At 46.5% G+C, this 114,138-nt stretch overlaps 1 protein-coding gene across 1 annotated transcript; it reads left to right on the forward strand.

Annotated features, from left to right (window-relative positions):
- The first annotated feature begins 11,172 nt into the window (after positions 1-11,172).
- On the forward strand, positions 11,173-90,964 carry NPEPPS (aminopeptidase puromycin sensitive). Its single transcript, XM_040434933.1, has 23 exons — positions 11,173-11,458; positions 23,835-23,919; positions 37,250-37,327; positions 38,529-38,650; positions 47,896-48,003; positions 49,048-49,248; positions 49,329-49,425; positions 49,521-49,554; positions 51,446-51,560; positions 53,427-53,591; positions 59,583-59,687; positions 60,952-61,012; positions 61,136-61,245; positions 68,082-68,145; positions 68,419-68,558; positions 68,868-69,002; positions 69,125-69,344; positions 69,448-69,590; positions 69,708-69,764; positions 86,872-86,979; positions 88,932-89,087; positions 89,178-89,225; positions 89,789-90,964. The coding sequence occupies exons 1-23, from the start codon at positions 11,336-11,338 to the stop codon at positions 89,939-89,941; spliced, it is 2,628 nt and encodes an 875-aa protein (XP_040290867.1). The 5' UTR covers positions 11,173-11,335; the 3' UTR covers positions 89,942-90,964.
- The last annotated feature ends 23,174 nt before the right edge of the window (positions 90,965-114,138 follow it).

A 114,138-nucleotide genomic window follows, 5' to 3' on the forward strand; every position in this document is an offset into this window, starting at 1 on the left:
AACAGATTTCAGGCTTTATCTTGGTTCAAGCAGGCTTTAGCATAAAACTGGCAGGCAAACTCCACTCTCGTATATCTGTTTCTCTGGCTATGCTGTACTGAAAGGCTGGCTGTATAACTCAGCTTCTTCTGTATGCTGCACTTTACTTTGTAGTCTGACTCTAGGTTATGCCAGGAAACTTTCCTCCTGGCTCCTGAGGCTTCAAGCTTTGGCCTCCATGGCCAGCAGGGCTCAAGGTGCTCTGGCTGGAGTGGGCATGTCCAGCAGAGACATGCCCCTGCACACCTTTCTCCTAGCAGGGGGTAAGCTAGACTAACTAACTGGTGCCCACCCTTCCTGCAGAAAGTAGGACTCGCACACCTCTCTCCAGAGAGAGAGGGGGTTAGAATGGAATAGAAGGTTCCATTCTATCTAAGTATAGCTCTGCCGGGTTTGCTTCCACCTGCTGGTGAACCAGGTGCATTACATGAACAGTGACATAACATTAGAAATGCACAGTGTAGAGGACCTGGAATAAATGACATGAGCTTAGACCAATAAAGACAGTAGCAAGGTGTAGAAGTGGTAACACCACTCTGGGGTGTTGCATATGTATTTCATTTACACGTTTCACCTGTAAAAAACGCAACTGTATAGAAAACTATGGCGAAAGTACATGTGTATCTTTTCTGATGTTGTTTTTCATGTGGTTTTATCTGAATGTTGATGTGCTGTTAAAACCACATCAAAAATGGGTTTTAGGTGCGAATCAGTGCTGAAAACCGGGTCGAATCTGTGCTGAAACTGCCTCCTATTGTTTTTAACGGCGGCCGTGCCGCAGTTCATGCAGCTGCGGGTTGCTGACATGCGGTTTGTAAGACCGCAACTAGAATGCACAGGTCCATTCTTGGGGCGGTTACCACATGGACCCCTCGCCTAGTGAGTGCCTGCTTGCGGTTTAGCTTTATTTAATGGAGTTAAACCTAGAGAGGTTTCGCATGAAAACCCACAGCAGAAACCACAGCGCAGAGGTTTCTTCCGTGGGATACGCAGCGGATTTTGTGGTGGACAAAACCCTCCGTGTGAGCCTAATATTACAGGAGACGCAAATCTCATCCACATAATTCAACCTATGGTGCAGATATTAAATCCACAGCATGTCAATTTATAGTGCATATTTCCCCTCTGCAGTGCAGCATGTATGCTATCTCGGCAGATAAGGTACTGGACCCAACTACCGTGCAGCATTAGACCCTGGGTCCTGTGCTTTATATCATAGAGCAGCGGTCAGCAACCTCCGGCAATCCAGCTGTTGTGAAGCTACAACTCCCAGCATGCACACTTCATCAGCTGTTCCTATAGAAGTGAATCAAGCATGCTGGGAGTTGTAGTTTAACAGAAGCTGGCATGCCGGAGATTGCTGACCTCTGTCATACAGACATGTCAGGCGGCATGTGCAGAGACAGACCCCTGCTGTTCACTAAGGGTGGGTACACTGCTACCTTCTAAAAATATACTGGGGCCCTCTGGTCATTGTGTCTGCGTGTAAGGGATCAGCCCTTACAGAAAGGAACATTTTAGTCCTGAGTAGTGTGTGTGGAAGGAATCAGGTGGACAAAGCTGCAGCAATGTGGTCTTTACATGTGGTCTTTACATGGCTCCAGTGCGTTAGGGGATGTTCACACAACGCTGATCTTCTGCGCAGTTTTGGTGCGGTTTTCGGTCTCGGTTTTTTTTCAGCTTCCTTTCAATTGGAGAATCAGCGCTGATTCAGAGCACGCTGCTTCTTTTTTCTACGTGTTTTTTTTCAGCATGGAAAAAAAAGCAAGTTCTGCCTTTAGAGGCCTTTTTGAGCACGGAAAACATGGAGCAAAAAAAATATAAAAAGGGCGTGTAAACGGGCCCTTAGCCAGAAAGTCCGCAGTTGTGAATTTTGTTGGTGATTTTCTGTATAAAAATCTCTCCATTCAATTCAATGGCAAATCCGCAACAATGTCTGCACAGAGAATTCGTTTGCCATGCAACTAAATGGAGAGATTCTCATATAGGATATGTGCAACACAGTGGGAGAGATTTATCAAAGGGGTGTAAATCAGAGCTGGCTTAGTTGACCATAGCAACCAATCAGATTCCACTTTTCTTTTCCCAAAGGAGCTGTGAAAAATGAAAGGTGGAATCTGATTGGTTGCTATGGGGCATTAAGCCAGTTCTACTTTACACCAGTTTGATAAATCTCCCCCTATGTTTTTTTACGCCTCTGAATATAAATTTCACACCAGAACACATTGCAGGGATGAACAATCCTCCCCCCAATAGGATAACATGGGGCAAGTCTCGACGTTGCGAATTTTGTGGCGGAAAATTCCGGCATGTGTGAAGCCACCCTTATGGTTGCAACAATCTTTGAGAGTCACCAGGATTAGTGGTTACAGTCATTCTATGAGTGCACAGGCGTATGGCGGGTTTACAGTGGCCGATCGTCAGGCAGATTATGGGGAAGGAATGTTACTACGAACGCTCGTCCCCAATAATCTGGCCATGTTACGCTACCCGCACACGGGTGCAGGTTTGCAAACAGAAAATCCGCACTGATTTTCATGCGGATTTCTGTGCGTTTCCGCACCAACAAACACGTGTTACTTGCCGTTATTGGTGTGGATTTGATACGGTTTTGCCACAGATCTCACCCTTGCATTTCAAAGGGTGGAACCTGCACACAAAAAAAAAAAAAAACGCACAAAGAATTGAAACACTACGGATTTCAAAATCCACACGGCAGGTCAATTTCCGCATGGAAGATAAAAGTAAAGTGTACATGAGATTTGTCTAATTTCGGACACTTTGCTTGTACTGTATTATGCTGCGGTTTTTCCAAACAAGAATAATCAGCGTAGAAAAAACATGCATACTCCGCAGCATGTGCAGATGGCCTAAAGGCGCCACAATATGCTTCCTCGTCAGGTGAATTCTTTTTCATGCGGACACCTCAATCATCATTTGTGGGCAGCAGATCGTGCTGTGTGAACAGGGATCTTCTACCCAGAAACAATGGGGGAGCAACCAATCAGATTCCACCTTTCATTTTCCAAAAGAAGCTCTGAAAAATGAAAGGTGGAATCTGATTGGTTGCTATGGGCAGCTAGGCCAGTTTTCCTTGGTGCACCTATCTCTAGAACCTTGGTGAACCTATCTCTCTGCAAAGTGAAGGAGAGTGTGCGGCCTCCCTTCATTAATTTCTAGGGGTTGGCGAAAATTGCTAAGCACTGGCTATTTCCGCCAGCCCCATAACCAGCTGCTGTGACATCATAACCAGTGTCAGTCAGGGAAGCTGCTGTGACATCACAACCAGTGTCAGTCAGGGAAGCTGCTGTGACATTATAACCAGTGTCAGGAAAGCTGCTGTGACATCACAACCAGTTTCAGTCAGGGAAGCTGCTGTGACATCACAACCAGTGTCAGTCAGGGAAGCTGCTGTGACATCACAACCAGTGTCAGTCAGGGAAGCTGCTGTGACATCACAACCAGTGTCAGTCAGGGAAGCTGCTGTGACATCACAACCAGTTTTAGTCAGGGAAGCTGCTGTGACATCACAACCAGTGTCAGTCAGGGAAGCTGCTGTGACATCACAACCAGTGTCAGTCAGGGAAGCTGCTGTGACATCACAACCAGTGTCAGTCAGGGAAGCTGCTGTGACATCACAACCAGTGTCAGTCAGGGAAGATGCTGTGACATCACAACCAGTGTCAGTCAGGGATGCTGCTGTGACATCATAACCAGTGTCAGTCAGGGATGCTGCTGTGACATCACAATCAGTGTCAGTCAGGGAAGATGCTGTGACATCACAACCAGTGTCAGTCAGGGAAGCTGCTGTGACATCACAACCAGTGTCAGTCAGGAAAGCTGCTGTGACATCACAACCAGTGTCAGTCAGGGAAGATGCTGTGACATCACAACCAGTGTCAGTCAGGGAAGATGCTGTGACATCACAACCAGTGTCAGTCAGGGAAGCTGCTGTGACATCACAACCAGTGTCAGTCGGGGAAGCTGCTGTGACATCACAACCAGTGTCAGTCGGGGAAGCTGCTGTGACATCACAACCAGTGTCAGTCAGGGAAGCTGCTGTGACATCACAACCAGTGTCAGTCAGGGAAGCTGCTGTGACATCACAACCACTGTCAGGGATGCTGTTGTGACATCACAACCAGTGTCAGTCAGGGAAGCTTCTGTGACATCACAACCACTGTCAGGGATGCTGCTGTGACATCACAACCAGTGTCAGGAAAGCTGCTGTGACATCACAACCAGTGTCAGTCAGGGATGCTGCTGTGACATCACAACCAGTGTCAGTCAGGGAAGCTGCTGTGACATCACAACCAGTGTCAGTCAGGGAAGCTGCTGTGACATCACAACCAGTGTCAGTCGGGGAAGCTGCTGTGACATCACAACCAGTGTCAGTCGGGGAAGCTGCTGTGACATCACAACCAGTGTCAGTCAGGGAAGCTGCTGTGACATCACAACCAGTGTCAGTCAGGGAAGCTGCTGTGACATCACAACCACTGTCAGGGATGCTGTTGTGACATCACAACCAGTGTCAGTCAGGGAAGCTGCTGTGACATCACAACCAGTGTCAGTCGGGGAAGCTGCTGTGACATCACAACCAGTGTCAGTCAGGGATGCTGGTGTGACATCACAACCAGTGTCAGTCAGGGAAGCTGCTGTGACATCACAACCAGTGTCAGTCAGGGAAGCTGCTGTGACATCACAACCACTGTCAGGGATGCTGTTGTGACATCACAACCAGTGTCAGTCAGGGAAGCATCTGTGACATCACAACCACTGTCAGGGATGCTGCTGTGACATCACAACCAGTATCAGGAAAGCTGCTGTGACATCACAACCAGTGTCAGTCAGGGATGCTGCTGTGACATCACAACCAGTGTCAGTCAGGGAAGATGCTGTGACATCACAACCAGTGTCAGTCAGGGAAGCTGCTGTGACATCACAACCAGTGTCAGTCGGGGAAGCTGCTGTGACATCACAACCAGTGTCAGTCAGGGAAGTTGCTGTGACATCACAACCAGTGTCAGTCAGGGAAGCTGCTGTGACATCACAACCACTGTCAGGGATGCTGTTGTGACATCACAACCAGTGTCAGTCAGGGAAGCATCTGTGACATCACAACCACTGTCAGGGATGCTGCTGTGACATCACAACCAGTATCAGGAAAGCTGCTGTGACATCACAACCAGTGTCAGTCAGGGATGCTGCTGTGACATCACAACCAGTGTCAGTCAGGGAAGATGCTGTGACATCACAACCAGTGTCAGTCAGGGAAGCTGCTGTGACATCACAACCAGTGTCAGTCGGGGAAGCTGCTGTGACATCACAACCAGTGTCAGTCAGGGAAGTTGCTGTGACATCACAACCAGTGTCAGTCGGGGAAGCTGCTGTGACATCACAACCAGTGTCAGTCAGGGAAGCTGCTGTGACATCATAACCAGTGTCAGTCAGGGAAGCTGCTGTGACATCACAACCAGTGTCAGTCAGGGAAGCTGCTGTGACATTATAACCAGTGTCAGGAAAGCTGCTGTGACATCACAACCAGTTTCAGTCAGGGAAGCTGCTGTGACATCACAACCAGTGTCAGTCAGGGAAGCTGCTGTGACATCACAACCAGTGTCAGTCAGGGAAGCTGCTGTGACATCACAACCAGTGTCAGTCAGGGAAGCTGCTGTGACATCACAACCAGTTTTAGTCAGGGAAGCTGCTGTGACATCACAACCAGTGTCAGTCAGGGAAGCTGCTGTGACATCACAACCAGTGTCAGTCAGGGAAGCTGCTGTGACATCACAACCAGTGTCAGTCAGGGAAGCTGCTGTGACATCACAACCAGTGTCAGTCAGGGAAGATGCTGTGACATCACAACCAGTGTCAGTCAGGGATGCTGCTGTGACATCATAACCAGTGTCAGTCAGGGATGCTGCTGTGACATCACAATCAGTGTCAGTCAGGGAAGATGCTGTGACATCACAACCAGTGTCAGTCAGGGAAGCTGCTGTGACATCACAACCAGTGTCAGTCAGGGAAGCTGCTGTGACATCACAACCAGTGTCAGTCAGGGAAGATGCTGTGACATCACAACCAGTGTCAGTCAGGGAAGATGCTGTGACATCACAACCAGTGTCAGTCAGGGAAGCTGCTGTGACATCACAACCAGTGTCAGTCGGGGAAGCTGCTGTGACATCACAACCAGTGTCAGTCGGGGAAGCTGCTGTGACATCACAACCAGTGTCAGTCAGGGAAGCTGCTGTGACATCACAACCAGTGTCAGTCAGGGAAGCTGCTGTGACATCACAACCACTGTCAGGGATGCTGTTGTGACATCACAACCAGTGTCAGTCAGGGAAGCTTCTGTGACATCACAACCACTGTCAGGGATGCTGCTGTGACATCACAACCAGTGTCAGGAAAGCTGCTGTGACATCACAACCAGTGTCAGTCAGGGAAGCTGCTGTGACATCACAACCAGTGTCAGTCAGGGAAGCTGCTGTGACATCACAACCAGTGTCAGTCAGGGAAGCTGCTGTGACATCACAACCAGTGTCAGTCGGGGAAGCTGCTGTGACATCACAACCAGTGTCAGTCGGGGAAGCTGCTGTGACATCACAACCAGTGTCAGTCAGGGAAGCTGCTGTGACATCACAACCAGTGTCAGTCAGGGAAGCTGCTGTGACATCACAACCACTGTCAGGGATGCTGTTGTGACATCACAACCAGTGTCAGTCAGGGAAGCTGCTGTGACATCACAACCAGTGTCAGTCGGGGAAGCTGCTGTGACATCACAACCAGTGTCAGTCAGGGATGCTGGTGTGACATCACAACCAGTGTCAGTCAGGGAAGCTGCTGTGACATCACAACCAGTGTCAGTCAGGGAAGCTGCTGTGACATCACAACCACTGTCAGGGATGCTGTTGTGACATCACAACCAGTGTCAGTCAGGGAAGCATCTGTGACATCACAACCACTGTCAGGGATGCTGCTGTGACATCACAACCAGTATCAGGAAAGCTGCTGTGACATCACAACCAGTGTCAGTCAGGGATGCTGCTGTGACATCACAACCAGTGTCAGTCAGGGAAGATGCTGTGACATCACAACCAGTGTCAGTCAGGGAAGCTGCTGTGACATCACAACCAGTGTCAGTCGGGGAAGCTGCTGTGACATCACAACCAGTGTCAGTCAGGGAAGTTGCTGTGACATCACAACCAGTGTCAGTCAGGGAAGCTGCTGTGACATCACAACCACTGTCAGGGATGCTGTTGTGACATCACAACCAGTGTCAGTCAGGGAAGCATCTGTGACATCACAACCACTGTCAGGGATGCTGCTGTGACATCACAACCAGTATCAGGAAAGCTGCTGTGACATCACAACCAGTGTCAGTCAGGGATGCTGCTGTGACATCACAACCAGTGTCAGTCAGGGAAGATGCTGTGACATCACAACCAGTGTCAGTCAGGGAAGCTGCTGTGACATCACAACCAGTGTCAGTCGGGGAAGCTGCTGTGACATCACAACCAGTGTCAGTCAGGGAAGTTGCTGTGACATCACAACCAGTGTCAGTCAGGGAAGCTGCTGTGACATCACAACCACTGTCAGGGATGCTGTTGTGACATCACAACCAGTGTCAGGAAAGCTGCTGTGACATCACAACCAGTGTCAGTCAGGGATGCTGCTGTGACATCACAACCAGTGTCAGTCAGGGAAGCTGCTGTGACATCACAGGTGAGTTGCAGTCAAGTAAACTATTATGACATCATAAGTTTTTTTTAGTCAGAAAAGCTGCTGTGACATCACAACCAGTGTCAGTCAGGGAAGCTGCTGTGACATCATAGGTGAATTGCAGTCAAGTAAACTATTATGACATCATAAGTTTTTTTAGTCAGAAAAGCTGCTGTGACATCACAACCAGTGTCAGTCAGGGAAGCTGCTGTGACATCACAGGTGAATTGCAGTCAAGTAAACTATTATGACATCATAAGTTTTTTTTGTCAGAAAAGCTGCTGTGACATCACAACCAGTGTCAGTCAGGGAAGCTGCTGTGACATCATAACCAGTGTCAGTCAGGGAATCTGCTGTGACATCACAACCACTGTCAGGGATGCTGCTGTGACATCACAACCAGTGTCAGGAAAGCTGCTGTGACATCACAACCAGTGTCAGTCAGGGAAGCTGCTGTGACATCACAGGTGAATTGCAGTCAAGTAAGCTATTATGACATCATAAGTTTTTTTTGTCAGAAAAGCTGCTGTGACATCACAACCAGTGTCAGTCAGAGATGCTGCAATCTGTTAGGTAAGTAGCTATGATGTCACAAGTAAAATTTCCATTATACTGCTCTGACATCACAACTGTTTCAGTCAGGAAAACTCAAGGGTGGACATACCACATCACAAATTATACTGAATGTTTCCAATTTGGATATTTGTTATTCCATAAAGCTCCCACTTCCACTTGGGTACAACTTTTCCCACATAAATGTGTACACTCCTATTTTTTTTGTTTTAGAAGCAGTAATGCGGGTGTGTGGTAATAGATGGCGGTGCTCACTTTTTAGGCACAGTACGTCTGAATTTGTGGCATGTGATACTGGGGGACCTGCACAGTGTTCACATAGTGCACCAGTATGGTTAGAGGGGTTCCCCGAGCCTTTCTGCTGGCTCTTCGGGTCAGGTCACATAGTGCACCAGTATGGTTAGAGGGGTTCTCCGAGCCTTTCTGCTGGCTCTGGGTCAGGTCACATAGTGCACCAGTATGGTTAGAGGGGTTCTCCGAGCCTTTCTGCTGGCTCTTCGGGTCAGGTCACATAGTGCACCAGTATGGTTAGAGGGGTTCTCCGAGCCTTTCTGCTGGCTCTGGGTCAGGTCACATAGTGCACCAGTATGGTTAGAGGGGTTCTCCGAGCCTTTCTGCTGGCTCTTCGGGTCAGGTCACATAGTGCACCAGTATGGTTAGAGGGGTTCTCCGAGCCTTTCTGCTGGCTCTTCGGGTCAGGTCACATAGTGCACCAGTATGGTTAGAGGGGTTCTCCGAGCCTTTCTGCTGGCTCTTCGGGTCAGGTCACATAGTGCACCAGTATGGTTAGAGGGGTTCTCCGAGCCTTTCTGCTGGCTCTTCGGGTCAGGTCACATAGTGCACCAGTATGGTTAGAGGGGTTCTCCGAGCCTTTCTGCTGGCTCTGGGTCAGGTCACATAGTGCACCAGTATGGTTAGAGTGGTTCTCCGAGCCTTTCTGCTGGCTCTTCGGGTCAGGTCACATAGTGCACCAGTATGGTTAGAGGGGTTCCCCGAGCCTTTCTGCTGGCTCTGGGTCAGGTCACATAGTGCACCAGTATGGTTAGAGGGGTTCTCCGAGCCTTTGGGTCAGGTCACATAGTGCACCAGTATGGTTAGAGGGGTTCTCCGAGCCTTTCTGCTGGCTCTTCGGGTCAGGTCACATAGTGCACCAGTATGGTTAGAGGGGTTCTCCGAGCCTTTCTGCTGGCTCTGGGTCAGGTCACATAGTGCACCAGTATGGTTAGAGGGGTTCTCCGAGCCTTTCTGCTGGCTCTTCGGGTCAGGTCACATAGTGCACCAGTATGGTTAGAGGGGTTCTCCGAGCCTTTCTGCTGGCTCTTCGGGTCAGGTCACATAGTGCACCAGTATGGTTAGAGGGGTTCTCCGAGCCTTTCTGCTGGCTCTTCGGGTCAGGTCACATAGTGCACCAGTATGGTTAGAGGGGTTCTCCGAGCCTTTCTGCTGGCTCTTCGGGTCAGGTCACATAGTGCACCAGTATGGTTAGAGGGGTTCTCCGAGCCTTTCTGCTGGCTCTGGGTCAGGTCACATAGTGCATCAGTATGGTTAGAGTGGTTCTCCGAGCCTTTCTGCTGGCTCTTCGGGTCAGGTCACATAGTGCACCAGTATGGTTAGAGGGGTTCCCCGAGCCTTTCTGCTGGCTCTGGGTCAGGTCACATAGTGCACCAGTATGGTTAGAGGGGTTCTCCGAGCCTTTCTGCTGGCTCTTCGGGTCAGGTCACATAGTGCACCAGTATGGTTAGAGGGGTTCTCCAAGCCTTTCTGCTGGCTCTGGGTGAGGTCACATAGTGCACCAGTATGGTTAGAGGGGTTCCCCGAGCCTTTCTGCTGGCTCTGGGTCAGGTCACATAGTGCACCAGTATGGTTAGAGGGGTTCTCCGAGCCTTTCTGCTGGCTCTTCGGGTCAGGTCACATAGTGCACCAGTATGGTTAGAGGGGTTCTCCGAGCCTTTCTGCTGGCTCTGGGTCAGGTCACATAGTGCACCAGTATGGTTAGAGTGGTTCTCCGAGCCTTTCTGCTGGCTCTTCGGGTCAGGTCACATAGTGCACCAGTATGGTTAGAGGGGTTCTCCGAGCCTTTCTGCTGGCTCTGGGTCAGGTCACATAGTGCACCAGTATGGTTAGAGGGGTTCTCTGAGCCTTTCTGCTGGCTCTGGGTCAGGTCACATAGTGCACCAGTATGGTTAGAGGGGTTCTCCGAGCCTTTCTGCTGCCTCTGGGTCAGGTCCTGACTGGGTTCCTGAGTTTTCCTGTTCAGCTGCGCAGGTACACATCTGGTCAGGACCTGAGCATAGAGCCTGCAGCCAGTCTATGTGCAGCACAAACTGCGGAACCAGTGGCACAACACATGGTTAAGCGCTGAGGAAGCTACCTTTTGGCCAAGCCCAGAGAACCCCTTTAAATCTCCCCCAGTGGCTCTAGTCTCTTCAGGTACCACACACATAAACCCATTCTCTCTGTAGGATAAAAAAAAATATTTGTATATTCTACACAGGAAAAAAATGCCCAAAAATATTAAATAATATCTTCTTATGGTGCGCCCCACACCCTCATCGTGGTGCCAACCACCTCTGCCCCTGAAGCGGGAATGTGAGCATGCGGCTCTGACATGTGACATAACGCAATGCAAGGGCGTGGCACACGGCAACCTAGACCCAGTGAGAGGCGTGGCCCAGTGGAACAGGCAGGGTGTGACTAGCGCAGTGGGCGGAGTTACATCCGTAGCTCTCAAGTCGCTGCATGACCTTCTCTGGGCGGGGCTGGACTTCGCGGGGTGTGCCTCGCGCGGTGGGTGGGGCGCTCTGCGGTTGGAGCCGGGACAGTTGACGCGGTTACGTCGTGTGTTTGCGCGGCTCCGCCCCCCTTCGTTCGTTCAGTCAGTCAGTCAGTCGGTGCTCGCTAGGAGGTTCGCCTGTGTCTGTTCGGTCCGTTACGTGGTCCGGTGAACAATTTCCCCCCCCCCTCTCTGTTTCTGATAGGCCACGGAGCTTCTGTTCCTATCATGCCGGACCGCAGACCCTTCGAGCGGCTCCCCACAGACGTGAGGCCCGTCAACTATGGGCTGTGTCTCAAGCCCGATCTCATAGACTTCACCTTCGAGGGGAAACTGGAGGCCGCTGTGGAGGTATATCTGCTGAAGACGGGAGTCTGGGGGCAGGTGGTAGGTGGGCTGCAGACAGGTCATAGATCTGCATGTATAGTCCACAGGGCTCTATGTATGGACAGCGGTGTGTGTGTGTGTGTGTGTGTGTGGGGGATTGCACTCTAGTTCTCACTCGTGATCTGTAGTGGGGTTGTGATCCCTGCCCCATGGTGTTTGCCTGATCTCCATCTGTATGATGGTAGGCTCCCCTCTTCTGACTGATCCTTTGGTGACTCTGGGGGGGGGGATCATATCATAGAGGGGTCCGTGTCATACATGTAGGTTGTGCACATGGGATCCTGTATATAGGAATGCTGGGGGGCGCACCTCCGGATGAATCGCTTCAGCACAAATCATAGGATAGGGACTGGGAGTCTCCCTGTACTGGGATTGATGGATCTACTGTGGTGATCGATTGTAACTTTTGCACTCTGCTTTATAGCTGTTTTCTGCCTTTTTTTTTTTTTTTTTTTGCTCGCTGTGAAGTTTGATCCCTGGTATGTCCCAATAATTAGCTCTCAGCACAATGGCGGAAGCGTTCCTTTCTAATGGCGGAGACACCGCTGCTTCTTCCCCCTACTTACCTGCGCTTCTAACCTGCTTTTATAAACCTTTTCCTATTTTGTGTCAGCCATGCGTGCCATAGGGAGAGGAGAACAGGAGACCCATGGGGGGATCATAGTCTCTGGTCTGTTAACATCCTTCACGCCCCATCCCTGTTTTCCCAAATGGCAGAGGAAAATTTTAGGCTATATGCACACAACTGTTGTGTGTTTTGCGGTCTGCAAATTGCAAATCTGCCAAACACAGATGGAGAAATTGCGGAATGACACGGACAGCCATTAATATAACTGCCTATTCTTGTCCGCAAAACGTACAAGATTAGGACAGGAGCAACTGAGTGCTGTGCGCATCTTTTGTGGCCCCATTGAAGTGAATGGGTCCGCATCCAAGCCGCAAAAACTGTGGCTTGGATGCGGACGAAAACAACGGCCATGTGCATGTTAGGCTTCGTTCACATCACCGTTCAGCCTTTCCGTTCTCCTGCTCCGTTTAGGACGGATTCAGCACCTAACTGAGCCGAACGGAGCCCACGGACCCTATAGACTATACTGGGGTCCGTTAGGTTTCTACTCAGAAGATGATTTTTGAGCGGAGACAAAAGTCCTGCATGCAGGACTTTTGTCTCTGCTTCAAAAATCTTCTGAGTGGAAACCTAACGGGCCCCAGTATAGTCTATAGGGTCCTTAAGTTACGTTCGGCTCAGTTATGTGCAAAATCCGTACAAAACGGAGCAGGAGAACGGAAAGGCTGAACGGTTATGTGAAAGGCTGGGGCCACATCACTGTTTCATTTTACCTTCTTCTGATCCTCCTGCTGAACAGAAAAAAAAAACTGATCCTGAGCTTCCGTTTCACATCCGTTTTAGCCATTTCTGTCCGAGATCGTTTTTTTTAGATGTATGCATGCCTTTTTTATCTGTCTAAAATAACAGATCTCTGATGGAAATAACTCAGACGCCAAATATGCATAACTGATGCTAAGGATCCATTTTTTTTCTTTATTTTTCTGTTCTGACAGATCAGAAGAACGGAAAAGAACGGTGATGTGAACTCGGCCCTAGGGCTCATGCACACAAACGTATTTTCTTTCTGTGTCCGTTCTGTTATCCTTATTTATTTTATTTTTTTGCGGACAGTATGCGGAACCATTCTCTTCAACGTGTCCACAAAAAAAAAAAGGAAGTTACTCCGTGTGCATTCTGTTTCTGTATGTCCGTATTTCCGTTCCGCTAAAAATACGGAATGCACACAGACGTCATCCATTTTTTTGCGGACCATGTACATGAGCCCTTAGATTGTTTTATCTGAAGTGTATGGCTGCTGCAGCCAGTCCCTGGCCTCTGGGGAGCACTGGTGAGGCTAGCGATTGGTTGCAGCCCTGTAAACAGGGACTATCAGGGAGGACCGCACTGGTGGGCGATGGAGCAGGGAGGTAATTTTGTCATGTTTCACCATCCTCTGCCAGTGCCCCACTTTTTGCTAATCTGTGCCCTTTGCCTGTTGGCCACGCTAGAATATTCTGATTTCTTCACAGTCGTCTTCTAAGGCTGATGCATAAATATGGTGGAGGCGCAGGCGAGCGCTAGAGCGGTTTGTGCTCCTGGAGTTCAGGTGTGAACAGTAGTGAAGAGGCTGATCGTGCAGACGGGCGAGAGTGGGGAAGTTTAGGATTGATTTCTATAGAGAAGGGTGATGAACTGAGGCTATGTTCACATGGTAAAAATCTGCGTATGCTTTCCATGGTGTAATCCGCGATCAGAAGCCATAGTCCAGCACAGGGGGGCTGGCGATTTTATGGGACGGCAGCGAGTGTAAGTAAAAACGTAGCATCATAACTCCAACTACTCTTCCAGTAATGTCAGTGTACATGCTGCAAGTCCGGTGTATTGATGAGGCTCTTCCCTCACCCACCGCTCTTTCAATGACAGCAGCACAAACAGAGAAAAAAGACCTCGTCAATTGAGACCAGAGATGAGCCAATTTCCGCTTATGAAATTCGTTTGCGATTCGTTTACTGGTAAAAGCAGAATTGTGTTATGGATTCCATTACCACGGACCATAATGCAATTCTATGACGGAATGCACAACGGAACGCCTTTAGAGGCATTCCGTTGTAATAGATGTGCTGCAAAATGGATCAGGTCCGTTTCCGTTATGCAGGAGAGGACTCCCCTGCATAATGGAAACGGGATGGATGCATTTTTGCAGCCCAAAGACTTCTATTATGACGGAATGAATAACGGAATGCCTCTAAAGGCATTCCGTCGTGCATTCCGTCATGGAATTGCGTTATGGTCCGTGGTATTGGAATCCATAACGCAATTCTGCTTTTACCAGTAAACGAAGTGTGAACGAATTTCAAAATATGAAGTTCGCTCATCTCTAATTGAGACCTAGAGAGAGTGCTCGTCTGCCGAGATTACACTCCCTGAGAAGGAATTGTCCTCTCGGTGGTCATGCTGCCGCCAGACGAGAGTAGTGGCATTACTCATTTGTCTTTTGAGAAAACATGTATGCTCGGCAGAGCCCAGCACGTGTTTAAAGAGTTTAGGACCAATAGTGGCCAAATGAATGAATGTTCGGGAGAGTAAACCTGCGGTTGGGCTGGACTTTACAGCGTAATGGATCACTGATCAGCTGTGGCCATTACACAGCTATGTGAATGCAGCCTAAAATGTGTAGCCGCCTTAAAGGGATTGAATCCCCCCCCCCCCCCTCCAAAGTAAAAAAAAAAACTAACTTTCCTTCCTGAGCCCCCTCCGATCACAGTTGCAGCCAGTGACGTTCCGTATACAGATGCAGCCAATCGCCAGCCTCATTGGTGTATGGTGCGAGGATGCTGAGGAGAGCGTGACCGCTGCAGCCCAGGAAGGTGGCTCAGAGCAGGCATAGAAAGGGAAAGTATGCCTTTTTACATTCTTTTACCAGACCCTAAATTACTTTGGTAAAGGCTCCATGCACATGGCAGAGACTTCAGAGAGAATCCCTGTGGCTCGGTAGTGCAGAGCTGTATGGAGTCCAATAGAACATGCCACCATTTTTTTTCCTCAGGTCTGTATGAATTGTGCCAGAAAAAACACTTTATGAAATCGGAGGCATAAAGAGATATAGTATAACGCCGTAGAAGCTTGTGCGTGCCGCTTTCTGCTCTGATTGTATGGAGCCCTAGTACGGGCCCTGGAACGGGTTGGAGTCGTACAGCGCACAGAAGTGCCTGTGTTGTCCGCGGGCCAGCATGAGGTGACGTACATAGGTCTCATTGCTGGGACACTTCAGCTCCATTATTCCCTGTCCAAATTTCACACCTTTTTTTTATGAATTGGAACAATTTTTTGTCTTTTTGCTTGTATGAGGAGATTGTTCTCAGAAATTAATCGATGTGTTCTGGAACAGGCTGCGTGACGAGGTGGCTGCCCTTGGCCAAGTGTATAATTAGCGGTTCAGCATGTACCCGCCAGTCATAGGTACGTCTTAAAGGGATTGCCCCATCTTACGACATTCTTCCCAACACACAGACCAGAGGAATATAAGGCAATCACTAATAGCAGTGTATATGCTGATGTGCCTCCTGTGCTACCTCCCTGTTCTCTCTTCTTTCTCAGGGAAGGTTGGCACTGCTATAAGCAGCGGCGGCCGCACTTGTGCAGGGAACACGTAGGCCGCCTGCGCACAATGCAAGGGTATTGCATGTATGATCCGCATGAATTTCCATGATGATTTATGTGCGTTTCTGCAACATATCCGCACCCAAATCCACAATTTCTGATTGCAGATTTTTATTTGGATTAGAAGGGTGAAATCTGCAGCTAAAGCCGCAAACATTATTGACATGCTGTGGATTTGGAAATCCGCACGACGGGTCAATATCCGCACGGTATACATGCAATTTCTGTAATCTCATACACTCTGCTGGCACTGCACCATGCTGCGGTTTTTCTGTACAGTAATCTGCATGGAAAAACCACGTGTATTCTGCTACATGTGCAGGTGGCCTTACGGCATGTATGGTAGTCAGGCTCAGGGTGCGTGTCAGCTCTTATCCTAACTACCACTATCTGACTGCAGGTGCAGTAGTCCTACCGCTGGACTACACTGCTCCTGTTCCGCCCACCTCATATTTGGCTGTGCAGGAGCAATAGTCCTAGAGCAGAACTACACTACTCCTGTTCCGGCCTCTTTGTATCTGGCTGTGCAGGAGCAATAGTCCTAGAGCTGGACTACACTACTCCTGTTCCGGCCACTTTGTATCTGGCTGTGCAGGAGCAATAGTCCTAGAGCAGAACTACACTACTCCTGTTCCGGCCACTTTGTATCTGGCTGTGCAGGAGCTGTAGTCCTTCGGCTGGACTACACTGCTCCTGTCCCGACCACCTCATATTTGGCTGTGCAGGAGTAGTAGTCCTAGAGCTGGACTACACTACTCCTGTTCCGGCCACCTCATATTTGGCTGGGCAGGAGTAGTAGTCCTAGAGCTGGACTACACTACTCCTGTTCCGGCCACTTTGTATCTGGCTGGGCAGGAGTAGTAGTCCTAGAGCTGGACTACACTGCTCCTGTTCCGGCCACCTCATATTTGGCTGTGCAGGAGTAGTAGTCCTAGAGCTGGACTACACTGCTCCTGTTCCGGCCACCTCATATTTGGCTGTGCAGGAGTAGTAGTCCTAGAGCTGGACTACACTGCTCCTGTTCCGGCCACCTCATATTTGGCTGGGCAGGAGTAGTAGTCCTAGAGCTGGACTACACTGCTCCTGTTCCGGCCACCTCATATTTGGCTGTGCAGGAGTAGTAGTCCTAGAGCTGGACTACACTGCTCCTGTTCCGGCCACCTCATATTTGGCTGTGCAGGAGTAGTAGTCCTAGAGCTGGACTACACTGCTCCTGTTCCGGCCACCTCATATTTGGCTGGGCAGGAGTAGTAGTCCTAGAGCAGAACTACACTGCTCCTGTCCCGGCCACTTTATACCTCTTCCTCTAATCCCAATAAGTTTTGTATCTATATAGAAATGAAAATGTGTCTGCATTGATGTATTATATGTGTATTTATCAGATGACGTGGTTCGTTCTTTGCTATTATGTGATGGTTTATGAGATCAAAATCCATACGTTTATAGGATTGTATAAATAGCATTTACTTATAAAGACAACCCCTTTTTGAGATGATGCCAGCTTCAGAAACCAATGACGGTCAGCTTGGGCAAAATTGTGGCATACACAGAAGCCAGGTCTGCTGTATTGTTAACCGTTGATGCATAGCATCTCTGTATTTTGGCTCGTAGATTGAGGTCCTTTGGGGGGCACCTTCTTTAATGACATCCATATTCTCTATTAAAGAGAATCTGTCTGCAGATTTGTACCTATGAACTGGCTGACCTGTTGCATATGGACTCGGCAGCTGAAGGCATCTGTGTTGTTCCCATGTTCATTTGTGCCCGCATTACTGAGAAAAATGATGTTTTATTATATGCAAATGAGCCTGTAGGAGCAACTGGGGCGTCACCATTACACCTAGAGGCTCTGCTTTCCCTGCAACTGCCACGCCCTCTGCACCTTGATGGACAGGGCCAGGTGTGATGTTTTCTCCGCCTGGCCCTGTGAATTAAAATGGAGATGGTGTCACAGTTGCAGAGCCTCTAGGTGCAAATGGAACGTGCTGCGATTTTTATTTTATTTTTTATTTTTATTTTCCCCATGAACGCAATGATGTGTGAAAAATTAACACCGAGCCATTGAAATAAATGGGTCAGGATACTATGCGTTCACTAAACACTTCGCATCCAGACGGAAAACTCGCTTGTGGGAAAGAGGCCTAAAGCAGATGTGTTGAACTCTCCTATCGGCAGAGGAGCAGTCGGACCACCCTTGTCTTCAGAGCCTTCATGAGCATGTTACTGAGAAGGCTGTCAATCATTTAGTAAATCTTACCTTCAGAATAACCAGGGTTTTAAAGGGCTTTTCCGGGAATAGAATATTGCTAGCTGATCCTCAGGATAGGTCAGTAATATCTGATTGGTGGGAGTCTGACACCCGGCACCCCCATGATCAGCTGTTTTTAGAGGCCGTGGTGCTCTAGCCTCTTCTTAGGCCGGTGACGTCGTGTTCATCAGTCACATGACCTGGGTGCAGCTCAGAGCCATTCAAGTGAATAGACCTGGGCTGCAATACCAAGCAGAGCCACGATGCAATGTACCACAGTGTCTTCAAACTGCTGATCGGTGTCTGAGCCCCTCCCCCCCCCCTCCCCCTGTTTTTGATCAGATATTGATGACATCTATTGAGTATAGGTCACTAATATTCTGCTCTTGGAAAACTCCTTTAATGGTACTTTCACACTTGCGTCATTTGATTCCGGCAGACAGTTCTGTCGCTGGAACTGCCTGCTGGATCCGGCAATCTGTATGCAAACGGATACCATTTGTAGACTGATCCGGTTGTCATCCGGAAAAATGAATCCGGTATTTCTTTTTCACATTTTTAAATGTTTGCGCATACGCAGACTGCAAAACCGGATCCATTTTTCCGGAGCACTTGGGGCCGGATTCGGCATTAATGCATTTCAATGGAAAATAATGCCGGATCCGGCATTCCGGCAAGTGTTCCGGAATTTTGGACAGAGAAAATTCCCCAGCATGCTGCGGAATTTCCTCCGTCCAAAAACCGTACAGTGACTGAACTGAAGACATCCTGATGCATCCTGAACGGATTTCTCTCTGTTCAGAATGCATTAGGATAAAACTCCGGTATTGAGCTCGGAACTCAATACCGTAAAAGTATTGAGTTCCAACGCAAGTGTGAAAGTACCCTAAATCCATAAATTACTCTTTTTTATTTTTTTTTTAATAGAAACTTTTCAAAACAAAAACGTAACCTCCAGCCTGCAAATAGAGGGCGCGTTCAGTGCGACAGAGCCGATCTTGTTAGAATCCATTAGATCCAAGGAACTATCAACCAGTCTCAAGGGACCATCCACCACGAAAAATCAAATGTCCGTAGGCAGCTTAGCCCAGAGGATTGGAGCTAAAGAGGCCTGCGAGATCTTTGTCCCCCTGTCACGTGCAAGCTTTTCTCTTTTGTCTAATAAGCTTTTTCCTTCCTGACTTGTGCGAGTCCTTTGATCTTCTTCCAGAGTGTAAAGTGCAAGGCTACGTGCATCTTATCTCCCATCTAGGAACTCTGCACATCTAGGTTCCTGCTGCGTGCACTCAGGACCATAGGAAGTACTTGCTGACAATGGGTGTGATATTTGAGCTCCTGCCCTGTGCAGCTGGTGCTCCCAGTCTTTCAGGTATCCCCTCTGTAATTAAGATCTTTCACTGGTAGGAGGAAAACCTTTCCATTTACAGGACGCTTTGGGGAGCTGCCAGGACCTTGTGGAAACCGATCTGGTGTGCTCCGAACCTTACCAGTGTACTTAGGCCTCTTTTACACGAGCGTGACGGATTAGATCCGGATGCGTTTAGTGAAACTCGCACCATTTTGCAAGCAAGTTCAGTCAGTTTTGTCTGCGATTGCGTTCAGTTGTTCAGTTTTTGAGCGTGATCAAAAACTAAAGGTTTGCAAACAACATCTCTTAGCAACCATCCGTGAAAAACGCATCGCACCCGCAATTGTTTGTGCATGCAATGCATTTCTCACTGAAAGGGAACCTGTCACCGGGATTTTGGGTATAGTGCTGAGGAAATGGGTTGCTAGATGGCTGCTAGCACATCCGCAATACCCAGTCCCCATAGCTCTGTGTGCTTTTATTGTGTAAAAAAACCAATTTGAAACATGCAAATTTACATAAAAGTGTCATATCTTACTTGTGTGACCAGAGAAGTCATATTTTCAAGCTCTGACTCATCTCGGGTTAATTTGCATATGGATCAAATCGGTTTTTATACACAATGAAAGCACACAGAGCTATGGGGACTGGATATTGCGGATGTGCTAGTGGCCATCTAGCAACCCATGTCCTAAGCTATGTACCCAAAATCCCGGTGACAGGTTCCCTTGAAGCCCCATTCACTTCTATGGGGCCAAGGCTGCGTGAAAAACGCTGAATATAGAACATGCTGTGTTTTTCACGGAACACAGAACTGATGTGTGAAAAAAAAACTAAAAACTCATGTACACAGACCCATTGAAATGAATGGGTCAGTATTCAGTGCGGGTGCTATGCGTTCACTTCACGCATTGCATCTGCGTGGAAAACTCGCTCGTGTAAAAGGGGCCTCAGGGTTATTATGTGGTACTTATCACTTCAGTATATAGAGGTCACTTCTGAGCCTCCAAAAGCCAGGCCAGCACAACTGCCTGTATACTTTCTTATCATTGTCTTCTACCTAAGGCTACTTTCACACTTGCGTTCAGAGCGGATCCGTCTGGGATCTGCCCAGACGGATCCGCTCATGTAATGCAGACTTGGGATCCGTTCAGAACGGATCCGTCTGCATTATATTGTAGAAAAAATTCTAAGTGTGAAAGTAGCTTCAGACGGATCCGTCCAGACTTTACATTGAAAGTCAATGGGGGACGGATCCGTTTGAAAATTTAGCCATATAGTGTCAAATTCAAACGGATCCGTCCCCATTGACTTACATTGTAAGTCTGGACGGATCCGTTTGCCTCCGCACGGCCAGGTGGACACCCGAACGCTGCAAGCTGCGTTCGGGTGTCCGCTTGCTGAGCGGAGCGGAGGCTGAACGCTGCCAGACTGATGCATTCTGAGCGGATCCGCATCCACTGAGAATGCATTAGGGCTGGACGGATGCGTTCGGGGCAGCTTGTTAGCCCCTTCAAACGGAGCTCACAAGCGGAGCCCCGAACGCTAGTGTGAAAGTAGCCTAAAGGAGCTCTCTGAGACCGGGAACTCCTTGTTATAGGTGCAGGGGTTAAAACTAATCGCTCACCCAGCACCCCAGTTCCAGCACCAAGCTCCTTTCTCCTCTGCTTCCTGATGGACCTGAAGTGTGGTGAGCTGTCTTCACACTCACTCTTTTCTCAATAACCTCGCCTGCACATATGAAAAGGTGTTCCTGGTCTCAGAGAACCCCTTTAAGAATAAATATATATATATATATATGTCATTGTTGCATTTTACCACTAATGGAAGCAGCCAAATGCATCTGTCGGAGAAAAAAAAAAGTGTGAACAGAGCCATAGACATTAGTATTTTTAGGTTAAAAAATAAAAAGTTTCCGCTCTACCTTAGCAAGATGGTATTTGATGGAGAGCGCGTTGTCTTTGTTCCTGTAAGAGTTTCTTGCCAAGTGAGGCGCTGGATCTACCGATTGTACCCGAGATCATATTACTGTCAGTAACCGAGTTGGCACCATCCCTTTGCAGCCAGCCAGAACCGCAGGGGCAACACGTGAGGTGCACGGTGGACCGGTGAGGGGCCAAATAATAACACACAGTTCATCAGTTTACTCACGGTTAGCAGAAAGCCTCCCTGGGCTGGCAGCACAGTGTTGAGGTGGACAACACGAAATCCTCCGGGGCACGCTCTGTGGTAGGGAAGCATCAGCCTAGATGGTGGTTGAGGTGCCCTTCATGTTAGGGGTGCTTGTTGCGGCTGAGTCCCTTGATGGTTTTTGTTGTGACGCCAGTACCGTTAATGGTGGTAGTACAACCAGTAGTAGTAATAATGAGGTAGACGGCGGTAAGATGCAACTCACAACTTTTACTGTTGATGACTTTGGTTGCAGCAGTACAAAATACAGTCTCTGGTTGGTATGAGAGATAATCTGCAAGTCCACTGTTTCCAGGCTTTCTTAGGCTTGATTTGAGCTGTGGTTGGGGAGTACCTTATTCCTGTTGATGTGCTCAGTCCTATACCTTGTCCTTTCCCTCCAAGCTGAATATTGGGACAGGTAGCTAATCTGTTTGCCAGAAGAGTATGGTGTGGCTGCCGGAAGCTAGAAGTCCTTCACCATGTGCAAAGGTGTCTGTAGCCCTCTATAATGGCTGTTATCACCAATGAATCGCTAGGAAGCTTGTTTTCTATTCCAGGGAGGCAAACTCTATCCTACAGGTCAGGGATGCAATTATATAGTCCGGCCACAGAAGGAAAACGCTCTTCTGCGCCTCACACCCTGGTACTACCACATAGCAAAGTTGGCTCCACTCACTAATCTGTGGTGTGAAGTCTTCACTCTCCATAATCTCTCCCACTAATCTGATCTGATCTACTCAGATCTGCTCTAGACTCTCATCCATTCTCAACCCTGATCTCCACTCTGATCTGATCTCCTCTGACTAACTAGGCCTGACCTAGGTATATATAGAACCTAAGTTTTATCCCCATCTAGTGGTGGGATGTATAAATTACACCTAATCTTCCTGGTAACAGGCATTTTGCAGGTAAATTGGTACAAAGTCACATAATACAGCATAACACAGTTTTTAGAGTAAAAAGTGCTTTTAAGCAGTGCCCACACACGTGTAGTGGGACACAAATTTCTGTGTGTTTCTATAACATATCCGCGCCAAAGTCCAAACTTTCTAATTGCAGATTAGGTGCAGTTTTGCCACAATTCTCTCCCTTTATTGGAAAAATGGTGAAATCCACAGCTAAAACCGCTAACATAATTGACATGTGGATTTGGAAATCCGCACAGAAACAATCCGCAAAGCATACATGAGATTTGTGTAATCTTATACACTTTGCTGGTACTGCTCTACACTGCGGTGTTTACTCACGTGTGTAGCTGGCCTTATAGTGTAACATTAGACAGTCTTATACTGCGCAAAATGTACGACAGTGCCTGATGCTGGATGATAAATCTTTAGACTAAGTTTCTACCACTCATTTGTTGGCATTATTTACTCAAAAAATAAAAAAATTGCCAAAGTTATGGTGAATGGTTTACCCTTTCTTGTGAAGCCACACAACATTTTCCCTCTAAATCACGCACCCCTGCTGGATGCCCCGGAAAAAGTGTCTAAAGCGGTTAATAAATGTGGTGCCAGTTTTATTTTTCCTGCAGATGAAGCTAAAAATTCTGGCATTTCTTCAATATTAAATCCTCCCCATAGTGCTGGGAAATGTTCTCGTTTGCCGTGTTAGCATACTGTGCAAAAGAAAATATAATCACTTTTTGGCCGCAAAATTTGTGACTGGAGCATGGATGGAAATTGCTGCCATGTAAATGCACCCTTGGCTATACTGAGTGAACGTTTTCCTGGATACATACAGATCCTGCAGCTTGTGCCTGGAAATTTCTGTAATGACACAGCCTAGTCCTCATCGCTGAATCAAATTAATGGCTGACGCGCTGGGCCGGTCTGCTCTCAGCTGCTAGATCAATTGCTTGTCTCCTTTGAACTCTGCTTCCTAGTTAGACTGGGTGCTTCATCATGGAGATAGTCCTTTGACGGTCGCCCAGCCTGGTAGAGAAGGCGCAGCCAGTGACCTCCAGCATTCCAGCTGTGGTGAAACTACGACTCCCAGCATGCTCCATTCATTTCTATGGAGTCCTGAGAACAGCCAACCAAAGTGTGCATCTTGGGAGTCGTAGTTTTACCGCAGCTGGAGTTATGGAGGTTAGCCATCACAGGCCTAGGGTGTTGGGTCAAGAAGCTCTGGTGGTACATTTTGACTTTTTATGTTAAGACTGGGTGGTGTTTGAGTAGCCGTTACAAATGACATATGGAATTGCCACCCAGCTTTTCTAGAGTACTGAATGGAGAATCTGCAAGCAGGGGATAGAACGTTAAATGACTAGGTAGCTTGCTGAAGGTTTACTCGTGTATGTGACGTAAGTGGGGACACGCTCAGCCTTGTCATGTTTGACATACGTGTTTTCTCTGTGCAGGTGAAGAATGCCACAAATCAGATTGTCATGAACTGCGCAGACATCGACATCATCACTGCCTCGTATGCTCCAGAAGGAGATGAAGGTGAGATATGAACATATATAGTGAGATATGAACATTATATAGTAACATAGTACAGTCCTGATCAAAAGTTTAAGACCACTTGAAAAATGGCAAAAAATCATATTTTACATTGTTGGATCTTAACAAGGTTCCAATTAGAGCTTTAACATGCAACAAGAAGAAATGGGAGTGAGACAAAACATTTTTTGAGCATTCAATTAATTGAAAATAACGATTAAACTGAAACAGGCTGTTTTTCAGCTGATCCAAATTTTAGGACCACATGCCAAATCTGTGCAAAGATGTGGATTCATTGTCATTTTCTGTCAGGTAGTCACACGTTGTGATGGCAAAGGCAAAAAAACTCTCCCTTTTTGAACGTGGTCGGGTTGTTGAACTGCATAAGCAGGGTCTCTCACAGCACGCCATTGCTGCTGAGGTGGGACGCAGTAAGACAGTCATTTGGAATTTCTTAAATGATCCTGGGGGTTATGGAACAAAAAAGTCAAGTGGAAGACCCCAAAAAATGTCATCAGCACTGAGCCGGAGCATCGAATTGGCTGTCCGTCAAGACACTGGATGATACTCGACCCAAATTAAGGCCCTTACTGGTGCTGTCTGCAGCCCCATAACCATCAGACGGCATCTGAGACTGAAGGGCTTCAAAAACAAAAAACGTCTTCAAAGACCTCGTCTCCTTGAACGCCACAGAACTGCTCGTTTGGACTTTGCAAGAGAGCACCAAACATGGGACATTCAAAGGTGGAAGAAAGTTTTTTTATTCTCTGGTGAGAAAAAAATGTAACCTTGATGGTCCTGATGGTTTCCAACGTTACTGGCATGACAAGCAGATCCCACCTGAGATGTTTTCTATGCGCCACAGTGGAGGGGGCGCCATAATGGTCTGGGGTGCCTTTTCTTCAGTGGAACAATGGAGCTTCAGGAAGTGCAGGGGCGTCAAACGGCCGCTGGCTATGTCCAGATGTTGCAGAGAGCATTCCTCATGACTGAGAGCCCTCGTCTGTGTGGTAACGACTGGGTTTTTCAACAGGACAACGCTACAGTACACAAGGCCCGCAGGAGAAGGGACTTCTTCCAGGAGAATAACATCACTCTTTTGGCCCATCCTGCATGTTCCCCTTATCTAAATCCAATTGAGAACCTTTGAGGATGGATGGCAAGGGAAGTTTACAAAAATGGACAACAGTTCCAGACAGTAGATGGCCTTCGTGTGGCCGTCTTCACCACTTGGAGAAATGTTCCCATTCACCTCATGGAAACGTTTGCATCAAGCATGCCGAAACAAATTTTTGAAGTGATAAACAATAACGGCGGAGCTACTCATTACTGAGTTCATGTTGGAATTTGGATTTCTGTTTTAGGGGGGTTTAGTTTTTTTTTTGGAGGTCTGGTCCTAAACTTTTGATCAGCTGAAAAACAGCCTGTTTCAGTTTATTCGTTTTCATTAATTTGAATGCTCAAAAAATGTTTTGTCTCACTCCCATTTCTTCTTGTTGCCGGTTTAAGCTCTACTTGGAACCTTGTTAAGATCCAGCCATGCTAAATATGATTTTTTTGCCATTTTTCAAGTGGTCTTAAACTTTTGATCAGGACTGTACATAAGGCCGAAAAGACATTTGTCCATCCAGTTCGGCCTGTCATCCGAATACCTACCCTAATAGTTATGTAGTGTTAAACGATTAGGTATCTCCGAAAAAGTGTCAGAGCACATAGGGCTTGTTCACACCTGCGTTGAGGCTCCACAGATTCCATCAAAAACAGCGGAGGACTTTTTTTTTTTTTCTCTGCTAAAAGGGAAACCTAATGGACCCCATTATACTAAATGGGATCTGTCTGACTCCGTTTGGGTCAATTATTTTGCCCAATTCGGCACTTCTGTTTGTTCCTTGTTTTGGAGCAGAACAATGGAAGCAACGACGCTGGTGTGAACTCGGCCTAGGACATTTTCAATGTTTTGTGGAATGGACATATGGATGCGGAAAACATCTGTGCTTTCCACATCTGTATGTCTGTTCTGCAGAAGATAGAACATGTCCTATACTTGGCCACAAAATGTGGTCAATGGGTCTGCAAAAAAAATGCTGCAACATGGATGTCATCCCTTTTTTTTGTGGACCGCAAAATACATACGGTCGCGTGAATGCCCCTTGAAACTGCAAGGGCTCATGTCACTTGCCTTAATAAAGACAAAATTTTGGGGAAAATTGAGAAAGTGACTTGTATAATACAAGGGGCACAGCTAAGTAGGACCTACAATGGGTCCGGTCGGAGCAACTTTACTCCACAAATGGGGGGTCCAGCAGTGCGAGTAAGAGTTTTGAGTGAAAAAGAAAGCATGTGCTTTACTAATCCTAGATCTAAAAGTAGATTTAAAATGTCTAAAAAGGAAAGACCTGCGTGGGTTTTTACATATACATGCACGTTGCATTGGGGGATGTCCACAGAGCCATGTCATATAGTTTCAGAAGGAAGTGCAGGACTGATCGTGACATACTCAGCGTTGACTACAGCAAATGACAAATGAGATTGCAGAGTGTCGAGCAGGGGAAGAAGTGAAGAGGAAGCAAATCAAGTGACTACGGCTTGTGATGATTTAAGCTTTGAAATGTTCGGAAGGAAAGTGGGCGACTTAAGAATGGGTGTGACAACTCATGTTGCTGTGTTTAAGAAGAAAGTGCATGTGGCCTAATAATCCCTTTGGAATGAAGCCTATAAGTCATTAATAGCACGGCATGTGAAAGCCTATGGCCTGAAGAAGATTCCCACGTAGTCAGGTGTCATAGTGGTTGTGTAAATGGACCGGAAGCGGCTGAAGTGGACAATATGGCCGAGGGCAGTGGAGGAAGCTATAGGGAAGCAGCATTCCTGAATGGATGACTATTACCCCTATGTGGCCTAGCTCACTGCTGTCTGTGAATATTGGGGGGGATATATTAACCTACTTAAAGGGGTTGTCTGGGAATAAATAATTTTTCAGCCTGCCTCCACTATGGAAGGAGCCATACTTACCCACTCCCTGCCACTCCGGTCCTGCACGTTGACTCCCACGTGTCCATCTGTCAGTCTGCAGCTTGTTTCCTCCCAGGCATGGTCACCTGCTCCACTGCAGGCAGTGACTGGCTTCAGCAGTGACTTTATCCACAAGGCATACATGGCTGCTGAAGCCAGTGAAAGAAAACAAGCTGCGGACTGGAAGATGAATATGCGGGAGCCAGCACACGGGACCGGAGCTGCGGAGAGCAGGCAAGTATGATCGTTTCCATAGCGGATGCAGATTGAGAAGTTATTTATTCACGGACAACCCCTTTAAGACCACTTTCTGGTGTACAAAACTCTTAGTTTTTGCTGAAGCCACATTTTGCACAAAATGGTTAGACTTTTTGTAATCTTAAGCTGCTCTTAAAGCGTTCTAAAAAAAAATAAAAAATGGGTGGAGCCTCCCGGAAGTTATGCCGCTAATCTACGTCAGCTCATTGCTGGGGTAGACTTGCATTTCTGGGTTACACACACATTCCGCCTCGGCTTCTTAATAACTTTGGCGCACTAGTATGCCAGTGTTTTTTTTATGTTTTTAAGTCACCTGAAGTATTATGGAGAAAAGGTGGCGCATTTACTGTAATATAGAGAAAAGTGCTCATGATTGCAACATTTTTCTCTAAGTGTACTTTAAGATCAAAAATACCAGTTTTACTTGAAGCCGAGTCCCTACCTCCGGCATGGTGTGCGTACAGTTTTTTTTTTTTTCGAACCCACAAGCAGAACCAGCATTTTTATAATAGTAGTAACGTTAGACAGAACCTGTGGAAATTGCTATTGAGATTTGTTTGTTTCTGTGTACTAATGAAAGAATTCCCGACTTTTTATTTCTCTTCAAAGGGAATGTATCATCAGAAAATAACTTGATTAAATCACGTTTTAAACATCACTGTTAGGCCACATGCAAGCCTTATAGTGGCACACAAGGTATAGAACTACAGTTACTCTATGTGCCGCCACATGGTGCATCCTTACCTGGTTCCGTCGTAACATGGCAGTTGTTTTGTATGATCTAAATACCTCCCTCCCTCTTCCTTGGGTGAGCTTGTGTGTGTGTTCTGGACTGGACAAGAGGAGACTACTCCAGTGTCCGACACCTGTCAGTGGCTTATCCCCCTAGGTCATCAGGACCCCTGATGGTCAGCTGAGAACACAGCGGCACTCCTGTGAGCATTGCGGCCCTCTTGCAGCTCACCAAGCACAGTACCGTACATTTGTATAGTGACTCTGCTTGGTATCACACTCAGCCCCATTCACTTCTATGGAGTTGAGCTGCACCTAGGCCATGTGACCAATGAACGTGTCGTCACTTAGCCCAGGGAAAGCTGAGAGAGGGCCGCGGCGCTCACAGGAGTGGTGCTGCCTTCTCAAACGGCTAATCGGCAGGGGTCGCGGGTTAAGGACCCCCCAACGATCAGATTTAAATCTCAGAAAACCCCTTTAATCTGTGTATGACCAGCTAGACACAGTGGCAAACCTGTTAATTTTCACTAAGCTGTTAGAATTTTAATAGCAGTTTACACCTTCCCTGTAAGACAAAAAAAAAGCAGAAGAAATGGCAGACAGTTCTACGAATATGTCCTTTTGTGATACTTGGGGATATGCGCATGGGTCACGTTTTGTGTGATAGTGGGAAGGGGGAATGATGACATGTACTCAAAAGATCAGAAGGATATTAGATTAACCTATGCCTTAGGGTCCATTCACATGTCCGTGTGTGTTTTGCGGATCCGCAAAACACGGACACCGGCAGTGTGCGTTCCGCAATTTGTGGACTGCACATCGCCGGCACTTTATAGAAAATGCCTATTCTTGTCTGCAATTGCGGACAAGAATAGGACATGTTCTATTTTTTTGGGGATCGGAATTGCGGACCCGGAAGTGCGGGTCCGAATCCGGGCTGCATATCGTGCGGCCCCATAGAAATGAATGGGTCCGCAATTCCGTTCCGCAAAATGCTGAACGGGATTGCGGACGTGTGAATGGAGCCTTAAACTGTATAAATCGCCTAATGTTTGCTATGTAGAGTTCAGTAGGCTCGATATAGAATAAGGGCTAGGCAAAATCTACCAGGTATTCCACAGCAGAAAATCTTCTTTCTGCAATGGTTTCTCAATATATATTTTTTAAATGTCTTTTTATTTGAGTTTTTCAAATATGTGATGCAAATATAACATTTGACGGGCACATATCACAGTGTATGAGACATTTGGAGATATAAAAAGTAAATACAAACGTATTGAAAAAATGAAAACATTGAACATAAAATAAAAGAACAATATAAGTACAATAAGGATGTGTTTCATTCCAACCTGATTCAGTCCCCCAGGGTCTCCTTTATCTCTCCAAGAGATAACACTGATCCAAAGACGAAGGGTTTCTCAATTTTAAGGCCTGCTCACGTTTTGGCCCTATTGAATCCAGCTAAGGCTACTTTCACATTACCTTTTTTTGCGGATCCGTCATGGATCTGTAAAAACGCTTCCGTTACAATAATACAACCGCATGCATCCGTCTTGAACGGATCCGGTTCTATTATGTCCACGCTTGGCTCAGTTTCGTCAAGCGGACAGCAAAACGCTGCAGGCCTCCAGAGCGGAATGGTGACAGAACGGAGGCAAACTGATGCATTCTGAGCGGATCCATTTTTCCATTCAGAATGCATTAGGGCAAAACTGATCCGTTTTGGACCGTTTATGAGAGCCCTGAACAGATCTCCGAAACGGAAAGCCAAAACGCTAGTGTGAAAGTAGCCTTAGACTGCGAGTGGACACAGCACTGAGAAAGGACATGTTCATTCTTGACATGGCTGTAAACCATGGCTGCATGTACTTCGGCATAGCCTCCTGTTTAATCTGCACCAAATTTTGCTGGCAAAAGACTCCATGTGAACATGACCTAATTGTGTATTATGTACAAACACCCTCATTGTAGGATATGTAAAAAATTAATAAATCATTCTGCCCCATCCCCCTCCTGTATAGGGGTGTAACGCTCCACAGTTTTTTCTCCAGCTTCAGAATGTATGGAAACGCTGAATGTCAGCCAAATGCTGCAGGCATGGGAAGTATGACATGTTCTACCAGGGAGTTGAATGACTTTGAGATGAACAGGTCACCGAATGCAAAATTCTTTCTGTGGTTCATGATGGAAATTCATAAGAAGACCAGAGGAATAATGTAAAACTGCCCATAGATACAACGGCTATAAGTAAGAATGGGCATGCAGTGCTGGACCATTGAACAGTTAAAGGGGTTGTCTGGCTGGATGACCTTTTTTAAAAAAATGAATGGATTAAGAATAAATTAGGTGCTGGTATAGACCAGTGTAGACCTGGTAAGTAGGTCTGCAGTAAACAATTATTTCAGTAATAGAGTATTCTATTGATTTATTTTTTTACGGTTAACCGAGTAATCTAATAATAAAAAATGAATTAATAGACTGTTTTCCTTTATAAAAACTCATCAGACCCCCCTGCCTTCAGTCCCCAAGGGTCAGCCCAAGTGCATCTGTTCCCCCAGTGCCATCAGCTCCACTATCCCCCCCCAGTGCCATCAGCTCCACTATCCCCCCCCAGTGCCATCAGCTCCACTATCCCCCCCCAGTGCCATCAGCTCCGTTCCCCCAGTGTCTTTAGCTCTTCTCCACCCCAGTGCCATCAGCTCCGTTCCCCCAGTGTCTTTAGCTCTTCTCCACCCCAGTGCCATCAGCTCCGTTCCCCAGTGTCTTCAGCTCTTCTCCACCCCAGTGCCATCAGCTCCGTTCCCCCAGTGTCTTTAGCTCTTCTCCACCCCAGTGCCATCAGCTCCGTTCCCCCAGTGTCTTCAGCTCTTCTCCACCCCAGTGCCATCAGCTCCGTTCCCCCAGTGTCTTCAGCTCTTCCCCACCCCAGTGCCTTCAGCTCCACTCAGTGCCATCAGTCCCTCCATGCCATCCATTGCCATGTCCCCCAGTGCCATCAGATCAGCCCCTCCATGCCATCCATTGCCGGCTGTCCCCCTGGATCCTGACGTCACACAGCATCGGGTCATAGTGCGCGCTTATGTGCACTATGACCTGACGATGTGTCAGGATCCAGGATGCAGTGCAGGGCCGGCGGGTGACCACGGAGCTGTAAGGCTGGGTTCACACCTGAGCGTATTCGAAAAGCGCTTTTTACAGGCTTTTTTATCGGGTGCTTTTGAGGCGTATTTTGGGGCATTTTTGTATTTTGAAAACGCGCGTAGTACGCGCATTTGTGTGATTAATCCAATGAAAAACGGCCACAACAATACGCCCCAAAAAAGCTCCTGTACTTCTTGGTGTGTAGGGCGTTTTACAGTGCGTTCGTATGCGCTGTAAAACGCTCAGATGAAAACCATGCCCATAGGGAAACATTGTTTTTTGTCTGAGCGTTTTACAGCGCGTAGGAACGTGCTGTAAAACGCTCAGGTGTGAACCCAGCCTTAGTAATAGCAAGCGCTTCACTCCCGCTCCGTGGTCACATGACACAAATGAATCCTCGATGCAAAAAATTTGAATCAATGTTTTTTTTTTTTTGTGTTGAATTACTCAATTCAATCGAGTAATCGTTTCAGCCCTACTGGTAAGCATTGACAGGGGAGTTTTTTTTTAATGTTTTTCTTTTTTTCTTCTTTTTTTTAATACTGTTTTACTGCCACAGACACATTTAGGTGCAATTTATTTGATTTATTTTTTTTTACTACTTGTATTTTGGTCAGAGCTCATCTGGCAGCTCGGTCGCAACAACCGCCTGATTGTGACACATAGGTTTTTGCCCTCCTACTACAATAAAGTTTTTTTTTTTTTTTCTTTTAAGACGTTCATCAGGCTGTGACTAACGCAACAACCGCCTGACCCAACCCCCGACCTGATTTATGACAAAATCAAAGTTGAACTTGAGGCCACAAATTGGCATTGTGGGCCTCATGTTAGCAACTGGGCCACAGGTTGTGCACCTCTGATGTTAATAATAAATATGCGGCCTGGAGCTCGGGTATATAGCGGCGTGGGCTTTCCCTTATTGAAACCATCAAAGATCTTGCCTGTCTTTTGTACCTGTACCCATGATCGAGAGGTGACCACTCCGTGTTTGATTATTTTGGTCTGAGAGATGCTGCCTTTTACAAGCCATTAGTGCATCAGGCTATTAAGGAGACAAATGCACTAATGGAGCTTTCTGGCCATGCCAGAGAGCAGAGCTAAGCTGGATTTATATCGTTAGTGCTGGGGGGAGGAGAGATCAGCGCTGTGTGCCTGCAATCTGCAGCGGGCATGTCCTACACAGCACCACTAGTAGGTGAGGACGCAGGGCATACTTCTTCATCCGCCAGTGTCGTTCTGTAAATAAGCCATCATTGCAGATAATAAGCATCTCTTAAAAATGACTCATCACCCCCAGTCCTCTGCTCCTCTCCCTTCAGCACATGACAAGTTTGGGCTTGCCACGGACATTCTTTGGTCGGCTGCCAAATGGCTTGTCCGTGTGAAATTTCCTGCATACTACACTGAATGTGCTAACCCATGTCATACCATAATCTGCATTGCGGCGCACACCCCTGCATGGATCCCTTGCACCTGAGGCATAGGCCACAGGTCATAGTGCCCCAGCAGGTGCCCTGTAACGTCACACTGATCTTGCCGTCGAGGAGCCGGTTCCGTGCTGCTACCTGCTGTGGAGCAGAGTAATACCCAGTGCGCACCCCTGCATGGACCCATGGCACTTTTACGGGTGATAATGCCACAGCAAGTGCCCTGTGCCATCACGCTGATTTTGCTGTTCTGCTGCTACCTGCTGTGTATGTCCACCTGTGGAGCAGAGCAATACCCAGTGTGCATTTTCTTGGCGCTGTCTGAGAATACAGTCATCATACTGTATGACACTAATGGCGTGCAAATTCCCCCCCATCAGGGGCCTGTTCAGTGTCATGAGGATTAAAGCGTTGCTGCATCTGACTAGTGGGAACAGGCTGGCACCATGTGAAGGTGAGCAGAGAAGCTTCCGTAGACGAGGGCAGCCTGCCGAGGACATCATATACATTGCTTCCTGCTGTGCACTGCTTGCATCGCCATCTGACTCGCTGTCAAGACGCCACCTGTAGTCACCTACAGCCAGGAGCACGGATTGAGGAAGGAAAATGGATATTGCATTACGATAGCTGGCTGTATGCGTGAAATATATATATCTCGATATATTATTTGGAAAATTTGGAGCGGTCTAGCAGCCGGCAGTGATGAAATCTTAAATTAACGAGTTCTGACATCTCAAACACGATAGTGGATTACATCTTCTGAAAGGAAGGCGAGGCGCCTATTGAAGTTAGAGCTTACTCACACATATTAAATCACAAGCGGAGGAAGCCTTTCCGTTTGCGAAAAAATAGAACGCAAGAATGTGAATAACCAAATAAAATATAGAATAATTTGGGTAATGGGGGCTTGATAATTTTGTATAACTGCACCCTAGCCATCAAAATCAAGACATCACCTAATCTGACGTAGATCCTTCCCCTTTACGATGCAGATGGGGCACATGGAGGGATCAAGAATCAATGGGTGGGATGTAGTTGTGGATGCAGCCAACTGACTCTTGTGGAGGGAGAAGTAATTAAAGGGGTGTTCCGACACCCAGCACCCCACCCTACTGATCAGCTGTTTTAGGTAGCCGCTGGTGCTGGGAAATAAACATGGAGCCAGAAGTAGAAGGCAATGACCATGGCATACTGCAGCATGTGTAGTGGAGGCATGTGGCCTCTCATAGCCCAACAGATCTACTGTAATTTATGCCTGGCTGGCACATGGATTGCCAGGAGAGGCATACATTAACTTCTTCTTAAGAGGTGCAGGTCTCTTATAAATTTGTTCCTGCTTACTCCACTGCACTTTTTGACCTATGAAGCATCTCCATGAATTCTCCTATACTGTCTAGAATGTCTGTGCCACTCTAGTGCTGTGAAGCTCTACCCACTAGTCGTTAAAAGGATCCTGTCACATAGAACATGGTGTCTGAGCTGCAGACAGCATGTTATAGAGCAGGAGGAGCTGAGCAGATTGATATATAGTTCTGTGGGAAAAGTCAGAAAAACTGCTCATTCTGGGCATTGGAGTCCAGGAGGCGGTCCTATTAGCGATTGACAGCTATCTGTATTTACAGTCATACAGGGAAGGCTGTCAATCACAGATAGGACCGCCTCCTTGTCTTCAAAGCTCAGAATGAACAGGAATTTAAATAAAGTACAAGTTTTACAGAATTTTCTTCTCACAAAACTATATATCAGTCTGCTCAGTTCCTTCAGCTCTATAACCTGCTGCCTCCATGTTCGATGTGACAGGTTCCCTTTAACTGCCTCATCCTGAAAATGGCCAATGATGGACGTGGCGTGACCCTGTCCATAGGCGATCCCAGTTGCACAGACCCAAGAGACACTGATGGTCTGAGTTGCAGCACTTTTCCATCCCTCAGCAGCCATATTCAGGATGGGAGTGACGGGGCTGGAGAAGACCTGGATGACAGGTAGGTGCAGAAATTCTAAACATTGACTCACATTTACTAATGGAAGTGCACCTAGAATTTGGAGTAAATTGCCCCAAAATGTGGCCTTGTTTGATGTACCTAAGTTTAGAGAAGTTATCTGCGCCTAGCCTGAAAGGGGTTATGGCTTCACAGGAAAGGGGGCCTAACTTAAGATGTGCCGTTTTGCGCCACAATTCTGGAGTAAAATTCTGTCTCGGCATAATCTGACCAATAGTTGGTATAGAGTCAGAGAAAAGTCCCTATCCCTGCACCAGATTTATCATCCGTCTGAACCCCTGTGATAAATCTGGTGCAGGTCTAGACAGCTGGTCTATGCTTACGGTGGCTGGACCTGCGGAGGGATTCATCCTTACCTATTTCACGCTGTTATGCTCCCCTGCCCCAGCCCTCTGGTATGACGCGGGTCACGTGGCCGCTGCAATCAATGACTTGTCCCCCATGCGTTATGTCACTGGGTCATGTGATGCATGGGGGACACGTCAGTCATCGCTGCAGCGGCCATGTGACTCGCATGAAACCAGATGTCGACGCTGTGTCTGTAGAGCTCAGCGGCAGCAGGGGAGCAAAGGAACAGCAAACCAGTGACTCCCTCCGCAGTTCTGACCACACTGATGGAGAGAATGTCTGCCCGAATGGCCCTCAGAGATGAACAACTCTAAGATAATTGCACCCTAGTATTTGTAGCTTGTTTCCTCTGTCTCTAAATTCCTCATTCTTTCTGCATGAAGATGTGGCAGCCATGTAGCGGCACCGACTTGGCCACAGAGCGCCTGGATTACAGTGTCAGCAGTGAGGGGAACTGTCTCGCTCAGGATGTCTGTCGCATTGTGCTGACATGAGTCTGAATGTGCCAGGTATGACTTCAGCGTTGCTCTTGATGCCAGCGTAGTCTGCAATCGCCCGCAGGCTTAGTGCCAGCCTTCTCAGCAGGTTATGCTGCCAATACTGACAATGTCCCTATTGCAGAGATTCAGCACAGACTGGGAATGGTCTGCAGTAAAACTGGGAGCACACGGGTGCAGTGATTTACTGGCATTGTCTTCCTTTTCGGGGCGGAGTTGCTGTCTGGGGACTTGTGGGCTGGGGAGATTGCCATAGAGCCCAGTGGGAAGAGACGCTCTTGGCTCTGTGATAAATTCATGTTTCATTTCACGCTTTTCACTTATATTGGTGGTAATTCTGTGTTTAGAATAAATCTTCGGGCTTTGGTCAAAGCTTAAATTATACAGGCGCAAAGTGCCGAATCTAAAGGGGCCACGAATATCCGATAAATACTAGCGACACTGATGGCAGATCCTTCCTGTTCTATTTCATCCTGCAAGCCAGTGGGTGTAAAAGAACTGTCCAAGGGGGCGCCCATTTTACCTCCATCTCCCTTTCACAGGCCACACATCATAACAGCCTGTGTCCGGGAAGCAACCTGCCGCTGCAGAACCCCCACTTCCCCTTTAGATTGAAAGATCAGGCAATCCAAGCCTCCTCCTCTTTACAGATGCCAAAATCCCTCTGCCAGATTTCTGCAAGACTGTTCTAGGAGCTGGCAGAAATGTTTGCAGACTGCTTTACCTGCTTTATGAGCACATTCACCTGCACACAGACGGAAGGGTCCTCTCAACTCTCCGTATCTTGGGCATTGATTCTTTTTATATAGCTGTTTGCATGGCAGAGGAAAAGGGGAGACTAACAAAGGGATGCAGATTAGGAGGTATTCTCTCCTTAGGGTCCATTCACACGTCCGTAACGTGTTTTGCGGATCCGCAAAACACAGCAGCAATGTGCGTTCCGCATTTTGTGGACCGCACATCGCCGGCACTAATAGAATATGCCTATTCTTGTCCGCAATTGTGGACAAGAATAGGACATGTTCTATTTTTTTCGGGAACGGAAGTGTGGGTCCGCATTTCCAGAGCCGGGCCGCACATCATGCCGCACCATAGAAATGAATGGGTCCGCAATTTCGGAACGAAATTGCGGTCGTGTGAATGGACCCTTAGAGTGGTGGCATACTGCTGGGGTATGCCATCACTTAACGAACTGTGCGATCCCCGCTAATACTGAGAATAATCCAGTTTGTTTTTTCCCCCTGCCTTTTGGCCACCTGGCTTGTTAGGGAACTGCAGCACAGCTCCATTCATGTCGGCAGCACTAAAGGTGGCACAAGATGTGTGGCCTTTTCTTTTCTTTTTTTTTTTTAACAAAATGACAGATTTTCAATTTGTAAACTTAAAACCCTTCGGATAACTTTAAATATTTATTTAAAGGGAATCTGTCTGCCACAAACCCCCCCCCCCCTCCCTCCAAACTGGCTAAGGATTGTTTCACACTTGGGTTTGCCGATCTGGCAGGCTGTTTGCGGCCGGAATGCCGTCTGCCCCCATTAAAGGGCTTATCCTACCTTTTATAATGCCCCCTCTAATCCCGGGGCCCTCACACAGGTTGTACTTACCTTGCTGCCTGGGGGGGCGGTCAGGGTTGGGGCAGCCAATAGCATGCCGCAACGGGAATGAGCCCCCTTAGCATCGCTGGTGACGCTAGGGAAGCTCGTTCCCGTTGCGGCCTGCTATTCGCTAAAACATGTCCTACTCTTGTCCGTTTTGTGGCCAAGAATAGGCAGCTCTGTGAGGTTAATGCGACATGCACGCGGCCCGTATCTGGATTTTGTGGGTACTCGGTTTACAGTCATGTGCATTGAATAGCATTGGGTTGATTCGTAATGTCCGTTCATGATTTTATGATCCGCATTCCCTTTCTCTGTTGCAGAAGTCCATGCCACAGGTTTTAACTATCAGAATGAAGATGAGAAAGTGACTCTGTCCTTCCCCAGTACTTTGCAAAAAGGTAAGTTAAAATAAATAAATGGATGTCTCGAAGATGAAGGAAATTTGCAGACCCCTGTCTAGAAGATGACCTTTATAAAGTGATGCAGCATGTGCTATTGCGGTGGAGCCGAGAGGCACTGCGTGGCCCGCTTATGACGCTTGTGTGATGAATGGAGGCACAGGCGCCATAATTAGAGTGCAGCGCTTGCTTCTCAGTGCTTCCTTTAGTGACCCTCTAGCTTTTTACCTATAGTTCTCAGCTACTATTTAAAGAGGAGCTTTTACCTCTCCTGACATGTTTGTTTTAGTAACTACTTCTTGCATTCCCCAAATAATAATTCTGGTGCATCTATTCTTATGTTGTGCCGTTCCTCTAATATTCCTATTTCAAGTTTATGAATTAATTACTAGGAGTCTGCAATTAAAGTCCAACTGGGTGTTACCAGGTGAGGGTATAACCCTGCCTAGTCTGGCATTATACAATCAGTGCTGCCAGTATACAGGGATACCTCCCAACAGATAACACTGATATACCTTTATTGCATAATGCTCTGACTCCTCGACTCCGACTCCACAGCCCTGATACTGCTAGCAATTCATTCATAAACGTCTAGTAGGAATAACAGAAAAATGGCACAACGTACATGCTCTAGAATTGTTATAACATAGAATGCAAGTAGTTACTAAACGGACATGCCAGGAGAGATGACAGGTCCTCTTTAAAGGGGCTGTCCGTTTTCCTATATTGATTACCTTTTTCTCAGGATAGGTCATCAATATCATATTGCCAGGGGTCCGACTCCCAGCACTCCTGCCGATCAGCTGTATGATGATAAAGCAGTGCTCGTATTAGCGCTGCCTTCTCTTCACGGTTTACCTGCTCACCGTCGGAGGATACCAGAGAATGGGGCAGGAAACCGGACAACCCCTTTAAGCTTACTCATAGACCTTAAGTGACACAGGGCAGACAGTCTGGCATATTGCCCAATTACCGAGGCCCCTAATTACAATAAGTATTTTATAGTCTTCTGGGACTGTACGCCTCTGGTCAGGTAGCAGACTTAATTGCTGTTGTAGAGATGTTATATTTCACAGCTCTGACCGCTCATGCGCTTGTTTTCTGCAGCAGCTATATCCCCTGCTTATTGTGTATCCCACCATTCCCCATCCAATAATGTGAGACTGTGTGTAGTTTTTATCTTGATTGTGTATATGTGTAGGTACTGGGATGCTGAAGATTGATTTTGTTGGGGAGCTGAATGATAAAATGAAAGGATTCTATCGCAGTAAATATTCCCTGGCTGCTGGAGAAGTGCGCTATGCTGCAGTCACGCAGTTTGAGGTAAGGAAATGTGGATCCTGGGTATGGTTCGTGAAGACGGCTCTCAAAAGAGAATTAAGAAAATAAAATTGCTGAAGATACTTAAATATTACTTTATTTTTACTTTATATTGGACCCAAATAACCAACACGAGTTACTCATTCACCCATTTAGCTTCCCAATACCATTTACCTAAAACAGATTTCTATAAATATTTAAGAATCAGACATTCTTTTTCCCAAATCTCTATTAATGATCCAATATTTCCCAAATCTGCATTTACATTCTTTTCTATCCAAAATCCTATAATTAAAGGTATTTCTAATTTCTATGCTGATATTAACAACGAAAATAACCTAAAGAATAAATATTTACTACAACGGGAAAAAGACCCAGGAACAACCCACTCCTCGACTAACCAAATATCTAAAGGAATGCACCACTGTGAACTTGAATGAGTCCATTCTGCAATTTTGCGGAACGGGGGCGGACCCATTCATTTCAATGGGGCCGCAAAAGATGCGGACAGCACACAGTGTGTTGTCCGCATCCATGGTTTCGCTATCGGACAAGAATAGGCATTTTCTATTATGGTTGCAGCCATGTGCGGTCTGCAAATTGCGGAACGCACACGGCTGGTATTCGTGTTTTGCGGATCCGCAAAGCACTACAGCCACCAGAATCGGCCCTTAGATGGCATCTAACCGTTAAAGCTAAACCATATCAACCCCAAATACTCAGATTTATGCTGGAAAAACTGTGGAGGAACTTATCTACATCTATAGTGGTCATGCCCAAGAATTCAAACATTTTGGAAAACTATTTGAAAAACTAAACAAAATGCTTCACACAAACATTCGACCATCTCTGGATTTTGCCTTATGTTTTCTCCCAAACCAACATATCCCACAACAAACCAAAACTCTGGGATCTCATATAATATTAGCCGCAAGAAGCCTCATGGCAAAAAAGTGGAAAAGTCCAGAAATCCCCACCATCTCAGAAGTATGGACATCGGTCTCACATGCTTGTAACATGGAAATTACATTTGCCTCATACTCATATCCCTGAAGAAAACCACAACATACTGATAAGCTCTTCTGCATCACTTGTATGCAGTCTCCATTACCACAGTCCGTCCTCTCTGTACATCATGTCTCCTCATAAATTCCATTACTACAGAGATGCAGCTGAAGAGCTTATCACCTGTATTCAGGATCATAATCCCTGTCCAGTAGGGCAGAGAGGAGGATGAGGCAGCTCTTTACCTCAGTGTTGTGAAGTAACTTGTACTCCTGTGTGATAGGACAGGTTTTGTTTATACTAATAGAACAGCGGCCATTTTATTTCTTCTAACGATCGTTTCCTAGACAAAACGAGCCATTATAACTAATGAAAGGTATTTGGGAATATATTTATAATAAAGTAATATTTAAAGAGGACCTTTCACCGACCCTGACATTGTGAACTAAGTATACAGACATGGAGAGCGGCGCCCGGGGATCTCACTGCATTTACTATTATCCCTGGGCGCCGCTCCGTTCTCCCGCTATGCCCTCCGGTATCTTCGGTCACTAAGTTATGGTAGGCGGAGTCTGCCCTTGTTCTGCTGTAGCGCTGGCCAATCGCAGCGCAGAGCTCACAGCCTGGGAGAAAAGAACCTCCCAGGCTGTGAGCTCTGCGCTGCAATTTGCTAGCGCTACAGCAGAACAAGGGCAGACTCCGCCTACCAAATACTTAGTGACCGATGATACCGGAGGGCATAGCGGGAGAACGGAGCGGCGCCCAGGGATAATAGTAAGTGCAGTGAGATCCCCGGGCGCCGCTCTCCATGTCTGTATACTTGGTTCACAATGTCAGGATCGGTGAAAGGTCCTCTTTAACCATTTAAATTTTTTTATTTCTGGAGAACCCCTTTAATGTCGATTTTGTATGTAACATAGTATATAAGGCCGAAAAAAGACATTTGTCCATCCAGTTCAGCCTGTTATCCTGCAAGTTGATCCAGAGGAAGTAAAAAAAACAAAACAAACGTGAGGTAGAAGCCAATTTTCCGCACTTTAGGGGGGGGAAATTACTTCCCGACTCCAATTAGGCAATCAGACTAACTCAACTGGATCAACGACCCCTCTCTAGTAGCTATAGCCTGTAATATTATTACACTCCAGAAATACATCCAGGCCCCTCTTGAATTCCTTTATTGTACTCACCATCACCACCTCCTCAGGCAGAGAGTTCTATAGTCTCACTGCTCTTACCGTAAAGAATCCCCTTCTAAGTTTGTGTACAAACCTTCTTTCCTCCAGACGCAGAGGATGTCCCCTCATCACAGTCCTGGGGATAAATAGATGATGGGAGAGATCTCTGTACTGACCCCTGATATATTTATACATAGTTATTAGATCTCCCCTCAGTCGTTTTTTTCTAAAGTAAATAACCCTAATTTCTCGCCCATATTCCTTGGGGGACACAGGAAACCATGGGTATAGCTCTGCTCCCTAGGAGGCGTGACACTAAGTGAAAGCTGTAAGCCCCTCCTCCATCAGCTATACCCTTCAGCCTGGAGAGAGAGACTACCAGTTTTTGCTTAGTGTCCAAGGAGGCAAGACACTCCCTGCTTAGGCAGGGTTGTTTTCCTATAATTTTTTATTTTTTGCGTTATTTGTTGTTTTTAATTTGGTTTTTTTCTACTTACAGGGACAACAGAGGCGCACTAGACCCCTCTGTTTTCTCCCGGGGTTGAGTCGCGCCAGTGCCGGTAATACCGCACTGCCGCCTCCCCCACAGAAGACAAGGTGGACCAGGGCAGCCTCGCTCCCCTGCGTCCCGCCAGCTCAAGGGTCGCCCGCACGCCAAGTCCCTCCCCCGGCTTCCTGCCACTGCGGTGCCAGTGGCTGAAGGGGCGACCCTGCTGGATGGATTGAGGGCGAAGACAGCGTATGGTGAGAGTGGCTGCTCCAGCCTCCCCTTCCCTCCCTCCCACCGCTGCTACATCTCTCCGTGGTGTCCATCAACCCCCCCCCCCGCCTCCCCCATGGGCATATCGGGGCCGGCAACTTTACCGGCCATCATTTGGGGGGGACTTCGTTCTGGTGTTGCAGACCCAGGACAAGATGGTTCTTAGGGGGGTGATTACCTCTTTAACGGCAGGGCAGTCAGGGGGACGGCTGTATACAGGAGTCGTCACATTCAGGCACGGTGGGGGCCGCTTACTTGGCGCGAACGGCACCTTTTCATTTTGGCCGGCACTTCATCTACCTAGGGGGTTAAATCATTTTGCCGCGCGCGCGGCTCTGCTTCTCCTTCAGCGCGGCAAGGGGGGGGGCGGAGCTTCCTACATGCGCTCCGCTACTTCCTGTTTCGTCGGGCTCCACATCTCAGGTGCTGCGTGGAACCCTCTCTGCCGTCCGATCCTGAAGCTATTCATCTCCGTGCCTGCCGCCTCTCCTCCACAGCCTCCCTTCAGTCTGCTGCCCTTGCTGTCTGCCGCTTGCATCATCTGGGTCTGGTAGGACTGTTAACCCCCTCCGTGCCACCAGTACTGTTGCTTGGGTGTGATCCCCGTTTTTCACCTGGGGTCTCCCACTTTAAGTGCAACTTTTTTTCCACCATGTCAGACCCTTCTGCAGCTGCCAAGCCTTGGTACCATGCCTGTACCGCTTGTAGGGAAGCCTTTCCCCGGGGGCAGTCTGATCCGCACTGTCCTGCATGCCGAGCTCCACCGCAGCCTCAGTCGCCCGCTGTGTCGCTCCCTGCTTCCTCTGACCCGCCTGACTGGGCTAGATCCCTGTCCCAGGCCGTGGAAAGCCTCACTCATGTCGTGGGCCGCCTAATAGACAGGCCGCCTACCCCGCAGGACGCCACTCTTACTGTCGCGCCCTCCGGGTCCATCGCTTCTGCCGCTGCGGCGGGTTCACCCTCTCTTAGTGACCCTTCCCGAGCTAGGCACTCTCAGAAGCGTTTTAGAGTAGAGCGAGCCTCCTCCTCGGATGCCTCCCTCTCCCCGCGTGCGCACTCAGACGGGCCTCTCCTCTCCAAAGGATTCGCTCTCTGAAGGTGAATTGGCGGTTTCAGATTTGGAAATGGACTCGGCCCTTCCGTCCAAGCTAGCCTCAGCGATGGGTCAACTCATCTCTGATATTCGTGACACCTTTAAGGTGCAAGATGACCCCCCTAGCTCTGACGCAGCTAGCGTCTCCTTTATCAGACCCAGGCAGGCCTCAAAAGTTTTTCCAATCCACTCTGATTTCTCCTCCGTGGTGTCTAAGGCTTGGGCTCGCCCGGACGCCCGTTTTGTCAACCCCAAGAAGCTGGACATTTGCTATCCTTTTCCAGCCGATGTCGTGGCCACCTGGTCGTCCCCACCCAAGGTGGACCCCCCTGTGGCCCGTTTGTCAAAGAACACGGCCATCCCTGTTCCCGACGGGTCCTCTCTTCAGTCAGCGGAGGACCGTCGCATGGAGACCCTTTCCAAGGGCATTTTTGCTGCCTCCGGTTCTGCCCTCAGACCGGTTTTTGCCTCTGCTTGGGCAGGTAAAGCAATTTCTGCTTGGGGTGCGCAGCTGGAGCAGGAGTTGGACTCGGACGTCCCCATCCAGGACCTACGTTCCTTGGCCCAGCTTATTATTCGGGCCGGGAATTTTGTTTGTGAGGCCTCCCTTGATGCGGGAGCCCTTATAGCACGCTCCTCCGCCCTGGCAGTTTCTGTCAGGAGGGAACTCTGGCTGAAGGTTTGGAAAGCGGACGCTGCCTCCAAACGTTCCTTGGCGGGGCTACCGTTTGCGGGTTCCCGCCTTTTCGGGGTCCGCCTAGACGAGCTTATTTCGGAGGCCACGGGTGGTAAAAGCACCCATCTTCCTCAACCCCAAGCCAGGGGTGCCCCCCGCGGACGACCTAGTGCATCTCGTTTTCGGTCCTCCCGCAGGACCTCTGGGGCTCCCCCCACAGCTGCCGCTTCAGTCCCTCCCCAGGATAAGCGTAGGAAGCCGTTTTTTCGGGCGCAGCCCTCCTGGCGCAGGCCGCAGGCTGCCCGCACACCCGCAGCAAAACAGTCCTCTGCCTGAAGGCGCGCCCCCACCCACCCGGGTGGGGGGCCGGCTCCTCCTTTTCAGGGACGTCTGGATGGCTCACGTCTCCGACGCCTGGGCTCTCGAAATTGTGTCCTCCGGATACAAAATCGAATTCGCGTCCTTCCCTCCAGATCGGTTCTTTCGCTCCCGCCCGCCGCGGGACCCGAAAAGCGCGGCTGCGTTCTCCGCGGCTGTTCAAGCCTTACTGGACAGAGGGGTGATTACCCCCGTTCCTCTAGAGGAAAGGTTCCAAGGGTTCTATTCGAACCTCTTTGTAGTTCCCAAGAAGGGAGGTTCGGTGCGGCCCATTTTGGACCTCAAAAAGCTCAACCGTTTTCTCCTCCTTCGACGGTTTCGGATGGAGTCCCTCCGTTCCGCGGTGGCTTCCCTGGAGCGGGGAGACTTCATGTCTTCCATCGATATACAGGATGCCTACCTCCATGTTCCGGTAGCCCGGTGTCACCATCGCTTCCTCCGATTCGCCGTGGGGGACCTCCACTTCCAATTTGTCGCCCTTCCCTTTGGGCTGGCAACAGCCCCCCGGGTGTTCACCAAGGTCCTGGCCCCGGTTTTGGCCTTACTCCGCTCCAGGGGTGTTTTTCTCCTACCGTACTTGGACGATATCCTCATCAAGGCTCCGTCCCTTTCTCAAGCGGTTGCCAGCGTGGATCTCACTCTAGAGACTCTGGCGAGGTTCGGTTGGGTCATCAACTTCCCCAAGTCCTCCCTTCCCCCCTCCAGACAACTGGTCTTCCTGGGAATGCTTTTAGACACTGGAGCGGCGGAGGTACGTCTTTACTCGGAAAAACGATTGACCCTCCGCCGGGCGATTCGGGGTCTCCTTCTCCACCGTCGACCATCCTTCCGCTTCTGCATGCGGGTCTTGGGGCAGATGGTTGCCTGCTTCGAGGCGATCCCATTTGCGCAGTTTCACTCCCGCCCTCTCCAACGGGCGATCCTCTCCTCCTGGGACAAATCGCCGCAGTCTCTGGATCATCCCTTCCATCTATCGCCTCCGGTGCGGTCATCTCTCCGCTGGTGGTTACAGTCCCCTCTTCTGGGCAGGTCCTTTCTGCCGCTCAACTGGTTGGTGGTTACAACCGATGCCAGTCTCTTGGGCTGGGGAGGCGTGTTTCCTCCCCGATCCGTCCAGGGCATTTGGTCTCCATCGGAGTCCAAACTCTCGATCAATGTCCTGGAGCTGAGAGCGGCCCTTCTGTCTCTGCGACACTGGACTCATCTGCTGAAGGGTCATCCAGTTCGTGTGCAATCGGACAACGCCACGGCCGTGGCATACATAAACCACCAGGGGGGCACTCGCAGCGCTGCAGCGATGCGGGAGGTCACCAGCATTCTCCGTTGGGCGGAAGCCCACGTCCCGGCTCTATCGGCAATTTTTATTCCAGGGGTGGACAATTGGGCGGCGGACTTCCTCAGTCGCACCACTGTCGACCCCGGCGAGTGGTCTCTTCACCCGGAGGTATTCGAGGCCATTTGCCTTCGTTGGGGCATGCCGGACGTGGACCTCATGGCCTCCAAGTTCAATCACAAGGTCTATCTGTCCCCGCCTATCTGTCCAGGGCCAGGGATCCGGGAGCTTGCGGAGCCGACGCCCTCGTTCGTCCTTGGCGAGGCTTCGCGCGTCCGTACATATTCCCTCCCATCCCACTCCTGCCCAAAGTCCTTCGGAAGATCGCGGCGGAGGGCGTCTCGGTGATTCTGGTCGCTCCGGACTGGCCCCGCCGGTCTTGGTATGCCGACCTCATGCTGCTCCTGGCAGACGCGCCCTGGCCGCTGCCCGCCAGGGAAGATCTTCTCTCTCAGGGACCGATCTTCCACCCGCGTTTAAGGTCCCTACGTTTGACGGCGTGGTTGTTGAGACCACCGTCTTGACACGTAGGGGTTTTTCTGCGGACGTCGTCCGCACCATGATCCGTGCCCGCAAGCAGTCCTCTTCTAGGATCTATTATAGGACCTGGAGGACCTATTTGGGGTTCTGTGCCGATCTGGGGATTCCTCCGCTCCGCTTTTTTCTCCCCACTGTTTTGTCCTTCCTGCAGAGCGGACTTGCCCAAGGTCTGGGTCTTAGTTCTTTGAAGGGTCAGGTGTCTGCGCTGTCCATTTTGTTTCAGCGCCCACTGGCCCCCCTTGGTCCTGTCAAGACCTTCCTTCAGGGCGTGGCTCACGCGGTTCCCCCGTACCGCCCTCCGGTACCGCCCTGGGACCTGAACCTGGTTATCTCAGCGCTCCAGGCCTTCTCCTTTCGGCCTCTGCGGACGGTTTCCTTCGACTTCTGTCCTGCAAGGTTATTTTCCTTGTGGCCGTCACCTCTCTTCGGAGGGTGTCCGAATTGGCTGCACTCTCCTGTCTGGAACCTTTCCTAGTGTTCCACCAGGACAAGGTGGTCCTTCGTCCGGTCCCTTCCTTCCTTCCTAAGGTGGTCTCCGCCTTTCATCTGAACGAGGACATCGTTCTCCCCTCTTTGTGTCCTTCCCCTTCCCACCCCCGGGAGAGGGAGCTTCATCGCCTGGACGTTGTCAGGGCGCTCAAGGTTTACCTGGAGGTGACCAGCTCTTTCAGGCGTACTGACTCGCTCTTTGTGGTTCCGGAGGGGTCGCACAGAGGGATGGCGGCGTCCAAAGTTACTATCGCCCGTTTGGTCAAAATGGCTGTTACTGAGGCTTATCTCGCCAAGGGCAAGGTTCCGCCCCTTGTGTTACCCGCTCACATCCACTAGAGCGGTCGGAGCTTCCTGGGCTCAGAGGAATCGGGCTTCTACGGAGCAGATTTGCAAGGCGGCCACGTGGTCCTCCTTGCGCACTTTCACCAAGTTCTACAGGGTGCATACTCATGCATCGGCTGACGCTGCTTTAGGCCGTCTGGTGTTGCAGGCGGCAGTTGATTGATGCCTCTGGTGTTGGTCTAGTTGTTCTGGTCCCTCCCTTCTGGGATGCTCCTAGAACGTCCCATGGTTTCCTGTGTCCCCCAAGGAATATGGGCGAGAAAAGGAGACTTTTGTATTACTTACCAGTAAAGTCTCTTTCTCGCTCTTCCTTGGGGGACACAGCACCCACCCTTCATTTGGGTTTACAGTTGTGGTTCCGGCTTGGTTGCCCCCGTTGGGGCTTGACAGTTCTTTTTTCCGGTTGGTGGTTATCTTTCACTGGTAGTCTCTCTCTCCAGGCTGAAGGGTATAGCTGATGGAGGAGGGGCTTACAGCTTTCACTTAGTGTCACGCCTCCTAGGGAGCAGAGCTATACCCATGGTTTCCTGTGTCCCCCAAGGAAGAGCGAGAAAGAGACTTTACTGGTAAGTAATACAAAAGTCTCCTTTTTGATAATCTTTCAGGTTACTGTAGTCCCCCCATTCCAGTTATTACTTTAGTTGCCCTCCTCTGGACCCTCTCCAGCTCTGCTATGTATGCCTTGTTCACAGGAGCCCAGAACTGTACACAGTATGTGTGGTCTGACTAGTGATTTGTAAATTGGCAGGACTATGTTCTCATTATGGGCATCTATGTCCCTTTTGATGCAACCCATGGATCATAGAATATATGAATTGTCAATTTAGACCATATAACCTTTGTAATAGGGTTGATTGAACACTTACAGACTCTAGAGGGTCAGTGTTCACATGGTAAAACTGTTCACACTGCGTTTGCTGAACATGTCGAACATGGCTCTAGGACCCTTATTCACCAAACTGAGGCCAAAAGAGTGTCCTGTTGGCCTCTGTCAGGACATTTTATTACAGCCGACTGCACTTTCTATACAGCAGGCCAGTGTAAAAAAAGAAAAACTGGTGTTCTTGCTGGAGAAGCAGTATTGTGACTAAGGCTGACCATACATTAGATAGATGTCATCTCAACGCTCAGTGGCCAGCAGTTCTCGCCCGACCCCTCATACACACCTTCAGGTGGAGTGGCAAAAGTCGCTGCCAGGCTGCACTATATATGTTTGGCGTGTAATATTATGTTTTCCTTGGAACGGACTCTTTGTAAGACTGAAGCAATTTTCACAGTGTGATTGGCTCTTGGGACCCCTGAGAAGCTGCGATCTTCCCTGAGGGTCCTCTTCAGAGGAGAACCAACTAGTTGACTAGGAACTTTCATGTGTAGTACTGCCTCTCTAGTTGTATTCATCTGATGTCATTATAATTGTCACACTCCTTTTCTCTATGACATTGTTATATTTGCAGGCCACAGACGCACGCAGAGCTTTCCCCTGCTGGGATGAACCGGCTATCAAGGCAACCTTTGACATTATTCTGATTGTCCCCAAAGATCGAGTAGCTTTGTCAAACATGGTAAATTTATTGTTGACGCATAGTGCTTGTTGTTGCCAGCCCAAATGTATCAAATTTTTTGTTTTGTTTTTTGTTCTGTTAGAGTATGCCCTTTTAAAGGGGTTTTCTAAGATTGGTCGGACCCCCGCCAATCAGCAGTTTGAGAAGGTACCGGTGCTCGCAGTAGCACCACGTTCTTCACGCATCTTTCCCTAGGCCATGTGACGGACATGTCCTAGGTGCAGCTTAGACCCATAGAAGTGAATGGGGCTGAGCTGCGATACCAAGCACAGCCGCTATACAATGTTCAGCACTGTGCTTGGTAAGCTGAGAGAAGGCTGCGGCGCGACTGCAAGTGCTGGTGCCTTCTCAAACAGGCTCCTGTGTCAGACTTCCAGCGATTAAGATACTGTCATTAGTTAAAATATCTCTGAAAACCCCTTTAATTGTATTATCTGTGCTATTAAATGGTGACCTGGCTTATAACCGATGGCTGAGAGACTTGTAAAACAAAAGATTATGTAACACTACTCCCCAGATGCTTTGTCTTCATGACAACAACTCTCATCATAGACTATTCGCAGTGTAAAGGCGCTCTCAATATAAAGTGTGTAGCAGTGAAGTATAGAGCGAAGGCAGGGTTCAAAACCTGTAAGTTAAACGGATGCAGATATCGTTTTTTTTTTGCCAGACTCTACAGGTTGGAAACGTTTTTTTGGAACGTTTTTGCTGTTTTGAGGCTCTTCAAGCAACATTTTCTAGCGATGTATGTTTTTTCTAGATAACGTTTTCAAGTTAATGATTGTGCCATATGTTACATTATCTACCCACCCATTTAAAGGTGTTTCCTGGGCTCAGATTAATCCTAAGGATAGGTCATGCATATCAAGTCGTCACCCCCCCCCCCCCCCCCCCACAACAACCGTGCTCAGTCCGGGAAACATGGCCAGTGTGTCCGCCGCGGCTCCCCTGCCCCAAACTGACTGCATTGTACTGTTCGTGTCTATTGTACTGTACTCACATCATGCCGTCCTCTTTGTCTTCATCTGTGTTACGTTATTTTAGAACCTAGTTGAACGGAAGCCATATCCAGATGATGAGAACCTGGTGGAAGTGAAATTTGCACGCACCCCTGTAATGTCTACCTATCTTGTGGCCTTTGTGGTGGGAGAGTACGACTTTGTAGAGACGCGTTCTGCTGACGGAGTGCTGGTCCGAGTTTATACACCAGTCGGAAAAGCAGAGCAAGGGAAATTCGCCTTGGAGGTAGATTTGAAGTCTATATATTTTATGTGTTTATATTGTTTATTCTGCCACCAACCATTTTTATCTGTTGCCCCTTTTAGGTTGCTGCTAAAACTCTGCCTTTCTATAAGGATTACTTCAATGTTCCCTACCCCCTTCCCAAGATTGACCTCATCGCAATTGCAGACTTTGCAGCCGGTAACGTTTCCTCTAACTGGACTGCCGTACGGGTGATGCTGTCATTGATGTTTTTCCTTTCCTCACATTCTGTTTTATTTTTATTTTTTCCACAGGAGCCATGGAAAACTGGGGCCTGGTCACCTACAGGTGTGTGTTATGGGAAACATTAAGGGTGGGTTCACATCACGTTTTTCCCATCCTTTTTAACGTATACAAAAAAAGTATACATTAAACGGATGCATCAGACTGATGCCATACAGTGACAACCCTTCACCATAGAGTTCCATTGTGAAAAAAACAAACGTATACTGTTGTTTTTTTTTTTTGTTTTTTTTTTACCAGTCTGTAGGATACAAGAACGTGGTGTACTGCGTTTTTGTATCCATTTTCTTTATAACGTATAAGTCAAACAGAGGCATAAAACGTGATGTGAACCCCCCTCCCTAAGAGTTAATCACAATTTCAGATATTTGTTTTTTATCTCCCTTAGAAACAGCTATTTTGTAAATTTAATGAATCCTATATTCTTAGTCTGACATGTCAGGTATAAGGTATTGAGCCCCTCATGTATTCATGCCAAGAAATTTGTGTCTATTCTGTCTAAAAGCTACGTTAGTGACGTCCCGGTGTCATCCTATGGAGACATATTGGTTCTTGTTATAACAGTTGGCATAATATGATTGAAACCCCTGCTGTAAAGGGTAACACACCCAGGGCTTTTTCCCATAAATGGAAGGACCAAAAGAGATATCCCACATGCTTCATGTGTGAATCTTTTAATTACCAATCATATATTCACACCCCTGGAGAGAACATAAAATGTGGAGCATCACAGACGATCTGTTGAATTCCTTGTTCAGGATCATAACAACCATTGTACCTCAACTTGTGTATGTTATATCTGACACTCGCCTTGCCGATCCCTGGCCGCTGCTATTCTGACCCTTCCCGGGTCCCCGCTGGTCTGTTTCCTCAGCCAGTCATTGCTTACAGTGGTGACCCGCCTCATATAGTGATTGCCTTGAGCAGTCATGTCTTATGTTTGGGGTACTGGGAAGTAGGGACCAGCGAGGACCTGGGAAAAGGCAGAAATAAAGTGACAGAGGATTGGTGAGTTGTGCATCACTTCTTTTTAAAGGGGTTGTCTCCTTTTGTTATATTGATCCTCAGGTTAGATCAACAAGGAGGAGGGGGGGACGACGACTCCCATCACCCCCTTCAATCTGCTGTTTGAAGAGAACGTCGCCGTTGACATTGCAGCAGTGTGATTTACAAGTTCACCGTACCATTCACTTCAATGGGACGGCTGCTTCCTGTTCAATTTCATAGAAAGGAGCAGTCCCCTTGACTGGGATGGAGAAGCTCTAATTATACTGGCTTGCTGCTGCAATATCCATGGCGAGCAGTGAAGAGAACAGCTGATCTCGGGGTGCCAGTAGTTGGGCCAGTGCCAATCTGATATTGATGATCTATCCCGAGGATAGGTCGTCAATATAACAAAAGCGGACAGCCCCTTTAATGCCGTTCCCACTTTCAGAAAATAAGAGGCTGAAAAACTGCTCATGATCTAAGCCCCACATTAAGCTCTTTTATTAAAGATCCCCATACAACTCGGAGGAAGGTTGTTTTTTTTATACGAGTTTTATTATTGGCCTAGGGCTGGACGTTTAGCATAATTCTGTGGATTTGATGTTGGACAATGCCGCAGGGTACAGGCAGTGGTCTCCCTGTACAAGAGTGTTATAAAAGGACATAAAAACCGCACTGTCCGTCATACTGCATCCCACCCACAGTGAGCTGCTGTATTAGGTTCTTTTTGTTCTGCCATGATCCTTACAGTTTACTGTAATAGAAGGCCTTTGATATATGTATAGATAACCTGTATAGGTGAACCTAGACTGAAATTAGGAAGTTCCTTCTCTCTTCATATATTGCATTTGATGGACTATCGGTTCACCAAGGTCTGGTTACTCAGACACTGGTTCTACTAGTGATTTGATACGACATTTAAGATATTTTCTTTTCTTTCCTTTCTTAGGGAAACTGCTCTGCTTATTGATCCCAAGAACTCCTGCTCTTCCTCTCGCCAGTGGGTGGCACTAGTGGTGGGACATGAACTGGCTCACCAGTGGTTTGGGAACCTAGTTACTATGGTAGGTGCTGTGAAATGGGGCTGATTTCTTCAGTAAACAGGTCCACACCTGTCCCTGGGTTGAGTCTGGCATTGCAGCTCCACTCCATTGAAGTGAATAGGGCTGTGCTGTGATACCACACACAACTTGTGAAAGTTGTGGCACAGTTTTTAAAGAAATTGTCCATGTTTTTCTTAATCATATGAAAACCATTTAGCTCTATAATCATAAAACATAACAAATATAAGAAGTCTGGTGCGTGAAACACTCACAGCACTTTAATGGTGGTGCTTGAGGGAGTGAAATTGAACTTAAAGGGGTTTTCTGAGACTTTTTTTTTTTATACTGATGACCTATCCTCTAGTTAGCACAAAACAAAAGGTGACAGCAGCATCTCCAGTGTATTCCTTTTATTAGACAAACCTTACAGAATGCGTGCAGTAAAAACCAGACCGCTACGTTTCGGCTACATCTTAGCCTTTTATCAAGGCTTGCCATCACCTTTTGTTTTCTGCTATTCGGTGGACCGCTGAGGATCTGTGGTTGTGGTTTGGCTGGTGCATTCCGGTGGGGTTGTGGAGGTCTGAGTGTGCTGCTCTACAATACTATTTGTACTATCCTCTGGTTAGAGGATCAGTATCTGATTGGTGGGGGTCCGGGACCCGAGGCGATCAGCTGTTTGAAAAGGCACTGGCATTCACGGTATCTCAGTGCCCTACTGGCAGCTTAGCCTAGGCCATGTGATGTCACGTTCATCAGTCACATGGGCTAAGTGCAGCTCAGCTCCCTTGAAGTAAATGGGGCTGAGCTGCAATACCAAGCATGGCCGTTATAACAACGTACTGTGCTGTGCTTGTGAGCTGAGAGAAGCCTGCAGTGCTACTGCCAGCGCTGGGGGGTGTCGGACCCCACCGATCAGATACCAAGCACTATTTAATGAGAATACTTATCTATTGATTATAATTTTAAGTCTATTAAAGGAGAGCTGTCACCATGAAATCCACTTTTAAGCCAGGCACATTGCTTTTTAGGGCTAGCTCAGCTGAATGTAATGATACCTTCCACTTAGCGATCTGTTGCTTCATTCTGGAGAAAAGGTACTTTTAATCCATATACAAATGAGCGGTTAAGTGCACTTAGGACAGGCTTAAGCCACTCTGTGTACCTACCTGTGCTTCTTCTGCTTTCTGTGCCAGCTAGTCCATTTTCTTCCTGATGGATAGGGCTAGGTTGTCATCACGCTTGGCCCTGTCAATCAAGAAGGAGACGGAGGGGCTGGCCGAGGAATTGTGCACAGAGTGGCTTAAGCCTGTCCTCAGTGCACCTAAAGGGGTATTCCCATCACAGACAATGGGGGCTTATCGCTAGGATATGCCCCCATTGTCTGATAGGTGCAGGGACACACACCTACAACGTGAATGGAGCAGGGAAGGTGACAGAGGGTGCACTGCGCATGCGCAGCCGTCCTCCATATTAATTAGGCTGCCGAAAATAGCTGAGCTTTGGCCCGTAGAAATGAATGGGAGCGGTGTAGGAGTGCGTCCCAGAGGTGGGACCCGCACCTATCGGACAATGGGGGCATATCCTAGCGATATGCCCCCATTTTCTTTGATGGGAATACCCTTTTAACTGCTCATTTGCAAATGGATTAAAAGTATTTGTGTCGAGAAAGAAGTAACGAATCTTTAAGTGACAGGTATCATTACATTCAGCTGAGCTAGCCCTACAAGATATCGTGTCTGGTCTAACATTGAATTTCATGTTGAAAGATTTCTTTTTAGTAATGTTGATTAGAAAGAGTTTCTGTCTGCAGTAGTTTATATATATATTTTTTCTTATAATAGATATACAGTAAATCTTACATGACTATTATATTCTCCCTGGCAGGAATGGTGGACCCACTTGTGGCTAAATGAAGGATTTGCCTCCTGGATTGAATATCTGTGTGTGGACCATTGCTTCCCAGAGTATGATATATGGACGCAGTTTGTTTCTGCTGATTACACTCGTGCTCAAGAACTGGATGCACTGGAAAATAGCCACCCAATCGAGGTACTAGCATTCCCTTTGCTTTGCAAAGATATTGATGAGCTAGCCTCAGGCTAGGTCATTAATATCAAATGGTGGTAATCCCACTCCCGGCATCCCCGCTGATCGGATGTTTGAAGAGGCAGCGACGCTTCCGCTTCAAACTTTTTCTGCGTGTTGTCTCGCCATAGTGTTGTTAAAACTGCTCTGTCCTGTTCAGGGGAATAGGACGAGCAGTTGTAATTAAGCATCTGATCAGCAGGAGTGTCAGGAGTCGGACCCCTGCTGACCTGATATTGAAGACCTATCCTATGGATAGGTCATTAAGATCTTTGCACTGGGCAATCCCTTTAAACCCTTAAAAGAAACCTGTCACCGGGGTTTTGTGTATAGAGCTGAGGACATGGGTTGCTAGATCGCCGTTAGCACATCCGCAATACCCAGTCCCCATAGCTCTGTGTGCTTTTATTGTGTTAAAAAACCAATTTGATGCAAATTAACCTGAGAGGTCCCTGTCCCTGAGAGGGGTCCTGTCCCGGACTCATCTCAGGTTAATTTGCATATGTATCAAATCGGTTTTTTGACACAATAAAAGCACACAGTGTTCCCTTTAACACATAATGCTGTAAATGTACGGCATTATGAGTAGGGAGTTGCATGGAGTGGGCTACTGTGAAGTATAAAAAAAAGTTATGGCTGTCAAAAGATGATGCAAAGAAAATTTAGATTTTTATCTAAGGTTTTCATTTTTTTTTAAAGTAATAAAACGAAATAAAAGCTGTACAGATTTGGTATTGCTGTAATCGCATTGAGCCACATAATAAGGATGTCATTAGCGCACATTGAACCCCGTAATGTCAAAACCCTAAAAAACCTTGGCAGAATTTTTGGCCCAAAATGGCAGCTTCTCCACAGGATAAGTCATAAGTGTCTGAATGATGGGGGAGCGATCTTTGCGATCTCAAATTGCGGATCCGCAAAGCACGAATACCGGCTGTGTGCATTCCGCATTTTGCAGAACAGTATGCTGTGTCCTCTGTTAGAACTGCTTATTCTTGTCTGCAAAAGGGACAATAGGACATGTTCTTTTTTTTATTTTTTTTTACGGGGCTGTGGAACGGATATACAGATGCGGACAGCACATGGTATGCCGTCTGCATCTTTTGCAGCTCCATTGAAATGAATGGGTCCGCTTTCAATCTGCAAAAAATGCGCATCGGTGCGGACCAAAACTGCGGTTGTGTGCATGAAAATTTAAAGGGGTTATCCCTTGATTAATGTATAAAATGAAAATCAGACATCACATAGTACATGACAGACTCTTTCCCACAAAGCTAGAACCAGCCCTGTACCTGATGGATCTAGAGATCTCCCCATTCATTGCTCTGCTAGATTTATATCAAGTTCACAGCTCAAGGGGAGTGTCTGTTCTGCAGCTCAGGGGGCGTGTCCATGCTCTGCCTATCACAGCTCGGGGCAGTTGAAGGATGAAACTGAGCATGTGCGGGCATCTCAGTGATTCGGAAAAAGAAAAAAACAGCAGGTGGCGCTATACAGATGCATTTTATTGAATAACTTAGTGGCTATGCTACATTTTTGATCACATGCAATTGCAAAAGTATTCAGATCCAGATGCTGGTTTGATAACTGTAGAATATATTTCATGAGACTACCCCTTTAAAGGGAGTTTGTCAGCAGTTTTGACTGATCAAATGCTAACTGCTAGGTAAGGGCTGGGCATAGGAGGACCAACATAAATTTAATGGAGCTTTTCTCATCATGAGTAGTGTGAATACGACTTTGGCTCAAAAACTGCCTCAGAACTGTGGCTTTGTTTTGGGGGCTCTCACCCTGAAAAGTACAAACCCAACAGGAACCTGTTCCTTACTGTCCCTGTTGTGCCCTTTAACCCCTATGCGTTTGTTCTTGTCATAGCACAAGATTCATCAGGGAAGATGCGAAAATAAGCTGACATTGTTACAGTTATGCTCAGCTATAGTTTAAAGGGGTTGTCTGAGATTTTGATATTGATGGCCCATCATGCTCTGATGCTCTTCCTTGCCTTGCGCTGTATTGCGCAGAGCAAGGGCTTTTTTGTTTCGTAATTAAACTACTAGGCGAAGGCTTCTGCCAAGCAGTGTTCCCGGTTATGTCATCGGCACAAATGGGTGAGCTTTAACACCGCACTTGCGGTTTTACAGGCTAGGGCAGCACTAAAACCCGCCCATTAGTGCCGTTGACATCACCAGGAACACTGGCAGAAGCCTTCGCCTAGTAGAGACCCAGTACTTTATCGGATCTGTTGGGGGAAAAAAAAACTTGCCCTGCGCAATTCATCGCAGGGCAAGGGAGAGCATCGGAGCATGAAATACTCTGATGCTCATCTCAGAAGGGGGCTGCCTGGGTGAAGAAGCATTGTAGACCTTACTATAGTCATTTATGACACAACCATGTTTTATATGCATTAATGTTACTAAGGTTAGCATTAGCCTGTGATATACTCAAGGATCAAGTATTTGCTTCAATGCAGTAAGATTATTCCTATTTTAGTTATCCAGAATAAACTGTAGCCTCTATTACTGTAAATACTATGTGATATACTGTATGCACTATGTTAATTCATACAATAAATTAGCTTCCCATCGGGTACAATATATAATCTTCCTAAGGGTCCATTCACACGTCCGCAAAATGTATCTGGATCCGTTCCGCAACGGGTCTGGACCCATTCATTTTCAATGGGGCCGGAAAAGACGCGGACAGCACACAGTGTGCTGTAAATAGACACGGACAAGAAAAGGCGCTTCTATTAACCACTTCAGCCCCCAGTGCTTAAACACCCTGAAAGACCAGGCCACTTTTTACACTTCTGACCTACACTACTTTCACCGTTTATTGCTCGGTCATGCAACTTACCACCCAAATGAATTTTACCTCCTTTTCTTCTCACTAATAGAGGTTCATTTGGTGGTATTTCATTGCTGCTGACATTTTTACTTTTTTTGTCATTTTACATATACCCATGCTGGGTGAGAGAAATATCTTGGTCAAATGCCAACTTTGTATAAAAAAAATGGGAAAAGTTGTCTTTTGCCAAGATATTTCTCTCACCCAGCATGGGTATATGTAAAATGACACCCCAAAACACATTCCCCAACTTCTCCTGAATACGGAGATACCAGATGTGTGACACTTTTTTGCAGCCTAGGTGGGCAAAGGGGCCCATATTCCAAAGAGCACCTTTCGGATTTCACTGGTCATTTTTTACAGAATTTGATTTCAAACTCCTTACCACACATTTGGGCCCCTAGAATGCCAGGGCATTATAACTACCCCACAAGTGACCCCATTTTGGAAAGAAGACACCCCAAGGTATTCGCTGATGGGCATAGTGAGTTCATGGAAGTTTTTATTTTTTGTCACAAGTTAGTGGAATATGAGACTTTGTAAGGGAAAAAAAATAATAAAAAAAATCATCATTTTCCACTAACTTGTGACAAAAAATAAAAAATTCTAGGAACTTGCCATGCCCCTCACGGAGTACCTTGGGGTGTCTTCTTTCCAAAATAGGGTCACTTGTGGGGTAGTTATACTGCCCTGGCATTTTCCAGGGGCCCTAATGTGTTGTAAGTAGGTAAATGACCTGTGAAATCCGAAAGGTGCTCTTTGGAATGTGGGCCCCTTTGCCCACCTAGGCTGCAAAAAAGTGTCACACATCTGGTATCGCCGTATTCAGGAGAAGTTGGGGAATGTGTTTTGGGGTGTCATTTTACATATACCCATGCTGGGTGAGATAAATATCTTGGTCAAATGCCAACTTTGTATAAAAAAAATGGGAAAAGTTGTCTTTTGCCAAGATATTTCTCTCACCCAGCATGGGTATATGTAAAATGACACCCCAAAACACATTCCCCAACTTCTCCTGAGTACGGAGATACCACATGTGTGGCACTTTTTTGCAGCCTAGATGCGCAAAGGGGCCCACATTCCTTTTATGAGGGCATTTTTAGACATTTGGATCCCAGACTTCTTCTCACGCTTTAGGGCCCCTAGAATGCCAGGGCAGTATAAATACCCCACATGTGACCCCATTTTGGACGGAAGACACCCCAAGGTATTCAATTAGGGGCATGGCGAGTTCATAGAATTTTTTTTTTTTTTTGGCACAAGTTAGCGGAAATTGATTTTATTTATTTTTTTTCTCACAAAGTCTCCCTTTCCGCTAACTTGGGACAAAAATTTCAATCTTTCATAGACTCAATATGCCCCTCACGGAATACCTTGGGGTGTCTTCTTTCCGAAATGGGGTCACATGTGGGGTATTTATACTGCCCTGGCATTCTAGGGGCCCTAAAGCGTGAGAAGAAGTCTGGAATATAAATGTCTAAAAATTTTTGCGCATTTGGATTCCGTGAGGGGTATGGTGAGTTCATGTGAGATTTTATTTTTTGACACAAGTTAGTGGAATATGAGACTTTGTAAGAAAAAAAAAAAAAATTCCGCTAACTTGGGCCAAAAAAATGTCTGAATGGAGCCTTACAGGGGGGTGATCAATGACAGGGGGGTGATCAATGACAGGGGGGTGATCAGGGAGTCTATATGGGGGTGATCACCCCCCTGTCATTGATCACCCCCCTATAAGGCTCCATTCAGATGTCCGTATGTGTTTTGCGGATCCGATCCATGTATCCGTGGATCCGTAAAAATCATACGGACATCTGAATGCAGCCTGACAGGGGGGGTGATCAATGACAGGGGGGGGGTGATCAATGACAGGGGGGGGGTGATCAGGGAGTCTATATGGGGTGATCACCACAGTCATTGATCACGCCCCTGTAAGGCTCCATTCAGATGTCCGTATGCGTTTTGCCGATCCATCTATCAGTGGATCCGTAAAAATCATGCGGACATCTGAATGGAGCTTTACAGGGGTGTGATCAATGACAGGGGGGTAATCAATGACAGGGGGGGTGATCAGGGAGTCTATATGGGGTGATCAGGGGCTAATAAGGGGTTAATAAGTGACGGGGGGGGGGGGGTGTAGTGTAGTGGTGCTTGGTGCTACTTTACTGAGCTGCCTGTGTCCTCTGGTGGTCGATCCAAACAAAGAGGACCAGGTAGCAGGTATATTAGACGCTGTTATCAAAACAGCGTCTAATATACCTGTTAGGGGTTAAAAAAAAATCACATCTCCAGCCTGCCAGCGAACGATCGCCGCTGGCAGGCTGGAGATCAACTCTCTTACCTTCCGTTCCTGTGAGCGCGCGCGTTCACAGGAAATCCCGGCTCGCGCGAGATGACGCATATATGCGTGACTCTGCGCAGGGCTGCCACCTCCGGAACGCGAATCTGCGTTAGGCGGTCCGGAGGTGGTTAAAGTGCCGGTCATTTGTGGTCCGCAAAATGCGGAATGCATCCGTGTGTTGCGGATCCGCAGTTTGCGGACCGCAAAACACTTGTGGACGTGTGAATGGATCCTAAGTGAAAGTAAAAAAGCCTTGTTTAGCTTTTATATATCTTCCTGAATATTTATGGAATGAAGGGGTTATCGCTATCTGATTGGCGGGGGGCTGAACCCTACACCCCCTTCAGGTGTTTTGCATTAGCTCCAGCACCACACAGCTCCATCCATTGAGTAGTGGACAGAACTGGTAACTGCAACACTGCTCCCTTTGAAACGGATGGGAGCAATGCAGCAGTAACCAGCTACATCCTACAATCCTGTGTAGTTTTGGCGCCGACTTTCATCGCCAAAGCTACGAACAGCTAATCAATGGAGGTGCAGGGTGTCCGACCCCCGCCGATAAGATATTGAGGCAAGGCCATGAATAGTAAAATCCTGGCAACCCCTTTAAAGGGGTCATCCTGGAGAAGATCTAAGACTAACTATGGCAGGATGAAATTACTACACCCTAGCGATTGAATGTGACATAAGTACTGCTTTATGTAACTGCCTGTATTAGGTTTTTGCTCATTTTAATGGCACAATAACATGTTTTACATTTTTCTGTGTAGGTCAGTGTGGGCCATCCTTCTGAAGTGGATGAAATATTCGATGCCATATCGTACAGCAAAGGAGCATCTGTTATCCGCATGCTACACGATTATATTGGGGATGAGGTAAATGTGGAGTATTCCCTGCAGGAACAAAGGATTAGGCAAATCTGTCAGTGGGGGAGAGTTGAGACGCACCCGTCCTCGATAGAAATCAGCCAGATCTTGGAGAGACACAACTATGCATTGGGCTGTCGGTCCACCATCCGAAGCCCAGCGAGTATTGTGTAGAGTTCCCATTAATTAGCACAGGACTTGTTCTCGATACTTGCGGAAAGTGTGAAAGCCATGAATATTAATTCTGCTTACACCACATATACACTTATCTGGATCTGAAGAAAACAAAGGCTGAATAGTATCTGGTTTCTTTGGAACTGTGGTCCCCAACTATGACTCTCCAGCTGTGGTGAAACTACAACTCTCAACATGCTTTAATACCTGCAGGCTAAAGACCACTTCTCTAAAAAGATGTGAGCAATGTTAAAGGAAATCAGTCACCAGGATAATCGCTATTGAAGTAAAGCCTTAGCCTAATAGCACTTAGTACCTTATTTCTAGATTTGTTTCAGCAGTAGATCTTTTTTATCTTCTGAAAATCCAGTTTATTTGGTATACAAATGGGCCAGTAAGGTGCCCAGAGGGGCGTCATTCTTGCAGGAAGGAGCCCAGGCACGCCTCCTGCCACAATGTGTCCACCCACCCCTTCTACATCACATTCAAGCCATAACTTTGCCCCCCTTATCCCTGCCCCCAGCATGAGGGTGGGCTTGGGCACCAGCAGAGGGCGTGCCTGGGCGCCTTCCTGCAAGAATCAGAGATCCGAGCTGCATCACAGTCTGTTCTGGCATCTATAGCATCCAAGCAGGACACCAGTACAACTGTCACTCGGATCTGTGAAGCTGCTCAGCGCAAACAGCACTTCACAGTGAATCTCCAACTCGCATGCACTTGCAGGAGCAGGCTCTGGCGGAATAAAGGTTCATATTCATGCAAATCCCTTCAATATTTCCTTTGCATGCATGGCACTAAATGGTAAAGGTGATTATTATAAACCGCATATTTCCATATATACGACTATAATGGAGAATGTCCCCCAACTGTGTGTATCAGAGGAAATAGATAGTGACTCTTTGCAGGAGCCGGCGCACCTGTACATTACAAGTTCGGCCCAGTCATTTCAATGGATTTTATGTAAAGTTTCATTTCTCCTGTCTAGTTGGGGACTTACCTTTCTGATCTTGGTTTCACATAGTGAGCATCAGCTTTTTAATTTTGCTTTTTCTCTAACAGGTATAATTTACTAGAATATGTAATTGTTTTCCTCATGTAGGACTTCCGTAAAGGCATGAACCAATACCTTACCAAATTCCAGGAGAAGAATGCTGCCACAGGTATTCCATGGCCCTGTCATGCTGCTAACCATTATAACGTAGTGATGCCTCCACCCAAACCTACCTTCCCTTTTCCACTCAGCTTCCCTCGCACAGCTGTAAAATGAGTGCTCTTTTCTGCAGAGGACCTATGGGAGTCTCTTGAGCAAGCCAGTGGGAAGCCAGTTGCTGCTGTAATGAGTACGTGGACCAAGCAGATGGGTTTCCCATTACTCTATGTGGAATCGGAGCAGGTAAATAGACATTCTGGATTGACTGGTAGTGTGAGTGTGTGATATATATCTACACAGTACTGTGCAAAGTTTTAGTCAGGTGTGGGAAAAATGCTGTAAGAATGCTTTCAAAAATAGAAATGCTAATAGTTTTTTATTTATTAGCAAAATGCAAAGTGAATGAACAGAAGAGAAATCTAAATTGGATCAATATTGGGTGTGATCACCCTTCAGCCTCACAGCAGAGTCAGTTCTTCTAGGCACACAGTTTTTGAAGGAACTTGGCAGGGAGGTTGTTCCAGACAGGTTGGAGAACTAACCACAGATCTTCTGTGGATGTAGGCCTACTTAAATCCTTCTGTCTCTTCATGTGATACCAGACAGACTTGATGGTAAGATCAGGGCCTGTGGGGGCCATATCATCACATCTCTGTTCTTCGCGCTCACGATAGTTGTTAATGACATGGGCTGTATGTTTGAAGTTGTTGTTTTGCTGCAGAATAAATTTGCAGCCAATCAGATGCCTCCCTGTTGCTATTGCAGGATGGATAAGTATCTGCCTGTATTTCTCAGCATTGAGGACACCATTAAAGTGTAATTGTTATTTTTTATTTTATAAAATGTGTTGCTCAAGTGATATTGATGATTTTTGCACGAAAAATGCGTCTGAAGTTTTACATACTCCGTCTTGATAGCGCAGTGAAAATGTTGCCCTCACTACCTCCCTAATATATAACTAAGGCTACTTTTAAATAAGCGTTTTTTGCTGTACGGTTTTGAGATCCGCTTCCGTTCTAATAATGCAGCCGGCTGCATCCATTCAGAACAGACCCGGTTGTATTATCGAAAATGAAGAAACCAGATCCGCCACTAAAACCATTCTAACCATTAAAGGGGTTGTCCGAGTTATTTTTTTAAATTCTTTCTATATTCCTAACTAGGCAAATGTAACCGCTTTCCAATTAACTCACTTTATCTCCAGTGGCTGGTTTATCAGATTTCACTGAGGGTCACATGACCTGTGATGTCAGCTTCTCTCCCTGCTCTGATAAAGTTTGTTTACAAGCCTGTAAACCAGACGTCACCCACTGTGCTGGCCACGTCCCCCTTCACTGCCGGGCTGTCTGCTCTCTCCTAGGATTCTTAACCCCTTCAGCTGCACAGACTGGGTAGCTGCAGCAGTAACAATTCTGGGCACAGGAGCTGACAGACTAGAGAGAGCATTGCACAAGAAGGTAGCGGGAAGATCCTGTGTGTATTAGCAGTGTCATTATACAGGTGGGACTTGTAGTTCTACACTTACAAGTTGCTGTTGATTCTCCCAGCGCTCAGGGCAGCTCTTGTATTCACTCCCATAGCAGTGTCATTATACAGCTGGGACTTGTAGTCCTACACATACAACATGCTGCAGAGTCTCCCAGCAGGCAGACATGTCACTCAGGGCAGCTCTTGTATCCACTCCCTAGCAGAGCAGGGGGAGGGGCAGAGGTTGTTTTTATTGCATGTAAACAAAGGGCCAGAAAAGAACCAGGGAAATTAGGAAATATATATTTTTTTTGCATAAAACTTGCTTAGCTTAGTTATATATTGCTGCCCATCAGATTTTCAGTGCTATATATATTTTTTTCATAACTCGGACATCCCCTGTTGTCCAAAAAAAAAAAATTATCCGGCACCATTGACTTTGGTTTTCCGGCTTGTTCAGTTTCCCATGCCGGTCACAAAAATGGTGCTTGCAACTATTTTGTGTCCGGCATGGGAACTTAACCTGGAAGGGAATACATTTTGGTACACTCTGTTCTGGTGTGTTCAGTTTTGTCCCCATTGTCAATGAATGGGGACAAAACAAGCGTTGTGCTGCGGTTTTGAGAGCCTGTGCCAGATCTCAAAACCAGACAGCACAACGCAGATGTGAAAGTAGCCTAACACTGACCATAAATACATATACACACACTCTGCTCTGTCTGGCTGACAGTGACCACTGACAATGTACGTGCAATCTGTATGCCTGGCACACTAGCCGAAGGGAGATGCAAGATATCATTGCCGGAGCTCTGGTATATACTGGCAGCTCGTTAGTCAGTCTGCGCGCCCGGCATACAGATTGCACAGAAACTGTTGTAGCAAAACATTAGGGAGGCAATGAGGGCAGTAGCTGTAGCATTGAGCAAGGAATGCCTTCACTGCTCAGTACTGCCCTGCGCTGAACAGTGAAGACAGGCAGCTCGCTGCCAAAAGAATAACTTCGGGGCAGTTTTGTCATGGAAAAAAAAAAAAATGCAAAATCAATAGTGTAATGCAAAAATGTATCAGTATCACTTACCCTATTTATTCATTTACCAAAAAGAAATATCTGCCCTAGTCCCAAACTCTGTTTGCCGAAATACAGCCCAACACTTGCAAGGACCCTCCCCATGCTTCAGTGTAGCCCACAGACAGTCATAATTGGACTGCTCTCCAGCCCCTCAGCGAACAAACTGTCTTCTGGTACAACCAAATATTTCAAATTTTGACTCCTGCACATGCTGCCATATTTCTGCACCCAGTTGCTATGTTTTTGTGCATAGTTAAGGCTACTTTTACACTGGCGTTTTGGCTTTCCGTTTGTGAGATCTGTTCAGGGCTCTCACAAGCGGTCCAAAACGGATCAGTTTTACCCTAATGCATTCTGAATGGAAAAGGATCCGCTCAGAATGCCTGTTTGCCTCCGTTCCACCTCCATTCCACTTTGGAGGCGGACCCCAAAACGCGGCATGCAGTGTTTTGGTGTCCGTCTGACGAAACAGAGCCAAAAGGATCCGTCCTGGCACACAATGTAAGTCAATGGGGACGGATTTCTATGGCACAATAGAAAACGGATCCCTCCTCTATTGACTTTTAAAGGTGTTCAATAAGGATCCGTCTTGGCTATAATACAAACGGATCCATTCTAAACGGATGCAGACGGTTGTATTATCTGAACGGATCCGTCTGTGCAGATCCATGACTGATCCACACCAAACGCGAGTGTGAAAGTAGCCTAAATTGTTTGGCTTTATTTCGATATCGAAGGTATGGGATTTTAGCTGCAATTCTTCCATGAAGGCCACTTCTAGCCAGACTTCTCTGAATGGCTCCACATTTATTCTGCAGCAGGACAACGACTCCAAACATACAGCCAATGTCATAAAGAGCTATCTTTGCGTAAAGAAGAAAGGGGTCCTGGAAGTGATTATATGGCTCCCACAGAGCATCAACATCATCATGTCTGTCTGGGATTATATAAAGAGACAGAAAGATATGAGCAAGCCTACATCCACAACCATCTGTGGTTAGTTCTCTGAGATGTCTAAAACAACCTCCCTACCTAGTTCTATCAAAAACTGTGTATAAGTGTACCGAGAAGACCTGAGGCCGTTGTGAAGAGAAAATATTGTGTGTGTATTATATATATATATATATATATATATATATATATATATATATATATATATATATATATATATATATATATATATATATATATATATATATATATATATATATATATATATAATAAATTAATTAATTACTGCTCAAAAAAATAAAGGGAACACAAAAATAACACATCCTAGATCTGAATTAATTAAATATTTTTCTGAAATACTTTGTTCTTTACATAGTTGAATGTGCTGACAACAAAATCACACACAAATTTAAAAATGGAAATCAAATTTTTCAACCCATGGAGGTCTGGATTTGGAGTCACCCTCAAAATTAAAGTGGAAAAACACACTACAGGCTGATCCAACTTTGATGTAATGTCCTTAAAACAAGTCAAAATGAGGCTCAGTAGTGTGTGTAGCCTCCACGTGCCTGTATGACCTCCCTACAACGCCTGTGCATGCTCCTGATGAGGTGGCGGACGGTCTCCTGAGGGATCTCCTCCCAGACCTGGACTAAAGCATCTGCCAACTCCTGGACAGTCTGTGGTGCAACGTGACGTTGGTGGATAGATCGAGACATGATGTCCCAGATGTGCTCAATTGGATTCAGGTCTGAGGAACGGGACGGGCCAGTCCATAGCATCAATGCCTTCGTCTTGCAGGAACTGCTGACACACTTCAGCCACATGAGGTCTAGCATTGTCTTGCATTAGGAGGAACCCAGGGCCAACCGCACCAGCATATGGTCTCACAAGGGGTCTGAGGATCTCATCTTGGTACTAATGACAGTCAGGCTACCTCTGGCGAGCACATGGAGGGCTGTGCGGCCCTCCAAAGAAATGCCACCCCACACCATTACTGACCCAATGCCAAACCGGTCATGCTGGAGGATGTTGCAGGCAGCAGAACGTTCTCCACGGCGTCTCCAGACTCTGTCATGTCTGTCATATGTGCTCAGTGTGAACCTGCTTTCATCTGTGAAGAGCACACGGCGCCAGTGGCGAATTTGCCAATCTTGGTGTTCTCTGGCAAATGCCAAACGTCCTGCACAGTGTTGGGCTGTAAGCACAACCCCCTCTGTGGACGTCGGGCCCTCATATCATCCTCATGGAGACTGTTTCTGACCGTTTGAGCAGACACATGCACATTTGTGGCCTGCTGGAGGTTATTTTGCAGTGCTCCTCCTGTTCCTCCTTGCACAAAGGCGGAGGTAGCGGTCCTGCTGCTGGGTTGTTGCCCTCCTACGGCCTCCTCCACGTCTCCTGATGTACTGGCCTGTCTCCTGGTAGCGCCTCCATGCTCTGGACACTACGCTGACAGACACAGCAAACCTTCTTGCCACAGCTCGCATTGATGTGCCATCCTGGATAAGCTGCACTACCTGAGCCACTTGTGTGGGTTGTAGACTCCGTCTCATGCTACCACTAGAGTGAAAGCACCGCCAGCATTCAAAAGTGACCAAAACATCAGCCAGGAAGCATAGGAACTGAGAAGTGGTCACCACCTGTAGAACCACTCCTTTATTAGGGGTGTCTTGCTAATTGCCTATAATTTCCACCTGTTGTCTATCCCATTTGCACAACAGCATGTGAAATTGATTGTCACTCAGTGTTGCTTCCTAAGTGGACAGTTTGATTTCACAGAAGTGTGATTGACTTGGAGTTACATTGTGTTGTTTAAGTGTTCCCTTTATTTTTTTGAGCAGTGTGTGTGTGTATATGTATGTATGTGTGTGTGTGTATGTATATATATATATATATATTTTATATTTTAATCGGGTCCATAAATATTGGGACATCGACACAATTCTAACATTTTTGGCTTTATACACCACCACAATGGAAAAATGAAACGAACAAGATGTGCTTTAACTGCAGACTGTCAGCTTTAATTTGAGGGTATTTACATCCAAATCAGGTGAACGGTGCAGGAATTACAACAGTTTGCATATGTGCCTCCCACTTGTTAAGGGACCAAAAATAATGGGACAGAATAATCCTAAATCAAACTTTCACTTTTTAATAATTGGTTGCAAATCCTTTGCAGTCAATTACAGCCTGAAGTCTGGAACACATAGACATTACCAGACGCTGGATTTCATCCCTGGTGATGCTCTGCCAGGCCTCTACTGCAACTGTCTTCAGTGCCTGCTGGTTCTTGGGGCATTTTCCCTTCAGTTTTGTCTTCAGCAAGTGAAATGCATGCTCAATCGGATTCAGGTCAGGGGATTGACTTGGCCATTGCATAACATTCCACTTCTTTCCCTTAAAAAACCCTTTGGTTGCTTTTGTAGTATGCTTTGGGTCATTGTCCATCTGCACTGTGAAGCGCCGTCTAATGAGTTCTGCTGAATATGACCAGATAATATTGCCGAAACACTTCACAATTCATCCTGCTGCTTTTGTCAGCAGTCACATCAATAAATACAAGAGAACCAGTTCCATTGGCAGCCATACATGCCCACGCCATGACACTACCACCACCATGCTTCACTGATGAGGTGGTATACTTAGGATCATGAGCAGTTCCTTTCCTTCTCCATGCTCTTCTCTTCCCATCACTCTGGTACAAGTTGATCTTGGTCTCATCTATCCATAGGATGTTGTTCCAGAACTGTGAAGGCTTTTTTAGATGTCGTTTGGCAAACTCTAATCTGGCCTTCCTGTTTTTGAGGCTCACCAATTGTTTACATCTTGTGGTGAACCCTCTGTATTCACTCTGGTGAAGTCTTCTCTTGATTGTTGACTTTGACACACATACACTTACCTCCTGGAGAATGTTCTTGATCTGGGCAACTGTTGTGAAGGGTGTTTTCTTCACCAGGGAAAGAATTCTTTGGTCATCCACCACAGCTGTTTTCCGTGGTCTTCCGGGTATTTTGGTGTTGCGGAACGCACCGGTGAGCTCATTCTTTTTAAGAATGTTCCAAAAAGTTGTTTTGGCCACGCCTAATGTTTTTGCTATTTCTATGATGGTTTGTTTTGTTTTTTCAGCCTATTGATGGCTTGATTCACTGATAGTGACAGCTCTTTGGATCTCATCTTGAGCAACAGATTTTAAATGCAAATAGCACACTTGAAATGAACTCTGGACCTCTTATCTGCTCATTGTAATTGGGATAATGAGGGAATAACACACACCTGGCCATGGAACAGCTGAGAAGCCAATTGTCCCATTACTTTTGGTCCCTTAACAAGTGGGAGGCACATATACAAACTGTTGTAATTCCTACACCGTTCACCTGATTTGGATGTAAATACCCTCAAATTAAAGCTGACAGTCTGCAGGTAAAGCACATCTTGTTCGTTTCATTTCAAATCCATTGTGGGGGTGTATAGAGCCAAAAATGTTAGAAATGTGTCAATGTCCCAATATTTATGGACCTGACTGTGTGTGTGTGTGTGTGTATATATATATATAGGAGACAGGTATGATTATGATTGTATTTTTCAGAAAGAAGACACACATATATTAAAGTTGTCTCAAAAGAAGTTCTGTGCCAGTGGGCCACATAATGGTAAGACTTGCCTGGCTGCCTTTTTTTCTCCCTTCTAATCCATGAGCGATCCTAAACATGGCTACCGTAGCAGTCTCACCTGATGACATTTTGCAGACAATGCTGCGCACGTTGTCATTGTAGTCTCACTTGTGCTTTTCTGGAGCTGCTCAAAGCTATCCTACCTTTCTTTCTTCCTATTTCTCTTATCTCCTTTATTCTCCCGATGATAGGTTGGCTGGTAAGCCTCCAGCCCCTCTCTCCATATAACATCCTCCTATTGCCCTCGCTCAGGTGAGGAGAGCCCCCTTTGGATGGTACCGATCAGCATCTGCACCAGTGAATCCCCGGCCTCCGCTAAATTGAGATTACTAATGGACAAGCCAGAGATGACTGTTGCTCTAGAAGGTGTGACCTCAGACCAGTGGGTTAAGGTGAGCCTAAATGTCTTGTATGACTGGAACAATGTCTGTCTTGGCCACAGGTTGTGAAAGCCGCCTCCTACCAGTGATGTCACCACAGCACGGAGGGGGCAATACTGCCCTCTAATGGTACGACTTAGAGATGACACTTTACCAGCTGTTAATTTTCTCATAATATTTCACTGCCACCTGAAAAAAGCAAAAGATAGATGCAGCTTGGAATTGTGATAGGTCCTGTTTATCTACTTCATCATGTCTCAAGTCCCTGCATAATTTCTCCAGTCTCCATTGCATGCTTCATTCTGCTCTCATCCAACCTAGTTAAATCCGGGGACAGTTGGTTTCTACCGCACCCAGTACAGCCCTTCTATGCTGGAAAGTTTGTTGCCTGGTATTAGAGATCTCTCCCTTCAGCCAGTGGACCGGCTAGGCCTGCAGAATGATCTGTTCTCCATGGTGAGTATGGAAATAAAATTAGAATATCCTCTGTGCAATATTTGCCTTCAGTCTTTGTGTTTCTACAAATGGTGAAAGTCTTCAAACTTTCCCAGTATCCTTAATGTGTGTCCCTCCTTCAGGCGCGAGCAGGCATCATCAGCACGGTTGAAGTCCTTAAAGTCATGGAGGCCTTTGTGAATGAACCTAATTACACTGTATGGAGCGACTTGAGCTGTAATCTAGGGATCCTGTCCACACTCTTATCTCACACAGAGTTCCACGAGGAGATTCAGGGTTTCATCAGAGATGTCTTCTCACCGATTGGACAACGCTTAGGCTGGGACCCCAAACCTGGGGAGGGTAGGTTCTAAATATTTGTGGATAAGTGTTTGTAATAGGGCAACCCCTTTATGTTTCTGGCGAAGCTGTCCCAGTGTTACCTAGTTGCTGTATTCCTTCATAGGACACTTGGATGCACTTCTGAGGGGCCTAGTTTTGGGGAAGCTGGGAAAGGCTGGCCATAAAGCCACTCTGGAAGAAGCACGTCGTAGATTTAAGGACCATGTAGAAGGAAAGAACTTGTTAAGTGCTGACCTTAGGAGCCCGGTAAGTAATATTTTTTTATTGCTGTACTTTTTTTTTTTTTTTTTTTTTTTTCCCCCCCCCCCCCCCCCCCCCCCCAAATATCAAAACATCCACTTGAGTCAGGATCTGTGTTTGCAGGTTTATGTGACTGTTCTGAAACATGGAGATGCCACAACTTTGGATACCATGCTGAAGGTCAGTTTGCCATTGCATGTAATGTAAGTTTACCACACCATATTTTTGGCAGACATATAGGGGTCAATTTGGGCCAAGCAGTTGTTCATGGTCAAATATGAAGCCAATACTTCAGTGCTACAAGAGAATTGTGCTAACCACCGAGTGAGCTTCCTTCTACCATACACACACACACACACACACACACACACACACACACACACACACACACACACACACACACACACACACACACACAACCAGCTTAGGAAGAAGCCCTTCAATAAGCATATAAATTAAATGGCGGTATAGTATCTCCAGCGGCTGACACTGAGCATGACACAAAGGGGGACCAGATTTCTCAGAACACTTTTTTTTCTCATTGATGACTCACTATTGACTTGGGCAGTAAATTATTTTAGCATAATTTCCACTTTACTAAAGGCAGTCCTGTCTAGCGCATGGCTTGGCACTGCCAAAACAAATCCAATTCGAGTTCTGTATGAAAGGGCAGAAACTAGTAGCTACTAAATTTCCGGTTTAAAGAGAAATCATTTAAAGCGGTTCTTCAGTTTATATTTTTATTTATAGATTAGTAACTCATACACTTTCCTAATATACATGTATTTAAAATTCTTCTCCCTTATCGTTCTTATATCAGTGAAGTAAACCCTGTCTAGAAAGAAATGGTATAGCCCACCGATGCAGTAGGTTCATAGTAATGCTAACCATGGGTTAACCAAATGGACTAAACATAGCGCCAGTCTTGGAACCCACCACAGGCATGTCATGTGATCCTTGGTGTTCAGTTACCACTGTCCAGGTATCTTATCCCCTTAGTGACCACCCATATGCCTTTTTACGACAGTCACTAAGGGGCCTTAGGCTGGGCCGCAGCCTTTTCACGGCGGTTCAGTCTAAGCGTTGCACGGGTCCCGCGAGGAGTGCCGATCCGGGCTGTTTAGTGCTTTACATGCCGGCGGCAATGGCGCATGTAAGCAGTGACAGAGGCAGTGGATTCCCTCTGTCTCCTATTCAAATGTGATCCGCAGGGTGCCGATGTGTGTAAGGGCTAGCTGGGCTCTGCTAAAAGCCCCAAGCCAGCCTTGAGTGTTTTCCAGCAGGCTGTGCCTCTCTGGTGTAGCCTGCTGGGCAATGTCAGTACAGCACTGACAATAAAATGCAATGCACTGTAGGAATAGTGCATTGTATTTCTCGCTCGTTTCATTGGGGGACACAGGAGACCATGGTATTGCTGCTGATGCCACTAGGAGGCGACAATGAGATAATCAGTTTTAGCTTAGTGTCTGTAGGAGGCAGACCTCCCTGCTTTGCAGGGCGTCTTCTTTTGGTATTTTTTTTTTACCTTTTTAGGTACGGGAAACAGACGCCCAGCCTCTTTGTTTACTCCGGAAGGAAGACCGGTGTCTGTTCCCCTCACCGCCTGACCTCCCCAAAGAAGGCAAAACTGGACCAGGGTGGCTCAGCTCCACTGCATTCCGCCAGCCATGGGGTCACCTGCATTTTGGCATCCCCTCCAGCCTCACTACCACCTCGGTGCTAGTTACTTAAGAGGTGACCCTGCTGGAACAAAAGAGGACGAAGATGGCGTGAGTATTGTAAACACACCTATTCAGGGCACATACTGTGCATGAACTGCTTTTCCCCTCTCACCGGACGGAGCTATGGTGCTGTCGCATGTTGTCAGTGCTAATAGAGGTTTCCAGGACGTCCCCATGACAGCAATATAACCTTCCCAGCTTACCTCTCTCCCACATGGCCGCGGTATTTGGGAGCCGAAGCCGCTTCCCTTCCGGGGCCTCTGGGCTCAGCGGCGCACATCCTAGTCGCGCAGGTGCATAGTGGGGACGTCACCTACGGGGAACACTGCGTGTACAGGAAGTGACACCGCTATGCCAGGATCCAAGATGGCGGCGCCCAGCGTTCCATGCTGGAGGCCTGGTGGGGGCCTCACATGAGGGGTCGACTCTCCCCTAGGGGATAGAGTCCCCAAGAAGGAAAGAGGAGCGCAGCAGGGGGCGGACCCTTAAAGGGAACCTGTCACCGGGATTTTGGGTATAGAACAGAGGACATGGGTTGCTAGATGGCCACTAGCACATCCGCAATATCCAGTCCCCATAGCTCTGTGTGCTTTTATTGTGTAAAAAAAACGATTTTATACATATGCAAATTAATATAAAAGAGTCATATCTTACTTGTGTGACCAGAGAAGAGTCATATTTTCAAGCTCTGACTCATCTCAGGTTAATTTGCATATGTATCAAATAGGTTTTTATACTCTATAAAAGCACACAGAGTTATGGGGACTGGGTATTGCAGATGTGCTAGCGGCGATCTAGCAACCCATGTCTTTAGCTCTATACCCAAAATCCTGGTGACAGGTTCCCTTTAAGGTAAGATTGGATAAAAGGAACCAGCAAGCAGTTGGGCTTGTCTGCTGTTCCAAATGGAGTCCCAGATGTCTACCAAGACTGAGATGGCTGGCAATAATCCTGCTCAGGGCTATGTAAGTTTTTACCAAGCCCTGCTTTATTCTGTTTATATATGTACATTAATACTAAGGGAGAGTTCCTGTGTTTCTTCCTTGGTGAAAAGGATCCGGGGCATAGATTTCAGACAGAACCTAAGAAGAAAACAAAAATGTATTTCCTGTGCTAGAAAGTTACAGGAATCATACAAAAAACTGCTGTGCCCTGATTGTATTTCAAAACTTCTGAAGAAAGAACAGCTGTCCTTCCTCTCTGATCTAAGGTCTATGATAAGAGAAGTAGTACAGGCTTCAGTTTCTAGCTTGATTCCTCCTCCACCAGTTTCTCTTCCAGTTTCAAAGAAACCTAGAATCCAGCTGGAATCGGATTCAGACGAACAGGGCGATAATACTTAATCTGTCCCTCAGGTTCTTCTTATCGGCGGTAAGGGAAACTATGGAGGTGGAGGAGGTTCAGCAACCCAGAACAACTCAAGACTAGATGTTTGGAGGATTTAAGGGCAAAGAAAAGGAAGCTGTTTCCGGATAATTCCAATCTGAGAGAGATGATACTGGAGGGAATGAAGATGCAGAAAAGAAACTTTCTATTCCTCGAATTCAGAAGTCGCCTTCTATTTAATCCTGAGGACACTAAATTATGGGAAGAAGTTCCAAAAATAGATATCCAGGTAGCAAAAGTTGCAAAAAAGACAACCATCCCATTTGCAAACTCGTCTCAATTGAAAGATCCCATGGACCGAAAATCCGATGGTCTCCTAAAAAGAGTCTGGGAATGTTCAGCGGCAACAATTAATACGAATAATGCCACCACATCTGTAGCCATAGCTATGGGATTAAGGTTCAATCAATTGGAAAACCATTTAAATCTCAAGACACCTAGAGAAGTAATTCTAGATTCTCTGCCTTTGCTAAAAATGGCCACAGCCTTCATGGGTGACGCTTCTGCAGAATCTATCCGTTTTGCAGCACGAAGTGGAACACTATAAAATACCGCTAAAAGGGCCTTGTGGCTGAAGACCTGGACGGGCACCATAGCTTCTAAAAATAAGTTATGTGCAATAGCATTTTCCGGTTCTTACTTATTCGGACCAGTATTGTATACCATTTTAGAAAGGGCGGCTGACAAGAAAAAAGGATTTCCAGAAAAGAAGCCCAAGAAAAGTCAGCCTTTTCGGAGAACAGACAGACAGTCCCAGTACTCATCGAATAGAGGGAAAGGAAAATTGGGTAGATGGAGCTACCCTAAAGGAGGCAGAGGAAGAGTGTTTTCATAAACCCGAACAACACAAATAATCCCGGGAAACAATGATGCCATCCCGGTCGGGGGAAGACTGTTTTTTCAGCCGGGAATGGGTTTCCATTACAAAAAATCCCTGGGTAATCTGAACCATTCAGGAGGGTTACAAACTAGAATTTAAGTCTTCTCCCCACAGCGTTTTCAGATGACCAATCCTCATTCAGAAACAATACAGAATCAACTTCTACTGGATATTCAGTCTTTGTGCAAGATGAAGGCCATTGTTCCAGTACCCTTGCATCAACATTTCAAGGGTCATTATTCCAAACTGTTCCTGGTAAAGAAAAAACAAATGGATCGTTCAGGACAATTATAAACCTCCAAATTCCTGAACAAGTGGATCTCCTATCGAAAGTTCAAGATGGAATCTATTTGGTCACTCATTCCACTCATCACCCCAGCAGCATTCATGTGCACAATAGTCTTGAAGGATGCATGATATCATATCCCTACTCATCATCATCAAAAATATCTGAGATTTGCAATAAAAGTGAACAGCCACATACATCATTTCCAATTTCAGTGTCAGCCATTCGGAATCTGGTCAGCTCCGAGGAATTTTACAAAACTGTCACCTAAGACACTACAAAATAATTATAATTCCATACCTGGACGACTTCTTAACAGCCCAATCTCTGAAGATATTAAAAGATCGTCAATTAACACTGGACGTGCTGACAAAATTGGGATGGATTATCAACTTCAACAAATCGGATCTGCGGTTGGAAACCAGGAAGATTTTCTTGGGTACACTTCTAGATTCAGTGAAATAAAGATCCTTTCTACCTATAACCAAACAAACGTAAAAACACCAAGTTGGAGCTCACCTCACCATGTACCACCAAGGAGCACGGACACAGAACCGGAACCAAGGCTGAGAAGTAGCAAAAAAAGTAGATTGTCCAGCTTCACCTCGCAGTGCGTGTTTTATTAGGAAACGTGCTTAAAAACCAAACATCAGGCTCATTTCATCAACATGTTTCGGATCAACATATATTACAGATCCTTCCTCATGACACAGAGAATAAGACTGACAAATCTTATATACAGAGTAAAAGCAGTGATTCAGCTGTGGATTATTAATTGGCAATTAGACTGCTTTCAGCCCACCCACAGCATATACCACTGAGACACAGGAACAGAACTGCATGAGAAGGAGAGAAAAAAATATATATATTATTTTTTTAATTTTCTCCCCTCTCTTCCTTCCACGCAAGAACCGCCCCTAAAGGACAAGAGAAGAAGATACATCTAATAATGCAATATTAAAGCTTGTCTTTGATTAAGGCCCAAAGGCATACAGGACTGAAATCTAAAAATCCAATAAGCTTCTCTATTAAGAAGAGCTTTCCTATGGTCTCCGCCCCGTTTAGGAAAATTAACTCGTTCAATGCCCTGAACTTTCATGCCAGCAATATTGCCCTGATGGCAAGAGGCAAAATGCTGGCTGACTGCTGATACATTTTTTACAAAAGCATGAGATATATCTGAGATATGACTGCATATCCGAACTTTGAGGGCATTGGACGTACATCCCACATATTGCAATTGACATGTAGAACAAGACACACAATACACCACATGTGTGGTATTGCAATTAATGTATTGTTGTATCTCAAATGACTGCTGGGCTGCAACAGAGGCCACATACCGTCCTGTTTGTACGACACTGCAACACGTACAAATGCGGTGCCCGCATTTGAACATCCCTTTGGACCTAAGCCAACATTGTTGTGATACCGTACCATCTGAAAACCGACTTGGACTGAGTTTTTGAGAAAGTGTTGGCGCCTTGCGGGCAACACATTTTATTCCCTTGTCCACAATCGGTTTCCAGGCGTCATCTGTGCGCAAAACTGTCAGATTCTTTCTGACAATCTTGCAGACATCCAGGTACTCAAGACTATATAGTTAGTTATAAAGAATGGCATTGCAGTCTGGCCTCCTTGTTTTAAACCTTTTGTATTTTTTATATTTAGGAAAAACCAGGTCTCGCCTGGGTAATGCAAGAACTGATTTTTTAGCTGTCTATTAAAGACTGGCCGTAACCTCTGATCTGCAGCCGAGCAGTCAACTTTTCTGCCTCTCTGAGGAAGGTGGAATCATCTGAGCAGTTCCTCCTTAATCTGATAAATTCACCCCTAGGGATGTTTTTAACCACGTGTTTCGGATGACAGGACAGGGCTAATAAAGTGGTATTGCCAGCTGTTTCTTTTCTATAAGTACAAGTGGTTATCTCAGATACCATGTTTCCACATCACCATGGAGAATAAGATCCAAAAATGAAATAGTGTGCACATGAAAATCGACCGTAAAGATCAGATTCATTTGATTATCATTGAGATATCTCTCAAACAGTGGTATGGCCGTCACATCCAACGACCAGATGAACAGCAGGTCATCTATGTAACGGCCATACCACTGCAGGGAGGAAGACCACGGGTTATCACAGGAAAACAAAAAACGAGACTCCCACCAAGACATGTATATGTTCGCCAGTGAGGGTGAAAATTTTGCACCCATCGAAACTCCAGTACATTGCAAGTATAGCTTCTGGTCGAACATAAACACATTGTGTTTGAGCAAGAACTGAATCACATCACAAATATAAGCAATGAATTCCAGGCTATAATCTGAGTATGCATTTAAAAACCATTTGGTTGCAGCAATAGCCTGATCATGCGGGATGACTGTATAAAGTGATGTGACATCGGCTGTTACCCAAACAAAATCTGGGTTCCATTTGAAGTCATAAAAGGATTGTAACACTGACCTAGTGTCCAGCAAGAAACCAGGCAAGGTTTGCACTAATGGTTGTAACAGACTATCTACCCATTCTGACAATTTTTCAGAGTATGAGCCTATGCCTGCAACAATTACCAAACAAAATGCCATGGTAATAAAATTCCAACACTTCAAAAAGAAGAAAAGTTGCACAATCAGAGAGGCAATGAGGATTCTGGGCATCATGACATCTTGCATACCCATGATTCCCTGGGCCCATTTTCATTCAAGACCAATACAGAATCTACAGTCAAAAATCTCTAGACAAAAGGATTTTCCTTACTACAGGGGTAAAGAACTCCCTGAACTGGTGGTTAACCCTTTGAGGACCAAGGGACGTATTTGTCCCATTTTTTTAATTGCCTGTATCGTCTGATTAAGAACTTAAAATACTTTTTTTTTTTTTTTGAGTCAAAATAGAAGTTCTTATCAACAAATGGTTCTAGCTTTTTGCCAGTTATTTCATGAAATGGCTTAGTTACAGCAACTGAAGTGTACGAACTTCAGTTGCCGTAAAAAAAAAATGGAGCTTCTTTTGGCCTTCCATTAAAAGTAACCTAAATATTTACATTTGTCCCGTGTCATAACTCCTCCCCCAAAAATGACACAAGTATGGAAATTGTTTTATTTATTGTTCAAATACATTCTTAAATGGAAAAAAATATAATTATTTTTATATTGATGACGGTAATCTTACGGTCCTCAAAGGGTTAACTCCAGACAACCAAGTGAAGAGAATTCCCTAGAAGCTGGATCCAATGGTGACTGTAACCACAGATGCCAGCAAGTTAGGCTGGGGAGCCCAGGTGGAACATCTATATTTTCAAGGAGAATGGTCTCCTCTAGAGAGCCTGGCATCATCAAACTTAAAAGAACGAACAGCAGTTCTGAAGACTCTAAAACAGGCTGAAAATAGAAGAGAAGCATCTAAGGACCTACTCCGACAACATCACCACTGTATGTTACCTCAAACACCAAGGGGGAACCAGGAACCCCTTGCTACAGAGGGTGTCAAATCAGATTTTTCGCTGCGCCCAATCAAACGTGTTATCAATCTCAGCCTTACATCTGAGGGGCAAAGAAAACCCGACGGCAGATTTCCTGAGCAGGTAAAGAGTCGATCCTGGAGAGTGGATGCTAAACAAAGTAGTATTCCAGGAGTTATGTCACAAATGGGGTCAGCCTCAGATAGACCCATTTGCGACCAGAGTAAAAACACTAACTGTTTTTACTCTCTAAATCCAAGAGACAATCCTCTAGCAGTGGACGCAATGTCACAAACCTGGAACATGGATTTCCCATATGCTTTCCCATCAATTCCTCTTATTCCAGCAGTATTGAGAAAGATTGGTGAGGGCACAACAAAGTTGCTATTGATTACTCCGGCCTGTCCCAAAAGGAGCTGGTACTTGCTCCTCAGAGCAATGTGCATAGAAGAGCCATTAGTTCTCCCAAGGAGACAGGATCTTCTGTTTCAGGGTCCTCTAAAACATCCAGATCTGAAAACCTTGCATTTGACGGCCTGGATCCTGAAAGGGAAATGCTGAAAAGGCAAGGTCTTTTGGAAAAAGTAATTGCAACGTTACAAAATAGTCAGTTACATCAGACATATACGGGAAAATCTGGAAAAAATTGGGTTCCTGGTTGTCTTCAGAACACCTAGACGATTCCTCACCTACCATTTCACGCATCCTAGATTTTCTTCAGAAAGGGTTTGAGACAGAGTACCTTAAAAGTACAAGTATCCACTATTTCGGCTTTCCTAGATTTCCCATTAGCTGAACATAGGTGGGTAAAGAGTTTTTTTTTAAAAGCAGTTTCCAGATTAAGACCCACAATAAGACAAAATGGCCCAACATGGGACTTAACTTTAGTCCTAAACTCCCTTTGTGAACCTCTGTTTCAGCCATTAGATGATATCTCATCAAAATATTTGACCATGAAAGCTGCCTTCCTGGTAGCCATTACCTCCGTCCGTAGGATAGGGGAAATTCAAGCTCTCTCTCTGTATGAAAGAACCTGATCTAAAAATTCTTAATGACAGAGTAATCTTAAAGTTAGACCCAGCCTTTTTACCAAAAGTAGTCTCCTTCCATAAAGAACAGGAAATAACTCTTCCGTCTTTTTGTGGTTCTCCTTGAAATGCCAAGAGGAGCGTTTCTATAGCTTGGATGTGTGGAGGATGATGGTTAAATATCTCCAGTCCAGTTATAACATGACAAAAACAGATCAATACAGGAACAATAAATGTTGTCCCTTGACTCTGTCTCAGCCTATGACAATCCTACAGAAATATTTTAGACCTTGGTTCAGTCTGTGATTACACTTAAAGGCAAAGAGCATTGATATTTAGACTATAATATCTTCAGATAAGATTGTACACTTATGAAAATGCATGACACTAAGGTCCAGGTCTCAACAGCAATTCCGTGGTCCTTCTTATCCGGAAGTACCTTCCGCACATCATCTTCAGTCGTCAGACATGCTTATCCTTCTTGTGGATATTATGTGCTGTTATCCACATCTTCCGAAGCCTCTCGAGCCCTTGGGCTTCATTTAACTGTGTTTTCCTTCATTTAACTGGGTCTAAGACACCGTGTGTTCTACGCTCTCTGGCTGGCCCTCCTGGTTCATGCTCTTCCTGTTGTATTCAGGGTTTCTGTGCATCCTTTACCCACATTTCTGTGCGGGATCCCATGGCCAGCCTTAGATTTGTTCTAGTCTTTTATTCTCTCCCCATGGTACTGCTTTGGAACGTCCCATGGTCTCCTGGGTCCCCAATGATAAGAGTGATAAAATAGGATTTTTTTTGTGCTTACCTGTAAAATCCTTTTCTTGCTGAGTTCATTAGGGGACACAGCACCCACCCAGTAAGTACATTGCTGGTTCTTTTTGGTGGGTTCCACCTGTTCTTGGTCCTGACTCATCTCCAGCTTTCTTTCATACGATTAGTTTCTGTTGGCTTCTCCTGGCTGCTCCTACTGCTTTTGTACAAACTGATTAGCTCACTGTATGCAGGGGGGATAGCTGAGAGGAGGAGCTAGCACTTTTTTTTGCCTAGTGTCACCTCCTAGTGGCAGCAGCAGTTATACCATGGTCTCCTGTGTCCCCCAATGAACTCAGCGAGAAAAGGATTTCTCGCCCAGTTTCCTTGGGGGACACAGAAGACCTTGGGTATAGCTCATCTCCCTAGGAGGCGTGACACTAAGTGAAGACTGTTAAGCCCCTCCTCCACAGCTATACCCTCAGCCTGGAGAGAGAGACTGCCAGTTTTTGCTTAGTGTCCAAGGAGGCAAGACACTCCCTGCTCTGCAGGGCTGCTTTCTCCTTGTTTCAATTTTAGTTTTTTACTTTTTTATTTTATTTTTGTTCCAGATCATCAGGGATAACAGAGACGCACTAGACCTCTCTGTTCTCCCGGGGTTGAGCTGCGCCAGTGCCGGTCACCCGCACTGCTGCCTCCCCCACAGAAGGCAAGGTGGATCAGGGCAGCCTCGCTCCCCTACATCCCGCCAGCGCAAGGGTCGCCCGCACGCCAAGTCCCTCTCCCAGCGTCCTGCCACTACGGTGCCAGTAGCTGAAGGGGCGACCCTGCTGGAACGGACCGAGGGTGAAGACGACTATGGTGAGAGAGAGGCTTTTCCAGCCCTACGTCCCCCGTCCCCCCCCGGTCTCCTGCGTGCCTGACCCTATACTGGGCCTATGGACCCTTCTGCCCATGCTAGACCTAGGCTGGCTCCTGGGCTGTCGCAGGGCGACATTCTGCTCCCTCTCTCCTGGCCTCCAGGACATTGGCACCCTTCTCCCTACAAGAAGAATGCCTAGGGAGCTGCGGAGGTCCGCAGCTAGCTGCCCCTGATGGAGGGGTTATGCAGGCGTCCCACCCTCACAGACCCGGTCTCAGGGTCCCCCTCCCTCTTACCGGCCACTACTTCAGGGCCAGAGGGCCCGCGCCTTGCTGCCACTGACCCTCCCTACTCTCACGGACACCGTTCCAGGGGAAAGGAGGTTGTAGCTGCCGGCCATATGGAGCGCTGTTCTAGGCACCGTGACCTGCAAAATGAGCGCTTCAACAGCCCCGGCCGACCGTCGGAACAAAACTTGTGTTCCACTTCAAGGCCGCGATCCCGCTCTATCCGGGTCCCCGGCTCGCGGGGTGGGCACCCGCGGCCGGTATGTGCCGCTCCGTAGGCCCGGCTGGTACTTTAAGTACTGTGCGGCCCCGGTCATCCGGGCGCCGCTAAAAATTTAGGCCCCGGCTCTTACGGCCCGCGGGGTGGGCACCCGCGGCCGGTATGTGCCGCTCCGTAGGCCGGCCGGTACTTTAAATACTGTGCGGCCCCGGTCAGCCGGGCGCCGCTAAAAATTTAGGCCCCAGCTTCACGCTACTAGGCCGCAAATTCAGGCCTCTGTTGGAGGGGGCTGGAACTTCTCCAGGCGCGAATTCTTCCCGCCTGGAGGTTCCCCCGCCCCCAGAGGATCGCAGTGCCGCCCCCCAGGCCGGATCCCTGTTAACCCTTTGGGTACAGGCCGGCTTCCGATGAGCCTGTATGGGTGGATCTGTGCCCTGTAGGTGGCCCCCCCCTTTTATTTATTTTTTTCTGCCTCAGTGAGGCTGTGTGTTAAAAAAAAAAAAAAAAAAAAAGTTTTTATTATATATATGACTTGTGGGCTGCGCAGGACGCTGCAGCCTCATCTCAGAGTGCTGCCTGTATACATGCCCCCCTTCCATAGGCGGCATGGTGTCGCGCTCCCCGGCTGCGGCGCTGCCAGGGTCTTTTTTCCCCTTCTAGGTGGTTTTCTTGCCCTTTCCGCGCTACGGCGCTGGCCAAGTGCATGCCTTTTCTGTAGGCAACAGTCGTCACCCTCTCCAGTTATGGTGCCTGCCATGTGCAGGACCCCCCTCCTGGGCGGGATACTGCACTCTCCCTAACTGCGGGTTGGCCTTGTGCATGATCCCCCTTTCATTGGCGGCCTACTGCAGTTTCTCCGGATACAATGCTGGCCATGTGCACGACCCCCTTCCATAGGTGGAACACGGCACTCTCACTGGGTTCGCTGCTGGCCATGGGCGTGCCCCCCTTCCATAGGTGGAACACGGCACTCTCACTGGATTCGCTGCCTGCCATAGGCATGACTCCCTTCTGTGGACGGCATTCGGCACTCTCACTGGATTCACTGTCAGCCATGTGCATGACCACCTTACATAGGCGGTATGATGTACTCTCATTGGATTCACTGCCGGCCTTGGGTATGCCTCCTTCCCGGGTGGCGGCATACATACACTCCCTCGGTCGGTGGTTGTTCTCTCGCCGGTACATTGTTGACCATGTGCATGACCCCTATACATAGCGGGGTGCTTGCACTCTCTCTGGATCCGCGGCCGGCCATATGCATGACCCCTCTTCTGTGGGCGGTGTACGCACTCTCACTGGATTCGCTGCCGGCCATGGGCATGCCTCCTTAGGTGGCATACACACTTTCTCACCGACTGCTCGCATTCTCCCTGGATGCGATGCTGGACATGTGCATGACCCCCCCCCCCCCCCCCCCTTCCTTTTCTGGGCGGCATACTACACTCTCACCAGATACGTTGCTGGCCTTGAGCATGGCCTCTAACATGGGTGGAACGCTTGCGCTTCCATTGGATACGGTGCTGGCCTTGTGCGTGACCACCCCTCATTCCATGGGTGGAATTTTGCACGCTCACAAGATTCAAGGCTGTCCTTGTATGTGCTGTACTGGACTTGCGCATGTTCCCCTTCATTGGCGGAGTAGTTACACTCTCACGAAATTTCGGGTTGGGTGAATTGTTGCACACTCACTTAATGCTAAGATAGCCCTGTGCATGCCCCCCTTTTTCACTAGGTGGACCTCCTGCGTTCCTGCTGGATACTGTGTGGCCATGTGCATGGCGCCTTTCTGGGCGAAGTATGGTATGCCCTACTTCTTTGACGTAGGTACGGCCTTGGGCATCACCCCCTTTTTGGGGCAGGCCTTTGCATTCTTGCCCACTGCAGTTTGCCAGGTACATTTCCCCCCTTTTTCGGGGCGGTCAGTTTGCGTTCCATCGCATACCATACTAGTCTTGTGCATAACTCCTTTCAGTTTGCACTCCCGTAGATACTGTGGCACTCTGTGGCTGGCCCTCTTCGCTGAGTGATATATTTTTGCAGTGAGCGGACGTTCTTGTGCGTTGTTTCCTTCTCGTCCCGTAGGTGGGTTGGCCTTCTCACTGCTTACGGGGCTACTCGTACGTATGCCTCCTTTCCTCCTGCGACATACTTTTTCTCTTGGGATACGATGATTGCCGCAAGCCTTGCACTATTCTCTAAGGAGATCATTCTGTCCATCTGTGTAAGCCTAAGGTGTTGTCCAATAAACAACAAATGAATACCTTATATTTAAGTAGACGGGCTCTACTGTTCGCTACTGCACAGAGCTGGGTGGTACTCATTCATTTCGTTGGCCCATTTGTCCTTCCGCGGCATTGTTTCCCTGTGCTAGTGGTCACATGGTCGAGAGCGCTGTCTGCAGCGCCCTTCGCATTTTATGTTGGCTCTGGCGGGACTACGGTCCCCTCGCCTAATACCATTTCCTCCTCTTCGGGTGCAGTGTGGTATGATTCTTTCCGGATTGGCGCCCTCGGTGCTTCAGTCTGATCTGCTACCAGGTTCGGGCCGCTATTCTTGGGAAGGTCACCCAACTTCTCTTGGGTGCTCGCTTATACAGGTCTGGGGGACCTCCACCTTGGGTTCTTCAGGGTATTCGCCTTCTGCGAGGCGGTGAACCGGGCGTCTCTGTGTAGCGGTGTTCTGCTTTTGAGCTGTCCTATGGCCTCTCTGTTGCCCACTCCCCCTTTCGGTTGGAGGGTGTTATACCGGCCTCTGTCTCGCCTGCCTTTTCTCGCCGGCTCTGTTTGGCTCCCACTCGGTACAGATCATTCCGATGTGGCGTCTGTTCCGGCCACGCTTCAGAGACTGTTCCTTCACTGCCCTTCCCTCTGGGGAAAGCATGGTTGTTCATGTGGATGGTTCTGGTGTTCCTTTTGAGTCTCCCTTGTCCACACTGGCTGTACTAGCTGTGTGCCTAGTTACCGGGTCTACCGTTTTCTGTCCTCCCGCTGGGTGCAGATTGCGTTTTTTCCATTTTAGGCAATGTTTCTGCTTTGGATTCACCTTCTCGGTAACTTGGGAGGACTACCATTTGGTCAGGATTGTCTTTTAAATCTCCCACACCGGAACTGTAGTCCGTCTTCCTGTGGTGGCTACATTGGCTTCGGCTTTAGCCTGTCTTGTCCTGGCGGTTGCTGGGCGGACCCTTCGGTTCCTGTCCGTTTGTCCTTCTGCTTCCCCACTCTGGGGGGATACGGGACAACCTTGCTCGGGGGCCGACGGGACCAGTTCTACCGACTGTTCTACCCGTGTTACGGGTCTGCGCCTGATCATTGGGTTTTCACCCGCTTGCCCAGGCAACTCTAGTGGGCTCGCTAGTGTTCGCTTCTAGCCGAGTTTTTCGTCCAGGATCTGTGGTAGGACTTAGGGTTTTACCTGGGGTTCTGTGGGAAGCTGGGCGTTCCCCCACTCTGCCTTTCTCCATGGTTCTGTCTTTCTCCAGTCCGGCCTGGACCTGGGGCTGGGACTCTGTTGCTTGAAGTATCAAGTGTCATTCCTGTCCTTCCTCTTTCAGCGTTCCCAGGCCCTCTGGGCCTGTCAGGAACTTCTTCCATGGAGCGGCTCTTGGGTTCCTTTGTACTGTCCTCCGGTACCGTCCTGGGAACTACATACTAGGCTCTTGGCGCTCCAATTTTTCCTTGGAGCCGTTACAGAAGTTCCCTCTACTAACAGTTGGGTTTCTGTAGCCATCGTGTCTCTGATGGGTGCCTGAGTGGCGGCCCTTCTTGTTCCGAGCCTTCTGTCTTCCCCCAGGACAGGGCTGTTCTCCATTCCGTCTCTTCCTTCCTTCTGAAGATGGTGTTTGTCTTTCATTTCATTGAGGCAGTCGTCCTCCCCTTCCCACCCCAGGGAACGTTGGAGATCTCCGACTCTTGTCGACATTCGGTCTCTTGTGTTCCCAGGAGGTCCGTGCAAAGGGTTGACGGCCTCCAGGGTGGCTTTCCTCCGCTTTCTCAGAGTGGCTCTTGTTGTGGTTGCCGCACCAAGGGCAGGGTTCTGCTTTTGGTGTCACCATTCATTTGGCCAGAGTTGTCGGTTTTTTCCTGGGCCGGAGGCATTAGGCTTCGGCCATGCATTTGTGCAAGGCGGTCACTGGTCTTCCTTGCACACCTTACCGAGTTCTACAGGGTGCATACTCGGGCTTCGGCGTATGCTGTTTCGGGCCGCCTGGTCTACAGGCGGCGGGTTTTTTGATGCCTTCGGGTGCTTCGCCTTGGTGCTGTGGTCCCTCCCCCTTTGGACTGCTTTTGAACGTCCCAAGGTCTTCTGTGTCCCCCAAGGAAACTGGGCGAGAAAACGAGATTTTTGTATAACTTACCAGTAAAATCTCTTTCTCGCTCTTTCCTTGGGGGACACAGCACCCACCCATTCTTTGTTCTTCTCTGACTGTTTCCGAGTTTGTTTACCCTTTGGGTAGTTGGCTTGTTGGTTCCAATTTTTGGACTTTGCCTTTTCTCACTACTTGGACACGCAACTGGCAGTCTCTCTCTCCAGGCTGAGGGTATAGCTGTGGAGGAGGGGCTTAACAGTCTTCACTTAGTGTCACGCCTCCTAGGGAGATGAGCTATACCCAAGGTCTTCTGTGTCCCCCAAGGAAAGAGCGAGAAAGAGATTTTACTGGTAAGTTATACAAAAATCTCGTTTTTACAGCTAAGCACAAAAAATCCTGTTTTTAAAAGCAATCAATATTGTCTGTTATAGTCCCCTTGTGGGATTATTAAGGGTCTATCTATACACCCGGCCGGAACCCCCATAGAACTGCCTATTCTTGTCCGCAATTGCGGAAATGCGGATGCGGACAGCACACTGTCAGTTTGAGAAAGGCTCATCATTAGAGCCGAAATGTGTCACAATTGTACCCTATGTGACTAATAAAGAAGAAGAATTGCTATTCAGTGAGTGCCGGTCTTTTCTCTTAGCACACTGTGTGCTGTCCGCATCCATTCCTGCCCCATAGAGAATGAATGGGTCCACACCTGTTCCGCAATTTGGAGAATTCTACGGACGTGTGAATGGACCCTAAGTGGTAAATATTGCAGCATCTCATCACGTCTGTCAGTCTATATACTTCAGCATCTCATCACGTCAGTCTATATACTGCAGCATCTCATCACATCTGTCAGTCTATATACTGCAGCATCTCATCATGTCAGTCTATATACTTCAGCATCTCATCACGTCTGTCAGTCTATATACTTCAGCATCTCATCACGTCTGTCAGTCTATATACTGCAGCCTCTCATCACGTCTGTCAGTCTATATACTGCAGCATCTCATCACGTCTGTCAGTCTATATACTGCAGCATCTCATCACGTCTGTCAGTCTATATACTGCAGCCTCTCATCATGTCAGTCTATATACTGCAGCCTCTCATCACGTCTGTCAGTCTATATACTGCAGCAGCTCATCACGTCTGTCAGTCTATATACTGCAGCAGCTCATCACGTCTGTCAGTCTATATACTGCAGCAGCTCATCACGTCAGTCTATATACTGCAGCATCTCATCACGTCAGTCTATATACTGCAGCATCTCATCACGTCAGTCTATATACTGCAGCATCTCATCACATCTGTCAGTCTATATACTGCAGCATCTCATCACGTCTGTCAGTCTATATACAACATTGTGTGTTTAGTCCTATTCACTTAGCCATTGATGCATTACACATGATTGATCCATGGGCAGTACCATTGTACTGTAGACCCATATTTTTTACTAATTAAACCCAGATATATAAATAGAAATATTCCTTTTTTTTCTGATCTTTATTTTATTTATGTGGGGATGACCATATCGTCCGAGTTGCTGTTAACAGTATTTAGAGAGTATTTTATGTCCTGCGACCTGTGCACGGAAGTGAGTAGATAAGCTGTGACCATCACCTCTTGTAAATGATTGGTCCTGTGTTATCTATACAGAAGTGTTATCTTTCACTGTGATGATAATGAGACGACTGCTGAAGTGTTTTTCACTGAACTGGAAGTCTCAATTAGTCAGTGTGAAAACTTCACGATTTTAGGGTGAAAAATAATATAGATGGTGACATGGAAAATAAAACCCACTTTTTTTTCATCATTAGCATAGAAACTATTTAAATAGTTGGTCATTTTCTGATAACACATCCCTTTAAAAACACGTATATTATAAAAACTGTATTATTTCCTAATTTGTAAACAAATACACTAAAAAATATATAAGCTGGACAACCCCATTAATTCCCATGTGGTAAATGTGTCATAACTAGAATGGTCACTTCTCCTTTTGATCTTAAACATGTTTTAGGTTCACTAAACCCTTGCATGACTGCGCAGTGCCAGGTCTCACACTTGTCACTACTGTCTTCCATTTTACAATTCTTAGCTCCACAAGCAAGCTGACATGCAGGAGGAAAGGAACCGAATCGAACGGGTTCTAGGAGCCATTTCTTCCCCGGAGTTAATCCAGAAGGTGTTAAGCTTTTCACTTTCGGTAAGTCTCGTTTCTTACACCCGTGTTTACCACAGTGGCTGCTTCTCTAATGATTTTGGTTTTTAGAGTACATCAGATTTAAAGGTAGTGTGAACGAAATGGAGCAGATTAGGAACTTAACCTCCTAACAGTCACGTTAAAATTGGGGAAAAAAAACATCTGAAAAGTTGGGGGGTGTACCTGCACAGACTCACTCTATCCAATCAGTGCTGCCATTTTCAGACTGTGCAGGGACACCCCCCCCAACTTGTTACCACCCCTCTGTACCCTTACTGCAGACTGCTAGCAATTCAGTCATAACTTCTAGTAGAAATAATAAAGGAATGGCACAACATAGAGACATAAGAATAGATGCTCCGGGATTCTTGTTACATGGGGAATGCATGAAGCTATTAAAACAGGCATCAAAACACATTGCACCCACGTGGAAAAAACTGAACGCAATCGCAGACTAAACTGACTGAACTTGCTTGCAAAATGGTGCGAGTTTCACTGAACGCATCCGTACCTAATCCATCAGGCTCATGTGAAAGAGGTCTAACCCCTTTGCTACTAGCGGGCGTCATGGCCGGCGGGTCTCTGCTGTTTCTAATTACCGCAACCAGCAATAATGCTAATCGCGGTAATTAAAGGGTTTCTGTCACCACAATTTTTGTTATTAAACAGGCTGACATTATACATGTGCAAATGTCACCTGCCGGCCCTGTATGCTGGGGATTTACTGTTCTCTTCTTCGCTCTATAAATAATGATCAGTATGGTAAAGATCCCAAAGGGACCAGATCTTCAAAAACCTATCTACATTCCCTTGTGACAGAGCTGTGTAGTATTCCAAAGAGCGTATGTCCTTAATACGGGAGTAATAATCTTCCTTGGATGGAGGAGCAGTCCAAAAAGGCGCTATAAGGCATTTTGCCGCGGTAAGTAAATGGAGGGGCAGCCTGGAGACATGACCCTCCAAACCCATAGGGGGAACATTTAGTAGGTACGTGAGCGGCTCCAATGCCACCGAGCATCCCAGGACTTCCTGTACTACAGAAGGCACCATAGTCCAGAAGGGCAATATGAAAGGACATTCCCCAAAAATTTGATAGATTGAGACACCACTAGCTGAACATCTCCAGCAAACATTGGGGATATTCCCATTAAGGGTAGAAAATCCTTTAAGTGGCCCTCATTCTAAATTGGCAGACTGCGGGACAACACAAGTAGGCAGGGTCAGCAGTACCATAGTATAGCACAAAATATCTCTCCAGAAGCTATCCTTTCTGTGATCACCATCAATAACTGCCATGTTCTTCATCCAGTTGTCTTTAAGATATGGAGCTGGGAGCTTAGGAGGTGAGAAGTGGGACACAGCACCAAGCCAGCCCTCCTTTCAGCATGCTGACTAGACATCCCCTAGTAATGACCCCTCTAGTGCCCCCAGTAGTATGCTCCCCAAGTAGATAAGGAAAGAATAAAGATAAATTACCCGAGTACCGTTCCAAGTCGCCATCTTTGGTGCAGGCCCCAGTCCTTTTCCAGGCTGCGGCTTGAGATGCCTGTATCCCTGCGCCAATTGTACACGGCCTCATATAGTGACCTGTGGCCTATGAGCGTTATCCGCAGGGAGCCATGGGCTCCCACGCCCCGCCTCAGTATTCAGCTGTATCACCCTCCTGAGGACAGCGATACAATTAAATTCAGGCCAGCTGCTTAAGTACCTGAAACTGCCAGCGTTTCTTAATGCTGAGAACATCAGTTCATTATGTACCTGGCTGGCGGCAGTGAGGAGGGCTTGAGGAGCCTCTAGACCATCGTCCCACCGGGAAATTTTCCTGTAGGATCAATGGCCAGTCCAGCCCCGATTCCCATTCAGGTTTCCTGTCCAGATACTGTAGGTTGCTCAAGATACAGTAATGGTGGTCAGCGAGTCCTTTAAATTATGTTTTTCTTCTCTTTGCTGTCTAGGAAGAGGTACGTTCTCAGGACACAGTGTCTGTAATTGGAGGTGTTGCTGGAGCCAGCAAGCTTGGCAGAAAATCTGCATGGACCTTTGTGAAGGAAAATTGGGAGGAACTACATAACCGGTACCAAGGTGGCTTCCTTATCGCACGACTCATAAAAGTATGAAGAGTTTTGCTTTTATTGTGACATTGTTTTGTTACACGCAGGTGGCCTTTTTGTGGCTAACACATTCTTGTTTCTGTCCTTTAGCTTTCTGTGGATGGCTTTGCTAGTGAGAAAATGGCTGCCGAGGTTAAGGTAAGCAGTTGGTATAATTTAGTGATTTACATGAGCTCATCACATCTTCCTTGTGTTCTGCAATGTAGTGGCACAGCAAGACCCAAAGGTCGAGAGCAGCATAAACTTCACTATATTTTTCGGTTTGACTACTTCTTTCACTAGCTGTTTACTTGCAAATAGTGAAGTGATCTATTGCCAGATACATAATGATTTAAAGGGGTTATCCCATGAGTAACGTAAAATTAAAATCAGTTGAAGGATAAAACTGAGCATGTGCGGCCATCTCAGTGAGCCGGACAAAGAAATAAGAAAAAAAACAAACAGCGGGTGGTGCTACACAGATACATGTTATTGAAAAACTCAGTGGCTATACAAATTTTTTAATTACATGAAATTAGAAAAGTATTCAGTTCCAGGTGCTGGTTTGAAAACTGTAGAACATGTTTTGTTGGACAGACCCTTTAATAGTTATTTGGCTATACTGTACACTAAATTGGACACTACCATTCAGCTATTGAATCCCCAGATATTTCTCTAATGTCTTTGTATTATTTTTTTCCCCCCTTTTGTCTCCTTACCAGGCATTCTTTGATTCTCATCCAGCGCCCTCTGCTGAGCGTACAGTGCAACAGTGCTGTGAAAATATCCTACTGAATGCTGCCTGGCTGAAGAGAGATGCAGATGCTATGCATCAGTATCTATTGCTGCGCAAGTCACCCTCCTCGACAGTGTGATTGTTCGCAGTGATTCCCATCCGCCTGCTCTCTCACCGCCCCAACAGGCTAAACCCTAGGTCCCCTGCTATGGGAGGCTATGTACCTGTCCTCCCTATCCCTCAACACCCTTTCCACACTCTGGGAAGCTGGTGCAAAAAAATAAATAATGAAAGCTCCCATTTGATCCTTGTTCAGTCCTCAATCGACTCCTTAGGGATTTTATTAAATTGCTCAGTCAAATTTGTACATATAATAGAAGTAGCGCCAAGCTGCTAACTGTGAATCTCCCAGATGTCCTTTCCATGGAAATTCTGCCTGAGAATAGAAGAGTTTTTGTAGTGGTAGAGGTACCAAAACCAGTGTAGAGGGTTATTCTTAAGTAAGGGGCCGCAACTTGACGAGTTATCACAGAGAGTGCATTAGCCAGGGCCATTAACGGAAGGTGGCTGGGTTTAGATGGAACATTTTTTTTTTTTTTCCCTTTATTTTCTGGTGAGGGCTTTTTGCTTCATGTTCGGTCCTATATACCTCTTGTATTCTCCCACATCAGAAAATTGTATTTGTTGGCTGCCTGTATGTTCTGACGTTATACCCCTTGTTCTGGAAGGAATATTTAATCAGGGGTTGTCTGCCCTCACACTAATCTCCTGCCCACCACTCTGTACTTCTGTGGCCTGGGGCAGTACCGGAGAGGCTTGCATTGTGGAGGCCTATCTAGTACTGTACTGATAAGCATATCTATACTGTAGACTTCTTTTCTCACCTGTGCCGGAAGGAATAAGGTGCAGGCACTGTACTCATGTTCTTGATGTTTTCTCCCCTCTTTCCTTCCCAATTTCTAGGTTATTCCCACATCCTGGGTCTGTGCAGTCTAATGGCATAGTGGCAGGGCCGTGGGCCGTGGGCCTTGGTTCTGAGACTTGCTTACCTGAGTCCTCTTTTGTGCTATTGTTTTAAAACTTTAAAAAATGGAATTAAAAATTAAAAAAAGAAACAAAAAAAATATGTTGGCGTTAATAAAGACAAAATGTGAGTGTGTAATGAATGTGTGGTTGTGACTCTGTGATATTCAGATTTTTTAATCCAGGTTTCCAATATATATACAATGCTTTTGAAAAGTCTTCAGACCCTTTTGCTTTTTTCACATTGTGTTGTGTTGCCTTGTCCTAAAATAAAAATTCAAGAACCCTCCAAACCCCCCCCCCCCCCCCCCCCAAAAATCATTCTGCTCTCAGTACCCAATAATGAGAAAATAAACACTTTGCTTATGTATTAAAAAGAAAAGTTTGCATTGACATAACTACTATTCACACCCTTTACTCAGGAGCTTTGTCAGCAATTACAGCCTCCAGTTTTCTTGGGTTTGATGCCACAACATTTTCACACCTGGATTTGGGGATTTTCTTCTCTGCAGATCCTCTCAAGCTCTGTTAAGTTGGATGGGGACTGTTGGTGGCCAGCCATTTTCAGGTCTCTCCAGAGATGTCAGGACTCTGGCTGGGCCACTCAACATTTACAGAGTTGTCCCTAAGCCACTACAGTATTGTCTTGGCTGTGTGCTTAGGGTCATTGTCTTGTTGGAAGGTGAACCTTCGGCCCAGTCTGAGGTTCAGAGCTCTCTGGATCAGGTTTTCATTAAGAATATCTCTGTAGTTTTCTCCATTCAATTTTCCCTTTTCTGTGACCAACCTGCCTGTCTCAGCTGCTAAAAAAAACACCCCCACAGCATGATACTGCCACCACCATGTTCTGCTGTAGGGAAGGCATTGGACAGTGCCTGATATCCTCCAAACATGATGCTGAGAATTGAGGCCAAAAAGTTCAATCTTGGTTTCATCAGACAAGAGAATCTTGTTTTTCACAGTCTGGGAGTCCTTTAGGTGCATTTTTGCTAGGCAGGCTTACATGTGTTTTTTTTGTTTTTTTTTTTACTGAGGAGAGCATACTTTTTGGCACTCTACCATGAAGCCCAGATTGATGGAGTGCTGCAATGATGGCTGACTGACCTTCTGGACGTTTCTCGCATCTGCACAAAGGATCTTTGGAGCTTAGCTATTGGATTTTTGCTCACCTCTCTTACCAAGGCCCTTTTCCCCCTGATTACTTAGTTTAGTGGGGCAGCCAGCTCTAGGAAGAGTCAGTTTTCTATTTAAGAATTATGGATGCCACTGTGCTCTTGGGAAATTTCACTGCAGAAGAAATTTGTTGTACCCTTCTCCAGATCTGTGCCTCCACAGATTCCTGTCTGAGCTCTACAGGCAGTTCGTTCCTCCTCATGGCTTGGCTTTTGCTCTGGTATGCATTATCAGCTGTGAGATCTTGTAAAATCAGGGATGTGTCTTTCCAAATCATGTCTAATCAACTGAATTTACCAGAGGTCTACTCCAAAGTGTAGAAACATCCCAAACATTATAAAGAGAAATGGGAGGCCCCTAGACCTAAATTTCAAGTGTCATAGCAAAGGGTCTGAATATTTATGTCCATGTGAAATTTAGTTTTTCCTTTTTAATAAATTTGCAAAAATTTCTAAGATTGTTTTCACTTTTTCATTATGAGGTACTGAGTGCAGAATGATGGGAAAAACTCAGAGGCCAGTGATTGGCTGCAGTGGGCATGTGTTGTTAATACGATGTCATTGCTGTGTCAGCGCAGGATCTGCCAAGAAAGTATTATCAGTAATATATTGCAAGCTGCTCCTTAGGATTCTCTGGTTTTCTCCTGACAACCTATGATGATGTCTGATGCGTTAAATAGATTACACCTTTACTGTATTGATTCTTACAGCCTGACCAAAATACCTGCTTGTGACTAGTCCCGTCCATCAGCAGACTCCAATTATTATACTCACTTATATAGCACTGACATATTCCGCAGCGCTTTACAGACATTAGCATGAAGCTGTCCCCAATGGGGCCCACAATCTAAGGTCCATTTACCTTTGTATGATTCTAGAAGCTAGAACTTGTGCAATGCTGGCTGCAGTGTTGGTAAATGAAGGCCGCTGATAGATGGGACTTGTCACATGATCCTCCATCAGCGGGCATTTTGGGACTGGAGCGCTGGGCTGAAAGAAAAAGTAACTGCTGTAAGTGCAAACGTCATCACGCCTGGCCCTGTCCATCAAAGTGCAAAGGGAGCAGCAGTTGAGAGCTGAGCCCCTAGATGTAAAGGCAAAGCCCCCGTTGCTCCTAGAGGTTCATTTGCATATATTAAAACATGGGACCAACACAGATGCCTTCAGCTGCCAAGCACGCGTGTTACAGGTCAGCCAGTTTCATAGGTACAAATCTGCTGAGATGCTCTTTGGAAGGAACAGCAGTCATGACACCGTCTTCTCTGGTGCATACAGTTCAGTGCAAGAACAGTCATCAAATCTACTTCACGCATGTAAAGTAGATCTTAAAAGAAAGTTAATGAAATAACAGATTTTATATAAAGTACTAGTAAATTATTGCACATACACAATACATACCAATGGAAAACCATCCCTGGTCAGTGATCACCCATGCAAGGTGTGAATACACCCTAAAATATCTTTTCTCGTACTTTTTTCCATTGGGGGACACAGACCATGGGTATAGCTTAGAGGTATTAGTAGGAGGGACACTATGCAAATATAAAAGAGAGCTGCTCCTCCTCGGGCTATACCACCAGGAGGAACTCAGTCTTTGCTTAGTGTCTGGTGAAGGAGGATGACACTTATTTTTTTCTATGCCCTTATGTTATTTTCTTCTAGATGGGGACTCATGACGGCATGGCACCTTCCTGGTCACCCGTGGAGTGCCTGCCGTCGTCTTTCGGACGCTGCCTCCATTTTCCCCCAAGAAGTCAAGTGGCTCGAGCTGTTAGCTCCGGCATCCCACCAGTAGTGATGGCCCGAATAGTTCCTGGCGAACATAGCTTTTTCGCGTTCGCCGCGGCGGGCGAACATATGCGATGTTCGGTCCACCCCCTATACATCATCATTGAGTAAACTTTGACCCTGTACCTCACAGTCAGCAGACACATTCCAGCCAATCAGCAGCAGACCCTCCCACCTCCTGGACAGCATCCATTTTAGATTCATTCGGAATCTGCATTCTCTGAGAGGAGGGACAGTGCTGCTGCTGCTGCTGATTCAATAGGGAAAGTGTTAGCTAGGGCAGTGTTCTGTGTCCACAGACTCATCTGCTGTAAGGACAGCACTCCAAAAAGCCCTTTTCAGGGCTGGTACATCAGGCTGCTTTTTATATATATATATATATATATATATACACTGCTCAAAAAAATAAAGGGAACACAAAAATAACACATTCTAGAGCTGAGTTAATTAAATATTCTTCTGAAATACTTTGTTCTTTACATAGTTGAATGTGCTGACAACAAAATCACACAAAAATTAAAAAATGGAAATCACATTTTTCAACCCATGGAGGTCTGGATTTGGAGTCACACTCAAAATTAAAGTGGAAAAACACACTACAGGCTGATCCAACTTTGATGTAATGTCCTTAAAACAAGTCAAAATGAGGCTTAGTAGTGTGTGTGGCCTCCACGTGCCTGTATGACCTCCCTACAACGCCTGTGCATTCTCCTGATGAGGTGGCGGACGGTCTCCTGAGGGATCTCCTCCCAGACCTGGACTAAAGCATCTGCCAACTCCTGGACAGTCTGTGGTGCAACGTGACGTTGGTGGATAGAGCGATACATGATGTCCCAGATGTGCTCAGTTGGATTCAGGTCTGGGGAACGGGCGGGCCAGTCCATAGCATCAATGCCTTCGTCTTGCAGGAACTGCTGACACACTCCAGCCACATGAGGTCTAGCATTGTCTTGCATTAGGAGGAACCCAGGGCCAACCGCACCAGCATATGGTCTCACAAGGGGTCTGAGGATCTCATCTCGGTACCTAATGGCAGTCAGGCTACCTCTGGCGAGCACATGGAGGGCTGTGCGGCCCTCCAAAGAAATACCACCCCACACCATTACTGACCCAATGCCAAACCGGTCATGCTGGAGGATGTTGCAGGCAGCAGAACGTTCTCCATGGCGTCTCCAGACTCTGTCACGTCTGTCACATGTGCTCAGTGTGAACCTGCTTTCATCTGTGAAGAGCACAGGGCGCCAGTGGTGAATTTGCCAATCTTGGTGTTCTCTGGCAAATGCCAAACGTCCTGCATGGTGTTGGGCTGTAAGCACAACCCCCACCTGTGGACATCGGGCCCTCAGATCACCCTCATGGAGTCTGTTTCTGACCGTTTGAGCAGACACATGCACATTTGTGGCCTGCTGGAGGTCATTTGGCAGTGCTCCTCCTGTTCCTCCTTGCACAAAGGCGGAGGTAGCGGTCCTGCTGCTGGGTTGTTGCCCTCCTATGGCCTCCTCCACGTCTCCTGATGTACTGGCATGTCTCCTGGTAGCGCCTCCATGCTCTGGACACTACGCTGACAGACACAGCAAACCTTCTTGCCACAGCTCGCATTGATGTGCCATCCTGGATAAGCTGCACTACCTGAGCCACTTGTGTGGGTTGTAGACTCCGTCTCATGCTACCACTAGAGTGAAAGCACCGCCAGCATTCAAAAGTGACCAAAACATCAGCCAGGAAGCATAGGAACTGAGAAGTGGTCTGTGCTGACCACCTGCAGAACCACTCCTTTATTGGGGGTGTCTTGCTAATTGCCTATAATTTCCACCTGTTGTCTATCCCATTTGCACAACAGCATGTGAAATTAATTGTCACTCAGTGTTGCTTCCTAAGTGGACAGTTTGATTTCACAGAAGTGTGATTGACTTGGAGTTACATTGTGTTGTTTAAATGTTCCCTTTATTTTTTTGAGCAGTGTATATATATATATATATATATATATTGCAGTTGCCTGCCCGTGTGTGAGGCGCCAGGCTCAGTCACAGACAGTACTGTGTGCACACCATTCATACAGGGTGTGACAGAAAATACCTCGCAGATAAAAAAAAAAATTATATTTAATATTTTTCTGTGATATAATCACAGTTGCAAGCCAGTGTGTGTCAGGCCCACACAGACTGTATTGTGGCCACTGTCTAGGCCTCCACTTATACCGTTACAGGGTGTCACTCACTCACAAATACCTTGCAGATAAATAAAAATTCTATTTAATATTTTTCTGTGATATAATCACAGTTGCAAGCCAGTGTGTTTCAGGCCCACACAGACTGTATTGTGGCTAGTGGCTAGGCCTCCACTTATACCGTTACAGGGTTTCACTCACAAATACCTGGCAGATAAAAAAAAATTATATTTAATATTTTTCTGTGATATAATCACCATTGCAAGCCAGTGTGTGTCAGGCCCACATAGACTGTATTGTGGCCACTGGCTAGGCCTCCACTTATACCGTTACAGGGTGTCACTCACTCACAAATACCTTGCAGATAAATAAAAATTCTATTTAATATTTTTCTGTGATATAATCACAGTTGCAAGCCAGTGTGTTTCAGGCCCACACAGACTGTATTGTGGCTAGTGGCTAGGCCTCCACTTATACCGTTACAGGGTTTCACTCACTCACAAATACCTGGCAGATAAAAAAAAATTATATTTAATATTTTTCTGTGATATAATCACAGTTGCAAGCCAGTGTGTGTCAGGCCCACACAGACTGTACTGTGCCCACTACTTATATAAGGTGGCACAGTACCTTGCACGCATAGTAACACTTATCTAATAAAAAATGACAGGCAGAGGCAGGCCACGCCGCAGGGGCCGTCGTGTTCGTGGTGCTGTGATTTCCACTGGCCCTGGAATAATGCCCAGTGTTCAGAGGCCACGTACCCTGAACCCAAAAAATTCGGAGAAAATAGTTGACTGGCTTACACAGGACACCCAATCTTCAACAGCTTCCGCTAAGAACCTTGACGCACCATCCTCCTCCAGCTCAGCTTTGGTCACTTGCTCTCAAGTTACCACTCTCCCGCCGCCGCCACTACCACCACAGCCGCTTCACTTGATCCCTCAGAGGAGTTATTTACACATCAGTTGGATGAAATTAGTGATGCGCAACCATTATTGCCAGAGGATGGAGATAACAGGGATATGTCTCAGTCAGGCAGCATTACACACATGGACGTACAGTGTAATGATGATGATGTTGTTGTACCCGCTGCTGCTTCCTTTGCTGAGGTGTCAGATACAAGTGAAGTGGTTGATGATGACGATGTGTCCGTGGATGCCACGTGGGTGCCTGCTCGAAGAGAAGAAGAAGAGGGGGAAAGTTCAGAAGGGGAGACAGAGAGAAGGAGGAGACGAGTTGGAAGCAGGGGGAGGTCGTCGCAAGGAGCTAGTGGCACAGTCAGACAGCATGTATCAGCACCCGGGGTCAGCCAGACAGCACGCCAATCAACACATGCTGTTGCCAACACCAGAATGCCGTCATTGCAAAGCTTAGCAGTGTGGCATTTTTTTTGTGTGTCTGCCTCTGACAACAGCGATGCCATTTGCAACCTGTGCCAAAAGAAACTGAGTCGTGGGAAATCCAACACCCACCTAGGTACAACTGCTTTGCGAAGGCACATGATCGCACATCACAAACGCCTATGGGATCAACACATGATGACGAGTAGAAGCAGCAAACAAGCTCAAAGCCACCATCCTCCTCCTGGTCCAGCATCTTCAGCCACGTCAACCACTGCTGTCCTCCTTGCCCCCTCTCAACCACCCGCCACTCCGCCTTTCACCTTCAGCAGTTCCATCTCATCTGCCCACAGTCAGGTGTCTGTAAGGGAAATGTTTGAGCGTAGGAAGCCAATGTCACAGAGTCACCCCCTTGCCCGGCGTCTGACAGCTGGCTTGACGGAACTCTTAGCCCGCCAGCTTTTACCATACCAGCTGGTGGAGTCTGAGGCCTTCAAAAAATTTGTCGCTATTGGGACACCACAGTGGAAGGTACCCGGACAAATTTTTTTTTCAAAAAAGGCAATCCCAAACCTCTACTCAGTGATTGAAAAGGAAGTCATGGCATCTCTGGCATACAGTGTTGGGGCAAGGGTCCATCTGACCACTGATACCTGGTCTGCAAAGCACGGTCAGGGCAGGTATATCACCTACACTGCGCATTGGGTCAACCTGCTGACAAGCATGGAATGCGTGGCTCTGCACCGGAGTTGGTGACACCGCCACGACTTGCAGGCAGGCCTACTGCCACCTCCTCTACTCCTCCTACTCCATCCTCTTCCATAACCTCTTCGGCTGAGTCCTCTTCTGCTGCGGTGTCTGGCTGCACATCAACTGAATCCCCCCAGCTCCCCAGGGGTTATTCCACATCCCGGATACGACAGTGTCACGCTGTCTTGGGGTTGACTTGCCTGAGAGCAGAGAGCCACACCGGACCAGCACTCCTGTCCGCCCTGAACGCACAGGTGGATCAGTGGCTGACCCCGCACCAACTGGAGATCGGCAAAGTGGTGTGTGACAATGGAAGCAATTTGTTGGTGGCATTGAATTTGGGCAAGTTGTCACATGTGCCGTGCATGGCACATGTGTTGAATCTCATCGTACAACGCTTTGTGTCTAAGTACCCAGGCTTACAGGACGTCCTCAAGCAGGCCAGGAAGGTGTGTGGCCATTTCAGGCGTTCCTACACGGCCATGTCGCACTTTTCAGACATTCAGCGCCGAAACAACATGCCAGTGAGGCGCTTGATTTGCGACAGACCGACACGTTGGAATTCAACACTCCTAATGTTCGACCGTCTGCTCCAACAAGAAAAAGCCATCAACGAGTATTTGTATGACCGGGGTGCTAGGACAGCCTCTGCGAAGCTGGGAATTTTTTTGCCACGTTACTGGATGCTCATGCGCAATGCCTGTAGGCTCATGCGTCCTTTTGAGGAAACCTAGTCAGTCGCACCGAATGCACCATCAGTGACCTCATCCCATTTGTTTTCTTCCTGGAGCGTGCCCTGCGAAGAGTGCTGGATCAGGCTGTAGATGAGCGTGAAGAGGAAGGGTTGTGGTCACCATCACCACCAGAAACAGCCTTGTCATCATCGCTGGCCGGACCTGCGGCAACGCTGCAAGAGGAGTATGAGGAAGAGGAGTCAGAGGAGGAATGTGGCTTTGAGGAGGAGGAAGACCAACCACAGCAGGCATCCAAGGGTGCTCGTTGTTGTCACCTATCTGGGACCCGTGGTGTTGTACGTGGCTGGGGTGAAGAACAGACCGTCAATGACATCAGTGAGGACGAGGAACGGGAAATGAGTAGCTCGGCATCCAACCTTGTACAAATGGGGTTTTTCATGCTGTCATGTCTGTTGAGGGACCCTCGTATAAAAAGGATGAAGGAGAACGACCTGTACTGGGTGGCCACGCTACTAGACCCCCGGTATAAGCAGAAAGTGGCGGAAATGTTACCAACTTACCGAAAGTCAGAAAGGATGCAGCAGTTCAAAACAAAACTAAAAAATATGCTTTACACAGCTTATAAGGGGGATGTCACAGCACAACGGGAATCTAACAGGGGAAGAGGTGAAAGTAATCCTCCTCCTACCACGACCACGGCGGCAAGGACAGGACGCTTTACAGATGTGTTGTTGATGGAGGACATGCAGAGCTTTTTCAGTCCTACACATCGCCACAGCCCTTCGGGATCCAGCCTTAGAGAATGACTCGACCGACAGGTAGCAGACTACCTCGCCTTAACTGCAGATATCGACACTCTGAGGAGTGATGAACCCCTTGACTACTGGGTGTGCAGGCTTGACCTGTGGCCTGAGCTATCCCAGTTTGCGATAGAACTTCTGGCCTGCCCCGCTTCAAGTGTCCTGTCAGAAAGGACCTTCAGTGCAGCAGGAGGCATTGTCACTGACAAAAGAAGTCGCCTCGGTCAAAAAAGTGTTGATTACCTCACCTTCATTAAGATGAATGAGGCATGGATCCTGAAGGGACTAACAGTGGGGGATAGGTTTGGCTAACAAAAGTCCTGATGACATGCGTTGGCCTCAAAAATGGTCCCCACGCTGCTGTATTTAATGTCTGCATACCGGATGACTTTTGTGAATTCTCCGCCACCAACTAGGGTTCAAGCCGCAATGTTTTAGTCACCTTTCTGCCTTGAAAACATAAATTTTTCCGGCCGCTGCTACAACAGCGGCTGCAACAATAACATTATTTTTCAGGCATGTGTACATGCCTAATTTTTCTGGCCTCTGGTGCTGCACTGTGGCTGCAAAAACAAAACAAAAAGGCACATACAAGTGTCAATTCCCCTTGTGATCGTTACCTTGTTGTGGTGAAGGGGCTTGCGTATCACAATGAAGCGATCATCACCTCTGAGTGTGTTGGCAATGTTGCCACACCCCAGATGATAAGGCCGTTGCTTCATTATGATCAGACCAAAAGCGATCGGCTGGATAATTTTTCATAGAAAAAACTTAATTTTTTATTTTTTATTTTTAAGTTGTATGGGTGGGTTTTTAATACATAAAATAAAAAAATCATAATAAAGTCTCTTAATAGTAATAGGAAAATGAGCGAGCACTCATACACTTGGCAACCAAATTGACATATGCAGAAAATATTTATTAAATCCCCATAAAATACAAGTAATAAAATTTATAAGAACAATGTAGCAATAATATACAACATTACAGTCACATATATTGTGGTAGATATGATCAATACTATATTCGATAAAAATATATTCGATAAAAATATTCGATAAATTGAATGGTAGAAAATTCAATGTTGAAATATTCGATAGAATATTCGATACCACTCAATAGTGTCGATAAATTCAATAATATATATCACACCAAAAAACTTCAAGTATATGCTGTTATTTGGGAAAGAGGGGGTATTATCTTCTAGCGCTCTATCCCAATTTGGGAAACTGATAGCCAGGCCCCTCCGAAACCCAGTGGCGAGGTTGGTTTCGCCACAGCCCCATAAGACGCAGGGGCACTTTTCCCCCACTTTTGGGGGGGGAGAGAAATGCGTCTTATGGGGCGAAAAATACGGTACTTCATGTTTGGATTATTTTGTGAATGCCATTTTAATTTTGGGGACGTTAGAAGACTTAGAAGATTTTTCCGAAAATTTCTAAAACCAACTTTTTCAGGACCAGTTCAGGTCTGAAGTCACTGTGAGGCTTACATAATAGAAACCACCCAAAAATTAGCCCATTTTACAAACTACACTACTGATTTTACAAACTTTGTTAACCCTTAGGTGTTGCACAAGAATTAATGGAAAATAGAGATAAAATTTCACTTTTTTGGCAGATTTTCCATTTGAATCCATTTTTTCCAGTTACAAAGCAAGGGTTAAGAGCCAAACAAAGCTCAATATTTATTGCTCTGATTCTGTAATTTACAGAAACACCCCATATGTGGTCGTAAACTGCTGTACAGGCACAAGGCATTGCGCTGAAGGAAAGGAACGCCATACGGTTTTTGAAAAACAGATTTCACTGGGATAATTTTAAGCTGCCATGACACATTTGAAGACCCCCTGATGGACCCCTGGAGTAGAAACTACAAAAAATTTACCCCATTTTAGAAACTACACCCCTCAGTGTATACAAAACTGATTTTACAAACTTTGTTAACCCTTAGGTGTTCCACAAGAATTAATGGAAATAAAGATGAAATTTCACTTTTTTGGCAGATTTTCCATTTGAATCCATTTTTTTCCAGTTACAAAGCAAGGGTTAGCAGCCAAACAAAACTCAATATTTATGGCCCTGATTTTGTAGATTACAGAAACACCCCATATGTGGTCGTAAACTGCTGTACGGGCACACGGCATTGCGCAGAAGAAAAGGAACGCCATACGGTTTTTGGAAGGCAGATTTTGCTGGACTTCTTTTTTGACACCATGTCCCATTTGAAGCCCCCCTGATGCACCTCTAGAGTAGAAACTGCAAAAAATTGACCCCATTTTGGAAACTACGGGATAAGGTGGCAGTTTTGTTGGTACTATTTTAGGGTACTTATGATTTTTGGTTGCTCTATATTACACTTTTTGTGAGGCAAGGTAACAAGAAATAGCTGTTTTGGCACAGTTTTTATTTTTTGTTATTTACAACATTCATCTGACAGGTTAGATCATGTGGTATTTTTATAGAGCAGGTTGTTACGGACGCGACAATACCAAAAATTATTTTTTAGTGTCTCCACATTCTGAAAGCCGTAGTTTTATTTATTTTTTGGGCGACTGTCTTGTGCAGGGGCTCATTTTTTTCGGTATGAGATTACGGTTTGATTGGTACTATTATAGGGTGCATATGACTTTTTGATCGCTTGCTATTACACTTTTTGTGATGTAAGGTGACAAAAAATGGCTTATTTCACCCTTTTTTTTCACAGTATTTACTTGAGGGGTTAGGTCATGTGATATTTTTATAGAGCAGATTATTACGGACGCGGCGATACCTAATATGTCTACTTTTTAATATAAGTTTAACACAATGATTTCATTTTTGAAACAAAAAAAAAATCATGTTTTAGTGTCTCCATAGTCTGATAGCCATACATTTTTCAGTTTTTGGGCGATTATCTTAGGTAGGGTATGATTTTTGCAGGATGAGATGACAGTTTGATTGGCACTATTTGAGGGTGCGTATGACTTTTTGTTTGCCTGCTATTACACTTTTTGTGATGTAAGGTGAACTAGATGATGAGGAGAACGAGGATGACAACAGGAAAGTCACCGCCACCTCACAGGATCTACGGAGGGTGATTGGTGGTATATATTACACCACTGATCACCCTCCTATTCCGGGTCATCAGAGACCCGAAAATGCTGCAAACTGCAGGTCTGAATTGACCTGCGGTTTGTAGCGATCGCCGATACGGACCCCCCTCGGCGTTGTCACAGGGTGCCTGCTGAATGATTTCAGCAGGCACCCCGTTCCGTTAACTGCCCGCCGCGCGGCGGTGATCGGACATACACAGGGCGTGCATGTACGCCCTGTGTCCTTAAGGACTCGGACATCAGGGCGTACATGTACGGCTTGTGTCCGTAAGAGGCCCCGTTTTGTAGTTGGTTCCAAATTGATGGAAAGTAGAGCCAGCAATACCATATTGTGGCACATTATACCACCCCAACAGAGCCTAATATCACAGCCCATCACAAAATACTTCAGCTAACAGGAGAAAATACATCCCCACTGGAAAATTTCCCTGTAAGGTCTATGTCCAATCTGCCCCTGCTTACAGTATCGGGCCGGTCAGGCCTTTGCTTACCTCTGCTCTTACTCTCTTATACCTGATTTGGATGGAAGTGATGTTTTTAACCTCCTTTTCTTACTCTGTGGAGTTGTATTTGTGTTTTGCAGACAAGTCGTTTTTTTCCTGTGTTTTATTTTGGGTTTATAAATATGGGATCTGATTAGCTTCCTGGTTCTGTTGCCATTTCTGGTGGGTGAAGCTTAGGGTGGGATCCAAATTCCTCTCTGCCCTCTGGAGTGCCATTTTGTTTGCATTAGCATTTACTATTTTGTGATAGTACTTAGTATTTAATATATATATATATATGTATTGTGACAACTTATGTTCACTTAGCGCTCTAGGATCGCCATCTTTTCAGCTTAGATTGTTGGCACTGTTCAAGAAGCCACTCCAACACTGCAGATTTGGGTGCAAACTGGCAACAACCAGCTTTATTGTCACTTTTACAGCAGTAGTCCTAGGCCATCTGGCCACTAACTACACAGTAGTTTTCCTTCTCTATCTCGATCTGGGTCTACCACCCAGCTCCCCAAAAACACAACTCAGTGCCTACCCTACACTGGATCATAGGGTCCTGGCTCCCACAGGCCTTGGCGCAGCCTGCTTCTTCCCCAGACTGGGAGCCCTAATTGAGGAGCTCAGCCCATTCTTCACCGAGCTCCTCGGCTGGCTGATAATTACCTTCATTACCAGCCTGGCTGATACACAGAGGGGAAACCCTATTTTCCCAGCCGTTCTTCTCAACCAGCTTCCTCTGTGTGAGATACATCATTTTATCATTCAAAACGTTTATTTTTTTTCCAGAAAAAGTATTGACAAGGTTACAAGGTAAATACAAGATTCTTACTGGTGAGTGTAGAATACATAAGGCAACAATAGTTTTTCAATACAATTGTGAGCCTATCCCAATAACAGTAATAACCGCAAAAGAGGAATAGTACCAAAAAGAGAAAAAATAAAAAAATAAAAATTCAACAATTACAAGGGACGAAAAAACAAGACACGGACAAGAGAGAGAGAAACGACAAGGGAGAAAGGAGGGGAGGAAAGGGGGGAACCCTATACGAACACTTGCTACAGACACGCTTCCCGGAATTCGTCAGAAGTGCGAAACAGCTCCCAGGGGCTCCATACTTTAGTAAAACGGGCAACATCTGGAGGGGTAACACAGATCAGGTCCTCCATTCTTTGGTGGAGAGCAATTTCCTCAAACCACTCCTTGAGTACAGGGGGGGAAGATGACTTCCAATGACGAGGGATGACCGTTCTAGCGGCTTGAAGCATATATTTCAGGAGGGAGGCTTTGTAGGCTGGGATAGTCAGGTCAAATATGGACAGTAAGAGGGATTCAGGCGTATTGGGAATAGGAATCCCTGTCACGCTCCGCGTGACTTTATGCACTGAGTCCCAAAAAGGTCGCAGGAGGGGGCATTGCCACCAGACATGAAGCATGGTGCCTTCTTCCGACAAACATCTCCAACAGTTATTGGAAACAGTCGGGAACCATTTATGTAGGAGAGCAGGGACTCTGTACCATCTATACAGGACCTTATAATTTGTCTCCTGCGCCCTTGTGGGAATCAGCGCCTTGTGAGTCAGGAGGAAGGCTCTCCTCCACTGAGAAGGGGTGAGCTGCACATCCAAGTCACGTTCCCAGGCTGAACAGAAAGGGGGGAGTTGGGTAGAGTGTTGGAGGGTGAGTAGGTTGTAGATGGTGGAGTGAGATACATCATTTTAATGGTCCTCATATGGCCCTCTGGCAGCTCTACTGCCATAATATATATGCTTTGTCCTCTTTTTTTCTTACTTATCTAAAGCATTGATCTTTTCCACTTTTTGGGTGTTGCCTAATTTTGTATTGCATTAAAAAAATGTTTCTATTTGTTGCAGAGATACTGTATCTACTGCTTGATCTGGCGACCAGGATACTGGAGGGCGCCATGTACGCTTGATGTGGTGCAAGTGAGCTAAAATTAGGCGCACGTCGCTAAGAAAGTAGGCAAAATGTGGCGCAACTCACCACTCAAAACAGAGACAGCAAAGTGCGCAGCCTGGGAGCGGAGTGGAAATTACACTTTAACGACTAAGGGTACTTTCACACTTGCGGCAGAGTGATCCGGCAAGCAGTTCCGTTGCCGGAACTGCCTGCTCGATCAGTCAACACGTATGCCAACTGATGGCATTTGTAAGACTGATCAGGATCCTAATCTGTCTTACAAATGCATTGAAATGCCGGATCTGTCTTTCCGGTATCATCCGGGAAAACGGATCCGGCATTTATTTTTTTCGGTCTGCGCAGGACAGATCCGGCATTTTGAATGCTGGATCTGGCACTAATACATTCCTATGGAAAAAAATGCCGCTTGCATTCAGGCAGGTGTTCAGTATTTTTGCCGGAGATAAAACTGTAGCATGCTGCGGTATTATCTCCGTCCTGATCAATCAAAAAGACTGAACTGAAGATATCCTGATGCATCCTGAACGGATTGCTCTCTATTCAGAAAGCATGGGGATAAAAATGATCAGTTGTTTTCCGGCATTGAGCCCCTAGAACAGAACTCTATGCTGAAAAAAAAAACCGCTAGTGTGAAAGTACCCTAAATCAGGCGCATCTACATAAATAGGTCGGAAAATTGGTGCCAAAGTTAGAAAACTTCTGAATTAGCCTAAAAAATCAAAACAGACGAACAAGGTACAAATGCCTCCAAAACTGACACATTTTCAGTAGTAAAAGAGAGAGAAAAAATAAGACAGTCTAAAACCTCATTTTCACACTTAAAAACTATAGTAAATGTGCCTCCATATAGCATATACCCGAGTCATTTATGCATTATTGAAACTTCAATACCTGGTGCATTCCTAAAGTGGACGGAGCTGTCATCTTCTGACTCTGATCATCGCCATTCAGTTAAAGAGGACCTTTCACTAGATTAAAAAAATCTAAACTAACTATACAGACATGGAGAGCGGCACCCAGGGATCTCCCTGCACTTACTATTATCCCTGGGCGCCGCTCCGTTCGCCCGGTATAGGCTCCGGTATCTTCATATGTTAGGCTTCACCCAGTGGAACCTGCCGGGGTCTCCTTCTCCCATGGTGTAGCGCTGGCCAATCACAGCGCTCAGCTCATAGCCTGGGAGGTTTTTTTTTCTCTCAGGCTATGAGCTGAGCGCTGCGATTGGCCAGCGCTACAGCATGGGAGAAGGAGACGCCGGCAGGTTCCACTGGGTGGAGCCTAACATGTGAAGATACCGGAGCCTATACCGGGCGAACGGAGCAGCGCCCAGGGATAATAATAAGTGCAGGGGGATCCCTGGGCGCCGCTCTTCATGTCTGTATACTTAGTTTAGATTTTTTTATCTAGTGAAAGGTCCTCTTTAATGACCTATCCTGAGTCTACATCATCTCTGAGTGTGCAGACAGACATAGCTGTCAATATACAGTGAGCTCCACCTAGTGGTGGCTGCAGGCAGCCAGAGATTTATATGTACTATGTAAAAGGAAGCAGATTTGGAGCTGTATGCGGTACGTTCATTAATGTATTTATGCCAGTTGTCTGTCTTAAATATGGTGTTTAGAGGGGGCCTGGCCGGAAGCTGGCACGCGGTTAGCAGAAGCTCCGGACTTCATACCCTGACTTTCGATTTATCCTGAACTTAACAAATGGCAACATTTCCACACCAGTGGGTAAGAGATCGGGTAGATCCCGTGCAGCGAAAATGTCCAGAAATAGGGCTCTTACCGCCGCAGAGAAACTTAAAGAGTTTGCCCGCATGGATAGCCAAGATGGCGGCGGAGCGGGAGCGCAGTCACGCGCATTATCAGCTTCTGGGGAATCGCTAGTTGAAGCGGCCCAAGGCGGTGAACCATTGCTCAAACAGGTGACGGAGAAGTTATTACTATGACAAATGACCTGACCCAAGAATGAGTCAAAAAGAGCCACCCCATAAATGCACATCGGACCATAAAGAAATGTTAAAAATATATATATAGTTTATTGGACACAACAACAACAGACACTAGCCAGTTATTACTAGCCAGTTATTACTAGCTATCACCACCTGCAGGTCTTCTCTATCCGGAAAAGGAATCATATTCCGAGTCCTGCTTCTTTATATTGTTCTATGTTTTATCTCTATGTGTGGATATAGGCCTTCTAAGAGCTGACATGCAGAATATGCGTGAGCGCATAAAAGAATCGGAGCAGAGGATCTCTGTTGTGGAAGATAGAGTGAACCCGATACCTGCGCAAATATCCAAATTGGAAAAGAAAGTTGAATTCTGGCAACAGAAGTGCGATGACTATGAGAATCACACGCGGCGCAATAATTTGCGCATAGTGGGACTTCCAGAGAGAGCGGAGGGTACTGATCCTGGTACTTTTGTCACTACATGGCTGAAATCTACCTTTCCTGATGCCAACTTTCCCAGTGCATTCATCGTGGAGAGAGCTCATAGAGTTCCCGCCAAAACACCGCCACCAGGAGCCCCTCCTCGTCCGTTGCTGGCGCGATTGCTGAATTCAAATGATAGAGATCGCATTCTTCAATTGGCAAGGCGTAAACAGAATATCAGCTTTGACAACGCCACAGTCATGCTATTCCCAGATTTCTCTGCAGAATTACAAAAGCGCAGAGCTACGTTTGTGGCAGTGAAAAAACGCCTCCGAGATCTGGACATACCATATTCTATGGCGTACCCAGCCCGTTTGCGGATCACAGATGAAGAGAGGAGCAGATTTTTCAACACGCCGGCGGAAGCTGTTACCTGGTTGGAGAGCAGATCCCGTCCCGCCAGAGACCAAAGATGACTTTGTTCTTAGGGACATATGTGGTATGCTAACGTGCTAGGAGGAGAGAGCGATATTAGGCTGTATGGCTTTAATACTGGGAATGCAATTTGTTTTCACCTATGCCTTGATGTCGTAGGTATTAACCTGTCAGGGGTTTTTTATTGTGCATGTTTTTCCTTATGCTACACATTTATATGCTGATGTGAGGTCTTGGGATCTTGTACATCTTACGCGGTGAGATAGCGGTTGGTGAGGCATCTTTCCTCTAATTGTATAATACTTTATTATTCTATGATCTATAATGAGAAGGGTGGTTGGGTACCTATGTGGAGGAACTGGAGGGGAGATGCCTCACCGGGACGGCAGCATTTATAATGATGGCATCATCGTACATAGGAATGATTCTAAGTTGTGCGTATACATATTGTTCATTTATATATGTGAAAGTTAGGGTATGTGTTTCTTTTACATGTTACAGCTGATAACATCAGTGCGATTGGTAAAATATACCATTAGTACTCCCCGTCTAAGTGTTGCCACGGGGGTCTTGACATTATTTAGATACTTGCAGGATTGAAAAGTGTCTATATGGAATGAATCATATTCCAAGTCCTGCTTCTTTATATGTTCTATGTTTTATCTCTATGTGTTTAATGATCTGTACTATGCCAGTGTTAGGCTTTTGAGCTTGCCAAGTCACGGTATTGCTAGGATGTCAGATGAGGGAGTGGGGAGGTATTGGCATTTACGATGGTTCCGAATCATTGAGTCTTGTATACCAAAATGGCGGACATGCGAGTAATGTCATGGAATATTAGGGGTCTAGGAAGTGTTAAAAAAAAGGGCCATGGTATTCTCTGAGATAAGGGAATTTAACCCACACATATTGCGTTTACATGAGACACATTTAACCATAGAAACGGTCAAGCGGCTGAGATACCCGTGGCAGCAATGGGCACAGCATTCCTGCTATACAAATATGTCCCGAGGGGTATCCTCGGTCGATATGTATTTGTAGCTGCGTACATCCAAGGCACCCTATATGTCTTGCTGGGTGCGTATCTACCCCCCCCCTCTCTGCAAATAATCCACCAGGCTATTAGCTTTACTGTTTCATACCCTTCAGCTAGGGTGTTGTGCATGGGCGATTATAACATGACTATATCTAACACCTTGGATAGATTTCACCCAAGGGGGACCACGGACAGTGTTGAAGTGTATGGATCCTCTCTAGCTAAATTAGTGGCGGAGGTTGGATGGGTAGACATGTGGCGGCTTAAGCATCCCAATGATAAAGTTTACTCTTGCCACTCTACCAGACACAATAGTCTATCTAGAATAGATTACGTTATGGGAAATTCTGATGTATGCTCCACTGGGTATAAGATTGAATATGGGGTAAGAGGGGTATCTGACCACTCACCGATACTTCTAACTTTTTTACCTGGGATTAAGAAGGCTGGTCATCTGATTAGGATACATCCCTTCTGGCTAACCCTTTTCTCATCCAATGACCGTATCCCAGATCAATTGGCGGTATTTGCAGAGGTTCATGATGACAATGTGGATCCCCCGCTGAAATGGGACACGCTGAAAACTTACCTGAGGGGCTGCCTAAAATCCTCCATATCATTTGTGAAAAAGGCTTCGGCTAGGCTAGAGGAAGAGACTGCTTCTGAATGCTCTGTGCTGGAGAGACTATATATTGATGATCCCACTGAACAGAACAAGCAGAATTAGCTTATGAAAGGTAGTCAATATTTAAACCTCCTGAAAGAGAAGGCCCAGCGCAGGTTATTCTTCACCAGACAATTTTACTTTGAATTGGGGAATCAATCCAGTAAGTTGTTAGCTCATATAATCCAACAAAATCAGGCCTCCCCAGCGATACTTAGGATTAGAGATGAAAATGGTACCCTACTAACTGAACCGGATGCCATTGTCAGCGGATTCAGGGAGTATTACCAGACGCTATATACTGGGAGAGCAGACGATACAACAGACGAGGTGAGGAGCTATTTATCAGACATAGCGATTCCTAAACTATCACAGGAGTCCAGGAATATATTGGAAGCCCAGATAACAGCTCAGGAGATCTCGGATGCTATATCCGCACTTGCAAAAGGGAAATCCCCTGGCCCGGACGGACTGCCAGTGGAAATCTATTCCAAATATGCTACTTTCATGACTCAACCTCTGCTGCACATGTACAATGAGTCGTTTAGACAGGGAAGTTTACCATCATCCCTATATGATGCATCTATTGTGATTTTATTGAAGCCAGGGAAGGATCCAGCGGAGTGCGGCTCTTACAGGCCGATATCCCTACTGAATCTGGATTACCAAATATTAACAAAGATTCTGGCATCAAGATTGAGCAGGGTGGTTAGCCCATTGATTCATCCAGATCAGTCGGGATTTCTGCCTGGGAGATCTACATCTGATAATATCAGAAGGGTACAGGTGATTACGCAGATAGGTTTGGCTAAAAGACAGAGATGGGCGTTGGCTTCACTAGATGCGGCCAAAGCCTTCGACTCAATAGAATGGCCATATTTACTTACCACACTGGAACAGTTCGGAATTGGTCCTAACTTTATTAAATGGATTTCCATATTATATAAGGAACCGAAGTCTAATATTTTGGTGAATGGAATATGCTCTAACAGTTTTCAGTTGGGTAGAGGCACACGGCAGGGCTGCCCACTTTCCCCCTTGCTTTTTGCATTAGCTATAGAGCCTCTGGCTATACGCATTAGAGGGGGTGAGTCTGGGACAGGGGGAGGACACAACAGGTTTATATGCAGACGACATGGTGCTTTTCATGTCTGAGGTGGAAACTACTCTTCCTAGAGCTGTATCACTGATTGAAGGATTTAGCCAATTCTCTCCTAATTAATTGGTCCAAGTCAATACTTTTTCCTCTGTATGCCATGGACCCTGTACAACTTCTTAATGGGGACTTACCTATAGTATCTAGCTTCAAATACACTGCTCAAAAAAATAAAGGGAACACTTAAACAACACAATGTAACTCCAAGTCAATCACACTTCTGTGAAATCAAACTGTCCACTTAGGAAGCAACACTGAGTGACAATCAATTTCACATGCTGTTGTGCAAATGGGATAGACAACAGGTGGAAATTATAGGCAATTAGCAAGACACCCCCAATAAAGGAGTGGTTCTGCAGGTGGTGACCTGACCACTTCTCAGTTCCTATGCTTCCTGGCTGATGTTTTGGTCACTTTTGAATGCTGCCGGTGCTTTCACTCTAGTGGTAGCATGAGACGGAGTCTACAACCCACACAAGTGGCTCAGGTAGTGCAGCTTATCCAGGATGGCACATCAATGCGAGCTGTGGCAAGAAGGTTTGCTGTGTCTGTCAGCGTAGTGTCCAGAGCATGGAGGCGCTACCAGGAGACAGGCCAGTACATCAGGAGACGTGGAAGAGGCCAACAACCCAGCAGCAGGACCGCTACCTTCGCCTTTGTGCAAGGAGGAACAGGAGGAGCACTGCCAGAGCCCTGCAAAATGACCTCCAGCAGGCCAAAAATGTGCATGTGTCTGCTCAAACAGTCAGAAACAGACTCCATGAGGGTCCGACGTCCACAGGTGGGGGTTGTGCTTACAGCCCAACACCGTGCAGGACGTTTGGCATTTGCCAGAAAACACCAAGATTGGCAAATTTGCCACTGGCACCCTGTGCTCTTCACAGATGAAAGCAGGTTCACACTGAGCACATGTGACAGACGTGACAGAGTCTGGAGACGCCGTGGAGAACGTTCTGCTGCCTGCAACATCCTCCAGCATGACCGGTTTGGCATTGGGTCAGTAATGGTGTGGGTGGCATTTCTTTGGAGGGCCGCACAGCCCTCCATGTGTTCGCCAGAGGTAGCCTGACTGCCATTAGGTACCGAGATGAGATCCTCAGACCCCTTGTGAGACCATATGCTGGTGCGGTTGGCCCTGGGTTCCTCCTAATGCAAGACAATGCTAGACCTCATGTGGCTGGAGTGTGTCAGCAGTTCCTGCAAGACAAAGGCATTGATGCTATGGACTGGCCCGCCCGTTCCCCAGACCTGAATCCAATTGAGCACATCTGGGACATCACGTCTCGCTCTATCCACCAACGTCACGTTGCACCACAGACTGTCCAGGAGTTGGCAGATGCTTTAGTCCAGGTCTGGGAGGAGATCCCTCAGGAGACCGTCTGCCACCTCATCAGGAGCATGCACAGGCGTTGTAGGGAGGTCATACAGGCACATGGAGGCCACACACACTACTGAGACTCATTTTGACTTGTTTTAAGGACATTACATCAAAGTTGGATCAGCCTGTAGTGTGTTTTTCCACTTTAATTTTGAGGGTGACTCCAAATCCAGACCTCCATGGGTTAAAAAATTTGATTTCCATTTTTTTTTTTTGTGTGATTTTGTTGTCAGCACATTCAACTATGTAAAGAACAAAGTATTTCAGAAGAATATTTAATTAATTCAGATCTAGGATGTGTTATTTTTGTGTTCCCTTTATTTTTTTGAGCAGTGTATTTGGGCATTACTATCACAAAAGATGCAGACTCCTTTCATGCTTCCAATGTTAGACCTCTTTTGGATTATTGCAAAGATAAATTTAAAGTCTGGGGAGGCCTACCACTGTCGGTGGCAGGTTGCATCAATTTGATCAAGTTGGTTGTCAAACTTTTATATGTTATGGAACATGCACCCTTTATTATTCCAAAGAAGGTCTTCCAGCAATATAAGTCTATGCTAGCGCCCTTCCTGTGAGGGACTAACAGACACAAGTTATCGGTGGATACCTTATGCCGTCAGAGAGGGTGTGGGGGCATGTCTTTACCGGACATATATACTTACTACTTAGCGGGACAACTACGATACTTGAAGGCCTGGTTAACTATTGATATCCAAGTACCCAGATCTGAATACCTCCTAGCTGAATTTCTGAACATAAAATCATTATGGCCCGTTTTAGAACAACCAAGCTTATTCCCTAGACAGCTACTACCAATACATAGATTGGGTATTCAAGTGTGGAAAGCATGTAAAACCTTACATGGATATTCGGATCACATCCCAGATGTTCCTCTGTGATAACCCCATGTTCCCATCTTTATTATCATTACCCGGAATTCAATTTTGGAAACAACATAATGTACATCTGTTAGGAAATGTGTACGATGGTAATAGCTTCTGTACATATGACACAATGTGTAGTAGATATAATTTACCTAGGAGTTTATTTCATAAGTTCCTACAAATACGTCATGCTCTGCAGACACATTTTGGTAACAACCAGGTTCAGATTACTAGATTCCCTATGATTGGGGTGATTCGGTCTCAGGGTCCCAAAGGATTTATTTCCGGGTTATACACTCATCTACTGAATGCTAAATGTAAGCTGGCTCCATTAAAGGTGATATCAAAATGGCAATCATTGATACCAGACCTTGCTGATGAAGATATTGAAGATTTACTAGAATCTCCGGTACTGGTATCTCCAGCTATAAATAATAAGTTTATACAGTTATGTATAATACACCAGGGGTACTTATCTCCCTTACGTTTGTTTTAAAATTGGTGCACTAACACATTCCTGTTGTCATAGATGCTCCATAGAGGGCGCTGACTTTTGGCATCTGATATGGATGTGTTCACACATTCAGAGATTCTGGACAAAAATAACTGATTTCTTAACTTGTCTTATGGGACGTTCTGTACCCATGGACCCAAAATTATGTATTTTTGATGAAGAATTATGGGATCACTATGAGAGAATATTTTTGAGGGAGACCTTGTTTTTGGCACGGAAAGCAGTGGCGATTAGGTGGATGGGGGAGAGAGGGCCCACATTGAATCAATGGAAAAACTTTGTAAATACCATCATCCCATAGGAGAATATTGTATACAAAAATAGAGGATGTGCCTCCAAGTCGGCTAAAGTGTGGGAAAGGTGGTGCTCCTCACCGCAGTCAATGTACACTAGACAGGATCTTTCTAACTCTCTAGCTGATGCGTCTAGGCCAGGCATCCTCAAACTGCGGCCCTCCAGCTGTTGTAAAACTACAACTCCCACAATGCCCTGCTGTAGGCTGATACCTGTAGGCTGTTCGGGCATGCTGGGAGTTGTAGTTTTGCAACAGCTGGAGGGCCGCAGTTTGAGGATGCCTGGTCTAGGCAATTGTGAACTCATGTCCTGTATTGAATGTAATGCAAGCAA

Source organism: Bufo bufo, chromosome 6 (genome assembly GCF_905171765.1).
Source record: "Bufo bufo chromosome 6, aBufBuf1.1, whole genome shotgun sequence".
Taxonomy (NCBI): Eukaryota; Metazoa; Chordata; class Amphibia; order Anura; family Bufonidae; genus Bufo; species Bufo bufo.

What these genes read in the sequence shown, in the direction of transcription:
- NPEPPS (XM_040434933.1), top strand. Translation starts at nt 11,336, where the DNA reads ATGCCGGACCGCAGACCCTTCGAGCGGCTCCCCACAGACGTGAGGCCC. An exon ending in TTGGGAACCTAGTTACTATG is followed by an intron (nt 51,561 to 53,426) that starts GTAGGTGCTGTG and finishes TCTCCCTGGCAG; the next exon opens with GAATGGTGGACCCACTTGTG. An exon ending in GGACCCCAAACCTGGGGAGG is followed by an intron (nt 69,345 to 69,447) that starts GTAGGTTCTAAA and finishes ATTCCTTCATAG; the next exon opens with GACACTTGGATGCACTTCTG.